The sequence below is a fragment of the Pinus tabuliformis genome, chromosome 8 (assembly GCF_031772625.1).
Source record: "Pinus tabuliformis cultivar Carrire ecotype Pingquan chromosome 8, CPIR1, whole genome shotgun sequence".
Taxonomy (NCBI): Eukaryota; Viridiplantae; Streptophyta; class Pinopsida; order Pinales; family Pinaceae; genus Pinus; species Pinus tabuliformis.
Window position 1 is genome coordinate 784,290,697 of NC_142294.1, and position 144,179 is coordinate 784,434,875.

Genomic DNA, 144,179 nt, shown 5'->3' on the forward strand with positions numbered 1-144,179 from the left:
GACAACATATGGTGTCACATCCCAGTTTTGGTGGTGTCTGTGTTCTCCCTAGCTCGTGAAGTTTGCATTTTTTTATGGGTTCAGTGTGTCCTTTGCCTCTTGCAGTGTTGGTTTTTTGGTCACTGGCACAGGTCATTTGTCTGTCGGTCCATGGAATGTAATGCCTCTTGGGCCTTTGGTGATTTTTGGTTAGAAGCTGGCAAGCCCTTATGGGTAGTGTTTTTGCAAATCATAGCATGTGTGTAGCTAGCTTCAGTTTGGTATATGCAGCATACGTGGAATTCTTTTGTTGGAATTCCCTCTACCTGCATTAGTCTATTTATATATTTTTGTCTCTATGATTATTGCAAAGTTTTGAAATTTACGACAACAAAATTAATTTTTGCAATCATAAATTTTGATTTTATTTTCGCCTGCAATATTTGCAACCCCGGGGATATTTTCTCCATGCAACTCTCGTTTATATGTAATGAATATAATTTTTAATATTTTTTTATATATTTGAATATATTTATATTAATGTATTATTTTAAATCTTTTGTATGGAAATACCTTGATGTACTATTTGAATTGTCTTGTTATTACTTAAATTACATGTACTAATGTTTGCAGTGTCTATTTTTTCTTTCTCGAAAGAAAATATCTAACATTTTATTAAGGAAAAGGTTACATACACTGTCTGCATCTATGTGCATTCCAACTGTAACACAAGGACAAAAAATAAAATGATATAACATCAAAAAATTGAATCCATGTACATATCCATATCATTTTGTATAAAAACTTTTGTTGTGAAGTGTAATGTCACAAAACAGAAATCATGTATAAGGACCATCTTCGTCATATCAAATCCTCATCAAAATGTTGATTGATACTAGGTGGAAGATAAATAAGTGATCACATTAAAACCAAAAAAAGAGAAAATGTTATCATTTGGTGAAAGGCTGATGTTGGTGCCCCCAAACCGCCCCATCTGTATGCTTCAAGATTTTCCAAGTGCCCAAAATGTGTATAGTGCCCTCCTTAGACAGAAAAGCCACTTCATAGTTCATTTTCCTATAAATGTGGCAACAAGATACATAATCAAATGCTTGTTTTAGTTGTAAGATCTCTTCTAAAATTGATAGCAGTGTGTGATGTGACATCTTTGAGAATCATTAAACCAATTTATAACACTCAAGGAGTCCCCAAATATTAAGAGAACAACACTATTTGAAAACTCCTTTTGGAATATTTATTTATATGAGTGTATTAATGTATTAAGGTTTTGAAATTTTTATTATTATGTAGCACATAGATATTTGGAGTATTTATTTATATGATGTGGATGAATATTTAAAATATTTATATGTATGCATTAGTAATTGCAAAAACATTTTGATTGTCTTTCTTAATATACAAATAGTTATGAGAATAAAAGTATTTGCATTAAGTAAAATTAATTAATGAATGTGAGTTTATTGTAACACAATGAAGAATGGATTCTGAATACAAATGGTTATGAAAATAAAATATTAAATTTGCATTAATTAATTAATGAATGTGTTTAAAAAATTCCAATAATATATATATATATATATATATATATATATATATATATATACTGTGAAAATATGCAACATATAAGATTTTAGAAAAATAACAATGTCTTCCACAAATGAATTTTTTTAAAAATATTATATAAATACAAAAAATAACAATGTCTTTCACCAATGATTATTTTTTTAAAATATTATATAAATGGGAAAAATAACACTGTCTTCCACTCACTAATTTTTTTTAAAATATTCTATAAATGCCAAAAATAACCATGTCTTTCATCAATGAAATATTTTTGAAAATATTCTATAAATGTTTTTTTTTAATATTCTATAAATGCCAAATAACCATGTCTTTCACCAATGAAATATTTTTGAAAATATTCTATAAATGCAAAAAGTTAAGTTGTCTTCCACTCATGAATTTTTTTTAAAATATTATATAAATGCTAAAACTAACGTTATCTTTCACCAATGATTTTTTTTAAATATTATATAAATGTGAAAAAATAATGATGTCTTTCACCAATGATATTGAATTCCAAAACCAAAATTTTGATAAAATTTATTTTTTAAAACATCATAACAAATAGTTTTTAAAAATATTACATAAATGTGAAAATTCACATCACAACACAACACACAAACTTTTAGCAAAATAATAAAATGTCTTAAAAGTAAACATGTCTTACTACTCATCTTTATTTTTAAAGCATCATTCAATTTCAATTTACATCTTTTAAATAATGAGATCCCTCTAATTCTGAACTCTTAACAATACTCCAATAGAATCTCTCACATTATCCCCTGTAAAAAATAAATTCACGCTGCATAACCAAGTAAACCGAAATTCAAAAAACTTTAATTAAAAAACTAAAAGCTAAAAAAAACTAAAGCTAAAAAAACCCTAAAAGCTTTAAAAAAAAAAAAAACACTAAAAAAAACCTAAAAGCAAAAAAAAAGCTAAAAGCTAAAACAGCTAAAACTTATTCGTTAGTTCTAAAAAGCTAAACGCTATCCGATCCGCTTCGTTAGTTCTAAAAAGCTAAACGCTATCCGATTCGTTAGTTCTTGGCCTTCATTCACTGCGCCTACGCCTGCAAACTCGCCTCGTTTTGTGCATGAATGAATGTCGCGCTTCAGTGGGAGGAATTACTACTTCCATGGATGTACTCTTTCATGGTTCACCATCTTTAGAGGTATTTCTAAAATTTATCTTTTTTTGGGATCTTTTGGTTAGTATTCATTGTTTTTCTGTGCAGATTTTTACTGTAATTATGTAAATATCCAAATATCCAAATCTCTATAATTGTTCTGCATAATCTTTTGGTTAGTATTTATTTATCAGTTTTTTTTTTTTTTTTAGATTTTAATGTAATTTGTGCATTTATTTACTTACTATTTTTTGATTCACTAATTTATGTTTTGGCGTTTTGCATCTGGCCCTAATTTTCCTGATTCTCTTAGAAAATGATAATTGGTAAAAAAAATTCAAATAAGTGTTTCAGATTTTGTTGTGTCTTGGTTAAAAAGGGTGAAAGTGTTTCTGCCTTTGCTTAAATGAACGTCTCATTTCAAACCGAGACAGGGTACAGGGTGGCATAATGTTTGTTTATTTCTTATGGGATGCATACAGGTTAGAGTACTAGAAATTTAATGACACAAAATCTGTATTGTGATTTTTTTACCATATGAATCACACTATTTACTTTTTATTAATTTTGATAGGAGAAATTCATTTCTGGCCGTGTGCATTGTGACAGAGTATCTTTTGATGTAGAGACCTGGAACTTACTTTTTTGCTTGGAAAGTTTCGTGCCTCAAAATATTTGTTATCAATGATTAAAATTGCATTTGAAATATTTGATATCAATAAGTAAAATTGCATTTGAATAGCGTTTTCTCTTTGCCCTGCTTCTCAAAAACTACCTGTGTATGTTTTTGATCAAAATCAAAATCTTCTCTCAAACTAGATTGCTTAGCAAATCAAAACAAGATTGTGGTTGGCCTCCTCAAAATCTGTTGCTGTTTTCATGGCCGCTCCATAATCGAAATTTCGTTTGACTTAGTTTAGATAAATTGGCTCTCTAACACTGATCTTGAATTGTTTTTTTAAATTAGATTTATTGGCTTTCTGAAACTGATTTTGAATTATGTATTTTAAGTTAGATTTATTGGCTTTCTCAAATTCATTTGCACTCAGTTTTAGGTTTATACCATTTACAGATATATTTCTCATTTAGGAATAGTTCTTAAATTATATCTATATATATATATATATATATATATATATTTATTTTAAATTTAATATATTTTATTTATTTAATATATCTATATATATATTTTAAATTTAATATATTTTATTTTTAAAATAGATATTATTAAGATTTATTTATTTTAAATAAATTTTATTATATTTCTTTTATTTATAGTATTTATTTTTAAATAATTTCTTTATATTAATATTATTAAATTAAATTTATTTTTTAAAATATAGATAGTTGATATCTTATTGAGTTCTACATTGTATATATTTTAAAATTTCAGATGGTTCATATGTTATTAAGTTTTACAGTGTGTATTTTATAAAAGATTAAATGTAATATGGTATATTTTTTTAATTAGAATAATGTAATATGGTATATTCATTTAATTAGAATATATTGTATAGTGAAAAATGTTTGAATTTATATACAATAAAGTGATAATCCTTTTATATTTAAATTGATTTAAATTTAAATATCTAATGTAAAAGTTTATTAACATTGATTTAGAGTATGTTTTTCTACTAAATGTTTTATATATAAATTTTTATAACTTTGGATTGTGTTAAAATAGGCTTGGATAAGCTAGAGTGGGTTAGGATAGACTAAAATAGACTAGGCTACTTAAGGATAGAATGGGCTAAGCTAGAGTAGGCTACTCTAGAATAGGCTAAGGTAAGCTAGGGCGGATTAGAGTAGGTTAGAATAGGCTAAGTTGTCTTATACTAGAGTAGGCTAGGCTATGCTAGAATAGGGTAGTGCTAGTCTAGGCTATGCTAGAATAGGGTACCGCTCGTCTAGGCTATGCTAGAGTAGGGTAGCGCTAGTCTAGGCTAGGCTAGGGTAGGCAAGAATATAGTAGGTTAGGGTAGGTTAGGGTAGGCTAGCAAAGGGTAAGGTAGGGTAGGCTAGGCAAGAGTAGAGTAGGTTAGGATAAGATAGGCTAGGCTCGAGTAGGTTAGGTTAGGCTTAGGCCAGGCTATGCTAGAGTAGGGGAGGGCCAGGTTAGGCTGTGCTAGAGTAGGGTAGTCTAAGCTAGGCTATAGTAGGCTAGGCTAGGGCAGGCAAGAATAGAGTAGGTTAGGCTAGGTTAAGGTAGGCTAGCATAGGGTAAGGTAGGGTAGGCTAAGCTAGAGTAGATTAGGTTAGGCTAGGATAGGATAGGATAGGCTAGGATAGTAGAGTAGGTTAGGTTATGCTTAGGCTAGGATATGCTAGAGTAGGGGAGGGCTAGGCTAGGCTATGCTACAGTACGGTACCGCTAGTCTAGGCTAGGCTATAGTACGCTAGGATAGGGTAGGAAAGAATAGAGTAGGTTAGGGTAGGTTAGCGTAGGCTAGCATAGGGTAAGGTAGGCTAGGCTAGGTTAGAGTAGAGTATGTTAGGCTAGGATAAGATAGCATAGGATAGGCTAGGCTACAATAGGTTTGGCTATGCTAGAGTAGGTTAGGCTAGGATAGGCTAGAGTAGAGTAACTTAGGCTAGGATAGGCTAGGCTATAGTACGTTAGGCTAGGATAGGCTAGGCTAGAGTAGGTTAGGCTAGGTTAGAGTAGGTTAGTCTAGGTTGAGCTAGGCTAGAGTAGGTTAGGCTAGGATAGGCTAGACTAGGTTAGGCTAGGATAGGCTAGAGTAGAGTAAGTTAGGCTAGAATAAGCTAGGCTAGAGTAGGTTAGGCTAGGATAGGCTAGGCTAAAGTAGGTTAGGCTAGGCTAGGCTACGCTAGAGTAGGTTAGGCTAGATTGGACTAGGCTAGGATAGGTTAGGCTAGGATAGGCTAGGCTAGAGTAGGATAGGCTAGGATAGGCTAGGCTAGAGTAGGATAGGTTAGGATAGGTTAGGCTAGAGTAGGTTAGGCTAGGTTGGAGTAGGTTAGCCTAGGCTAGAGTAGGCTAGGATAGGTTAGGCTAGGTTAGGGTAGGCTAGGATAGGGTAGAGTAGAGAAGGTTAGGCTAGGATAGGGTATGCTAGAGTAGGTTAGGCTAGGATAGTCTAGGGTAGAGTAAGTTAGGCTAGGATAGGCTAGGCTAGAGTAGGTTAGGCTAGGTTAGAGTAGGTTAGGCTAGGTTAGGCTAGGCTAGAGTAGGTTAGGCTAGGTTGGACTAGGCTAGGATAGGCTAGGTTAGAGTAGGTTAGGCTAGGATAGGCTAGGCTAGAGTAGGTTAGGCTAGGATAGGCTATGCTAGAGTAGGTTAGGCTAGGTTAGGCTACGCTAGAGTAGGTTAGGCTAGGTTGGACTAGGCTAGAGTAGGTTAGGCTAGGATAGGCTAGAGTAGAGTAGGTTAGGCTAGGATAGGCTAGGCTACAATTGGTTAGGCTAGGCTAGAGTATGTTAGGCTAGGTTAGGCTAGGCTAGAGTAGGTTAGGCTAGGATAGGCTAGGCTAGAGTAGGTTAGGCTAGGTTAGGCTAGGCTAGAGTAGGTTAGGCTAGGTTGGACTAGGCTAGAATAGGTTAGGCTAGGCTAGAGTAGGATAGGCTATTATAGCTTAGGCTAGAGTAGGTTAGGCTAGGATAGGCTAGGCTAAAGTAGGTTAGGCTAAGATAGGATAGGTTGGACTAGGCTAGGATAGGCTAGGCTAGAGTAGGATAGGCTAGGCTAGAGTACGTTAGGCTAGGATAAGATAGGCTAGGTTGGACTAGGCTAGGCTAGAGTAGGTTAGGCTAGGTTGGATTAGGCTAGAGTATGTTAGGATAGGATAAGCTAGAGTAGAGTAGGTTAGGCTAGGATAGGCTAGGCTAGAGTAGGTTAGGCTAAGATAGGCTAGGATAGAGTAGCTTAGGTTAGGATAGGCTAGGCTAGAGTAGGTTAGGCTAGGTTAGGCTAGGCTAGAGTAGGATAGGCTAGGCTAGAGTAGGTTAGGCTAGGATAAGATAGGCTAGGTTGGACTAGGCTAGGCTAGAGTAGGTTAGGCTAGGTTGGGTTAGGCTAGGTTAGGCTAGGATAAGCTAGAGTATAGTAGGTTAGGCTAGGATAGGCTAGGCTAGAGTAGGTTAGGCTAGGATAGGCTAGGATAGAGTAGCTTAGGTTAGGATAGGCTAGGCTAGAGTAGGTTAGGCTAGGTTAGGCTAGGCTAGAGTAGGTTAGACTAGGTTTGACTAGGCTAAGATAGGTTAGGCTAGGACAGGCTAGGCTATAGTAGGTTAGGCTATGCTAGAATAGGGGAGGGCTAGGCTAGGCTATGCTATAGTAGGGTAGCGCTAGTCTAGGCTAGCCTATTGTACGCTAGGCTAGGGTAGGAAAGAATAGAGTAAGTTAGGGTAGGTTAGGGTAGGCTAGCATAGGGTAAGGTAGGCTAGGTTAGGCTAGAGTAGAGTAGGTTAGGCTAGGATAAGATAGGATAGGATAGGCTAGGTTAGGTTGGACTAGGCTAGAGTAGGTTAGGCTAGAGTAGAGTAGGTTAGGCTAGGATAGGCTAGGCTAGAGTAGGTTAGGCTAGGATAGGCTAGGCTAGAGTAGGTTAGGCTAGGTTAGGCTACGCTAGAGTAGGTTAGGCTAGGTTGGACTAGGCTAGAGTAGGTTAGGCAAGGGCTTTCTGGGGTGCGGGAATGATTTCTAAACTGGCCTACCGGTAGAGGCGAAGTCTTACAAATACCGCTGCATAATTAAGAATATACAAACTGGAGGTGCCGAAGTCTTACAAATACCAACAAGGTTAGGGTAGCAAGTTGTCCTGCCACAAGTCATAGTTGTTAGGAGAAGTCGCGGCAGAGGATAGGCTAGAGTAGAGTAGGTTAGGCTAGGATAGGCTAGAGTAGAGTAGGTTAGGCTAGGATAGGCTAGGCTAGAGTAGGTTAGGCTAGGATAGGCTAGGCTAGAGTAGGTTAGGCTAGGTTGGACTAGGCTAGGATAGGTTAGGCTAGGATAGGCTAGGCTAGAGTAGGATAGGCTAGGATAGGCTAGGCTAGAGTAGGTTCGGCTAGGATAGGCTAGGATAGGCTAGGGTAGGATAGGCTAGGCTAGGGTAGGATAGGCTAGAGTAGGATAGGATAGGCTAAAGTAGGTTAGGCTAGGATAGGATAGGTTGGACTAGGCTAGGATAGGCTAGGCTAGAGTAGGATAGGCTAGGCTAGAGTAGGTTAGGCTAGGATAAGCTAGGCTAGAGTAGGTTAGGCTAGGATAAGATAGGCTAGGTTGGACTAGGCTAGGCTAGAGTAGGTTAGGCTAGGTTGGACTAGGCTAGAGTATGTTAGGCTAGGATAAGCTAGAGTAGAGTAGGTTAGGCTAGGATAGGCTAGGCTAGAGTAGGTTAGGCTAGGATAGGCTAGGATAGAGTAGGTTAGGCTAGGATAGGCTAGGCTAGAGTAGGTTAGGCTAGGCTAGAGTAGGTTAGGCTAGGCTAGGCTAGGCTAGAGTAGGTTAGGCTAGGTTTGACTATGCTAGGATAGGTTAGGCTAGGATAGGCTAGGCTATAGTAGGTTAGGCTATGCTAGAATAGGGGAGGGCTAGGCTAGGCTATGCTACAGTAGGGTAGCACTAGTCTAGGCTAGCCTATTGTACACTAGGCTAGGGTAGGAAAGAATAGAGTAGGTTAGGGTAGGTTAGGGTAGGCTAGCATAGGGTAAGGTAGGCTAGGCTAGGCTAGAGTAGAGTAGGTTAGGCTAGGATAAGATAGGCTAGGCTAGAGTAGGTTAGGCTATGTTAGGCTAGGCTAGAGTAGGTTAGGGTAGGTTGGACTATGCTAGAGTAGGTTAGGCTAGGATAGGCTAGAGTAGAGTAGGTTAGGCTAGGACAAGCTAGGTTAGAGTAGGTTAGGCTAGGACAGGCTGGGCTAGAGTAGGTTAGGATAGGATAGGCTAGGCTAGAGTAGGTTAGGCTAGGTTGGACTAGGATAGGATAGGTTAGGCTAGGATAGGATAGGTTAGGCTAGGATAGGATAGGATAGAGTAGGTTAGGCTGGGATAGGCTAGGCTAGAGTAGGTTAGGCTAGGATAGTCTAGGTTAGAGTAGGTTAGGCTAGGTTAGGCTACGCTAGAGTAGGTTAGGCTAGGTTGGACTAGGCTAGAGTAGGTTAGGCCAGGATAGGCTAGAGTAGAGTAGGTTAGGTTAGGATAGGCTAGGCTAGAGAAGGTTAGGCTAGGATAGTCTAGGCTAGAGTAGGTTAGGCTAGGTTAGGCTTGGATAGGGTAGGTTAGGCTAGGTTGGACTAGGGTAGGATAAGTTAGGCCAAGATATGCTAGGCTATAGTAGGTTAGGCTAGGATAGGCTAGGCTAGAGTAGGTTAGGCTAGGTTGGAGTAGGTTAGGTTAGGTTAGTCTAGGTTAGAGTAGGCTAGGATAGGTTAGGCTTGGCTAGAGTAGGTTAGGCTAGGTTGGACTAGGCTAGAGTAGGTTAGGCTAGGATAGGCTAGAGTAGAGTAGGTTCAGCTAGGATTGGCTAGGCTAGAGTAGGTTATGCTAGGATAGGCTAGGGTAGAGTAGGTTAGGCTAGGTTAGGCTAGGCTAGGTTAGGCTAGGCTAGAGTAGGTTAGTCTAGTTTAGGCTAGGCTAGGATAGGATAGGCTAAGATAGGCTAGGCTAGAGTAGGTTAGGCTAGGATATGCTAGGCTAGAGTAGGTTAGGCTAGGATAGGCTAGGTTAGAGTAGGTTAGGCTAGGTTGGACTAGGCTAGAGTATGTTAGACTAGGATAAGCTAGAGTAGAGTAGGTTAGGCTATGCTAGGATAGGCTAGGTTAGGCTAGGCTAGGATAGGATAGGATAGGCTAGGCTAGAGTATGTTAGACTAGGTAGGCTAGCATAGGGTAAGGTAGGCTAATTTAGGCTAGAGTAGAGTAGGTTAGGCTAGGATAAGATAGGATAGGATAGGCTAGGTTAGGTTGGACTAGGCTAGAGTAGAGTAGGTTAGGCTAGGATAGGCTAGGCTAGGGTAGGTTAGGCTAGGATAGGCTAGGCTAGAGTAGGTTAGGCTAGGTTAGGCTACGCTAGAGTAGCTTAGGCTAGGTTGGACTAGGCTAGAGTAGGTTAGGCTAGGATAGGCTAGAGTAGAGTAGGTTAGGCTAGGATAGGTTAGGCTAGAGTAGGTTAGGCTAGGATAGGCTAGGCTAGAGTAGGTTAGGCTAGGATATGCTAGGCTAGAGTAGGTTAGGCTAGGATAGGCTAGGCTAGAGTAGGTTAGGCTAGGTTGGAGTAGGTTAGGCTAGAGTAGGTTAGACTAGGTTAGGCTAAGCTAGACTAGGTTAGGCTAGAGTAGGTTAGGTTAGGTTAAGCTAGGTTAGGCTACTCTAGAGTAGGTTAGGCTAGTTTAGGGCTAGGCTAGGCGAAGCTAAGCTATATTAGGCCAAAGTATAGTAGGATAGGTTAGAGTAGAGTAGGCTAGGCTAGAGTAGAGTAGGCAAGGCTAAGACAGAGTAGGCTAGATTAGGCTAGGCTAGAGTAGAGTAGGCTAGGCCAAGCTAAGATAGAGTAGGCTAGATTAGGCTAGGCTAGGCTAGGCAATAATAGAGTAGGTTAGGCTAGTCTAGGCCATGCTACAGTATAGTAGGTTAGGTTAGGGTATGCTAGGCTAGGTTAGGTTCGGTTATGCTAGGCTAGGCTTGGCAACATTAGGTTAGGATAGGATAGAGTAGATTAGGTTACTTTATGGTAGGCTATGGGAGAGTAGGTCAAGATAGGCGAGAGTAGGTTATGCTAGGTTAAGGTAGAGTAGGATGGGCTAGGAATTTCTGTATCTCTATTCTCTCCCCTTATCTCTACCTCTCTCTCTTGATTCATGTCCTTATCTCTTTTTTTCTATCTCTCTCTCCCTACAACTATCCCTAACCATCTCCACCTCTCCTTCTCTCTCTCCCCCCATATCACTCTCTCCCTCTCCCTCTCCCTATCTTTGTCCCTTCCTCTCTCTCTATATCCATCTATCTCTCCCTCTTTATACCTCTTCCTTTCTCTCACACTCTCTCTCCCCCCCATATCCCTCTCTCCCTACCTATCTTAAAGCTCCATCCTTCCATCTCTCTTCTCTCCCTCTCTCTCTCTACCTCTCTCTACTTCACTTTCTATCTCACACTCTCCATCCATATCTCTTTCTCTTTCTCTTTATATCTCTCTATCTCCAACTCCCTCCCACCCTCAATCTCCATCACACTCTCTCCCTCTCTCTCTCCTCCCAACCCTTTCTGTCTCCCTATCACTCTCCCACTCTCTCTTCGCTCAGTATGTCACCCTTGATTCCCATTGATTCCTCTCTTACCTCTTCCCCCTCTCTCTCACCCTCTCCCTCACTCCCTCTTTCTCCATCTCTCTCCCCACCTCTCTCTCTCCACATCTCTCTCTCCCACTCTCTCTCCTATCCCTTTCTCCCTCTCTCCTTCTGCATATATATCTCTCTCCCTCCATCTCTCCCTCCCTATCTCTATTTCTCCCACTCTCTCTCCACCCTCTCCTTTGATGTATCCCTCTCTCCCTCTCCCTTCCTTTTCTACCTCTACCTCTTTCCCTCATTATTCCTCTCTCTCTCCCTATCAGTCTCCCTCTCTCTAAGTCTCCCTCTCTCTTCCTCTCCCTCTATATCACTATCCCTCTCTCTCTATCTCTCTCTCTCCCCATTTCCCTTCCTCCCTTCCTATCACTGTATGTCTCTCTTTATTTTTATCTATCTCCCCCTCTTCCTCTCCCACTTCCTCCCACCTTCTCCTCTCTTACTCACTCCTTCCCTCCTCTCCCTCTCTATATTTGTATCTATTTTCCCCTCCCTCTTCTCTCCCTCCCCTTTTCTCCCCCTCACACTTCATTATCTCTCTGCCCCACCCTCTCTCTCTCCATCACCCTCTCCTTCTCCAAATCCCTCTCTTTGTATCTCCTCTCTCTCCCCACCATGACTTCTCCCCATCCTTCACTCCTAATTCATCTCTCTCTATCCCTTTCCCTCTCTCGAACTATCCCTCTCCCTCACTAGGGCTCTTTGTCTCGTTCGCCCTCTCCCTCCTACCCTTCTTCTCCCTCTATATTTCTCATAGTCTTTGTCTTCCTCTCCATATCCCACTGCATCCATCCTCCTGCCATATTCCTCCCTCACTTCCTTCATATCTCTCTCCCTCTCTATCTCTCAATATTTCTACCTGTCCCTCTCCATTTCTTTGTGGCTTACTCTATCTCTCCCCTCCCTTGCTACCTCTCCCCTCTTTCCTCTTGCTTCATCTCTCCCTATCCCCATTTCACTCTATGCTCCTCTCCTTCTCTCTCTATCTCGCTCACTTTCCTTGTCTCCCTCCTTCCCATGATCTCCCACTCCCTCCCTCTTCTTGTCCCCTTTCCTCTCCTAATCCTTATTCATCCCACCCTCACCACCTCTTCCTCCATCGATTTCTCTTCTCCCTCTCTTTGTCCATTACTCTACCTCTCCCTCTTTTTCTTTCCCTCTCCCTCCCTCCCTCTCTCTATTCTACATCTGCTCCCCTCTCCCTCTATTTATCTACCCTATCATTCTCTCTCTCTCTCATCCTCCATCTCCATATCTCTCCCCACCTATCTCTCGCTCTTTCTCTTCCCTCCCTACCTCTCCCTCCATACCTTCTACTCCTTCCCTTGCTCTCTCACTATTTCTACCTCTCCCTCTTCCTCTCTCCCTCCCTCTACCCTTCTCCCACCTACCATCCCCCTCCCTCTCCCAGTCCATCTCCCTATCTCTCTCTATCCCTCCCTACATCCATCTCCATCCCCTCCCCTCCTTTTCCTCTTTCTCTATCACCAACTTCTTCTCTTGCTTTAAGTATCTATCTTTTTATCTGCCTCATCTTCTCTCTCACTTTTGTTGTACCTCCCTCCCTCTATCTCCCACTCATATTATCCTTCCCTCAATATTTACCTCTGACTCATTGTCCCTCTCAATCTCAAATCCTCCTCTCTCTCCTTCTCTCACTCTCTCTCCATTCCTCGTGATATATCCCGATACAATTATGTGCTAGGGAATAAGTTCCTAGGCATTAATATGGTAGGTTACATTGTGAAATATAACTTTTCGAAGTGAAATTAATTCGAAATATGTCCTGACCTCTTGAAACATCATTTTTTGAATCCAACACGATAATATCTAAATTTACAGATAATATTCTTTTAAAAGGATGTTAGAATATTTTAATAAAAGAGTTAATTGCTCGGGAAGTTCAGAATCGATGAAATTAAAACATGAAAAATGACCTTAATATTTGAGATTTTAAATAATGATGGATATATTCCTCCAATACATTAAACCATACTGCTTTAATCCATACAAAATTACATGTGTATTCAAAACATACCGAATCTTATATAAATGTGTATATTTCATATAAAATTAGGTTGACTTCATTCTAGCGACGAGTTGTATGTTATTCTGGATGCTATGATTTTCTTATGGATTAAGCTTCGTTCTGTTACCTCTGTCCTCATATAAAAATTCTCATAGGGATATGGCGTTGTCCCAGTGTTACTTGGGAGTGGGAGTGAAAACGGGAGCAGGAGTGACATTTTCAGAAGCTCCCGGTTTGGGAGCGAATCCCGAAGCGATTTTTTAAATATATATATATATATATATATATATATATATATATATATATATATATATATATATATATATATATATATATATATCTATATATATATATATATATATATATATATATTATATTTTTTAATTTTTGATACATATATGTCAACAAAAACATGTAGAATGATGATTTATATATAAAAAACATAAAAAAACATAGATTGGCATTGAACCATATCACATCAATCATCTAGAAGTTATAATCTTCATCAACCATGTCCACAAGTTAGTAACATACATATTACAACTGCAACATATTGAGTCTCGTGAATCGTGATTCATCAAATTCAATCTTAAAGTTGCAACTTCAAGCTTTCAAAATTGAAAATTCAATATATAACATTTATCATCATTGATCACCAAAGTTATACTTGTAAGCTAAGTTTAACCATTACAAGAAATAATATCTTAGATATTTCTAAGTTCTAAGTTCTAACTGTTAACATGAAATGAAATGTTATAAAATGAATTATGAATAATGAAATGAAATGAAACAACTTTAGTCTTTCACGAAGCATCATATTCATAATTCACAATCATTACCAATGAGTTATTATTTCCAACTTCAAACTTCAAAATTTCATTGTCACAGTCATATATTGTTTACAAAAAATATCATTATGATATGAAAGAGTGAAGAGTCAAGAGTCAAGGACTTAAGACTCAATAGTTATGAAAACTAATAGAAACTAGAAAAGACAAGTAAATTGTAAATCTACATGTGGCCCTTGCCACAAGAGTCTCCTGTATGAGCAGGTCATGGTGGTCTTCAAAGAGTCTCCCACACAGACCGACAACCATAACTAGAAGGCACATGCCCTCTACGTGAGGGTGTAGATGGAGGTGGCGACAACAAGGGAACAAGACTCAGAACTCGAGCACTGCTACTGGATGGTGGAGGTGGCATGGCTACTATAGTTGCTTCATTTTCATCCCTTATAATTTCCTCTTCCAGTTCTTCAAGATGTATAGTGCCATCCTCCAAATTGTCATCCTCTAGGTGGTTGTCCCAAATTTTATATGTGGGATCCTCATAAGCCCAATCATAGTAATGACTCAACAACCTCAAGTTGTAGTGCACATAAACCAAGCTTTCTACTCGGTTTTCATTGAGTCTATTTCTTTTCACATTATGTATGAAGCTGTAGGTGCTCCAATACCTTTTGCAGAAGAAGTATTTACAACCTGTGATAGAATTTTTTTTTGCCAATTTTGGCAAAAGTCCCTAGCCGCCATATGTTTCCCACCATGTGAGAGAATCAACTCTGTCTCTGCCTTCCATTGCATGGAAGGTACCAAACAAACCAGTGCCACTAAAGTATCTACCTATTTCAAGGTGCACAACTGCACATTCGTCCCTGCCAGGTACCAAATTTTCTAATGCATCCAAATATCCTCTAGTTACCTCTGCATCTAAATGGGGTGTTAGGCCCCTATACTACTAGTGTAACCCCTTATTGTTATTAGTACAACCCACTTATTATATTGATGTACCCATGTAGTGCCCATATTGTTACTATTGTGCCACATAGAAGCCCAATATTGTTATTATTGTGCCCTTACATTATTATTGTTATGTCGGCTCTGATTATGTTATGACCCCTTAGACTCCTATATATAGAAAGGAGGTCTTTTCATTTGTATCATCGAAGAATTGTTCATTTATGTAATGTAAAGGAGGTTGCCCCCTCGAAGAGGCTGAATTCTAAGGCGTGGATCTATCTTTTCTATCTTTTTCTTGAGCTGGTTTCATAACATTTGGTTTCAGAGCTTTGGATTCTAGGGTTTCGCTGCTCCAAACAGGTCATCGTGGCATTTTCGCTATAACTTTTTTTTGCGATGTTTCAAAAGCTAAAAAAAAAACCATTTGATAAGAAATCACGCTGAATCTTGGGTCCAAATTTCAGAGCATTTCGCACTATATTTTGGAGATATGATCTGAGGAAGTTGGTCTTTTTTCAGACTCCTGAATTACATTCCAAACAAGTGACCTGGGGAAAATCGTCATAACTTTCTCTCTGAGCATTGGATTGAAATTTTGTAAGAAGGTACAAAAAGAGGACGGACTGTAGTTTCTTGTGTATATTTTTCAGATCGAAAGGTCGAATCAGTGACTCGTGGCACGTCATACAAGTTCGCTCTACTGAACTAGTCTATAATCAAGTCATGTTGGGAGATTGTGCATAACTCTTCCTTGGAGAATCCAACGTGGATCAGGCTGGTGGCATTGGAAAGAGGACGTAGATGGCTACTACAGGTCACAATTTCAGAACTTAAAGATTCGAAAGTATAGAGTTACAGTCGTTTCAAGATCGAGCTCCTAAAATCAAGAAAAAGCAAGATGAGGAAGTTTACTGGCAAGGATCCGGTAAATTGGACACTTCAGATGGAGCAATATTTTGATCTACATGGTGTACCACTGTTACAAAAGGTATGTATTGCATCTTCATATTTAGAACTGGATCAATTTTTATGGTATGAAAGGATTTGTTCTCATAAACAACTTGTTACGTGGTCAATTTTCACGGAGGCAATGATAACACATTATGAGGATACAAAGAGCAACACCTTCTTTAGAGCAACACCACAACAATTGGAAAGAGTAAAAGGGCTTTGTGACATAGTGGAAAGCAAAATTATGGAAACCAGGAAGCATACCCCTCACAACTATAGAGATGGAAGTGTTGTTTCTCCCAGCGTTCCACAACCTACAAGGGTTACACCATAACAATTGGAAGAAAAAAGAGAAAAAGGGCTTTGTTAGAATTGTGATAGCAAATGCACTAAAGGTCATAAGTGTGCTGAGAAGAAATTATTTTACATAGAATATGAAGAGGAGGAAGAAAAGGATCAAGAAACATCAAAAGAAGAGGATATATGCTAGGACCCCACACTAGAGAAAGAAGAAATGAATCAGACCATATCTTGTAAAGCATTGGCAAGAATTACCACTCCTCAAACTCTCAAGATAGAAGGACATATCAAGAAGAAAAAGGTGCAAGAAGTGAAATATCATGTCGAGAAAGAAGAAATGAATCCAACCATATCTTGTAATTCATTGGTCGAAATTACCACTCCTCAAACTATCAAGATAGAAGGACATATCAAGAAGAAAAATGTTCAAGAAGTGAAAGATCACATCGAGCATCAAGAAATGAATCCAACCATATCTTGTAAAGGATTGGAAGAAATTACCACTCCTCAAACTCTAGAGATAGAAGGACATATCAAGAAGAAAAAGGTTCAAGTAGAGAAAGATCACATCAAGCATCAACATCAAGTTCTCCAACTTTTAAAGGATAATGCCACTTTGGTGCAAAATCAAACGAAACAATAGGTAGATCAACATCGTAGTGAAAAAATTTTGGATGTAGGTGATTGGGTATTTTTACTGCTACATCTCAAGCAAGCTATTTATGAGAAGGAAATTTTGGCAATACTACATGCACTTAAAAAATGGCGAACTTACCGAATGGGAAGACTCTTCAAGGATGAGGATGTGGAAGCATTGTTTTCTGCTATTTTTATTAACTGACCAGATTGGATAAACGAAGCAAGGGATGAATGGAAGAAGGACGAAGAAGTATGGCCGCTTATTCAAAAGTTGCAAAAGATCCCAATTCAAACAATATTGCTAGAAATTGAAGAGGAAGGAAAAATCATATTGGAACCTGGTGCAGTCACAGAAACAAGAACCCGACAGCTACGAAATCGATCAATTTCAAAATATCTCATCAAGTGGAAAAACTTACCCACTGAAGATTCCACATGGGAGGACAAGAATTTTATACAGAAGCATCAAGAACTACTCAAGCATTGAGGACAACGCTTTTTGAAGTAGAGGGGCATGTTAGGCCCCTATACTATTAGTGTAACCCCTTATTGTTATTAGTACAACCCACTTATTATATTGATGTACCCATGTAGTGCCCATATTGTTACTATTGTGCCACATAGAAGCCCACTATTGTTATTATTATGCCCTTACATTATTATTGTTATGTCGGCTCTGATTATGTTATGACCCCTTAGACTCCTATATATAGAAAGGAGGTCTTTTCATTTGTATCATCAAAGAATTGTTCATTTATGTAATGTAAAGGAGGTTGCCCCCTCGAAGAGGCTGAATTCTAAGGTGTGGATCTATCTTTTCTATCTTTTTCTTGAGCTGGTTTCATAACATGGGGTTTGGTCCTAATCCCACCCCCTAGTGCAGGTTGGCCCAACCAAGATGTAGAGTAGTATTTTGGCGTAAGGATATTACGCCAAGTAATGTAGTGGAATATTAAGTTTATTCCACCATACACACACACAATCGTGAATCTGTTTGTACAAGTCAGGATCTTTGTTATGAACAATATCTTTTATTTGCCCCAACATGGTATCCATCTTCTCATACACCTTGCCAATCACTGGTTTATTTGTATCTGCAAACCGAATAATGTGATAAATGGACTTGGTGAAATCCAATACTTGCCTCACACTTGACCAAAACATACCATCAAGAGCGGTTTCCTCCACTAGTTCAAAACCTTGCTTGTCAGTTGCATTTGTATCCCTTTCCTTTAATACCTGCCAGTGTGGACTTGATACCATGCTAGCTAATGACTCTCTTACCTTCAAAAGGCACCTGAAGGTGAGGTAATAGCTACGAAATCTAGTCTTCGCAATCTTCAACAACTCCAATCTTGAGTGACTGCGGAAAAGGCCATGGGTATTGCTATGATTTGTAATAAATTTTATCATTTGTTTTCCTTTCTTGTACAAATCACCAATCCATTTGTATTGTTCATTTTTTTTTCTTAACAACATCATGCATCAAAAGGTTCAATGTGTGAATCAAACACCCAAACAAAAATATGTTGGGGTATTTATCCTCAATAATTTCTCCCGCTGCCTTACAATTAGGAGCATTATCAGTGATGACTTGGATGACATTGTATGGCCCAATACGGTCAATTGTTTCAAGTAATGCTTATGCAATGTTGATGGTAGTCTTGAACTTGTCTGAGTAATCATATGCATTTAGAAAGATGGCACCACTAATAGACACATCAAGAACACTTATCAATGACTTGCCTTTTACATTTTTCCATCCATCAGATACAATGGACACCCCATGGTCAGTCCAAGAACTTGTCATTCTATTCAAAAAATGTAATACTTTTGCTTTTTCATGATCAATTCCAACGGTTCTTGCCTTGTCATACCTAGGGCTCTTGTATCCTTTAGGGGCATCATTTATGGCAGAAACCATTTTGTGCCAATAAGGTGAGCGAAGACCATTGAATGGTATCCCACATGCATAGAGAAACCTAGAAACTTTTGAATCCACATCATTCCTACACCCCTCATTAAGGAAATCTTATATGGTTCTACACCTTAAAGTTGGTGACCCTATGCCTCCATATCCACTACCTTGGGAGGATGCTGAAGGAGTTCTTTGTGCTTATGATTTTGAGCTTGGTTCAAAGAAACCCCTTGATTTTTTATATTTGTATTGGGCTTCCTCCTCTTCCCTTATGTATTTGGCTCTATCTGCTTCTGACACAACTGCACAAGTTTTCATTCCTATTTTTTTATCTCCATCCCATGGCCTTTTCCTGTAGAGGTGTTTTCTGGCACGGGTGTATGAACCTGTGTAATTATTGTTGTAATGGGGGCAATGAAATTTAGTGGTTCCACCCCCTTTCCCTACTTCAAACCTATTAACATATTTCCACAATGGGGTTTGGTCTTGTTTAGTTTTTTGAGAGTCATGTTCACCCTCCTCCAGCTCCTCCTCACCGTGGTTTTTATCAAATCCACTTTCTCCAACTTCTTCATCCCCCTCTTCATTTTGGCCCCTCCATTTCCTACTCTCCAACACCATAATAACCAGAAAAGAGACCAAGAAGAGGAAAATGCCAAGAAATATAACCAGGTCCATGATGTTTGATATTTGTAGGCTTTTGAATCTGCAAAATTTAATGGGAATGGGAATGGGAATAGGAATGAGAAAATTAATTTAATTAATTTAGATTAATTAATTTAATTTATTTAGATTCATGATTTATTTACTAAATAAGTTATATATTTACTAAATTACTAACTAAACTAAACTAAATTACTAAGTAAGTAAAGTTTAAACTACTAAGTTACTTACCTCCTTGCAGGCTTGCTCCTTGCTCCTGGGCACTCGCTCCTCGCTTATCCTCACTCCTCTACTCAATCTCCTTGGATCTCCTCAACTCATTCAAGTCACATTGAAATTTTTCCCCCCCCAAGCCCTTTTAAAACAATTTTTTTTTAATTAAATTTTTTTGGTGTCCGCGGATTTTTTTCACGCAATTCGCTCCCGGTGTCGTGCGCGTTGCTTCTGGAGCTAAAATTAAAAGCTAGAGAGCGATTGGGAGCGATCACTCCCTGATCACTCCCAAGCTTTAATTTTCTCTCCAGGAGCGACACTCCTGAAATCGATCTTGATTTTGGCAGGGAGTAGAATTTTTTTTATCGGGAGCGATTTCGGGAGCGCGCTCCCGATCCGCTCCCGCCCGAGCGCTGATTGGGAGTGGGTTCGAGGGGGGGGGGGGGCGCGCCCCCCACAACTATGCATTGTCCACTTAGGTGTAAATTTTATTGGTAAAAAAATATTAAAATTGAGTTATTTTTATTTTAAAAAATAGCATAAAAAATTTGTAGACATTTAAAATTTTGAAAATTGATAGTTGTAATGTAAATTTCAAAAAACATTTACTACATTTAATAAAAATCATATCAAAATTTCCATTATTTTTTGAGCAAATACTCTAAAGTGTTGTAAAACTACATAAAGTCCCTCCCTCTCCCATGTGGTGATTGTGATTCTGTCAATGGGTCAGGTTTCACTGATTGGTGATCACAGGTATCATTGTGTGTTATCAAAGGTAGGCACGGGATATCTCCAAAGTGCAGGATCATGTGTAACAAAGGAAAGAGGCCCCCAGATAGTAGTATGAAAGCCTTAGCGCCTGAGGGCTAAGAACTTGGTCGCAACCCCTAGTCATATGAAGAAAATAGCGGAATGGGGCTATACCAAAGGGAGCCTGAGGGGGCATTAGAACGCACCCATTTCTTAATGCTTCAGTGATAAAGGCACGCACCTAAAATAGTTTTGTGTTACATCATAAGTGCATCCCTAGCCAGACCAAGGCGTCTATAATATCTTACAAGGCTTTAAAGGCGTGCGGGGTCGACAGTTATGGCTTTAAGGGAAATAGGTGGTGCATTCAAAACTCATATGGGCTGATTCAAAAAGGTCCATTGTGACACGGGAACAAGGTACAACCCAGGGGTCCTTCGATATAGTACCACAACATGATACTGATAAGCACCCATTCCCAGCTTTAAAGAGTGGATAGTTCAAGCAGTAAAGGAAGAAGTGACGAGAGTCAGCTATGCAACATAGGAGGCCAGACAAAGAGAAACTACAACCTGAAGCAGAGGAGATTATAGGGATGGGAATGAAGACTTTCATTTACATTTATGTCTCACTTTTTACTTATTTCTTGTCTTGTAGTTTGCCTTCTTTCAAGAAGAGAATTAATTTTGTAATGTTTTGGGTTGCAGATTCCTCCCGGACCAAGATGGTTTGTCATCTTGACAACTGAGACTCATCTCAAAGATATTTTGTGTAATGAATGTCCGCGCTCCTCCTCTCCTGATAAATAGGAGGAAGCAAGACTTAAAAAAGGCTTAGAAACTCTAAATAAAACACGACAGGTTATTTTCACACTGCATGGCTTTGTAATATAGATCTTTCAGAATATCAATGAAATGGTGGTCATTCTCCCTTCCAGTATTATAATATGTTATCCCTTTGTTAAACCCATTTTATGTTCATACTTCTTCTCTGAATTCATGAAATCATAGTTGTTAGTGATATTTCAAGCCTTCCTCACAAATTCATTTGTATCGACATTGTTAATGCATGTTCCTGTACGGATTATTGAAATTATATCTTTAATATTTGCACTTCATGAATCATAACACCCAGTCTCTTTGTTGTCCACTATATTTGCTTGTAACTCAAATAAGTATAGAAATTATTAATGCCTCAAGCTCCATGCGTTAAGTGTAGAATTCTTGAAGCCTTATGCTCCATATGATGAGCTTCTCTTTCTTCTTATCCTCTATCATTTTCTCTACAAAGCTTATTAAAATGTAAGTCCTTGAACTGCTTGACCTCCACTATTTTAGGCATATTTATGAGATTTTTACATGTGAAGAAGTACCAAAAATTCATGTCTTACTCCTTTAGGTGAATGAACGAACCCAATATATATATATATAAACTATATGTGATGTCTCCATTTCTAGAAAATCATATGAGACACATATAATCTAGCTGCGTTGAGGCACTGGTCTTGTAAGCAATCCAAGGCTATCTCTCAGAGCTACAACATAAGGAAGGACTTGTTGGAGTCCTAATTCAGGAAGGATAGGTCATCTTCTATGAATCAGGAAAGTTGAATGAGCATGAGAAAAACTATTTTACTCATGATATTCAGTTGGAAACTATCATTCATGCATTGAATATGTGGAGACATTATCTCCTTGGCAAGAGGTTTATTCTTATGAGTGATCAAAGTGAATTGACTGTTACATGCCATTTTGTCACATCCAACCAAACGAACTTGAACTTGGATCAATCATCATCCATTGACAGTTTGCATTCATCCCCTATAAATTAAAAAGCATGTCCTTTCCAAAATTTCTAAGAATTCTACATTACTTGGGTAGAAAACCTAATTTATGTAGTCATTGCACTTTCCTAGTTCAGACAGTGCAGTGACGTAAGTTGCATCAAAGGGAAAAGGGATGATCAGCGCAATTTTCTCTTGTTGTAAGTGCAATGACCCTTGAAACGAGGAAAAATCCAAAAAATAATTTTGAAGCTTCCACTTCTAGAGTCTTCCATCGTGGAAATTTTCATTCTCTATTAAGGATGTCGTCGAATTCCTACAAATAATGCCTTATAACTTATCTCATGCAGCTTATCCCCTTATAAAGTGGAGATTACTCCATTATAATGTGAAACTTACCCTAGTTTGACAAATATACAACCTGCTCATGGCTCTTATAAGTGCATTGCCTGCTATTTGGATTGAGTTTGATTTTTTAGAATGTTAGTGATACCCTCATGCTATTGAATTGTTCCTAGAGGTCCATTATCCATCCATGTACTTGAGGAATGATTGAAGGCTTGATTTTGTGAGAAAGGAAGGACACGATATCTTAGAGAGATCTAAAAGGTCAAGCTTTGTAAGGGTTGTATATTCTCCTATATTCATTAATACAAAAGTACTTTATTTTCTTATAGTTATGTCTCATTCATGCATATGTAGAACAATAATTCCTTGGCTTATTGTTTATAGATGTTTGTATATGCAATTTGTATGTTTTTTTTCTCTTGATTATTTTATATGTTTTGCAAGTTCCACTTACATTATTTGGAGTTGGAGCTCAAGCTTACAAGTAGAGAGAATAAGAGAGCTTAAATTGTGATCTAGGTAAGTTTTTCTTTCATATTCTAAACTTCTCTAAGGGAGATATAATATTTTGTCTCAGTTGTTTGTAGGTTAAGCCACTAGATATAGGGACGTTTCTTCTATCTGTACAAGTAACTTTTCCATAAAACACTAAGGTACTTATTTGACCAACCTAATATGAATGTATGACAAGCTAGATGGTTATATACCCTCAGTGATTTTGATTTTGAGATCAATTCAATTAAGAGAAAGGAGAACATAGTTGTGGATGCTCTCAGTATGAGAGTCCAAGTAAATCATGTTTTAGTTGTGATCTCTTATGGGACTGATTTACAGGATTGGATCTTCCATGCAAGGGAACATGATGAGAAGTACCAACAGTTGAAGAAGAGGTTGTAGTAGCAGGATGAAGGTGATCAGGCTTAGGAGTATCACCTCACAAGAGATGGCTTGGTCATATTCAATAACAAGATTTTTGTGTCAGACAACAACGAGTTGAAGAAGCTTATATTGAGAGAGTTTCACATCAAGTTGTATTCAGGCCACCTGGGATACCAAAATATTTTGAAATATATTAAGAAGTATTATTATCAGTTAAATATAAATAAAGAATTGGTTGAGGTTGTTGTAAATTATTTGGACTGTCAGTAGTTGAAGGAGAAATGTAAGAATCTAACCAGTCTATTGCAGCCTATTCTAATTTTAGAATGGAAATAAGAGGACATTTCAATTGAACTCATTACAAGATTTTCTAGGAGATCAAATAAGCATGATTCCATCATGGTTGTGCTTGATAGGTTGAGCAAGGTAGCTCACTTCATTGCAGTAATGTCTACAAATTCATCTAGTGAGGTAGCTCAAACCTTCATCAGCGAGATAGTGAGGTTGCATGGATTTCCCAAGATTATCATATTAGATAGAGATTCCAAATTAAATTCCAATTTTTGGAAAGGGTTGTTTGTAGGCTTGGGGATAGAGTTAACTTTCAATACAACTTATCATCCATAGACATATGGACATATAGAGAGGGTTACCAGGATTCTTGAGGATATGTTCAGGATGGATGTCAGGAATTAGTAGAGGAAGTGGGAGGAGTATCTTCCATAGGTAGAGTTTGCTGGGTGTCAGTAATTCTTAGAGATGAGTCCATTTGAGGCTCTATTTAGGTATAGTTGTAATACTCCTGTCAATTGGAATGTTCCAGTCAACTTGGTGCTGATTGGACTGGATATGTTGGATGATATGGAGCAGGAGATACATGAAACTTATTAAAATGAATTTAAAAGCCGCACATGATAGGAAGAAAAATTATGCAAATAAGCATAGATCATTCAAGGAGTTTTCGGTTGGGGGGCATATGTACTTGCACATCAAGCTGAAGAGGATCTCCTTGAGGATTAGTTCATTTGTCAAGTTGACACCTCAGTATTGTTGGCTTTTTGAGATCCTTGAGAGGATTTGATGAGCGGCCTACATACTTGCATTGCCTCCATGAGTGAAAGTACGTGATGTTTTCCATGTTCCATTTCTTAAGAGATATGTCTAGGACATTGATCTTGTTATTGGTTGGTTTATATTGTTGGTGGAACTCGGGGGAGAGTTCTAGCGAGAAACTTAGTGCATTTTGCATTGAAATATTCTCATGCTCCAGAACCAAGAAATAGAGTAAGTTAAAGTGCAGTGGAAGCACTTTGGGCCTGATGAAGCTACATGGGATATGTCTTATTAGTATAGCCATTGTAGCATTCCTTATGTTTGCTTCTATATATATTAAATAGTGCAATGAGCTATTTTCTAAAGTTCCAATAAGCAGTATGTTGGTCATGTTTTTAACAATTTGGTATATTGTAAATACTACAAAAGATAAATATTAAATATTATAAGTTTTCTGAACCCAAAAAAATATATTACATAAATAAAATAGAAACTGTTCTCAATTACAAGCTTGTTATATGAACTTCAATACGACACATTTATATTTACAAGGAAAGAGATCGGGTCAACATTTAACAAATTGAATTCAAATATATAATAAGTTAATTTTCTCATGCAAATTTTGTATATGTTCGGACTCCAAACCTAATATGGTGTTTGGAGATATAGTGAGTATCATAGTGTTGAAATTAATATTCATGGAGTACGTTAAGATGATTATAACTTTATGTAGAACATTTAGAACGATTGTTTATATGTTGTTTTGTTAAGGTCCTTTCAGTTATTATTTTGAAACCCATGACTATAAAAAATATATTTATGTTAAAAGTTACTTAGGAAAAACCATAAGCAAAATAGTAAAAAACATAACATGAACACAACTTTCAATTAGGTTGTAGTTTCAAATAATGATATTTATTGGATTTATTAATAAAGTTAATCTAAATATATATATATATATATATATATATATATATATATATATATATATATATATATATATATATATATATATATATATATATATATATATATATATATTAAAATGTGTTTTTTAATTAAATGTTGTGGAAATAAAAGTATAATGTTATCAAATATTTTCATAATTGAGTAGGTTTCACATAATAGTTAAGTATAATTTTAGTTAGTCTTAAAGTAAGTATAGATCTATTTCAATCACTGATCTAGAAAACATTGAGAGGGGTTAAAATCTTTTTTTGGGTGCAAACCTCCTTCCTTTATAGTGTAAAATATGGAGAAAAAGTTTACACCTACAAATATGTGATCCATCTATGTGCTATATCCATAGTTAGCATGCGATATATATATATATATATATATATATATATATATATATATATATATATATATATATATATATATATACTTTTCATTATTCAAAATTGCTTTTATAATTTTTTTATTATTTTTTTTGAATAATTAAATGGAGTCAATGCCTTCAAAGGAAAAAGACTTTGATTGGGTACACTACTCAACTTAAATATAGAATTACATTAAACATTTACAAGATTTTAGATAACATTGACCCAAAAAAAATATGAGAAAAAAACTAGAATGTAAAATTGTGAGAATACTTTGAATATTTTAAATATAAAATTTATTTGGTTCAATTACTTTGTATAATATATATAAAAAAATTAAATATATATATAGTTGACATTAAAATATGTTTCTTAACTTTAGTATTAAAATATTATATTTATAAATTACATTATCCACTTTAAAATGTTTTTTATTTATTTATTTGTTACGTCATAAAGGGTTTCCATCTGAGAAGAACTCCCCTACTGCCTAACTGTTTCCTTAGATGATTAAATTACAATCATCCGTTGGTTTGACATACACTGACATGTGCCAGTTGTGACTCGAAACTTGCGAAGATATGACACTGGCGGTTGGGCCATGGAAGTTCATTTGGAGGTCCTGAATAATTAATGGTGGTTGAACCATGGAAGTTCACCGAAAGCTAGTGGTTGAGCCATGGAAGTTTGTTTGGAGGTTTTGAATGTCATGGAAGTTTGTTTGGATGTATTGAATAATTACAGGTCTAGCATTTATGGGGTTCTTTTGGAAATCTACATACTAAAGATGGATTGAAGATGCTGGAGAAATGGGGCACTGAGGCCTATCCATTTACAGAAGAAATAATTGAACAAGTCCGATGTGAGGCTATAGAAAAGGTCATCAACCAGAGCTTGCAATCTCTTCTGATGACAGGGATTTTCTCATAACAGATTTTCTCTTAAAGGATTCCTCTTGTCTGGCTTGAAGTGTTGACTGTATTTTCTCTGACCTTTCACTATGACCCTACCTAGAACACAAAAAAAATGATTCAATAGGCGAACTTGGAAGACTTTCACACCAGTGTTTGTGTAGTGTCAATGCGTGCAAGGTCTGAATATTGGGCTATGTCTCTTGATATCCTCTATGTTCCACCCAATCATATTCTCTGTCCTCCCTGATTGAAAAGCGGGACAACTAGCTTTGATTTTAGCTATTATTGGATGGACATCATCTAGGTAATTATTGAGCTCAGTGGATAATTTGTGTTGTACACCACTTTGCGGAATTTTGGTTAAATCAAAAAGACCCTGACATAGTGAAAAAAAAGGTCTCCTTTAAGAAAAGAGATGAGATCCCATATATTCACATCAGGGGAATAATAATGGAGTAGCCCCAATGTAGTAGATCGATAACGCTCAATTATTGTAGTGGTATTGTGCCCTAGGTGAATTTTCTTACTCTGGTGTAGAAGCTCTTTTTCGATCAGTCGGTATATAATTATGTGGATTGGTACTTCTATAGTGATTCACCCTCCTTTGTCATTTTATAGAGGAAGTTTGAATCTGCCTTCCAAACTGATTCCTTTCCTTTTGATGAGCTTAACTTGAAAAGTGAATCCTACCAGACGAGTATTGATAAAGTTGTCGAATTCGCCCAACATGGAAAAAGAAAAAGTGTCTGAATTCACCGTTGTCGCAATTGTACAAACATCGGTGAAGCTTTTGTACCGAATTGAACCATTGCAACAAAGATGCATCACAAACATATCCAATTCTTATATGACTAGATTCATGAATATAGGGGAGAAAACCGCTCCTTGTGGTATTCCTCGACTAGCAAAAGCATATTGTTTTCCATCATGATCAAATATATGTGTGGTAAAGTACCTGCTTATAAGTTTTGTGAGCCGATTGTATTTGATGTTGTTTCTGATCAAATGGGGAAGCAATGAGTGTTCTATATTCTCGAAACACTTTCATACGTTCGCATGAATCAATTCCTTTATTCCTTTCCATTGTTGGATGTCAAAAAAGGAGTGTGTGTCTCTGGAGGGATGAAAGCCATATAGAACGAGAATAAATTGTTGTTCATAGATGTATACCAAGCCATTAGTAATGGAGCATTGAACCACCTGTTCAATAGGGGAAGAAATGATTATGGGTCTTTTCTCAGTAAAATTTGGCTTAGGTACGAATACCCTTCAAATAGGAGAGAACTAAAAGTCCCGTCTAATAAAGCTTTGGCAATATCCATTAATCATTTATGAGAAATATCATAGTGTTTCCTTAGAGAACTCCTTTCTAAGTCGAGAATTGCAAATAAAATTGGTTAAAAATAAAGTTGTTCATTTATTAAAATTATTTCTAATGTCCCCCAGATGCGGGTGTTAGATGAACCATTAATGCCCTTCGGCCGCCGGACATGCAGGCGGCTAAACCTTATGGCAACTTGCGCCTTCCCCCGTGGGAGCTTAAGGCAGGTCTTGGTGCCTCGGTCGGTGACATTAACCAGCTGGGAAAACCAAGATATTCTCTACAATTTTAGAAATATGGAGCATATCCCCCTGCATTCCCCCATTTGGCCTCTCAATTACTCTTGCCTACTTGCTGTAGCAGAGCCGACCCTTCGCATCGCCATAGGAAGACATTGTAGAATCCTCTGCTGCGTCGACCTGGGCAATGGTCATCATTTTTCCTAGTCCTTTCTCTGTAACCTGCATTTTGAGATCTTGGCCCCTCGCTCCGGACTGGATTTGAATTCCCCTATTCTTCTCAGCATCCCCTCCACTGTTCTTGCCCCACCTCTTGACCCTACAATTCATCGCCCGCTATATCTCTCTCGTCATAGAATCATGCACCAACATCATAGAATGAGGTGTGGTGGTAGACGGGGTGGCGCCACTCGCCCTTCGTCTCTACCCCATTCTGTCTCCACCTCCCCATCTGTCTCCCCACCCCCAAGCCCTTCCACTTCCCACTTTCTGGGAAGATACCCAAACACCCGCAGTGGCCGTGGTAGAAGGAGCACCAGTGAGGTTTGGCGTTTAGGTAGAATCGCCCAACATATCACTTCCACGACTTCCTCCCAGCAAGCTAAATTCCGCTTTCGCTGCTCCATGGATAGGCTGGTCATCATTGTCACCATCACGGTGGATTTTCGTGAGGTAATTGACTCATGCCCTGAACCAGAGCTCAACCTCGAAATGAATCAGGCTCCTCCACTGCCAGGTAACTTCCAAGGGGAGACGAGCTCTAACCATCCTCTGAGAGACATGGACCATCCGTCCAGCCACCATCAGCAAGAACTAGGAGGCAGCGCCACCTGTAAAGACAAAGGAATTCAAGTGGAGGACAATCAAGTTCAGAAGAATATGGCTGGTGTCCGATCATGGAGGAGAAGCCACCAACATTAGCCACCTAGCTGCTACATGCCAGGTCATGAGTCGGGTCCAGAGTTCGGTTCTGTTTATTTTCATTTTACTATGGTCAATATTGAGTCTCGTGTCCATCTTGGGTTCCGAGTTTCGGTTCTCATGAGCTGTTTTACTATGGGGAATTTTGAACTATAATGTGGGTTTTACTACAGCTGTCTTACTGAATTTTGTATTCTTTTAGTTATAAGTTTTGAATTCTGGAACTTTAACCCCTGCATGGGTAAAATGAACTCTTCCTATCTCGTTCTCGGATTGGTTTCCCCAACTGGGGCAGTTGCAATATCTGGGCTTGCTGTTTAAATTGGTCATATAGCTGACCTAGTACCGCTGAGGCCGGTGCCTCCTTGTACATTATGCTTTTAAAGCTAACTTACTATCTTTAAATTTTGCATTAATAATACTTATGATTTTATAATCATGTTTATAAAATAATTCATATTTGAAAAACTTAATAATACATATAAATTTAAATTTTATCTAGTTTGGTTTATTTATAATTTACTAATTAAGGTTTAAATAAGATTTTAATTTTGTGTCTAAGAAAATTTATAACCATTCCAAAGCATACTATTGCGACATGGGTCAATTTAGATCGTTAAATCTAGGCCAATCACATTTCCCCTTACACTCTACCACTGGTACGCAACTCTAGACGTGAACATGAAATGTTGTACCTGTAATTACTTTACATTTTTCATTAACTTGCTCAATAAACTCCCAAAAAATAAAAATTAAAAATTAAACACAAATCATTCTATTATAATTTAAAATACTCCTTATCTTTTGTATCACATAACAATAGTTCACTCTTTTTAGGATGGTATTAAAAAAATACTTAAATGAAATTATCCATGACATTTCATATATTTATGAGTATTTCTATGCTCAATATAAAAATTTGAAGAAAACAATTTTTTTTTTTTTTTTTATTTACTTATTTAACTTGTTATCTTTTATATATATATATATATATATATATATATAATTTTAATTTTAATTTTAATTTAAAACTGAAAAATGTAATTAAATTAGTTAGTATTCTATTTTACTTTTCAAAAAGTATAAAATAATAAACAAAGAAGATATAATGATTTGAAGGGCTATAGCCATTAAAATATACTAGACTTAGTGGGAGTGTATTCCACATATATATACAACTCATAACATTATAATTAAATTAAAAATTTCTAAAAAAATTGTCAATATTCTTTTATTAGTATATGGTTTCTTTTTTATTTGATAATTATATTTTATAATTTTATAATTATAATAATTATATAAATAGGTATGTTTATTTTGGAATAGGGCTTTCATAATTTTAATGTTAGATGATTGAACTATAGTCGTCAGATTAATGTTTAGTTAATATTTAATAATAATTACACCGTAACATGTTCCCCTTTGAAATTAACTCCCCTCTCAAATTACGTGTACATTTCGTGGGTCCTTGATTTAGGTGTTGGGCAATTAAAATAGTTTCAACCATCTGATTGATTAGAGTTACTTAAAAAAATAGCTACAAAGTAGGTCAAGCTCTCGATGCAGCAGGTCGATCTCACCCTTGCTCGGCACTACTGCGAAATGCTTCTCATGGTACGCGACTAGATTGGAATTGATCATTTGTGTTATTTTTCATTCACTCACTGCATTGAAGGCTTAAATTCAGATGCCACAATCATGATCTTCCTTACCTATAGTACCACCATCGCCTTCGGATTCGTTTGTCACATATTTTGCATTGTTTTGGCAAGCCCTATGATAAGGGAAAATTGTAGTGAAAAAAATGAGTACTGGGTCTCAAGGACTCAGTGGTTCTCTGCATAAACCTCTGTCCAAAAATATCGTAAATCAACAACAGATCGAGAGGATGAAGCTTCAAAAAGAAAAGACACTATCCAAACAGAGTACGAAAAAACAATCGGAAGGAAAACATAGTGAAGCACTTGTCAAAATATTTTTAGAATTTGGAGGAATTTTCAAGAAAGCCAAACACAGAAAATGATGTGGATGGAGAGAAGTCATGAGAATATTAGAAAGCAAATCTGATAAGCCTAATTCATAGGGATGAAAAGAAAAGAAGAGGACGGGAAAAAACTCACAAGAAAGCCAGAGAGAATCATAGGTGTTACAGATCTATTTTGGCAAATCAACCCCATCGTCTAGATCAGTTTTTTAGCGCTCATCAAATCCTAATTTCAGTTGCTACATGCCCTAAACAAGTCACCCCTTTGAGTTCCTCCTTCCCAGAGAGTTTCATGACTTGAAGACATCTAGAAATAGCCTCTAGAGGGACTAGTGTAGGTAGGCCCATGTAAGGGTGTGCTGCAAAGTAGCTAAGTCCATGCCAGGGTACTTTGCAAAGCACATAGGCTTCCTTTCACCTATGCTAGGTGAGATTGAGTGAAATTCACATAGGGTTTGGGGAATATTCCTATCTTTTGGAGTCATCTAGAAGGTTCCCTCACTTATCAATTCCTATGAGCTCGAAAATGGATGAGGAATGAGTTAAGATGCATCCTATCCTCTCATCCCCTCCTCCATGGAACTAATTCTAAGTATGGAAGGCCATTCAATGCCACCATTTATGACAAAAACTCCTTATTCCTATAAATTGACCACTCATCTATGTGATCAGGGGTTGTAGTATGTTGAATTGTAAGGAGATAATGTTGCTATGAGATTTGGATTTGAAGCAGTATTGTAATGCTACAAGTTTGTCATGCTTTTGATGTGATGTGGATGGCATCCAAGCTGGAGAAATGGCTTTGAATTAGACACCAATGGTTGTATTTCCTTCTTCTATTCAATAAAGTGTTTGAACCTTTCTCCCATATGTTTGTATTGTTTTAAAATTCTTATATGTGTGAATTGTATCTGATTCCTTTCACTTATATTCAATAGATCTTTCACTTTGATCAATTCTTTGTTTTTTGTTGTGTTTATAGGTACCTCTCAAGCATATTAAGTACGGGAAGGAACGACAAGATCGATACAAAGGAGACGAGAGGAAAGTGGAACTACAAGTAGGTCTTCTCATCTTCTCATATTATCTATTGCTTATAGGAAAAGAGTAAAACACTTTAAACTGTTGTTCTAGATATGGCTACTTATCTAGGGAATTAGTATTTATCCGTAGATACCAAATTCTCCAATACAAATTGGTGACTCCACTAGGGAAGATCTTATTTCCCAGTATCTTATCCACCTCCTAATACATCCTTATAGACCTTACTTGTGTTCATAGATTGTAATTCAGCGCTTTTGCATTGAAAATTTGGTCAAAAACTGTGTCAAATTGCCTTTTGAAATGGGTCACTGTCACCAGCGCAGGCTTGTGATGGACACAGTGAGCTGCTGAGCACTCTTAGCATAAGGACACTGCTCTGAAGCACACTGTACCCAATTCAGGGCTATTTTGATCCTCCTAGGGTCAATTTCCCACCTTTGGAATGAGTTTTGCCAACTTTTCTCTGTTTGTTGATTGATCAATGAATGTCATGTCTCAGAGAACAAGTTTCTATCTCCTTCTCTAGTCCTAGTTTGATTTGATTGATTAATGTTTCTTAAATGTTTTCTTTGTCATTACTAGTCTATATTCAAAGTTAGATTATAGTCGATTAATCTTTGTTCGAAAGAAAGTTTTGTAAAAGTCTTCTTTTCCTTCGAAACTGAACTGTCATAAAGTCTTCGTTCTTATAAAAAGATTTGATTGGTTGTATGTGCATTAGTTTCCTTTCTGTTCATCATAATGTTAAGGAAATTGAAAAGAAAAACTTGCATCGTTCATATTTTAGTTTGTGAATGCTTGAAAGGAATAGCTAGGGAAATTGCATTAAATGTGCTCTTTGGTTTTTGTCAAAGATATGATTGCTCTATCCCTACTTGCTAAGGTTTTAATTGTTTAATTGAATGAAAATAATGTTTATCATGATAGTTACATTTTAGGAATTGCAAATATATATCATGTGGTGAACCTTGAAAGGAAAATTCTAAAGATGATCAACTTAAAATTTATCTGAATTTACCTAATGGAGAATTGTCACCTAACGTTAAAAATTTAGAGGTCTAGGCTAGAGATGTATTCTGGCATCGTAAAACAAAGTAGTTGTCGCTAACTTGTCTGAAATACATCCCGAGTGTGATACCTCATTCCACGTACATGAGAATATCGTAGCTTGTCCACGTACCTACGGGTATATGGGGTGGTGTTACAATACGTAAAGTATATGGGAATTCTCCCACTGTGCAGTTTTGCATTAGACATCATTTATACGGATTGGGCCTCCACGTACTTTCGGGTATATATGGGAGGAAAACAATAGGTTGTTATCCATCCTTAGGTAACCGAGTCAGCCGCCTTATACATAGTGATACACCGAACACAACATTCAAGGAGATTGCCTGCCCGTACTTCTCGGTTCACTGGGAGGTATTCTGCAGTTCACAGTTGCTTGGTAAACCTTTTGCCTATATTATCCCTCTTTTGTTTTGTTATGTTACTTTGATTAAAATATATTTAATTGATCGCGGATAACATCCTCCACGCTTGCTCCTTAGTTTATCTTAGGTTGACACATATGGCGACAAATCTAGAGTCCATTGATCAAGGAATTCCTTTTGATGGGAATCCTAGTCCTTTTCCTCCTTTTGGAAATATTGGTGCTCCATATATGGCTACATTTTCCCTTCCGGGATTTACCATTGGCTTGCCAGTATGGTTGTTTTCAACCTCCTTGGTTCAAAATTTCACGATTTCTCCGCAATCGAGTACACCTCCAACTGGACAAAATCAACCTCCAGTTGATCCTAAAGCTAACGCTTTACCTTCTTCCTCGATTGTTTCTTCCTCCCCTTCTTCCTCTTCACCTAGTGAAAGTATTGGTACTAGTAACCAGGTGGCTAAGAAGAAAAAGAAAGGGAAGAAGAAGAAGAAGAAGAAAGGGAAGAAAAAGAAGAAAGGGAAGAAGAAGAAGCAAATTCAGCAGAGAGGCAACCAAGAAACCATTGCTTTGAATGCAACATCTAATGAGAAACTATCCATCAAGCCTCACAAAGTTTGATATCCATGAAAACTCTGTGCGGGAGACCATCTTCTTCAAAATTTTCTTGATATTCCTCAGATCTTAGAAGAATGGTATTCCTGTTCACATCATCCTATGTCATCAACTTCTGGAGATCATGTTGGTGACGCACCATCAACTAATTGTAGTAAAGTTCATGGAAATAAGGGTAAAGTTAAGTTTCCCTGTAGGTTATGTGAAAGGAATCACCCCATTCACCTTTGTCCCTATCTGGATGAAGCCGAACAAGTTTTGGATAACCATCCTGCTTCTTCGTATTGACTTCCATCTAGTTACACAAGACTCTACCTTAATCCTTCACTAGTTGTTGAATTGACTGACTCAAATCAATCATCGGTCAAACCCACTCTCTTTGAAAGTGAATCCTATGAGTCTATACCCGACCCAAATCAACAGGTCGAGGAAACAGTTGACTCGATTTCACCTTTAGTTAATCATACCTTTCCCAAAGAGAGTGAATATGATACAACTCAGGTTCTTTTTATTTCTTCAGATTCCAATGAGCTTGGGGGCAACCCTCTTGTTCCATAAAGATAGGAGGAAAATCCTACCGTTCTCGTAACTCAAGGGGATAATACTCTCATTCTTACAGTACCCCCTCCAAGTAGTCTGGTCACTTCCTTCGATTGGAATCGACTGGCAGGATTCAGTCTTCCTTCTTATGTGCCTTTCTAGATCATAGTACAGGTTTGTAATATGATTGTATCTGGCACTATTATAGATGAAGGTGCATATGTGAGTATCCTTTCCTCAACTTATTGGAAAGCGCTTGGTTTGCCTCCACTTGTGCCTGTTACCCATAATATGTTGGCTTTTAACAGAGGAAACATTCAACCATTAAGGATCCTTACTCTGTTGACTATTACTTTGGTAGGAAAGATCGTTTATCTGAATGTGATGGTAGTCCCAGGTCCTTTAGATTACAATTTACTTCTTTGCCATGACTATGTTTATGACATGGGAGCTATTGTTTCAACACTCTTTCGAGTGATTTTTTTCTGCATGAAGGCAAAATTGTCACCATTGACCAGCTTTCATTTCCCGGTCCAAATATCGCTTCTAGCCAACCATATTCCCTAAGTGGTCCTTTTGTACCAATGCTATCATCCCCGCCACGGGTTAATTATGTGGCAACCCGTTCCATGCCTACATCAATGGACGATCAATTTCGTGATGTTGTGCATTATGTATTGGGGGCATTGGAACCAAATCTCTCTAATGATCCCTTCCAGAGCATTATTCTCCCATCTGATGAGGACCTATTGGAAGTCATGACCTCCTATGGGTCGTGAACAAAGGGTATGAGGATAGTTCCTAGTCTTATGTCAACCTCTTTAAAAAATGAAACAAGGAATATAGAGCATAGTTCCTTGTCTTGTGTCAAGCTCGTTAAAAAATGAAACAAGGAATCAGAGCATAGTTCCTTGTATTGTGTCAAGCTCGTTAAGAAATGAAACAAGCAATCTGATCAGAGTTCCTTGTCTTGTGTCAAGCTCATTAAAAAATGAAACAAGCTCCCCTGGAGCAAAGTTCTAAGTCCAGTCTTTGATTAGATCTCATAAAATCCTAGTCAAGTCTTTCAATTGATCTTGTAAATGAACCTCCATTCCATCCACCTAATAGCCACAAGTAGCCTACTTAGGTGAATGTAATGAAGCTTGGGGGCATGCACCTCATGGTAAAGTTAAGTTTCCCTGTAGGTTAGGTGAATGGGCAACTTGTCCATCTAGACAAGACCACACCTCGTGGTAAAGTTAAGTTTCCCTGTGGGTTATGTGAAGGGAATCACCCCCTTTAACTTTGTCTCACGCAATTGTGGGGAAATGGTTGTCCTCAGGCAACTCCCAAGCTACTAGCACTATGGACAGTAGAAGCCATGCACAGTGGAAGGTATTCCCCTATTCCTGTTCCTCACGACGATTCTCCAGGAACTCCTTGCATAAGTACTCTGACCAGTTAAATTGGACACTGTCTACACATCGCATGACAAGTGCTATCACTAGCATGGGCACCTCATCCACGGGACACTTCCGCATAACCTTTCCAACCAATATCTGCGTCGCAACTTTGACTGCCTTTTTGTTAATACTAGAGATCGCGTACCCTCTCTTCTTCTTCTCCAGCTTGAATTTTGCCTTCATGGCCTCCGTGATGGCCAAGTCGGTGCTCTTACCCTTCGAAATATCTGTTGGGTCCTCCCCTTTGCAATGGAGTCAGGTAATTCTATAAATCAGTGGTTCGTGATGGGGATAGGATCCTCCTGCCACAAACATCAATCATGCACCAGAAAGAGTAGCTGCCTAACGACAAAGATAGTTACTGGGGCGTGATGGTAATGTGGCACCCAAAGTAGGTTTAACAACCCTACTTTCTCTACCTTGCGCAACCTCTTGTGTAGCTCCAACTCTAGAACTCGCACCGCAGTGTTTTTCTTCGACTTCATGAGCTACGTGGTTTCCAAGTGTGGGAACGTTTCATGGTTTGTGAGATCCCAGTCTTCAAACTTTAGACTCGGCCCCCGTCCCAAGTGCACTCCAAAAATGATATCATCAAGTAGCAGTGGAGTTTGCAGAGAGCTCTTGCTCTCATCTATGTCCTTGGGCACCTTTGTCTTTCCCTTCCACGTAGGAACATATGCGGGCAATCTGGTCGGAGGGTCCGCACCCTCAGTTTCTTCCTCCATTTCTTCGTCATCCTCCTCTTCCACCAGGATTTCCTGAACGTCTTCCTCCTCATCGGTTTCCACATTAACCGCTTTCCCATTTTCTTCCATGGTCAGTTTAGTTCTCAGCGGTTTCGAGGGGACATGCACACCAGAATCATAGGCTGCTTATCCTTCTTAGGCCTTGGCATTCATGGAAATTTAGGGATTTTTGTGACTATCTTGGCGCTTTCAGGGGCATCTCCTACTGTTATGTCATGCGCGGCCTCTTCAGCGGTCATTTTGCCGATATCCATGGCTTCCTTTGGTGTGGTCATACTGCTACTCCATAAATCTCTCAACAGCTCAGGTAAGTGCCCAAACAATGCCTTCGACTTTAACAAATCAAATGGATCTAGGTTCATAGATCTATGGGTGTGCAATAACTCAATTCTCAAATGGCCAAGTGTTGTTTTCTAGGTAGCCCTTTGCAATTCATAGCACCTTTTGAATTTGAATTCGACCGTTCCCCCCAAATTCAGTTCATTAATGCTCTCTTGGCGACAAATTTTCCCAAATCTAGCCCATAAATCCTGCCTTAAATGCTTGCCGCCCACTCCATTTGATCTCAAAACAAGCATCACATCGTGAATAGTGACTATAACGGTCACTTTCCAACCAACCTATGTGACAACACAACCACACTTGCATTGTCACGAACCTTGTGACACTTCGCTCCTACGTGCATTCTCGTCATCTCGCAGATCTTGGGAAGGGTAGTTTATAGTCCTGCACCTCCTTTCAACTACCAGGAGTGCTAATACTATGCTTCCCACAGCTAGTCAGATGGTCGGGCCACCTATATACAACTTCAATCGACCATCAATCACTTTTTCTGGGAAAAGTTCACCTTTTAACTTTACTATCTACATCGTGCACTTTACCATCTGCATTGCACCACCATCAATGATCCCTCTAGTATTATACAGTCCAATCCAAGGCATCAAGTTGATCAACTATTGGTTGTAGGCCCCAAATTTTTCAACGTAATCATGCACATCCTATTTTATCATCACAGTTTTCTTATCAAGAGATTCCTTCTTTATTCCTTCTTCAAGCTTCTTGACTTCTTCCTCGGTCATGGTGCTTTTCGCCCTTAATCGAACTCTTTCCTTCACAAGTTCTTGGAGCCTAAGATCATCTTGTTGGATCTCTTCATCAGGTCCCAAGCATTCTTCTTCGTCCAGCTGCACGATCCCTTCTGCCAAGGCTCCGCGAACTATCATATCCATGGGCGCTGCTATGCGCGGACTAGGCATAATATACTCCATCAGTATTCAAGCGTTTGCTCCATAAGCTAGCCTAGAAGGTGTTTGTCCTGTAGTTTTCTTGCATGTTGTCCTATAAGCCCACAAAACTGCTGGTACGTGCAGGTCCCAATCACTTCACTGTGCATTATATACCTTGTTTAGTGCTTCGTACACTTTGTTAAATGCTTCTGCATGGGTAACCTTCTAGACACTTGTTCTTTCCACACTTTGTCATTCCAACTTGAAGGACCATTCGCGCAATTTCCCCCCCAACACATTCTCATTGACCGTGTTCCCCAATGGAAAGTCCATGTGCATCCGCACAGGTTATTTAGCAAATGCCTGTACTAACCTGGACAGATGTGCGTGCAGACCATCCTATCCATTATATTTATCTGTTAGTCACATCTTAGGCTTCCCAATATTCATGTGCATCATTCTCTTGCATTCTCGCCAGTCCTCAATGCTTCCTTGGTGCGTACCCCACCACCTTGCAGGCGTAGCGTGCATTATGTTAGTGCCTAGATTTACCTCAGGCTAAAAAGGTAGGATCTAGGGCCAACAACAAACCACGCTCAGCCTGGTAGCTAGCCTTACGAGGTCAAGAGAGGGCTCTCTCCAGGTCAATCTCAGCAAATAATGATCTATGGGGCTCGAGATGACTAAAATATCTTCTGATTTTAGGCTAGGTATATGTGCAAAAGATTTGATTTGATAAAATGGAGTTTTGTTCGCTCAAAGGGAAAGGCACATTTTGGGGTGTGGGGATTGAGGCTCAGTTCTACAGAGATCTCGATGGGGAAAGGTAGGCAATCGTTTTGGCACTTAAATTTGAGTGAGATGGAAGGAATAGACAGGTGAGGTGTTGAAGAGGGCAAGAGAAATCATGAATCCTCCCCAAACAGCTGAAAACGTCAAATAACTAAAGCAAACTTCAAGTAGAGCACTGCACTTTCAATGAATTCTACTTACACTCTTGTTTGTTTAGTTCAGAAGAAATAAGATAGATAATGGCATGCAATCACATAAACAATTTCACAATTATAGAGAGAAGCACTGTACCAAGACACATTGCCACATGAATCCCAAAGACTGTTGCAAATCCTGGTCTCAATTCCTTAGCCAAAATGAAATATGAGTGTACAATGAAGCTCCTTTCTTTCTCAAGAGTCCAACCTTGCTAATGACTGAAAAATAAAATAATATAGACAAACATAGATGGGGTCGAGCTCACATGTTTAGGAGCTGATTCAACTGATTCCAAACTAAGAACTAGAAACTAGGCAACATAACAACATGCCTCTAAAAACAAGGGAACTGATTCATTCAGTTTCAAACAACCTTTAAACTGATGAATCTACCTATACAAGTGAAAACCTAACATATTTACATCATAATCCATCAATGTTCATCAAATTACATCATAAATTTTCCATTAGGAAAGCGAAAAGTCAAACTAGGTGAAGCTGGGTGAAAAACAGAGCAAAACTTGGTCAAACTGGCAATTTTTCCTCTATGCGCCGCGCCTGATTCTCTATGCATCACGCCTGTTTGGACCCACTTTTGGAGGCCTTCCCGATGTCCAAATGAGCTCCAGGTGTGCTTGTTGGAAATTTCTGCCTGTCTACTTTCCAACCCAAGTGGAATTTCCAAAAGTCCATTCTCCCAACACTGCTTCCTATGTGTCAAAATAGGGGCAGTGAGGTCATTTTTTGAGTGTTTTTGACCTCTTTGAGGGCTCAAAACCTGCCAAAATTTCTTGCCCATAGGTAGAAAAACATAATTTTTCATGCCAAATCCAAAAATGCTGAGTTTTTGTGATTTGGATGCTCCGAGCAAAAGCGAGCACCACGTGGCGCGGCGCATAGGGCAAAAAAACCTTTTTTTTGTGCCAAAAATTTGCAAAATGCAAAAATTGCTCCAAATATCTTGAAATTTGGGCTAGGTCTTCTCTATCAAGTGTTGTGATGGGCCAAGGAAGCCTCAGCCATGATCTGAAGTCCTTCATCCTCTTTTTTCCTTCTCGATGCTCTCTTCAATTTTGCTTTTAAACTCCTGATTCTTGCTTGACACACCAAGTTCTGGGACAAGTAATGATATGAAAAGTTTCTAAGAATATTCTTCTCATTGATTTCCTTCTCTAGCTTCCTCTCCAAGTGAATATTGGCTCTTTCAAGCCATGACTCCCTATCTGCATTGATCTCTTGCTCCAATGAAGTGAACTCCATCCTCCTCCTTCCGGCAGCTTGGCAGTTTTGCCGAATGTTTTGCAATTCCATAACCACCTGCTGATCCTCAAGATGCTTATTCCTTTGCTCCAAGTACTGTATAGTCCATTGGGCTCTATCCAAGTTGGTAGACAATGCATCAATGTCCACCTACTGCTCCTTAATGATCTCTCTAAGATTTGTGCTCGTATCGGTATCATCACCCTCAATGAGGATGAAATTAGTCTCCTGCTCACCTGATGGTCCTTCCTCCTGTAGTGGCCTCTTGTCTCGGTCCTGAAACTGTTGTGCTGATGATGGAAGCAAGCCCCTTCCACCCCGGTGGAGATAACACTCGCTTTGTTGTTGCAAACAACCGTCTAGTGCCCCTCTGATAGGAGATGAACACCGGCACACTAGCGGTCTCATGGCCCTCATGCTGATAAGAAGGTCCACCTGTCTCATGCCCAACCTCTGAAGGTCCCTGTGAAGCTTTGAAAAAATCATGAGAGATGAAGTCATCCCAAGTGATGCCCTATAAACCAAGCTGATGAACGACCACAATTTTGATGAGAGAAAAATGATAAATACTGTTGAACTACTGTTGAGGGGTCTTGTGCTGCACAAGAGTGGTCATCTTCTCTATGTTTCAGCATATGAAATAAGGAATGTTCATCATGTGTACCCGAGTAAAATGCATCGATAGCCTAATGTGATAAGCATACAAGCGAGAGAACCGACCCTCACAGGTGAAATACTTCATGATGAGTTTCATTAAAGGAGCATATTCATCCTTGAGGTACCGAAAAGGAAACACTCTCTTGAGCTGTCTCAAAAAACCGGGTTTGATGTATGGTTCTTAATGCTGCTGGTCAATTTTCTGTCTCTTGTTCCATGGTTCTCTAATATTTGGTATACCGGTCGCTAATGAAATGGATTCTGGTGTTAATGTGAAAGTGACACCAGCAAGAGTGGCTTGATCACCATGTAAATGCAACACAAATAAGTGGGCCAACTCATGATGAAACTGAATATTAGCAACCTTCTCGCAAAATTCATAACATGACTGATGCTAGAAATAGAAGATAGCAAGGGGGCAGGCCTGTAACTCAGTGAGAGTGGTTGGTTCCTCTCTGATATGTCTGCCACCTCTATGAGGTCTCCTGGGTGCATGTCCCTCTGTGGGTGAGTCACTTTGGGTCTCCTCTTCATAATCATATGAAGGATTAGATGCCATAGCTGCTGGTAAACAAATTTCCTTGGAGAAATAGGTGCTGATTTGTCAAACTGTGTTGGAATATTTTTGGTGATGTGCTTGACCTTTGTCACAAGGAAAATCTGTGCGATTTTTGGCGATTTGGAGCAAATGCTAGCAGTTTCGGGATCTCTGGCTGTGTGCGCCATGCATACAACACAATGTGCCACGCCCTTGCAAAATTACACAGGATCCTGAGGCCCAATGCGCCGTGCCCTTGCAAAATTACACAGAATCCTGAGGCCCAATGAGTGCGCCGCACCTCCTGGCCAGTGCGCTGCGCCGGTCGATTTTTTCCCGAACTTGTCACTCACTCACCAAAATAGTTTTTTCTTCTCTTCGCTCTTGGAGTACAAATGAACTTCAAGCAGTTGGAGGAATGATTTATACATGGAGCTTTTAAATTTATTTTGCCAAAACCCACTTTCATAATGTTTTGCAAATGACTTTATCTTCAAACTCTATTTTTCGCACTTTTTCACTTCATTTGAGTTTTGTGACGAACTAAATGACCTGAGCTTTGCTTGTTTTGCAGGTGATTGAGCTTCTAGGGCTAAGGAAGGAAACCAGGATTACAGATGAAGAAATTTACAATGAGGAAAACAAAATTTTCATGAGTTTTTACAATAAAAGCTAAATAATCTGTTTTTTCCTCAAAATAGAGTTTTGAGGAAAAACACATTTTCGAACACTTGGTGATGAAATTTATTGATGTTGAAACCTTCCTCATGGCCTGCTGGTAAATATTGGACATTTTGACACATTTTTTTACGAAACCCTAATGAGACCCTAGACCTAATTGACAATGAAACCCTAAAAGACATTTGCAATCTTTAAGACAAAAAGAAGACTGTATATGTTTTTTTAATGAACAAGCATGAGCCAGCAGGTTAAGGACATGAGGGAAACTGGAGGAAAGCTGCTATCGTCAGATGATCCATGCGCCTAATGGAATGCAACTGACTAGGCGGGACACCTAATATGAAATGCAACAAGAGGATTTGATCTCTGATGGAGGGATGAAGATACCGACACTAACATTGGCTATAATGGGGTTGGTAGCTCCTGGGAGGTGCCAAGAACTACAGATCTCTGGGAAAGTAGGCAGCGCCTTCATCCATTGGGCAATGGAGTCAATAATCTTCAAAACACCCAAAAACCAATTACTATGAAACTTTGACTCAAGACTCGTAGTTGAACTGACTTAATTCAAAACTGAAACAAGACTCTCAAACACTGAAACTGGACACTTAGCTGAAACTACCTTTAAACTGACTAGAACAAAAAATGACTCAAGACTGACTTAACTGAAACAAGTACTTACAAAGATTTTTGAATGGCAGGAGACCATCGATATTTGAGGGCTTCAAATCATGATGACAACTACCTGCTTACTGATGAAATATGTACAATCATGTGAAGTGGGCCTTCCAATGTAACCAATCCAGTAGATGGCTACATACTAAAATTCTGCTCTCATTTTACCCGAGCAGGCAGAACGATGTACATGTAGGCAACTCACAATAACCACTAAAACCAAGGCTTATGATAATGAACCAAGAAACATTTATCTTCTCTAATGCTTGCAAAAGAATGCCAAAGGGATCTTGATAATCCTGAAGCACTATCTTGTCTTGAGATCCAACAGCAAAAATACAAGTACTCCCTTTATTCTAATATGAAATAACAACTGGTTGCCAAGTGATAGGAAAGCATAGAGAAGTATAAGCTTCTGCCATCTGAGTGTTAGCTGTAAATTCCTCGAGCATAAAATTTTTTGGCACATTGTGTCTCTTAGACTCACATTCCTCGATTTAATGGTCTAGGTCATTCTTAAACGGAAAACAATCTTCAAGATTATCAAACATGACAGCCTTATCATTTTCATGAAATAAAATATTATGTGTTTGCTGATCTATAAGCCTAATGTCAATATTGTCATTTTCTTCAAAAGAGAAAGAAGTTTCACCAACACCTTCTTGACCATGTGTACACTGCCAACCTGCATTAGCTTTGGCTGTAACTTGACCTTTCAAGAGTCGATCTATCTCATCTTTAGACAAAGGAGATAAGACTTTTTGTTTTGTTTTGCTCAAGCAAGTATTGTCTTCTTGAAATAACATTTCAAAACATGAAAAACCTGACTGAGAGTCCTCTATTCCTTGATCTTCTCAAATTTGAAAACATTGTTGATCATCTTCATATGACATGGCAATCAAATTATCATTTACCACTGAGTTATCGAAAGAAGATGTTTCACTTACTTGAACAAAGATCTCATCTTGTTTTTCATGAAATGACTGGATTACTTCCTCATGAAGGCTTGGGTCAGTAACTTTGTCTTCTTCATTCCAGATGATCTCCACAACAGAGCTCTCCTTCATGGGATTCAAAACAAGGTTGTCTTCATCATCACGATCTTAATCTAGGTCTGAAATAGTTGACTTGACTTTATCACATTCTAAGATTGAAACTTGACTTTCCTGCGTGTTGTATTCTTCTATGGACAGATCTGAAATAAAACCTTCTCTTTCATCATCTTCCACCGTACTAAGATCTTGATCCTGCTACAAATTTTCCTGATCATCTATATAAGTATCCTCTAAGTTCTATTTATGCTGCTGAAATGGATTTTCATACAGGGCTTCCATGATCTCATGATCCATGAAATCATCATCTTCATACACTTTCTCAGGACTTTCTATAAAACTATAAACATGTCTGCAACAGTTCTGAACTAAATTTAATGATGGATAAGATCCTTTATATCTTTCAAAGAACATGGTATGAAAATCCTTTAAACTGTAAATACAAGCAGGTGGAAAACTTTCATACCAAGATCTGGCTTCACCTTCCAGAGTGGCCATGAATATCTTCATCAAGAAGTCTTTAGGAAAATCAACCTTCAACTTGCGAATATGTATGTGAAATCTAACTAGATGTAAATCAACATCATTCCTATCATCATCTTTAAACATAGGCAAATTCCTTTGCCAATTTACCTTTGGAATTTTATTTGGAAACCTGGAATGTGATCTCGGCCCATGGGAGCATACCTTTGATCCAACTAAACCATTTTGATAACAATGAATTCACCAAGAAATTCTTCAAGCTACTGGTTCTTGAAGAGTGGAGTTGCCATAAACATTCTGAAGCTAGGGATTCTTCGACACTGGAGTCGCCAGGTGAATGGTTCTAGCCTTCTGATGTCTGATCGTTGTCCACCATCAAAAATCATATCTGAACTTGATTACATTTTACTGAGGAAATTTTCAAGTCAGATGTTTCCGTTTATAAGACTAGGCCAGAGATTGACTGAAGCAACGTTTATCTACTTTCATTAATGCAAAGCAACAGCATTTCGAAGGCTACCTGGCATAACTTCAGGCTCCGTTTGTAGTTTATGAAACGAAGAACACTAACAAACAAACAATTTCATCCCTAGTGGAGTTGCCACTATGTTAGTGCCTAGATTTACCTCAGGATGAAAAGGTAGGATCCAGGGCCAACATCAAACCACGCTCAACCTGGTAACTAGCCCTACCAGGTCAAGAGAGGGCTCTCTCCGGGTCAATCTCAGCAAATAATTATCTATGGGGCTCGAGATGACTGAAATATCTTCTAATTTTAGGCTAGGTATATGTGCAAAAGAGTTGATTTGATAAAATGGAGTTTTGTTGGCTCAAAGGGAAAGGCACATTTTGGGGGTGCAGGGATTGAGGCTCAGTTCTGCAGAGATCTCGATGGGGCAAGGTAGGCAATCGTTTTGGCACTTAAATTTGAGTGAGATGGAAGGAATAGACGTGATGTGTTGAAGAGGGCAAGAGCAATCATGAATCCTCCCCAAACAGCTGAAAACATCAAATAACTAAAGCAAACTTCAAGTAGAGCACTGCACTTTCAATGAATTCTACTTACACTCTTGTTTGTTTAGTTCAGAAGAAATAAGATAGATAATGGAATGCAATCACATAAACAATTTCACAGTTACAGAGAGAAGCATTGTACCAAGACACATTGCCACATGAATCCCAAAGAGTGATGCAAATCCTAGTCTCAATTCCTTAGCCAAAATGAAATATGAGTGTACAATGAAGCTCCTTTCTTTCTCAAGAGTCCAACCATGCTAATAACTGAAAAATAACCTAATATAGAAAAACATAGATCATCCTTGCCTCTAGGGGTCAAGATCACATGTTTAGGAGTCAATTCAACTGATTCTAAACTGAGAACTAGAAACTAGGCAAAATAACAACATGCCTCTAAAAACAAGGGAACTAATTAATTTAGTTTTAAACAACCTTTAAACTGATGAATCTACCTATACAAGTGAAAATATAACATATTTACATCATAATCCATCAATGTTCATCAAATTACATCATAAATTTTCCATTAGGAAAGTGAAAAGTCAAACTAGGCGAAACTGGGCGAAAAACAGAGCAAAACTTGGTCAAACTGGCAATTTTTCGTCTATGCGTCGCGCCTGATTTTCTATGCATCATTTCTGTTTTGACCCACCTTTGGAGGCCTTCCCGATGTCCAAATGAGCTCTAGGTGTGCTTTTTGGAAATATCTGCCTGTCTACTTTCTAACTCAAGTGGAATTTTTCAATTTTGCCTCCATTGGCCCCTCCAAAAGTCCATTCTCCCAACACTGCTTCCTGTGTGTCAAAATAGGGGCAGTGAGGTCATTTTTTGAGTGTTTTTGACCTCTTTGAGGGCTCAAAACCTATCCAAATTTCTTGGCCATATGTAGAAAAGCATAATTTTTCATGCCAAATCCAAAAATGTCGGGTTTTTGTGATTTGGATGCTCCTAGCAAAAGCGAGCGCCACGTGGCACGGCCCATAGGCCAGAAAAACCTGTTTTTTGTGCCAAAAATTTGCAAAATGCAAAAATTGCTCCAAATTTCTTGAAATTTGGTTGGGGCTTCTCTATCAAGTTCTGTGATGGGCCAAGGAAGCCTCAGCCAAGATCTAAAGTCCTTTATCCTCTTTTTGCCTTCTTGATGCTCTCTTCAATTTTGCTTTTAAACTTCTGATTCTCGCTTGACACACCAAGTTTCGGGACAAGTAATGATATGAAAAGTTTCTAAGCATATTATTCTCTTTTTTGGGATTCAACTGCGTTAAGTAAGTCATTCAAACGTATGACCATTTCCATGAGAGGTAGTCGTAACTGACTAATTTCTCATGATTTTTGAATAGTTCACTTAGCACTCATTGCATCGGGTGATGCTCACAGGGGTGAAGAAGTGGGATTGAAACTAGTTAAATGCTCATATTATTCTCATTGATTGCCTTCTCCAGCTTCCTTTGCAAGTGAATATTGGATCTTTCAAGCCATGACTCCCTATCTGCATTGATCTCTTGCTCCAATGAAGTGAACTCCACCCTCCTCCTTCGAGCAGCTTCGCGTTTTGCCAAATGTTTTGCAATTCCATAACCACCTGATGATCCTCAAGCTGCTTATTCCTCTAATTCAAGTACTGTATAGTCCATTGGGCTCTATCCAAGTTGGTAGACAAGGCATAAATGTTCACCTACTGCTCCTTAATGATCTCTCTAAGATTTGTGCTCGTATCGGTATCATCACCCTCAATGAGGATGAAATCAGTCTCCCGCTCACCTGATGGTCCATCCTCCTGTAGTGGCCTCTTGCCTCGGTCCTGAACCTGTTGTGTTGATGATGGAAGCAAGGTCCCTTCCACCCCAGGTGGAGATAACACTCGCTTTGCTGTTGCAAACAACCGTCTAGTGCCCCTCTGATAGGAGATGAACACCGACACACTAGCGGTCTCATGGCACTCATGCTGATAAGAAGGTCCACCTGTCTCATGCCAAATCTCTGAAGGTCCCTGCGAAGCTCTAAAAAACTCACGAGAGATGAAGTCATCCCAAGTGATGCCCTATAAACCAAGCTGATGAACGACCACAATTTTGATGAGAGCAAAATTATAAATACTGTTGAACTGCTGCTGAGGGGTCTTATGCTGCACAAGAGTGGTCATCTTCTCTATGTTTCGGCATATGAAATAAGGAATGTTCATCATGTGTACCCAAGTAAAATTCATCAGTGGTCTGATGTGATAAGCATACAAGCGGGAGAACCGGCCCTCACAGGTGAAATACTTCATGATGAGTTTCATTAAAGGAGCATATTCATCCTTGAGGTACCGAAAAGGAAACACTCTCTTGAGTTGTCTCAGAAAATCAGGTTTGATGTATGGTTCATAATGCTGCCGGTCAATTTTTTGTCTCCTGTTCCAAGGTTCTCCAATATTTGTTATACCGATCGCTAATGAAATGGATTCTGGTGTTAATGTGAAAGTGACACTAGCAAGAGTGGCTTGATCACCATGTAAATGCAACACAAATAAGCGGGCCAACTCATGATGAAATTGAATATTAGCAACCTTCTCGCAAAATTCATAACATGACTGATGCTGGAAACAGAAGATAGCAAGGGGGCAGGCCTATAACTCAGTGAGAGTGGTTGGTTCCTCCCTGATATGTCTGCCACCTCTATGAGGTCTCCTGGGTGCATGTCCCTCTGTGGATGAGTCACTTTGGGTCTCCTCTTCTTAATCATATGAAGGATCAGATGCCATAGCTGATGGTAAACAAATTGCCTTGGAGCAATAGGTGCTTATGTGTCAAACTGTGTTGGACTATTTTTGGTGATGTGCTTGACCTTTGTCACAAGGCAAATCTGTGTGATTTTTGGTGATTTAGAGAAAATTCTAGCAGTTTCGGGCTCTCTAGCTGTGTGCACCGCGCATACAACCCAATGCACCGCACCCTTGTAAAATTACATAGGATCCTGAGGCCCAATGCGCCACGCCCGGTGAGTGCGCCATGCCTCGTGACCAGTGCGCTGCGCCGGTCGATTTTTACCCAAACTTGTCACTCACTCACCAAAATAGTTTTTTCTTGCTTCTCTTTGCTCTTGGAGTACAAATGAACTTCAAACACTTGGAGGAATGATTTATACATGGAGCTTTTAAATTTATTTTGCCAAAACCCACTTTCATAATGTTTTGCAAATGACTTTATCTCCAAACTCTGTTTTTCGCACTTTTTCACTTCATTTGAGTTTTGTGATGAACTAAATGACCTGAGCTTTTCTTTTTTTGCAGGTGATCGAGCTCCTGGGGCTAAGGAAGGAAACCAGGATTACAGATGAAGAAATTTACAATGAGGAAAACAAAATTTTCATGAGTTTTTACAATAAAAGCTAAATACTCTGTTTTTTATTTTTGAACACTTGGTGATGAAATTTATTGATGTTGAAACCTTCCTCATGGCCTGCTGGTAAATATTGGACATTTTGACACATTTTTTGACGAAACCCTAATGATACCCTAGACCTAATTGACAATGAAACCCTAAAAGACATTTGCAATCTTTAAGACAAAAAGAAGACTGTATATGTTTTTTTAATGAACAAACATGAGCCAGCAGGTTAATGACATGAGGGAAACTGGAGGAAAGCCGCTATTGTCAGATGATCCATGTGCCTAATGGAATGCAAATGATTGGGCGGGACACCTAATATGAAATGCAACAAGAGGATTTGATCTCTGACGGAGGGATGAAGATACCGGCACTAACACAGTACCCACTTCAATGCCTAGAAATGTTTCTTTTCTGGCACCTCCCTTTCAAATCTATCCAAGAAAGCATCTACCTCACCTAATCCATCATAAGTAGGGAGATCTCTCACTTTTGTCAATACACAGCACAGTGATCTTGTCATCATATTACAATTTAGCACGGTTACCTCGTGTAACCGATTCTTCCATCGCTCTATCTCCTCATCTGAATCCGATGTACAAGAGCTTTCGCACTCCTATGAAGTCCTTCCATATGTGGCGGGGTTCACCCAATCTTTCTCTAGCATGGTTATTTTGTAGATGCAATTCAAATCATCGTCACTTTCATAGTCGCGCACTAGCTCTATATAGCACCATCCCTAAGCAGGGTCCAAAGGTATAATTATGCGCCGAGACTTCTTCTGAAAATTCATCTTGCGCTTCTTCAGATTAATCACCCCGTTCATGTCAGTGGCCCAATCGATTCCTAAGAGCGCAGGGTAGGTATTTCTTTAATAAACAATCTCTATTACTTCAAAGTTTTCTAGTGTGCTCGCTCCTCCAATATCCACGGTGATTCCCTTCAATCTCCCCATAGATATTATCTTTTGCTGGTTTGTCATTCACAGCTAGATAGGAGACCATTGCTGCATAGGCCTTCCCATGTGCTCCCATGTATACTTTGGTAGAACATTCGCATCCAATACTAAATCCAAAATTACCTGGTCCATCTCATATTCTCCAATCTGTGCGGTTAACCTCATTTCTCTTCCCGTCCTCGTCGCATGCTTTCCAATCTTTCGGACTACACGTGGTTCTCCTAGCGTAGTCCTAGCGCATCAATTAATGAGTTCATGTAATCCTTTTATAGCCTTACTGTCGTGCAGTAGCCTCATTCAATTTCCTAGGAACATCGTAAGAATAGATGGGTCCATTTCTAGCTCTGGTCTATCCTTGCTTCTTGAAGTGGAGGTATCCACAAATATCTTCTTAGCTTCCATGAAGGTTTCCTTAGCGCGCTCCAAATCAAACTCTGCTTCTTTTGTTGGAGCCTTACGAACCCAAGTACTATCTTCGGGTTGTTTGTCTTTATCATCTCTCGTCATAATTCCACTTCAGAGCACAATGTTCACATTTGGATCTTCCTCGCATGGCTCAGACCTCATCATCTGCAGGTTCTAAGTCATGGGAGGTGGTAGCGCTCCCTTGTCGCATATCCTAGCTATCAGCATAGGACAATCCTCTGTCTCATGATCAAACAAGGTACAATACAGACATGATAGATGCGTTGGATTTGTACAATCGCGTGCATAATGTCCTGGCCCTTTGCATTTGTAGCATATCAGTTGTCCACGACCTCTTCCATGTCCTCCTCCACCTTGGCCTCGCCCATGCCCCTGAAATTCAATTCGCGCCACTCCTATGTTCTAGTCAAGGGGCCATGATTCAGCCTGAACTCTGTAGGTGGGAGTTCTATCCATCATTAGCTTATAGCTTCTACAGGTGTGCTCATCATGTCCAACCGATCTAAAAAAATTACAAAAAAATTGTTGCGAATTATGTGTGTACTTCTGTAACAAATGGCAGTTGTCTGTAGCATGCTTTCCTCCTACTTGACAAATCACGCATTATAAAGAAAGAGCCGTGCTAGGTCCTGCTTGTGCCTCCGTGTTATAGAAAATTTTGTGCCCTACAAACCCAAGCATGAAATGTCCATAAACCAAGGGCTCCTAAGTCCCTAAAAGTGTTGTTCTAACCCCTAAAGGAACAAGGTCGACAGATTACAGCTTCTCCCAGAAGTTCTCCATGAAAAACTACTCAGAATTGGTCAAAACAGGATCATTGCAGCTGCTCCACTGGCTAAGTGTGTTGCATCTCACCTAAATACACTGTGAGGGTGTGTTGCATTTCAAAAGTCCCTTCTGTGGGGTGTGATGGGCGAGAAATGACAAATGGCAGTGTCATTCCGCGAGGTGGAGAGGCAATGGAAGCTTCCAGAATCTTCTCCTGTGACACTTGCCTCACTGAATTCGACCAAGGATGAGTAAGAGGCCCTCAGTATCCAAGTGGAAGAAAGAAATATCAGAGAGAAGACACTAATCAAATCACAAGCTGACTCATCCCCCTTACAGATATCTATATATGGATCCCTCATCCCAGAGATCCAGAGGCTGGAATTTTGCATATTGTAAGGAATCGTTGTTGGTTTCTAGAGACAAACATCATATTGTTGGGTGATCTAAGCTTTGTTTGAGGTGAAGAGGGGCTTCTTTGCTGGGAGGTTGATACTGGGTCGAAACAACTGGTTGTAACTCCTCCTGGATCTTTTCTTGTTTATCAATAAAAGCTATTTGAGTTTTCCTCCATGCTTTTGTATCATTGATGCTTGTTACATTTGTATGGTCAATTTACATCTGATCCTAGATTGTTTATGAATATAGATCCATGTCTTTGTATAGTGCTATGCTTCTGTGATCTTACAGGTACTTTGTGAAGCTGGGCGTGCAAGGGAGCAGGTAGCTGAGGACTATCAAAGAAGAGAGGGATCGAATCAAGGGATTAGCGCAAGACAGAGGTTGGTCTTTCTGTTCCTCTCTATCTATAATTCATAAAGGAAAAACATAAGTAGCTTTCCTCTATTTGTTTCTAAGGCAGCTGTCACACCTTAGTGGGATAGAGCAGTTCTATATAGACACTTTTCCCTGTAACAAAATGGCGACTCCGCTGGGGAGATAATTAGTTTGTTTGTTTATCATTCTTTGTTGTTTGTTTCATAAACTTATAAGTAGCATTCAAACTGCATTTGTCATAACAAATGCAAAGTAGATAACTGCTACTTCAATCCATCTACTGGATCTGTTTATGATTTAAACAACTGGTTTACAAACTATCTGATTGCCCTTGTGATAGCTCTTAGATCCACCTTAGATCTACCCCTGATTGTTGCATTACTGATTGCTTTTTACTCGGCCAAAAACCAAGAATTGAACTGCAAACTGTGACCCGGAGACCGAACAGAGTCTCGTTTCTGGCCCAGCGCAGGTACTGTTCAGAGATACTGAATTTCAGCGCACTTCCCGAGTGGACAACCTGTGTTGCATTTCAAATTCTCTGTGTTACAGGTGCGCTAATCAGACTAGCTTTGTGCAGTTGTGGTTTCTGTGGATCATTCTTTCCAGTTCTATTCCTGAATTTTGCTGCCTATGATCAGTATATGTCTGTTTGAAACCCCTTTTCCTTGCTGTTATTCCGCCTCCTTTGTACAAAAGAACTGTAGATGTTTTTGTGTGTTTGTTGAGTCATTTACAGTTTTCCTTTGCAAAAGTAGCATAATCGTACTGTCGCCCTTTGATTTGAAACTGTCGCAAGTGTCGATTTCAATCGTAGGAAAGAGTTTGATTGCTATTGATGGTCGATTATCCTGTTACTATTGCTTTTGGTCTGAATTTGTAATTTTCTAGTGTCAAGAACGAGTATTCATTTCAAAATCGTAAGGTGTCGTAATCGTCTCCATTTTTTATTTCGAAAAGAAGCTTGTTTATATTTGTCGCTTGAAAAGAAATTCAGATTTGTGCATCAGCTTTCTTTTTAGCATCCATATACTAAGAAAGTCGAAAAACAAATACATGCATGTGCATTTGCATATAGACAGTCTGTTTGGCTTGATTTAGGAAAGTGCATTTACAGTGTGCTCTTTGCTCTTTGTGAAAAGATTCTGTCTTTCTTTTCCCTAGTAGCTAGGATTTTCATTGCATAAAAGAGATAAAAAGTTTGTTTATCATCTTAGATTGAATTTTAGGAATTACATCTACATCTCGTGGTGAACCCAAAAGACAAACTTCATAAACAAGATCAACTTAAAATAAATTCAATGAATCTAACAACGCTTTGGAACTTAACGCACAACATTTAGAAGTCTAGGCTAGAGACGTATTCCGGCGTCGTAAAGCCTGGTAATTGTTGTTCTCACTGATGGTTGGGTGATTCCTCCACTTTGAGACGATAAGTGCTAGTACGGACTTGTGCGCCCACGTACCGTCAAGTATATTTTGGGAGACTCCTATAGGCTTAAATCCTTTATCCATAGGAAGCCGTGTCTGTCGCCCTATCGATCGCAATGCACTGAACACAGCATTCGGGAAGATTGACTGTCGTACCGTAAAAAGTATTCTGCAGTTTTGCGACTGGTTTGGTACTCCCTCTACCAAGATTTCCAGAGTAGTCCCTTTCGTTCCTTTTCAGACTCCTTAACGGAAAAGGTCCATCTGAGCACTTGTCACTTCAGGCTCATTAAAAATTGAAGGCGACTAGAGTCATCTTTTGTTTTTTCTCGACTCTTAAAAACTGAAAAAACAAGTTGTGTCAAAGCGTCTAAAATTCATTTAATTCGGAAACATACTTCCCTTTTATTTTAGTTGATCGAGTAATTCTCAATCGTGGAAGAAAGTCAATTGAAACCCTGTCGTTCACGGAGGCTTACGAGTCAACCGTATTTGTCTCCGGAATCCAAGCCAGTACGGACAAAGCGAACTCGTTTAACCGGTTCCAAATCTCCTATTAAAGTTAGAACAAGTGTTCCAATGACATCAGAGACTCCGGTTACTCCAAACATTTCTGGAATCCCTGCCTCTAAAGAAGAAGCTCAACAGCCACAGAAGGACAGTGATACTGATCCTAGTCTGAGAGTAAACACTTGTGTTACCGAACCAGTTCCACTTTCGACCGGTTCGAAGAATATTTCTCTTCAAACATCTATCACTGTCAATTCCATACCTTCTTCGGCACTAGAAATATTTTACGGACCTGACGGTCTTCCCCTTCCACCTGGTTTGATTGCCATAGAAGAAATTGTAGAAGATCCTCCAACAAGTACTCCATCGAAATTTGGAGTCGGGATCACTCTATATCCTTCTTCATCAGAAGTTAGTCTACCACCAGCGGAAGCTCCTGTAGAATCGCTAGGTAATCTTTTGGATAGACTACAAATGTCTGAACAACCATCAACATCTAGGACTGTGTTGTCTGACACAGCGACGGCAGAACTCCCTACTATCACTCCGACAATGTTCGCCGGTATACCATCTGTCCCGACTAGCTCTCAACCTCTAGAAGGAGCCCACTCAAGGGCTATTTCGACAGTATGGTCTGTTCCTGTTTGTTCATCCGGAATAATATCTGGAAACTCTTATGTTGAGTCTCAACAAATTGATCCATTTGGAGGTCAATTTGGGCAGTGCGGTCCCCAAGGACAAACAATTCCCTTGAGTTCTGGATTACCACCGTATGGGGGGCAGTATACCCTTTCATTATCCTCTCTGGGAGGATATCCATACGGGAGTTCACAACAACATTCAGGTTATACTGGAATTACCTCAAGCGGTTGGGTACCAATACTACCTCAACAACCAAGAGTTGTATATTCGATGTAACAATGCTTACCTATGTCAAATATCCCAACTACACCAGCTATTGTGACGGTATCGCATGTTCAAGTGCTGCCTGTTGTATGCCAACCTCAGGTTTCTGAGGTTGTAATGCAATAGCCCCTTGACCCTGCGACTCAACCACAATCGCCGACCGGTGGAACGAAACAGGTTCAGACGGGTACAATTACCCCTCATCTTGGTCAAACTGTTAGTATCGGGCAATAGCACATGGCTTCACAACCATGGCTAGTGCAATACCAACAACCGCAATTCCAACAAGTATACCAAGGTTCTGAGCAACAAATCTTTGCTAATAGTGGGCAACCGTACATTCAAAATGGTCAAAATCAGCCATTTTACAATGGTCATGCCCACCAACCTTACCAAACATACCATCATCAAATGCATTATGCCGATATGCAAAGACCAACTGCTCAGGCAATCCCATCTTATCTTGGGTATGCTTCGCCTAACCTGAATCAGCAGTTACCCTTTGTGGCGACCTTAGAGTTACCTGATTTAAATAGGTTAACAAACGATCCAATCGCTTACGCCCCTTGGTGGCCGGCGATTCCGCATAAACTTCCATCAGATATTCCTAAATTTAATGGAAATCCGGGTGAAGATCCATCGAATCACGTGATGAAATTTCATCTATGGTGTTCATCAAACACCCTAAATGATGATTCGATAAGACTTCGCCTCTTTCAGAGGACGTTAACGGGTCCAGCGGCAAAATGGTACATTGAATTACCTAGAGCTTCGTTCGACAACTTCAGTACCTTAGCCACAACCTTTTTAACCCATTTTCAGTTACCAATAAGGTACGAAATGGGAACAAAACTTCTTACCAACTTCAAACAGACAACGACCACTCACATATCTGATCATATACATGAGTGGTGACGTTGTCGTAGAATGGTAAAGACATATGTCCCCGATCAACTTTTAGCTGAATGGTTTATCAAGTCATTACTACCTTCCATCACGGAAAATGTGGCAAAGGGGGGAGTCGTAACAGAAGAGCAAGTTATCGCTTGTGCGCAATATCTGGACTTGATTTACACTTAGTCTGGCACGCTCTACGATAAAATACCTGACGCCCCTAGACCGGAATTCTCAATTCCTCCTCCTCCTAAATCGAACAATGACTCTCATGCCGGCGATGGCGTGATTGGCACAACAGACACGAAATCGACAAAGGCTACATCCAAAAAGGCCCGTAATATTTCAAGTCAAAATGCAAAAGATGAACTTCTTGCTTCGGAAGTAAATGCTGTATCGACAGATAAAGGCAAAGAAACCAAACAACCAGGAAGCAAGAAGAAAGGCAAAGGGAAGAAGAAGAAACAGGAGGAATCATCACCTGAAAAATCTTCCTCAAACCCTCCTGGAGATAGGAAACCAAAGAATCCATGCTTTATATGCGATGAGGATCATTGGACCGCGAATTGTCCACACAGAGCTGAGCTTAAAAAATTCTTCAAGAATTCAAAAACCTCCGCAGTGTTAACTGATCCGTTTCCAAATCCGGGAACAAATCTGGTTGAAAGTGAAAATGCTTCCCCGTCTCAAGTGCTAATGTTGTCAGTTTCAAAACAGCAAAATGATGCTTTGATATTGACAAGGAACAAAGATTATGGGAATCCACAGCTGTCGAACAACAAGGATAAAGATCAACCCAGTAGTTCGACAACAACTTCGACAGAAGTTGCGCCGCCCATCATCCCTAAATTGACAATAAAACCGCCAAAGGGAGTAGTACACAAGTCGAATTTTAATCCCCGCACTAGAGCGGCACAACATTATAATATAGTGGAAGATTTGGCCCAATCGCCATCCGCTATGTCGAATCTTGAAGTACTACAAAATTGCCCATCCCAAAGGCAGGCTTTATTATCAGCCATTGGTGGGATTGACCCAAAGGATTCCAATCTTGTATCCTTCGACCATAAAGGATACGATCCTCAATTACCAGCTCAACTAGCTTTCCTTGTTCAAGTGAAAGCCCTCAACAAAACTGTTCATCGAACAATTATTGATGAGGGAGCATCTACATGCATTATGTCGATGAGTTGCTGGAAAACTTTAGGATCTCCAACCTTGTCGAGATCTTCGACGACATTAAAAGCATTCGACGGAAGGACATATACCCCATATGGTATCCTAAGTAGCTTGAAAGTTGAATTGGGAGGGAAAACGGTAGAAATAGATGTTGAAGTCATCGATGGGAATCTTGATTACAACATCCTACTAGGAAGACCATGGATATATGCTATGGCAGCTGTTGTGTCAACCTATTTTAGGAAGATTGCATTTCCCTTTCAAGGAGGGATTACAATCGTCGATCAACAAAACTTGCTACCCAATGGTTCTCAAGTTACAGGAAGCATTCCCATGATCCATGGAAGCCCCCATTTGCTTCAAAATATCGGAGTAGGCCTACTAAAAGATCCTATACTAATGGGAACTTTCGCCTTTCCACCTCCAATCAACCTGGCGGAAGTGGCGTCAACAGGAACCTGCAATATGATATCTTCTAAAAAGATCTAAGAAAACGATATCGACATGGATCATGCAATGGTTTTGCCCCCAAGCCCAACGGAATTATTGTAGCAATCAATGTTCCTAGCATGGGAGGCAAACCCAAATCAACGCTCATCAAGCGTTTGGATAGATAGGTCTAAAGAATATGGTACCCCTTCAGATCCTTGGTCGCGAGTGCATGTCACCGATGAAGGAATTATCCAATCAATGGTAATTGAAGGAGCACCATGGAATGATTCCCACCATCGTTCCCTTCTTTCGGATTGTGGAGAAGATACTAAAGATGACCTTTATCATCCTTCAGTCTTTGATTTCCTATCAAACACTGTAAACACGGTGGATTCCGAGCGAAACTTGTCCAACATTGAAGAGACTATCGCCATAAATATCTCGACCAAAACAGATGTTGTAGAGAATATTTATGTCGGCAAATGTTGTTCTCCTTCAGAACTGGAAATATATAACGCTCTTTTTCGCGAATTCAGAGATGTCTTTGCTTGGTCATATAGTGAAATGCCAGGCATTGACTCGATTATCGTTGAACACGAAATTAAGATGTATCCAGATGTCAAACCAGTATGACAACGGCTAAGGCAGGTGCACCCCAAGAAAGCCGCTGCCATTAAGGCAGAAGTAGAAAAACTTCTCCATGTTGGTTTCATCTACCCAGTTCCTCTAACCGATTGGGTATCGAATATTGTCCCTGTTATGAAGAAATAAGGAATAATTAGAGTGTGCGTCGATTATAGGGATGTAAATCAAGCTTGTCCAAAAGACAACTACCCTACACCCTTCATCGACCAGATAATTGATGAATGCGCCGGATGCGAAATCTTTTCATTCATGGATGGATTCTCTGGGTATAATCAAATAAATATCCGCCCACAGGACCAGTCAAAGACTGCATTTATTTGTCCGTGGGGCATGTTCGCATATTGAAAATTACCCTTTGGTTTGAAGAACGCAGGGGCGACATTTCAGAGGGCAATGAATTATGCCTTCCATGACATCAAGAACATCGTTCAACCATACCTCGACGACCTTCCGGCTCATTCGCGAAAGCGGACTGATCATCTGCAGCATTTAAGAGCGATATTTCTACGTTGCCGACACTACAAGATACGACTCAATCCACACAAATGTGTATTTTGCGTCAGTTCTAGAAGTTTGCTTGGCTTTGTAGTCTCGAAGGATTGGATTTGTCTCGACCCATGTAAGGTCCAGGCAATCATAAATTTGCCTCCACCTTCGAATTTTCTTCAGATTCAGAAACTCCAAGGGAAAGCGAACTTTCTGAGGAGGTTCATTCCAAATTACGCCGAACTTGCTAAAGGTTATACACGTCTTTTGAAAAAGGAAGTGCCCTTTGTTTGGGATCAGGTTGCGCAAGCTTCCTTTGATGCTTTAAAAGAATCAGTAATGAAAGCATCATTAATGTACGCTCCTGATTATCAAAAAGATTTTAACCTGTATCTGGCTGCAGTGGATACGACCATCGCAATGGTTTTAGTTCAAGAAACCGATGGAATAGAACATCCCATATATTATTTAAGTAAAAACTTAAATGATACAGAAAGAAAATATTCTTACGTTGAAAAGCTAGCACTTGCAGCTGTTCAAGCGATACAGAGATTTCGACACTATGTCCTCTTTCGGAAAACTACCATTCTGTCAGATTGCAACCCCATGACTTATATATTGTCGCGACAGTTGCTGGGGGGAAAATATTCAAAATGGATAGCAATCCTACAAGAGTTCGATCTGAAATTTGTAAAATCCAAATCGAAGAAAGCTCTAGTCTTCACAGAATTATTGTGCGATCTCCCATCGTCGTCCAACAATGAAACATCCGAAGAGACAATCGTAGACGAAAATTTGTTTCTGATATCTACAAGAAATGAATGGTATGGAGATATAATCATTTATCTCCAAACCCAAAAATACAGGCCAAACACCTCCCATTCCGAACAAAAACGTATTCGATACCAAGCAAAAGACTACATGATCGTCGGTGATACGCTTTACTGTCGTGGTATCGATACAGTTCTGAGAAGGTGCCTCACCCATGAGGAGGCTGAAAAAGTCCTGAATGATTGTCATTCAAACGCGTGTGGGGGCATCAGTCTGGATATGCTACAGCGCAAAAAATCTTATGAGCAGGATACTTCTGGCCAACAATGTTCAAAGATTGCATAACCGCAGTCAGAAGTTGCCATGCTTGTCAAATTTTCGATAGCAAAACCAGAAGACCACCCACACCTCTGCAACCAATAGTTGCTGTTGGGCCATTCGCCAAATGGGGCATCGATTTCATGACATGTAACCCCACCTCGACCGGGGGGCATGGGTATATCGTAGTCGCAGTTGACTATTTTACCAAATGGGCTGAGGTGATGCCTACATTAGATAATACTGGTGAAACAGCTGCCCTCTTCTTTTTCAATCATGTAGTCGCCAAATTCGGCGTACCACAGGCTATAGTAACAGATCATGGATCGCATTTTTGCAATCACATGATGGTCGAATTAGCTGCCAAACTAGGGTTGTCTCATGACAGCTCCACTCCATATTATCCCAAAGCCAACGGACAAGTTGAAGCAATCAACAAGCTCCTAAAGCGCATGCTGCAAAGGATGATTGGAGTTCACAAGAGAAAATGGCACCTAATCTTGTACTCAGATTTGTGGGCTTACTGAACATCGGTTAGGAATGCAACCGGGTTTACACCTTTCCAACTGGTATATGGCCTGGAAGCAGTCTTACCAATCCAGTGTGAAATCTCCTCTCTCAAAATCGCAATTGATCTCCTCCCCGGAACTTCAGAAGAAGAAGCTCGTTTCTTGGAATTAATCCAATTGGATGAAACCCGTCATGATGCTGCTTTGGCTAATGAAGCCCATAAGAAACAAGTCAAGGCGCAGTTCGAAAAAAATGTCAAACTCCGTGTCTTCTCAGAAGGTGACTTGGTCTTGCTTTATGACCAAGAATCCGATAAATTGGGAGCAGGTAAATTTAAGTGTTTATGGATGGGCCCCTATATTTTTAAACGAGTGTTAGCAAAAGGATCCTACGATTTAATGGATTATGACGGAATTCCACTGGCGCAACCTCGTAATGGGTTGTACCTCAAGCATTACTATGCGTAATGGTAACCTGTATGCTTTTGTTATGTTTTTGTTTTCGCTAAAGTGTTTATTTTGGTCAAGTAATCCAATTTTTACATTTATTGCAGATGTCAAACCTATTGGAGTCATGTGTTGGATATGCTAACGGAGCGAGTTGTAGTTCGCGGAACCTATCTTCCGCAGCCTGGGCTATTTTTGATCCAAGCGGCGAGTTAGTAAGTTTCAGAGGGGTATGTATTGGTCGATCAACAAATAACATCGCTGAATATAGCGCGTTGATAGAACTTCTCTCTGATGCCATCACACATGGTATACGCCGACTAATTGTCAGGCTAAACTTACAACTCGTAATACTACAACTCAATGGTATATATTCCGTCCGAAACCCAGCTATTTATCGCATGTTCCTAAGGGTTAAGATTTTGGAAAGACAATTTGATGTTATTCAATATCAACATATTTCCAGAGACTTAAACACATTAACTGAATCATTAGCAAATTATGTGTTAGATAGACATTTGCAACATTTATAAAAAGAAACATACCATCAATGTTTGCATTTGGATCATGTAACTTAACCAAATTAAAACTCCGAAAATCAAAAATATATATAAATGTTTATGGTTTACTCATAATGTTCTGTAACCAAGACAAAATCAATCAAATGACCCAAAAACTCAAAATGCTAGGGGGCACCGTAGTCTAATGTTGCTTGTGATAGCAAGTCACAGCGTGTGCGATCATGCGTAAGAGACGAGTCCATCGTCTGGGCACACCAGTAGTATGCCGCTGTAACCTCAAAGGTAGCTCATCAGTCCTCACATCTGGAATACCAAGAGTGAGGCCCTCAACCTGCTCCTGTAATGCTGTGAGAGTCTCGACCACGTCGAGGTAGTGAAGGATAGCCCTTCCGACGGCCTCTCCTACTGGGGCAGCAGCTGGTACTCTCAGGCGAACTACTGGACGAACAGGACCAACATCTGCATGTACACATGAGTTTGATTAAAGTCTTGATAGAATAAAGCACAAGGAAATTATAAACAAAAAAAGATAAACAGGGATATGGTCAAAGATTTTACCAATGGCGCCCCACTGCTCGCCATCCGGCAGTACTAAATCTGGATCACCCCGGAAGTCCATGCCAGTGTATGGATACTCAGAATAAACCATCTCCTGACGATCAAACCACCTGAAGAAGGTATCAGAAAATGAAATCTGAGACTGGCCAGCATGCCTAGACATATGGTCAACCCATCTCTACATATGTGGTTCAGTAGGAGAAGGTAAATCGAGTGCAATGTACTGCGGCTGCATCAGTGGTACCTTCTCCAAGCAAAGGCGGTCAAAATAGAACCATACCCAAAGTTCTTCAACCTCCCACTCTTTATCTTGGTCAAATGTTCTTTCATTACAAGAAGTACTGCGTCGCACCAGTTGAACACCTTCGGTTGGAGGCATTCCAAGGCATGCTGCATATAAGATCGGTTGGCTACATGAAGAGCCGCACCACCGGCCATCCTACCAAAAGTAAACAGAATAGTCCTGAGGGACCTGTCAGTGACATCACGAATGATGATCTTGCCGTCTTTACTCGGCTAAGATCCTTCTCTGCAGTACCGGCGAACATAATCTCTCACAGAGTCGCCTCCTCGGGCCGAACCTGACAAGGAGATGGGGGCACCCCGCCTCGACAAGCCAAACAAGAAATAGATGTCTACTACAGTCAAGGGGATAGATTTGCCCCTGATCTGGAAAACTTATTGGTAGGATCCCAAGCATCGAGAAAATACTGCAGTAAGTTGATCTGATGTCTCATGCTAGAAATGCAGAAGAACTTCAGCAAGCCACAGTTCCGCAGTGCGTTCACTGTAACCGGATCATGTAGGGCAAGCATGTCCACTTCTTCATGCTCACGTTCTCGCCATGTAATTGTCATCTTACTCCAAAGATCTCTGAAAAACAAACAAGAGAAGAGTTAGATCCTGATTTTGGTAAGAAACAGGGAAACTTTCCATCAAAAATTGTGCATTAAATTCCTTTTCTGCGCCCAACGCACCTACAGCAGTGATCTAGGTGCGTTGAATGTCAGATAGCCTTTAGACAGGCCAACATTCAACACAGCTTTCGATACACAGAGGGTGCGCTGAAGGCAGAACGAGTTCTTCAAACCCCAGGGGCTCAGAAAAGCTAGGAATCAAGCTCAAAATGCAAAATGGAAACCATGAAATGAAAGAGCTTAGGTTTATCTCCTACCTGGTCCAGACGGTGTCGAGAATAGTCCACAGAATCTCCTGAAATGAGCTGATGAAAATCAAGGGGGAAAAACACCTCCAAAGCATCAACAAACCAAAGTTCAAATGAAATGGTAAAATGAGAGGTAAAAACACTTTTTCATTACTTTTTACGTAGTTGAAAGTAAAATATTAGTGTTCTAACTCGTTTTCAAGCATATATTGTTCATTCTTGACTAGTTTGATGAAGCAGTTGAAAATACAATACAATCTTTGAAAGAATAAAGCTATTTATGGTAAAATCAAAATGGGACCATTTAATCGAGCAGTTTTAGCACATAGTTCAAGCTCGTTAAAAAATGAACTATTCCCCGGTAAATAACCATCGTGAATGTAGTACTTCAGCCATTAAAGCCTTGGTTGTGTTTGCACTGTCACCTCCACTTTTTCCATTGGCCGATCATTCACCTCCATTTGATTGTTTACCCCTTTATAGGAATAGCTGCGAAGAGTGATTTCACTAGCCATCCTTGTGACACTGTCATGATTGGAAAATTCCAAACCTTACTTGGAATCAACTGCTATCTGTTTTATCACTCGTTCCTCAAAAGACGAGTCTCCTTTAAGCTCTTTTCAATTGACTCGTAAAATATGAAAAGATTGCCGAGCCATTGGCCTCTCCAGCTCATTAAAGGGACAAGAAGTGCTATCCCTCCTCTAGATTTTAATCTTTTTGGACCTGAGGGATTATTACACAAAAAGATCGAGCGCTTGTTTTGTTCGGCTCGTTAAAAGTATCGAAAATCCATCCCTTCTGTATTGTTTTATCATTTTTCGGACTTAAGGGATTAGATGACGAAAAAGGAATTTTGGAGTTACCTTTACGTTCCTTTTCAGACTCTCTAAAATTGAAAAGGACCGAGTTATCTTTGTCGTTAAAAAGATTAATAGCGACAAACTTGTCTATAGACGAGAACGAGTTTCACTATCGCTAGGCTCGTTAAAACATAGCGATGGGTTTGCCCGAAGGGAAATTATAGAACAAGCATATGTTATCCTCCTCAAGCTTGACAAAAATAAAGAGGTACTGGTCAGCAATGACTGGGGAAAAATTGGGAAGAAAACTCAAAGAAACTTTGAGGCACAATACTTGCTAAGGTTTTGCAAATGGGGTAGCAAGCTAAGTGGGCTTGATTGTGGGAAAAACTCCACAGTTAAGCGCGCTTGAGCCAGAGGAGTTCTGGGATGGGTGACCTCCTGGGAAGTCCTGGTTACCGGGTGCAAGCCCCGGAAGTGATGATTGATGCTATGTGATTCGTTCTCCACATTTCACTAGTTTCAATCCCACTTCTTCACCCCTGTGAGCATCACCCGATGCAATGAGTGCTAAGTGAACTATTAAAAAATCATGAGAAATTAGTCAGTTACGACTACCTCTCATGGAAATGGTCATACGTTTGAATGACTTACTTAACGCAGTTGAATCCCAAAAATGATATCTAATATAATGCACTGCGTAAATCCCCCATACTTAAAATCAAAGAAACTTTGTTGGTAGCAAGTCGCTCTTGAACATGACACTTCCGCTCCGTGTCCGAGTCGAGTTGGGTTGTTTCATTCACCGGTCACATCACCATGGTCACGCCATACCATCCACATTTGGGGTTAATGCTACCAATCCATCACATCAGTGTCGCCGATATGTTCAAGAGAAGTCATTCAGAGAATTCACCTGTGTCCCACCCACTACCATACATTATACTCCATTCTTTCATGACCGCCACCCTGAACCTTATATCACCAGATCGTTTTCACCTCCATTAAAATCATTTAATCCGTTCCGTGTCATTGATGTGGGATTCATTAAGGCCCTCTTGTGACGGATCACTTCTTGTCGACATCAGCTCATTATCCAAGAAGTTGATCTAGGAACACCCCATTCAGTACTTTGAAGCTTGCATGCCTCAATGGCAAGTTTCTCACTTCCGGAGACAGGTTTACATCAATGGCCTTCGACCGAAAGATTTTGCGTGGTGTTTGATGCCAAGTCCTTTATTCACACCACGTGAATTGTACTGCAGTACCTTGAGGGTCATTATCATTATCGGTGATTCCTCTCGTGCTTGTTAACAGTTTACATCATTGACTGGTAATCAAGCGATGTCTTTCCATGTTCGACTTCAGAACATTTCTCACATGGATCGACTTGTACTTTGAGTGAAGATCGGACGAGATTGAATACCCCGGATCTAGTTTCATCCATCCGGGTTGTGATATATATTCAAAGGAAATAAAGACATTAAAAGTACATCATTGCTGCACAGATAATCATCCACTCAAAAGGATGATGGCTCTATCAGAATCATCAGTCTACACTCAGACGATTGTCTGTCCTATGTACATTAAAATGAATTTATAAAGCTGAGCATGGGAATGCCTGCCTCAGCTAGATCATGAAAATAGTATGAAGATAATGTATTGTATTGTATCTTATTACAGGTCTCCTCCCAACATTGAAAGAACTTCGGATCCTCATAATTAAGCATTTCACCCGACACCAAAAGGTTAGCGGCATCATACTTTAGGGGGCAACTGTTATAGACATTTTTGTGCCCTACAACCCCAAGCATGAAATGTCCATAAACCAAGGGCTCCTAAGTCCCTAAAAGTGTTGTTCTAACCCCTAAAGGAACAAGGTCGACAGATTACAGCTTCTCCCAAAAGTTCTCCATGAAAAACTACTCAGAATTGCTCAAAACAGGATCATTGCAGCTGCTCCACTGGCTAAGTGCGTTGCATCTCACCTAAATACACTGTGAGGGTGCGTTGCATTTCAAAAGTCCCTTATGTGGGGTGCGATGGGTGAGAAATGACAAATGGCAGTGTCATTCCGCGAGGTGGAGAGGCAATGGAAGCTTCCAAAATCTTCTCCTGTGACACTTGCCTCACTGAATTCGACCAAGGATGAGTAAGAGGCCCTCAGTCTCCAAGTGGAAGAAAGAACTATCAGAGAGAAGACACTAATCAAATCACAAGCTGACTCATCCCCCTTACAGATATCTATATATGGATCCCTCATCCCAAAGATCCAGAGGCTGGAATTTTGCATATTGTAAGGAATTGCTGTTGGTTTCTAGAGACAAACATCAGATTGTTGGGTGATCTAAGCTTTGTTTGAGGTGAAGAGGGGCTTCTTTGCTGGGAGGTTGATGCTCGGTCGGAACAACTTGTTGTAACTCCTCCTAGATATTTTCTTGTTTATCAATAAAATCTATTTGAGTTTTCCTCCATGCTTTTGTATCATTGATGCTTGTTACATTTGTATGGTCAATTTACATCTGATCCTAGATTGTTTATGATTATAGATCCATGTCTTTGTATAGTGCTATGCTTCTATGATCTTACAGGTACTTTGTGAAGCTGGGCGTGCAAGGGAGCAGGTAGCTGAGGACTATCAAAGAAGAGAGGGATCGAATCAAGGGATTAGCGCAAGACGGAGGTTGGTCTTTCTGTTCCTCTCTATCTATAATTCATAAAGGAAAAACATAAGTAGCTCTTCTTTGTTTGTTTGTAAGGCAGCTGTCACACCTTAGTGGGATAGAGCAGTTCTATATAGACACTTTTCCCTGTAACACTCCAGTCTTAAAAACATCGGTCCTCCTCCATCGAGGTAATTCGCGAATACTGGGCAATGGTCCTTATCATGACCCTGACCCTTACATTTAACGCACCATACCTCTTTGTGCACTTCTTCTCGGACTATTCTATCCTGTTTTAGACTCTGCATCTCAAGGCATAAGTTTTTCAACTACCCGTGGATCTGTTGAACTCCCAAGTTAGGTTCTTGTATCGAGGTCTCATGCAGCTTCATCGTGATCCCCAAGGCCTCTACCTGAGTCGTTAACCTGTGTTGCGATATCGTGTTCCTCAAATGTGGCATTAGCGATGCTACAAACCATTCATGGTGCTGTCCATCCATCAAAGTCATATTAGCTTCGCGAATCATGCACTTTAGCCTCTAATCCAACTCCCAAGGAGTCTCGCCTAGTACCATTGTGATCTCTTTGAATCCAATGATCGACTGCGCCTCTGACTTCAGCCTACTAAATTCTATGTTCAATGCAATTTGGATATCCGTGATCCCTACAGTCGGATTGTCATTAGAATGCTTAATATACAGGTCAGCGTGTGATCCTACTAAGCGCTAACAGTGTCGCTTTCATTATATTATCATTTGTAACTCCCTTTGCTTCCCATACAGCTCTTATCACGAATCAAAACTGGTCTGGATCTTCATGTCCTACTCCCTTCAACACAGGAAACTTCATTGTGCTTGCCATATTAACTGGTGGTGGTGGCGAAGGTGGTGAAGATGGAGGTGAAGGTTGTGCAGCTGGTGGTGGTGTGGGTGTGGGTGGTATGCGTGGAATCCTCTGCCTTATCAAATTGATCGCACTTCACGGTGAGACCTTCGTGAGCTCTTCCTCGTCCCTTCATGGAGGTGAAATCAAAGGACTATTCTCTGGTCCCTTATTTCCTTCGTTTCTATAGGTTTTTCCACTTCGCCTAACTCCAGACATCAAGGTAATTCCATAACCATCTTTTCACACAATAACCTTTTAATCCAAATGTTCAAAGACTTTACGTACTTACCTCATGGTCCTTTGAGAAAGCATCGCTCTGCCTCGCTATAGCTAACTGAAGTATCTACAATGAACTCAGTAATGAATCCTCCTATAATCTGATCGAGCCAATCATCAACGGTGCGCGCAATCTTATCCTCCGATGCTTCCAATCTACACACCAACTTTGGGGTCCACAAAATCGGATTGTCGAGCTTCCACCTTCCTTGGCTATCTGCTAGCTTCGCGTTCCACTCATATAGCTCAGTAGGGAAAGATGTGAAGTAAATTTCGTGGATCTTTGTGTACAGGTAGCAGTTTAACCACTCTTCGTTTTTCAGTCACAGATTCTTGTTCTCCTCTGCTGAAAACTCGTGAATCCTCCTGTCTAGCCAACCTTCAATTTCCTTCTTAGCTAGATTCCAATGATACGACATCAGACATCTCAATGTAGATTCTGGTCGTGGCAACAGAACCATTTGTTGGCTTGAGGGGGCCTGACCCAAGTTCAGAGTTATTTATCTAAACAAATCCCTGTACTACTGGCCCTTTTGGCAACAACCCATGGAGCGCGAGCTAAGTTCTCACCCAAAGCAGTATGGGGGATTCTGGAACCAAGTTTCCACACCCTTGAGATGTGTCAGGGGTCGGTGTAGTCCAACTTTGAATACCTTCGCACACTTTCCTGACCCTCGAGGCCTTCATGATCTATTATAATCACCTTCGCGTAGTCCTAACCAGGGGTTGAGGTTCTTTCACGCTGCTAAAGCATCGATCTGTGCTATTTCCCCAAGTTACACTGCAGATCTTATGTATCTTCTTATAACAGCTAGCTATCTTTGCGTAAACAAATACTTTATCTTCTATTCGCTTTATCAACACATTCATATAGGTTTGTGCATTATATAGACAATAGAAATGCAATTTATATCCAACATATTCAATGCAAAAAATAGAAAAGGATACACAGAAATGATGTAAAACTTCTCTTTATTAATGCTTCAATCAATTACAGACTCAACCTACCCTGCACACTTAGCTGCAGGGGTCCGCGCACTCAGCTGCAGACTACTAGGCCTCTATGCACTCAGTTGTAGAGCCTTCTCCTACTCTATGACCCAAAGACATGACTTAACACTTTGACTAAGACTTAATTCAACATCATTAGACCTTTCAGACTTCCGTGGTTATTCCCTTTTACAACTTAGACCCTCACTCTATTTATACAATCCCATGGTTCGCTAACCATGGGTAGATCTATAAAGCAGATATTACATTACAAAAAAGAGGACGGACAACCCTATGACTCATTTACAATCTTCGTGCCCACAAACCACAGAGTCTTTACATCAGATTTGGTCAAAATCTAGGCTTTAAGGCCTAAAACTTGTCTTGGGGGATCCCGCGCCCAATAGTAGTCTAGGGCAATGTGCCAACCCTCCTCTAGTGCCCCTGTAGACGGTCGTGTGGAGTTAAGTAGAACCCCGAGCTAGGGCTTCCTGACCCAGGCCTCTCACGGTCACCATGCTCATGCAGATATTATAGAACTTGGGGCTGCGGCCACATGCTCTTCCCTCTCCCGCCAATGTATCAACCACTCAAACTTAAATTTAAATTCTTCGGGTAGTTGTAATTAGCGCCGAAGTTGGTAGAAAGGTATGGTGGTTGGGTGTTAACTGTGAGGTCATGGATTTGATTACTACGGGGTTAGTTGATAACCATAACAAAATTTTGACGAATACCATAAAGCCACGTGGCGACCTCCCATTGGGCCACGTGGAAGCCTCCCATTATGCCACATTGTGTCCTACGGTTGGCACAACCACAAACACCACAACCAATCACTCTTTGCGACTTTTCAGCCCTGGATTGGCTCTTCCGACCACCATATCGCCTATCCAGTCTACTGATGTTAGCATGATGCCATTGTACAAACTGGCCAGTCAACCTTGCAAGTTGAATTTTTAGTTATTTGTGAAAACCTTCAGAACATGACAAATTTCACACACAGTATAAGATTGAGGTGATTAAAGCATCATTGGAATTAGAATGACGAGATCTATGATTTGAAACTAGTTTCAAAAGAAAATGAGCATTTTCTGTTTGAGCATATTTTTGATTCCCTATATTAGTGTTTTTAAATGTAAGACCCTAAAAGAGCTCCATAGGGTTTTGGAAGGGAGAAAAATTGTCTCTATTATTTATGGTATCTTTTGAAATCCTATAAAGGAAAAGATCAGTGGCGTATAGGATTTCTGTACCTTCATCTCGAGCAGTTACACATAATGTGTTCCATTATGTCTCTATTTACATTAGTTTTTTCTCACAATTATGAAGATGTTGATGGTTATGTCATGAGGATGATTTAGCATACAAAGTTATATTGGTGACTAATATTATGAATCAAATATTATTGATGATCGAGTGTGGTAGGATACCACCAAAACTCACTTGCGTTTCATGGGTGCGAAACCTCTGATTTTCTTTCAATTACATACTATTGTCTCAAATAAAATTTAAAGTTTGATTGAAAGTTTTGCTTTGAATTCTAATGACATTATAAATTTTTAAATATATATATATATATATATATATATATATATATATATATATATATATATATATATATATTATTAATTTTAAAACTATAAAAAATGTAATTAAATTAGTTAGTATTCTATTTTACTTTTCAAAAAATATAAAATAATAAACAAAGAAGATATAATGATTTGAAGGGCTATAGCCATTAAAATCTACTAGACTTAGTGGGAGTGTATTCTACATATATATACAACTCATAACATTATAATTAAATAAAAAAATTCTAAAAAAATTGTCAATATTTTTTTATTAGTATATGGTTTCTTTTTTATTTGATAATTATATTTTATAATTTTATAATTATAATAATTATATAAATAGGTATGCTTATTTTGGAACAGGGCTTTCATAATTTTAATGTTAGATGATTGAACTATAGTCGTCAAATTAATGTTTAGTTAACATTTAATAATAATTACGTCGTAAGGTGTTCCCCTTTGAAGTTAACTCCCCTCTCAAATTACGTGTACATTTCATGGGTCCTTGATTTAGGAGTTAGGCCATTAAAATAGTTTGAGCCATCTGATTGATTAGAGTTACTTGAAAATTTAGTTACAAAGCAGGTTGACCTCCCGACATAGCAGGTCGACCTCACCCTTGCTTGGAAATACTGCGAAGTGTTTCTCATGGTACGCGAGTCCATTGGAATTGATCATTTGTGCTATTTTTCATTCACTCACTGCATCGAAGGCTTAAATTCATATGCTACAATCATGATCTTCCTTACCAATAGTACCACCATCACCTTTGGATTCGTCTGTCACATATTTTGCATTGTTTCGGCAAGCCCTATGATAAGGCAAAACTCTTCATACATGCTTGCAAGAGAAAATATTGCTACATCATGAACCATACGATCAGAGAGAGGGATGCTAGGCTGACGGGCATATGATCTCACAGATTTTACACCATTATAAATTTGTTTTCTAGTGATTTATGTTAGAGGTATTGCTAACAAATTTGTATATAGGGTGATGGGATTTGGGTTCAATGAAATGAGAAAATATGCGGATAAAATTGCAGTGAAAAAATTGATTATTGGGTCTCAAGGGCTTAGTGGTTCTCTGCATAAACCTCAATCCCAAAATACCCTAAATTAGAAATAGATCGAGAGGATGAAACTTCTAAAAGCAAAGGCACTAGCCAAACAGAGTATGAAAAAATAATCGGATGGAAGACATAGTGAAACACTGGTCAAAATATTTTCAGAATTTGGAGGGCTTTCCAAGAAAGCCAAATGTAGAAAATGATGTGGATGGAAATAGGCCATGAGAATATTCGACAGTGAATCTGATAAGCCTAATTCAGAGGGATGAAAAGAAAAGTAGAGGATAAGAGAACACTCCCAAGAAAGCCAAAGAGAATCACAGGTGTTACAGATCCATTTGGCATAGCAATCCCATCATATAGATCAGTGTTTTAGGGCTCATCAAACCCTAATTTTAGTTGCTACATGCCCTTAACAAGTCACCCCTTTGAATGCCTCCTTCCCGGACGATTTCATGACTTGAAGACATCTAGAAATAGCCTCTAGAGGGACTAGCATAGGTAGGCCCATGTAAGGGTGTGCTGTAGAGCATTTAAGTCCATGCCAGGGTGCTCTGCAGAGAACTTAGGCTTCCTTTCACCTGTGTTAGGCGAGATTTAGCAAAATTCACATAGGGTTTGGGGAATAGCCTTATCTTTTGGAGTCATCTAGAAGGTTCCCTCACTTATCAACTCCTATGAGATCGAAAATGGATGAGAAATGAGTTAAGATGCATCCTATCCTCTCATCCCTTCCTCCATGGAACTAATTTTAAGTATGGAAGGCCATTCAATGCCACCATTTATGACAAAACCTCCTTCATATTCTTATAAATTGACCACTCATGTATGTGATCAAGGGCTGGATTATGTTGAATTGTAAGGAGATAATGTTGCTATGAGATTTGGCTTTGAAGCAAGTATTGTAATGCTACAAGTTTGTCATGCTTTTGATGTGATGTGGATGGCATCCAAGCTCGAGGAATGGCTTTGAATCAGACAACAATGGTTGTAATTCCTTCTTCTATTCAATAAAGTGTTTGAACCTTTCTCCCATATTTTTGTATTGTTTTATAATGCTATATGTGAGAATTGTATCTTATTCATTTCACTTATATCCAATAGATCTTTTGCTTTGATTGATTCTTTGTTTTCTGTTGTGTTTACAAATACTTCTCAAGCGTATTAAGTACGGGAAGGAGAGACAGGATCGATACAATGGAGACGAGAGGAAAGCGAAACTACAAGTAGGTCTTCTCATCTTCTCATAATATCTATTGATTATAGGAAAATACTAAAACAATTTAAACTGTTGTTCTAGATATGGCTACTTATCTAGGGAATTAGTATTCATTTGTAGATACCAAATTTTCCAAAACAAATTGGTGACTCCACTGGGGAAGATCCTATTTCCTAGTAGCTTATCCACCTCCTAGGACATCCTTGCAGACCTTACTTGTGTTCATAGATTGTAATTCAACTCTTTTGCATTGAAAATTTGGTCAAAATTGTGTCAAATTGCCTTTTGAAATGGCTCACTCTCACCAGTGAAGGCTTGTGAGGGACAGTGCACTGCAGAGCACCCTTGGCTTAGGGACAGTGCTCTAGAGCTCATTTTCTCCCATTCAGGGCTACGCTGATCCTCCTAGGGTCAATTTCCCACCTTTGGAATGAGTTTTGCCAACTTTTCTATGTTTGTTTGTTTGCTGATTGATTAATGAATGTCATGACTTGGAGAACAAGTTTCTATCTCCTTCTCTAGCCCTACTTTGATTTGATTTATTAATGTTTCTTAAATGTTTTGGTTGTCATTACTAGTCTATAGTCAAAGTTAGATTATAGTCGATTAATGTTTGTTCGAAAGAAAGTGTCATAAAAGTCTTCTTTTCCTTTGAAACTGAACTATCGTAAAGTCTTCGTTCTTATAAAAAGATGGATTGATTGTATGTGCATTAGTTTCCTTTCTGTTCATCATAACAATAGGGGAATTGAAAAGAAAAACTTGCATCGTTCATATTGTAGTTTGTGAATTCTTGAAAGGAATAGCTAAGGAAATTGCATTAGATGTTCTCTTTGCTTCTTGTCAAAGACCTGATTTCTCTATCCCTACTATTTAAGGTTTTCATTGTTCAATTGAATGAAAAGAATGTTTATCATGATAGTTAAATTTTAGGAATTGCAAATATATATCACGTGGTGAAACTTGAAAGGCAAATTCTAAATAAGAACAACTTAAAATTTATTTGAATTTACCTAATGGAGCATTGTCACCTAAAGAAAAACATATAGAGTTCTACGCTAGAGACGTGTTCCTATGTTGTAAAACAAAGCAGTTGTCACTAACTTGTCTGCAATACATCCCAAGTGTGATACCTCATTCCACGTACGTGAGTATATTGTAGCTCATCCATGTACATTCGAGTATATAGGGCAGTGTTACAATACGTAAAGTATATGGGAATGCTCTCACTGTTCCGTTTTGCATTAGACAATGCTTATACGGATTGGGCCTCCACGTACTTTCAGATATATATGGGAGGACAACACTAGATCTCTATCCATCCTTAGGTAACCGAGTGGGCCGCCTTGTATAGTATGATACACCGAACACAACATTCAAGGAGATTTCTAGCCTGTCCTTCTCGGTTTGTCGAGAGGTATTCTGCAGTTCACAGTTGCTTGGTAAACCTTTTCCCTAGATTATCCTTCTTTTGTTTTGCTATAATACTTTGATTAAGCATCCTCCATGCTCGCTCCTTAGCTAATCTTAGGTTGACACATATGGCATCAAATCCGGAGTCCACCGATCAAGGAATTCCTTTTGATGGGAATCTTAGTCCTTTTCCTCCTTTTGGAAATATTGGTGCTCCATATATGGCTACATTGTCCCTTCCGGTATTTACCATTATAATTATAATTTTTATTTAAAACTATAAAAAATGTAATTAAATTAGTTAGTATTCTATTTTACTTTTCAAAAAATATAAAATAATAAACAAAGAAGATATAATGATTTGAAAGGCTATAGCCATTAAAATCTACTAGACTTAGTGGGAGTGTATTCCACATATATATACAACTCATAACATTATAGTTAAATAAGAATTTTCTAAAAAAAATGTCAATATTTTTTAATTAGTATATGGTTTCTTTTTTATTTGATAATTATATTTTATAATTATAATAATTATATAAATAGGTATGTTTATTTTGGAATAGGGCTTTCATAATTTTAACGTTAGATGATTGAACTATAGTCATTAGATTAATGTTTAGTTTATATTTAATAATAATTATGTCGTAAGGCGTTCCCCTTTGAAATTAACTCCCCTCTCAAATTACGTTTACATTTCGTGGGTCCTTGATTTAGGTGTTGGGTGACTAAAATAGTTTGAGCCATCCAATTGATTACAGTTACTTAAAAATTTAGTTACAAAGTAGGTCAACCTATCGACATAGCAGCTTGACCTCACCATTGCTCAACACTACTACGAAGTGCTTCTCATGGTACGCGAGTGGATTGGAATTGATCATTTGCGCTATTTTTCATTCACTCACTGCATTGAAGGCTTAAAGTTAGATGATGCAATCGTGATCTTCCTTAACAATAATACCACCATCGCCTTCGAATTCATCTATCACATATTTTGCATTGTTTCGGCAAGCCCTATGATAAGGGAAAACTCTTCATATATGCTTGCAAGAGAAAATATTGCTACATCATGAACCATACGATCAGAGAGAGGGATGCTAGGCCAATGGGCGTACGATATCGCAGATTTTACACCATTACAAATTTGATTTATGTTAGAGGTATGGCTAACAAATTTGTATATAGGGTGATGGGATTTGGGTTCAATGAAATGAGAAAATATGCGTAGAAAATTGCAGTGAAAAAATTGAGTACTGGGTCTCAAGGACTTAGTGGTTCTCCGCATAAACCTCCATCCCAAAATACCCTAACTCAAAAACAGATTGAGAGGATGAAGCTTCAAAAAGCAAAGGCACTAGCCAAACAGAGTACGAAAACACAATCAGATGGAAGACATAGTGAAGCACTAGTCAAAATATTCTCAAAATTTGGAGGGCTTTCCAAGAAATCCAAACGCAGAAAATGATGTGGATGGAAAGAGGCCATGAGAATATTGGATTGCGAATCTGATAAACCTAATTCAGAAGGATGAAAAGAAAATTAGAGGACGAGAAAACACTCACAAGAAAGCCAGAGAGAATCACAGGTATTACAGATCCATTTGGGCACATCAATCCCATCGTCTAGATCAGTGTTTTAGGGCTCATCAAATACTAATTTTAGTTGCTACATGCCCTAAACAAGTCACCCCTATGAATGCCTCCTTCCCAGACAGTTTCATGACTTGAAGACATCCAAAAATAACCTATAGAGGGACTAGCGCATGTAGGCCCATGTAAGGGTGCGCTGCAGAGCAGTTAAGTCCATGCCAGCGTGCTCTGCAGAGCACTTAGGCTTCCTTTCACCTCTGCTGGGTGCGATTGAGTGAAATTCACATAGGGTTTGGGGAATAGTCTTATATTTTGGAGTCATCTAGAAGGTTCCCTCACTTATCAACTCCTATGAGCTCGAAAATGGATGAGGAATGAGTTAAGATGCATCCTATCCTCTCATCCCTTCCTCCATGGAACTAATTCTAAGTATGGAAGTCCATTCAATGCCACCATTTATGACAAAACCTCCTTCATCTTCCTATAAATTAACCACTCATATATGTGATCCGGGGCTAGATTATGTTGAATTGTAGGGAGATAATGTTGCTATGAGATTTGGCTTTGAAGCAAGTATTGTAATACTACATGTTTGTCATGCTTTTGATGTTATGTGGATGGAATCCAAGCTGGAGGAATGGCTTTGAATCAGACATCAATGGTTGTAATTCCTTCTTCTATTCAATAAAGTGTTTGAACCTTTCTCCCATACATTTGTATTGTTTTATAATGCTTATATGTGCAAATTGTATCTGATTCCTTTCACTTATATTCAACAGATCTTTTGCATTGATCAATTCTTTGTTTTCTGTTGTGTTTATAGGTACTTCTCAAGCATATCAAGTACAGGAAGGAGTGATGGGATCGATATAAAGGAGATGAGAGGAAATCAGAACTACAAGTAGGTCTTCTCATCTTCTCATATTATCTATTGCTTATAGGAAAAGACTAAAACACTTTAAACTGTTGTTCTAGATATGGCTACTTATCTAGGGAATTAGTATTCATCCGTAGATACCCAATTATCCAAAACAAATTGCCAACTCCACTGGGGAAGATCCTATTTCCTAGTAGGTTATCCACCTCCTAGGACATCCTTGCAGAGATTACTTGTGTTCATAGATTGTAATTCAGCTCTTTTGCATTGAAAATTTGGTCAAAACTGTGTCAAATTGCCTTTTGAAATGGCTCACTCTCACCAGTGCAAGCTTGTGAGGGACACACTACACTGCAGAGAACCCTTGGTTTAGGGACAGTGCTCTGAAGTGCATTGCCTCCCATTCAGGGCTGCGCTGATCCTCCTAGGGTCAATTTCCCACCTTCGGAATGAGTTTTTCCAACTTTTCTCTATTTGTTTGTTTGCTAAATGATCAATGAATGTCATGTCTTAGAGAACAAGTTTCTATCTCCTTGTCTAGCCCTACTTTGATTTAATTGATTAATGTTTCTTAAATGTTTTCTTTGTCATTAGTAGTCTATAGTCAAAGTTAGATTATAGTCGATTAATCTTTGTTCGAAAGAAAGTGTCATAGAAGTCTTCTTTTCCTTCGAAATTGAACTGTCGTAAAGTCTTCGTTCTTATAAAAAGATTGATTGATTGTATGTGAATTAGTTTCATTTATGTTCACCATAACATTAAGGGAATCGAAAAGAAAAATTTACATCATTCATATTGTAGTTTGTGAATGCTTGAAAGGAATAGCTAGGGAAATTGCATCAGATGTGCTCTTTGCTTTTTGTCAAAGATCTGATCGCTCTATGCCTACTAGCTAAGGTTTTCATTGTTCAATTGAATGAAAAGAATTTTTATCATGATAGTTGAATTTTAGGAATTGCAAATATATATCACGTGGTGAACCTTGAAAGGAAAATTCTAAAGAAGATCAACTTAAAATTTATCTGAATTTACCTAAGGGAGCATTGTCACCTAAAGAAAAACATATAGAGATCTAGGCTAGAGACGTGTTCCAGTGTCATAAAACAAAGCAGTTGTCACTAACTTGTCTGAAATACATCCCGAGTGTGATATCTCATTCCACGTAAGTGAGTATATCATAGCTCGTCCACGTACCTTCGGGTATATAGGGTGGTGTTACAGTACGTAAAGTATATGTGAATGCTCTCACTATGCAGTTTTGCATTAGACATCGCTTATACGGATTGGGCCTCCATGTACTTTTGGGTATATATGGGAGGACAACACTAGGTTTCTATCCATCCTTAGGTAACCGAGTCGGCCGCCTTGTACACTGTGATACACCAAACACAACATTCAAGGAGATTGCTTGCCTATACTTCTCAGTTCGTCGGGAGGTATTCTGCAGTTCACAGTTGTTTAGTCAATTTAGTATGTCCTAAATTGCTACATTAATTATCAATCCGGGAGTCATAAACTGATGAAGTGTGGCGCACTATATGTGCAAGGCAACCTCTTTCTTACTTTTTATTGTTTTCAATTTTTATCTTGTTTTTGGGGGTTTTATCTTGGTTTGTCTCCTAATGCAAATGGAAATCCTATTCCTAAGTTTTAAGAATACTTTATAAGGCAAGTATGGGTATAGATTTTAAGACAATTATGTCCTTTATGATGACTTCCTGAACTTAACACTTTAGAGGATCTCAAAACATTCTAGTGATGAAATTAATACTTGAACAAGAATGTAAATGTGCAGCTAAACAAGAATGTAAATGTGCAACTATTTGAATGAAACAAATGATGAACTATTGATCATGAAATCTCTATTTCTACTGCTCATCTAAATACATAAATAAAAGTTAAGCTATTGCACTCAAACAAATCAAAAACTGCAAACTAATAAAATTAAAACCAATTCACTTCACTTATAGTCCAATAGCTCGCCAAGTAGCTTTTCGGGTTAAGCCATGGATTTGGAGATAACGTCAATAACATGAGGAATTGATATCTAAATTATCTACTTGCAAATAAAAATAAAATCAAGTCTCTTTACTTATAGTCCGATAGCTCACCAAGTATCTTTTCCAGGTTAAGCCATGGCTCTGGAGATAACGTCAATAACATGAAGAATCAAATCACTTCACTCAAAATCCGATAGCTCGCCAAGTAGCTTTTCGGGGTTAAGCCATGGCTCTGGAGATAACGTTAAATGGCATGAAGAATTTGATATTTAAACTAATTGTTAACAACAAATGAATAAGACTGAAATCAAAGCATAAATGGAATTGAAAAGCTAAGAAAACAAAGTCAGCAAAGAAGCTAATTTCATATCACTAGTTATTGCAAAAATTGTATGAAAATGCCTGGGCCTATCCTAACCTGAAACACACTGCTCAGTGTTAGCAAAAATATACAACGCTTGGGAAATCATGTACATGAATGAAACATTAACACCATAACTGAAATGTGAAATATACACAAGTGAACAAACTATGAAATATCTACAATGGAAATAAAACAACAGCATATGAAAACTTTACAGAAATAAAGAACGAAACCTTAGCCAGCAGGGGCCCTCTGCATGGCCTTGGTTAACACGCTGTCAATCCGTGATTATGCTCACACAGTCATATAAAATAGTCTTATTATATTACAAAATAGAGGAAGGATCCTCTCGTTACAACAGCAAGACTAGTGTCACGACATAGTACATAAAATTAACAACAATATTATATCAAAAAAAACTAACTACATGCGTTTGAAAACACGTTACTTATAAGGGAAATTACATAACTGTTTTTCCTATGGAGCTTCTTCAGCAGAAGACACGTAAAAATAAAACATCCGTGAGCTTAGCATGATGGTTGCCAAGATTGCTCATTCTACCAAAAGATGTATGTTGGATTTACGTCGTGGAGGCAGTCTACAGCTGTCAACATGAACCCATGGATCTAGGAATGGTCTCGGACCCTTTATGTGTTGAAATAGAGACTTGTTTGTCGTAGAACTCCTCGTTTGACCACTATTTGACCAAGGCTTTCCTCTACGCATTTAGATGAACCAATAGGACCTGATCCATGTCCAGATCATTCCTATACTGCCCACATGCTTCGTTTTGCTTGATGACACCTGTAACTTAGAGATAAAAAAAAACAGCTACGGAATCTCAAGTCAGCTATGGAAAGTGGCTGCATTCTGCAGCTGATGAGAAAAATCTAAGTAAAATAGCAAACACAAAAACATAGTTAGAAAACCACTTAAATGTACTCTCAGAATCAATATGTAATGATTTTTTATAGCTTTTGAGTCAATGGTGAGGGGAAAAGTCTAGAAAAGTGTATAGAGGAGATGTAGTTTCAGAGCTCAACATACCCCCACTGTGAAGGTGTTGCATGTCCTCATGCAACCAAAACTGTGATCATCCTCCCTTTAGTTCATGTGTTCTGAGACCTCTTCCAACACATCCAGCCTTCTTTTCTTCTTTCTTGGTACCATTGTCATCCTAGGCTTCCTCATTAGGCACTTGAATTTGAGGTTGATGAGAGCTTTGCTCAACCTCCTGCTCTTTCTCTTCAATTTTCTATTTTTCTTCTGCCACAGCCTAATATGCAACATGGTGTTTTCATGAATAATCTTATCCAACCTACTATGTTCTTTCAATGTTTCATTTTCTCTTTTGATGTGTCTATTTAGGACCTCCAGTTCAAAAACTTCCTGTTTTAGTGATTGGATTAGAGCTTCCTGAGCTGTATTAGGCTGGGCAGATGAAGTGCCTTGATCTGTGGTAGTTTTCTCCAACGACTCAATATAATCATACATTTCTTGCTAGGTTGGATCTATCTCAGGTGTAGTATTTCTTGGGCTGTCCCCAAAATCTGGCTGAGAAAGACTGATCTCAAAATCTGGCTGAGAAGGACTGATCTCAAAATCTGGCTGAGAAGGATTGATCTCAAAATTTGGTTGAGGAATAGGAGTATGGTGTGGACTATGGCCAGGAGGGATTTCTGGAGGTTGTTCTGGTGTTTCCCCTCCTAAATCAATAAAGTGAGGCCCTTTAGTTTGTATTTTCCTCAGTTTTCCTTCAAGTCTAGAGCTCCTCCTTAGATTCTGTGAGCTAGTGTCTCCTTTCTCCACACTCTATTTTTCTTTGCTGCAGCTGATTGTTCCTGAAGGTAAACTAGTCTTTCAGAAAGTATTTGGTGGTCCTCTTCTGAGGAAGGTTCTAGGGTTTGATAGACAGCTTCAATATTTTTTTTCCCATTTAATTTTCTTTGCTTCCTAACCTCAGTTCTTTCCTTCCTACTTTTAGACAGCTTCTCTTCCTTATTAGCTTCTTTAGCTATGTTAGTAGGAGTGTCCTGAATTTTCACACTTGTTTTCCTTCTCCTACTTTTCCTTGCTGAGCTGCTCTCAGGTGTTTCAGGTGGATCTTGAAAGATGTTTCTAACCAAAAACTGTTCCCAGGTGTCCTTCTTTTCCTTCAACTGTTTTCCAATCAAAATATTTATAAGGCCGTGATGGTACAGGTGGGGTTCTATGTCCTCCAGATTCTTTTGTACAGTTATGGACATCTTTTTTAGGTTATTCAATCAAAAGTAAGGTAAATTAATGGTTTGATTTTCTAGAAAATTCATTAGCAACCGGGTGTGGTACATATACATGGACCCAAACCATCCTTCACATGTAATAAACTTCTAGATTATTAATAATAGACTAGTCCACTTTTCCTCTAAAGCAGAGACAGGGATACCACGTTTGAAAAATGGTTATATCCATACTTGGATTGCGTAGGATAATCCTCCAGGCCCTCTCATCAAAGCTTTTGTTTTTGAACCACCATTCCCCCTCCTATGGGAGTTCTGTTGCTGCTGCGATAGATGCCTCTGTGACTGAAAATTTAAGATCTCCAACCTCAACTTCCACGCCATTAAAATACCTCGCAAATGTCTTCGTAACTTCTTTATTGTAACCTCTGAATTTCTGGATGAACTGTAGCCACCGTGCCTTCCTTAGTATGCTTTTCAATTGTGGATACACCTCCATGAATTTAGGCCCTTCCGGTTTTGCTCTTAGTAGAAAACCCATTCCTTCCTCCAGCCTTAAAATACATCTTGTGGGTGATGGACTGTGAGTAATGGATTGACGGAGGTGAAACGGCTGTGTTAGCGGAGAATGAAGAAGGTTTGTGGAAAAAAGAAACAGTAGTTGTAAACGAAAGAGCAGAGAACAAGTAATGAAAATGAGTTCATGGGGATGTAAACAAGCCAGAAATAACAAATGAGATAGTATGGAAATAGATTGAGCCTGGCTTTTGAACTAGAAGACTGCGAAATAGGCATGATCACGTTATCAAAATGATTGCGGATTTGTGCGGCTGGAAAGAGCCATGATCAAATAGATTACGTCCTCATAATTACTCAGTTCAGCAGGTGGAATGCCAACATAAAAATAAACACAAGTGAAATTCGGAGGCGGATCATGAGACCGTTAAAAATTAATGCAAGGTTCGTGGAGGAATCATGTAAAGGTCATGGAGTGGTTATGGAAGCTATCAATGCTAATCATTACACATAATGGAGTCGTGGTTTCATAACTATATAGAATGTGCTTTAAACTGTTATTTGAAATTAATTTTTCTTACCTTAGAATCTTACCACTTCCACTCACTGACCTTTGATTAGCTGCTTCCTGTTGGTGCTTTAGGTGCTTTATATCTTCAACATATTTTCCTTTTTCATACCTGCATTTGGTTCCCATTATTATTTGGCTAACATCTGACTGTTAGTGCTGAATAACAGAGTGTTAGCTGCAGAATCAGTTTTTAGCTGTGGAAACTGATATGAGCTGCGGAAACTAACACAGTGAGCACATGAATGAATGGAGATGGATAGAAATGAATGATGGCTGAGAGAATGATATATGAAAACTCGTCATAAAAGGAATTTTATTGGCAGACTGAGATGATGAAATGAAATGGAGTGAAATGAAGTGAAACTATGAATAAAATGAGGAAATATTTTTTTTGGAAAATATAGGGCATCAGAAGTTTCTGATTTTCGCCCTGTATTTTCTATATAAGATTGCCAATCACTGATTGGTTTTCAGGCTTATACAAATTTTTTATTTTTATTTATTTATTTATTTATTTTTTTATAAAACAGAAAGAACAAAAACTAGGCTGGTGGAGAAGAAGGGTTCTTCTTCACCAGCCTTATTGCAGAATTATCTTGAAATATTTTGACAAATTCCTCCTATAAGAGTGGCTTATGATAGATCTTTAATCTGTGGCCATTCACAATATGAGGAGTTTGATGTTCATCAATGGTTTTGATTCTTACTGCTCCATTGCTAAAGACTTTGTCAATCTCATATGGCCCAAGCCAATGAGTCTGAAATTTACCATTGAAATCTTTAAACTTGGAATCAAATAGCAATGTCCAATCTCCTTCTTGAAACTTTTTCTCCTTGATGTATTTTTCATGCCACTTAGCTCTTTGATATTGAACTAGATTAGTTCTTAGGATTGCTTCTTGTCTGATATCATCTAGCTCATTCAACTGCTCCATTCTATGCTTTTGGGCTTTTGATACATCCATTCCCAATTGAACTGCCATCTTGAAGGTTCTAACTTGGAACTAAATGGGGAGTAGAACTTCTTTCCCATAAACAAGTTCATAGGGAGAATGTCCTGTTGTATTCCTCCATGTAGTTCTGTAGGCCCATAAGGCTTCAGGAAGCTTTTCTGCCCAATCTCTTCTGTGTAGATGAACAGTCTTGGTAATGATGCCTTCAAGAACTTTGTTTGTAGACTCCACTTGACCATTTGCTTGCGGATGGTAAGGAGTAGATTTTCTGTGCTTGACCTTGTACTCTTCCATCAACTTCTCCACCAGTTTGGATGTGAATTGACCTCCCTAATCTGTCACAATTTCTCTTGGAACACCAAAGCGAGTAAAAATATCCTCATAAAGAAAACTAACAATTGAATGATCAGTAGCAGAAAATAATTCTTTGGCTTCTACCCATTTAGTAACATAATCAGTACATACCAATATACACTTTCTTTGTTTAGACGGTGGGTTAATAGGTCCAATGAAATCTAAAGCTCATTTTTCAAAGGGTTCGATGAGTACCTGTGGTTGTAATGACATCTCATTTGAGAGGGTAGGTTTCCCTACTCTTTGGCAGCTGTCACATCTTCTGACATATTGTTTTGCATCTTTGAAGAGGGATGGCCAATAATATCCTAAAGAGAGGATTTTATAGGCTATCCTTTTGTCAGGAAAGTGTCCGCCGCATGGTTCATCATGACACGCTTTGAGAATATCAGGCATCTCATCTTCTCTAACACATCTTTTGATCACAAGATCTGGCCCTGTTTTAAACAATTCGTTAGAAAGCCATGAATATTTTGAACTCTCTTGAATAATCTTTCTTCTTTCACTAGGAAATAAATGTGGAGGTAGTTTCCCTGTAACCAAATAGTTAGCTATATCTGCATACCAAGGAGTCTTAGTAGTTACTGTAAATAAATATTCATCAAGAAACCCGTCCTCTACAGGAGAGTCTTCTTTAGTATTCTGAATTGTAGACAAGAAATCAGCTACTGTATTTTGTTTCCCTGGTCTATCTAACACAGTAATATTGAATTTCTTTAAAAGTAAGAGCCACCTTGTAACTCTACCATTAGTAATGGGTATGTTCATTAGATATCTAATTGCATAATGATCAGTATGAATAAAAGTTTCATAGCCTGTTATATAATGTCTAAACTTATTGATTGCATGAACAACAACTAAGAACTCTTTTTCAATCACAGTATAGTTCAACTCAGTAGGAGTTGAATTTTTACTGGTATAGTAAATGGCATAAGGAACTAGATCTTTCTGTCCCAATACAGCCCCTAGAGCTGTATCTGAAGCATCTGTAGAAATATGTAAAGGAAGTTTCCAATTTGGTCCTCTCAAGATAGGCGCTTCAGATATTCTTGTTTTCAAAGTTTCAAATGTTGATTGGCAATCAGGACCACATTTGAATTCACAGTCTTTTGTAAGCAGTTTGAAGAGTGGAGATGCTATTTTGGTGAAGTTTTCTATAAATCTTCTATAATATCCAGTAAATCCCAGAAAACTTCAAACATCTTTTTGACAATTTGGAATAGGTAACTTGGAGATGACTTCAACTTTTGATATTCCAACTTTAATCCCATCCCCTGAAATATGATGTCCTAAAACAATGCCTTCAGTAAACATCATAAAGCATTTTTCATGGCTTAGTGAAAGGTTTGCTTCTTTACGTCTTATAAGGACTTTTTCCAAATTTTCTAATGCCTCTTCAAATGAATCACCATAAACTGTAAAATCATCCATATAAACCTCTACACAGTCATGGATTAGATCAGAAAAAATTCCTAGTACTGCTCTTTGGAATGTTGTGGGTGCATTACATAATCCAAAAGGAAGCACTCGATAAGCAAAAGTTCCCCATGGACAGGTAAATGTAGTCTTATCCTGATCTTCAGGTGCTACCTGAATCTGATTATAACCACTAAAACCATCCAAAAATGAAAAGTACTTTTTGCCTGCTAATGTATCTAATACTTTATCGATAAAGGGCAAAGGAAAGTGATCCTTCAAAGTTGCTTTATTTAATTCCCTGAAATCAATGCATACTCTCCATTTACCATTCTTTTTAGGTACTATAACCAAAGGAGAAACCCATCGACTATCTGAAATTGGGTAAATGAAATTTACATTGAGTAGTTTTTGGAGCTCTTCTTTCACTATCTCCCTAAGATTTGGATTCATCCTTCTCTGAGGTTGTCTGATTGGTCTATTGTTTTCCTTGATATAGATATGATGGATGCAAGTCTTAGGATCAATACCTTTCATATTAGTATACTCCCATGCAAATGCAGTAGAATGTTTTTTCAAGATTTTGGTTAGATCTTCCTGTTGTGTCTTTTCCAAATTTTTGTTGATATTCAGTGTTTTTCCTGGAAGAATTTCAATGGTAAAGCTACCAAACTCTTCCATAGAGTAAAGAGACATTTGTCTTGATGATAAATATTCAATATCAGAATCTAACTGAAACTGTGTGTGGTCATATTCTGAAGATGTTTCAAAAATTTTTAATGTGTTCAAAATTTGACTATCTTCACTAATTTCAGAGACAGTAAAGACAGGTTGTATAATATCTTCATCTTCGACCCATTCATTATCTCCTACTTCTGTAATTGCGTTTGCTAGAGGATACAGATTGAATTTCTTTGTCAAACTACCATCAGAAATGTACATATCTCCAGATCTACAACTAATGAAAGCATCAGCTGTGGCTAGCCAAGGTCTTCCTAAGATGAGTGGATGTCCTCCTAAATTACTCTTGGTAGTCAAAATCATGAAATCTACTGGATATTCCCAAGAATCTAAGGAGACTGAAATATCTTCTAGTACACCATCTGGTTTGATTATTGACCTGTCTGCAAGTTGCAGTAAGGTGGGTGTAAAAAGAAGATTAGGAAGTTTAAGCTATTTCATAGTCTGTCTACTCATAATGTTGATAGCAGCCCTTAAGTCAATCAAAGTGTTTGGAATTTCTATCCCATTTATATGTGTCTTGACAATTGGACTACTTGGATCTACATACTTCTGCATGGTATTTTTTCCCATCATGATATCTGCAATTTTTCCTACCAGGTGGATTCTTCTTGTATCTCTTGGTTTCCTTCTTGGTCTTTTAAGACTCAACTCCTTTATTGTTTTTGCTAGAATAGGAATCTCTCTAATGGCTTGTAGCAAGGGAATCTTGATACAGACATTCTTTAATTCATCTGGAAAATCATAGTCAGGCAACAAGATTTGTTTTTCCACCTCTTTGTCAATTTGTAATCTTTTAGGGAAAGGAGGCATGGATGAAGATGCAGGTTGCTCAACTATAGGAGTTTTGGGGGTTGACTCTTTTTCTTTTTCTTTTTGAATGATTGGGTTTTGAAGAGATTCTTCCTTAGAACCTTTATTGACTTTATGAGAATCCTCCTCAGAGGTACCTTGCTCTTGAACATCTATAGAAGGTTTTTCTAAAACTCTACCAGATCTGAGTTGAACATCATTAAGAGGAACAATCATATAGGTAGGAAATTGTTGTCCCTCTACCATGTAAGCATTCTGAGGATTTTTGTTGTTGGGATTTGGCAATGGCTGGGCTGGTTGTTGATTTGTCTTTTGTTGAAATGGAAGCAAGAGTTGAGGATTCTGATTTTTTTGAGAAGGTTGTTGTTGTGGAAATGGCAATGAAAGTTGTGGGTTTTGATTTGGAAGTTGTTGATTTTGAAAAGATGGAGGATATTGATAAAATTGAGCAAATCCCCCATAAGGATTTTGCATCCCTTGTGCCCATGATTGGTATGGATTTTGAGGTTGGGGCCAAGGTTGTTTCCAAGAATTCCAATTTGGCGGAAGCTGAAAATTCATAGGATTGTTAAATCCTTGATTTTGTTGTCCTTGTCAAGGTATTCTTGAAACAAAACAAAGGGATTCTACTGAATTTGGATCTTCTTGAAAGACAGCTTTGAGCCCAGGAATTGAAGGACAATACTTGGTCTCATGACTTTCTGAGAAAATCACGCATGTTTCTACAACTTTTGCATCTAGGGGACATTCCCTTAGAGCATGTTTCTTTCTACATTTTGGGCAAAAGATGGTCAAGGCATCAACTTCTGCTTTCTGCTTATTTTGAATTTTAAGGCTGTCTAGTTGTTCACTAAGGCTCCCTAGAATATCAGTTTTGAACTCATCAAGCATATTGCCAATCTCTACCCTACTTACTGAACTAGTTGAATATTTGTTTGCTCTAATTAGAGAAGGATCTCTAGGCCCTTTTCCAATTTTAGATTTTCCCCTTGAGAGATGGACACATAGTTCTGCTATGTCAGAAAGTGGAAGTTGAGAAATGTCTCCCTTCCCCATCATGTTTAAGATATCTATCCATTCATCTCTAATGGCTTTCAAGGTTTCCTCGTCTAAATTACTCATTTTCACTCTCTTTAAGTTGTATTGAAATCTTTCAAGTAAATCCTCCAAGTTTTCATCTTCTTTTTGCATCATTTTGAATACCTCATCCTTAAGATTGGTGGGAATACAATAATCCAGGTATCTATCCAAAAATGTTTGTTCCATATCATTCCAAGTCCTAATAGATTGAGTGACTAATCCCATGAACCATTTCAAAGCAGCTCCTTTCAATGTTGAAGGAAACAGTTTGAGTTTTTGAGAGTCTTCCATATAGTCATAGGTTTGGCACAAGACTTCAAACTCAAATAGAAATGTTTTAGGATCCTCACTTCGCAACCCATAAAATTTTGGGAGGACAGATGGTGAAATGTTTTTCATTGTTGTATGAATTTCCTCATCAGCTATAGGGAATCCAAATGAGTTATCTCCATCCCTATTTCCCCCATTGTTACCTCTACCTCCTCCATTATTTCCTCTTCCTCTACCTCTACCCCCTCCTCCAAATCCATCTACTACTTCCTCTGTCATGATAGTTTCCTCAGAGTCTTCTGGTTCTTCTATTAATGGTGAACAAGGAAAAGTTTCTCCCTCCTCTTCTTCAGGTGATTCTACTTCTTTGATTACAATATGTTCCCCTGTAAAAGTGAAGAAAGGCTCTTCTCCTAGATCAAATTTAGTAGATAGTGTGGGAGAATCTCCTAATTCGACTGCTGCCCCTTGAATTCCAGGAATCCTAAGGCTGGGAGTATGAGTCGAAGATGATGGAGGTGTATCTGGTTTATGCCTTGAAGTAGCTGGAGTTGTGAAAATCGAACTTTTGGCCCTAGCTATAAACCTTCCCCTAGAATCTCTTGCTCTATGCATGTCATTTTTTTTTATTTTTAAGTCGGGCTAATAATTCTCTTTCTAATCTTCTAGGTCACACTAGGTGCAAGAAGAGAGCATAATCAAGAAATTATTGAACTAATAACTCTCTTTTCCGATCCTCCAGATCACACTAGGTGCAAGAGGAGAGCCTACTTCAAGAAGTTATCAATTTTTCCCCCTTTTTTTTTTGTAAGAGATCGGCTACCTAGTTACACTCCCCCGGAAACATCGCCAAAATGTTTAGTCAATTTAGTATGTACTAAATTGCTACATTAATTATCAATCCGGGAGTTGTAAACTGATGAAGTGTGGCGCACTATATGTGCAAGGAAACCTCTTTATTACTTTTTATTGTTTTCAATTTTTATCTTTTTTTTTTGGGGTTTTATCTTGGTTTGTCTCCTAATGCAAATGGAAATCCTATTCCTAAGTTTTAAGAATTCTTTAGAAGGCAAGTATGGGTATATATTTTAAGGCAATTATGTCCTTTATGATGACTTCCTAAACTTAACACTTTAGAGGATCTCAACACATTCTAGTGATGAAATTAATACTTGAACAAGAATGTAAATGTGCAGCTAAACAAGAATGTAAATGTGCAGCTATTTGAATCAAACAAATGATGAACTATTGATCATGAAATCCCTATCTCTGTTGCTCATCTAAATACAGAAATAAAAGTTAAGCTATTGCACTCAAACAAATCAAAAACTACAAACTAATAAAAGTAAAACCAATTCACTTCACTTATAGTCCGATAGCTTGCGAAGTAGCTTTCCGGGTTAAGCCATGGCTCTAGAGATAATGTCAATAACATGAGGAATTGATATCTAAATTATCTACTTGCAAATAAAAATAAAATCAAGTCTCTTCACTTATAGTCTGATAGCTTGCCAAGTAGCTTTTCCGGGTTAAGCCATGGCTCTGGAGATAACGTCAATAACATGAAGAATCAAATCACTTCACTCAAAATCTGATAGCTCGCCAAGTAGCTTTTCCAGGTTAAGCCATGGCTCTAGAGATAATGTTAAATGACATGAAGAATTTGATATTTAAACTAACTGTCAATAGCAAATGAATAAGACTGAAATCAAAGCATAACTGGAATTGAAAAGCTAAGAAAACAAAGTCAGCAAAGAGGCTAATCTCATGTCACTAGTTATTGCATAAATTGTATGAAAATTCCCGGGCCTATCCTAACCTGAAACACACTAATCAATGTTAGCAAAAATATACAACGCTTGAAAAATCATGTACAGGAATGAAACATTAACACCATAACTAAAATTTGAAATATACACAAGTGAACAAACTATGAAATATCTACAATGGAAATAAAACAACAGCATATGAAAACTTTACAGAAATAAAGAACGAAACCTTAGCCAGCAGGGGCCCTCTGCACGGCCTTGGTTAACACGTTGTCAATCTGAGATTATGCTCACACAGTCATATAAAATAGAGTCTTATTATATTTAAAAATAGAGGAAGGATCCTCTCGTTACAACAACAAGATTAGTGTCACGGCACAGTACATAAACTTAACAGTAAGATTACATAAAAAAAAACTAACTACATGCGTTTGCAAACGCGTTATTTATAAGGGAAATTACATAATTGTTTTTCATATGGAACTTCTTTAGTAGAAGACACATAAAAAGACAGCATCCGTGAGCTTAGCATGATGGTTGCCAAGATCATTCAATCTACCAAGAGATGGTTGTTGGATTTATGTCGTGGAGGCAGTCTACAGCTGTCAACATGAACCCATGGATCTAGGAACGGTCTTGGACCCTTTACGTGTTGAAACAGAGACCTGTTTGTTGTAGAACTCCTCGTTTGACCACCGTTTGACCAAGGCTTTCCTCTACGCATTTAGCTTAACCAATAAGACCTGATCCATGTCTAGATCATTCCTAAACTGCCCACGTGCTTTATTTTGCTTGATGACACCTGTAATCTAGAGATCAACAAAAATAGCTGCGGAATCTCAAGTCAGCTGTGGAAAGTGGCTGCATTCCGCAGTTGATGAGCAAAATATAAGTCAATTAGCAAACACAAAAACAGAGTTATAAAACCACTTAAATGTACTCTCAGAATCAATATGTAATGATTTTTGATAGCTTGTGAGGCACTGGTGAGGGGGAAAAGTCTAGAAAAGTGTATAGAGGAGATGTAGTTTCAGAGCTCAACAACAGTTGCTTGGTAAACCTTTTGCCTAGATTATCCCTCTTTTGTTTTTTTATATTACTTTGATTAAAATAAATTTAATTGTTCGTGAATAACATCCTCCACGCTCGCTCCTTAGTTGATCTTACGTTGACACATATGGTGACAAATCCAGAGTCCACCGATCAAGGAATTCCTTTTGATGGGAATCGTAATCCTTTTCCTCCTTTTGGAAATATTAGTGCTCCATATATGGCTACATTGTCCCTTCTGGGATTTACCATTATAATTTTAATTTAAAACTATAGAAAATGTAATTAAATAAGTTTGTATTCTATTTTACTTTTCAAAAAATATAAAATAATAAACAAAGAAGATATAATGATTTGAAGGGCTATAGCCATTAAAATCTACTAGACTTAGTGGGAGTGTATTCCACATATATATACAAATCATAACATTATAATTGAATAAAAAAATTCTAAAAAAATTGTCAATAGTTTTTTATTATTATATGGTTTCTTTTTTATTTGATAATTATATTTTATATTTTTATAATTATATTTTATAATTTTATAATTATAATAATTAAATAAATAGGTATGTTTATTTTCGGATAGGGCTTTCATAATTTTAATGTTAGATGATTGAACTATAGTTGTCAAATTAATGTTTAGTTAATATTTAATAATAATCTATGGGACCTTTTGCAATCCTATAAAGGAAAGATCGGTGGCATATAGGATTTCCTTACCTTCATCTCTAGCACTTACACATGACGTGTTCCATTATGTCTCTGTTTACATTAGTTTTTTCTCACAATTATGAAGATGTTGATGGTTATGTCATGAGGATGATTTAGCATACAAAGTTATATTGGTGACTAATATTATGAATCAAATATTATTGACGATCATTGAGTGTGGCAGGATACCACCAAAACTCACTTGCACTTTATGAGTGTGAAACCTCTTATTTTGTTTCAATTACATACTATTGTCTCAGATAAAATTTAAAGTTTGATTTAAAAATTTTCATTGAATTCTAATGGCATGATAGTGGTTGCAGGCACAGGTGGTCAAGTATTAACAATTGGTCATTGGTTGTACTTTAACTGCCGAATTAATGATAAATTGTCAAAACTTGACCCAAAATATCTATTCAGTAGATTTAAGAGATCAAAAAGAGTTATGGGAGAATTCAAATCCCCATTCTACATATATTTTGTCTTCAAATTGCTAAATTTCATTTTGTGGAATTCTATCTTATTAAAAAATATCAGCTCAGTGGAAGATTGTTTAGCAAATAAAGGTGCCACCTTCGAACAAGGATTGTTGATCTTGGATGATGAAATTCTGCCTCGTAAAGCAATACCATGAAAAGAACTATATTAACTCAGAATTCAGATATTGGAATCAGAATTAAAATCCAAATTAAGAGATGGAACATGTGTTATGCCACTATTAGATTATTCCAAAAGATTTCACTTTATCCCCTTTCATCCTGATGAATTTTTCCACATGTAAAGACTTGGATATGTATACTCAAATAGAAATCCCACATCTCTCAATATTTTTCAGTTGAAAAATGATTGTTGACTTGCTCCGTTAATAAATCAGAGCGACAGATAAAGTTTAGAAACTTCATATTTTTTCTTTAGGATACAAGTTTATGTTCTTAGGCTTTTATGTATAAAATTTTAAATTGTAGTATGATCATTATGATTATGGATTTTTGTGTCAAGCGATGGCATGTGAAATTATCCGGCATTGATATCGAAACCAAGAGCTCTGATTTGGAGGAGGTTGAATTGAGCAACTATAAAAAGAGAAAACAATATCATGCCATCGCAGGATTTTCCATCTGGTTCACATATTGCTTGGGAGAATTGAAGGATTGTGATGTGATTGTTTGAATGAAAAAACATGAGAATGAGGAAATTAATTTTTACTTAGCTAAGTTTCTTGCATCCATGGAATTTATCATTAAACTAGTTTGCAAAAAAGGAGAAATGGTATTATCTGAGTTGTGAGCACAGTTTGATTTGTTTAACCATAAGTGGAATTTGTTAGAGGCTAAATTGAAAAGGTTACATGTGGTGAATGATCTATTAGATTTCAAGATGGACAATTTGCATCCTTTCTCTGAATCAAAAGCATTCGGGGAGTACAATGAAGATGCTAAAGATTTTTGGGGTGCAATAGTGATCTAGGATCTTTCAAAGTGAATTGGCTTGTAAACATGTTTAAGTGTGGATAACAAAACTTATAACCAACAATTAACTTAAATCAAACGCGAAGACTTAAAAAAAATCCAATTTAAAATGAAATATAAAAGATCGAGACAAAAAGAAAATAGGAACAAAACCAATTAATAACGGAGTTCATCTACTGTGGACTATGCCTTTTGGAATATTTATTTATATGAGTGTATTAATGTATTAAGGTTTTGAATTTTTTATTATTATGTAGCACATAGATATTTGGAGTATTTATTTATATGATGCCGATGAATATTTAAAATATTTATATGTATGCATTAGTAATTGCAAACACATTGTGATTGTCTTTCTTAATATACAAATAGTTATGAGAATACAAATATTTTCATTAAGTAAAATTAATTAATGAATGTGTTTATTGTAACACAATTAAGAATGGATTCTAAATACAAATGGTTATGAAAATAAAATATTAAATTTGCATTAATTAATAAATAAATATGTTTAAAAAATTCCATATATATATATATATATATATATATAGTTTTTTTAATAGTATATAACTGTGAAAATATGCAACAAATAAGATTTTAGAAAAATAACAATGTCTTCCACGAACCATGAATGGATTTTTTTTAAATATTATATAAATACAAAAAATAACGATGTCTTTCACAAATGATTATTTTTTAAAAATATTATTATATAAATGGGAAAAATAACGCTGTCTTCCATTCACTAATTTTTTTTTAAATATACTATAAATGCCAAAAATAACCATGTCTTTCACCAATGAAATATTTTTGAAAATATTCTATAAATGTTTTTTTAAATATTCTATAAATGCCAAATATAACCATGTCTATAAATGCCAAAAATAACCATGTCTTTCATGGTTCACAATTTAATAAAAAACTAAAGCTAAAAAAAACTAAAAGTTAAAAAAACTAAAAACTAAAAAAACTAAATCTAAAAAACCTAAAAGCTAAAAAAACGTAAAAGCTAAAAAAAGCTAAAACAGCTAATAATGTTTGTTTATTTCTTATGGGATGCATACAGGTTCAACGTCTTTAGAGGTATTTCTAAAATTAGTATTCATTGTCTTTTTGTGCAGATTTTCACTGTAATTATGTAAATATCCAAATATCCAAATATTTATAATTGTCCTGCATAATATTTTGGTTAGTATTTATTTATTAGTTTTCTATTTTAGATTTTAATGTAATTATGCGATTATTTACTTACTATTTTTTAATTCACTAATTTATGTTTTGGGGTTTTGCATCTGACCCTAATTTTCCTGATTCTCTTAGAAAAAGATAATTTATAAAAAAAATTCAAATAAGTGTTTCAGATTTTGTGTATCAGAACTGTAAACGTTTTTTACAGCAATATAGAAAAATTCATTGTAGAGCTTTTTGCTGTGTCTTGGTTAAAAAGAGTTTTTTGCTTCTGCCTTTGCCTAAATGAACGTCTCATTTCAAACTGAGACAGGGTACAGGGTGGCTTGATGTTTGTTTGTTTATTTCTTATTGGATGCATACAGGTTAGTTAGAGGATTAGAAATTTAATGACACAAAATCTGTATTGTGCTTTTTTTACCATATGAATCACACTATTTACTTTTTATTAATTCTGATAGGAGAAATTCATTTCTGGCAGTGTGCATTGTGGCTACTTCAAACTTCCTCACCATAAAGTTTGGACAGAGTATCTTTTGATGCAGAGACCTGGAACTTACTTTTTTTTCTTAGAAAGTTCCGTGTTGGAATAGTCAAAATATTTGATATCAATGATTAAAATTGCATTTGAAATATTTGATATCAATGAGTAAAATTGCATTTGAATAGCGTTTTCTCTTTGCCCTGCTTCTCAAAAACTACATGGGTATGTTTTTATCAAAATCAAAATCTTCTTTCAAACTAGATTGCTTAGTAGAATAAAAAAAAGATAGTAACATGTCTGTTCAACGATCTAACCCTCTACAGATGTGGTGTTTCAGAATAATCCAACAACCCATTGGTTGGCCTCCTCAAAATCTGTTGCTGTTTTCATGGCCGCTCTCTAATCGAAATTTCATTTGACTTAGTTTAGATAAATTGGCTTTCTAAAACTGATTTTGAATTATGTTTTTTTAAGTTAGATTTATTGACTAGGCTACTTAAGGATAGAATGGGCTAAGCTAGGCTAGGCTACTCTAGAATAGGCTAAGGTAAGCTAGGGCAGATTAGAGTAGGTTAGAATAGGCTAAGTTGTCTTATACTAGAGTAGGCTAGGATATGCTAGAATAGGGTAAGCGCTAGTCTAGGCTTAGGCTAGGCTATTCTAGAATAGGGTACCGCTAGTCTAGGCTATGCTAGAGTAGGGTAGTGCTAGTCTAGGCTAGGCTAGGGTAGGCAAGAATAGAGTAGGTTAGGGTAGGTTAGGGTAGGCTAGCGTAGGGTAAGGTGGGGTAGGCTAGGCTAGAGTAGAGTAGGTTAGGATAAGATAGGCTAGGCTCGAGTAGTTTAGGTTAGGCTTAGCCTAGGCTATGATAGAGTAGGGGAGGGCTAGGCTAGGCTATGCTAGAGTAGGGTACCGCTAGTCTAGGCTAGGCTAGGGTAGGCAATAATAGAGTAGGTTAGGCTAGGTTAAGGTAGGCTAGCATAGGGTAAGGTAGGGGAGGGTAGGCTAGAGTAGAGTAGGCTAGGCTAGGATAGGATAGGATAGGCTAGGATAGTAGAGTAGCGTAGGTTATGCTAGAGTAGGGGAGGGCTAGGCTAGGCTATGCTACAGTAGGGTAGCGCTAGTCTAGGCTAGGATATAGTACACTAGGATAGGGTAGGAAAGAATAGAGTAGGTTAGGGTAGGCTAGCATAGGTTAAGGTAGGCTAGGCTAGGCTAGAGTAGAGTAGATTAGGCTAGGATAGGATAGGATAGGATAGGCTAGGCTACAATAGGTTAGGCTAGGTTAGGCTAGGCTAGAGTAGGTTAGGCTAGGATAGGCTAAAGTAGAGTAGGTTAGGCTAGGATAGGCTAGGCTAGAGTAGGTTAGGCTAGGTTAGGCTAGGGTAAAGTAGGTTAGACTAGGTTGGATTAGGCTAGGATAGGTTAGGCTAGGATAGGCTAGGCTAGAGTAGGATAGGCTAGAATAGGCTAGGCTAGAGTAGGTTAGGCTAGGATAGGTTAGGCTAGAGTAGGTTAGGCTAGGTTAGGCTAGGGTAAAGTAGGTTAGACTAGGTTGGATTAGGCTAGGATAGGTTAGGCTAGGATAGGCTAGGCTAGAGTAGGATAGGCTAGGATAGGTTAGGCTAGAGTAAGATAGGCTAGGATAGGCTAGGCTAGAGTAGGTTAGGCTAGGTTGGAGTAGGTTAGGCTAGGTTAGGCTAGGCTAGAGTAGGCTAGGATAGGTTAGGCTAGGCTAGGTTAGGCTAGGATAGGGTAGAGTAGAGAAGGTTAGGCTAGAATAGGGTAGTCTAGAGTAGGTAAGGCTAGGATAGGCTCGGCTAGAGTAAGTTAGGCTAGGATGGGCTAGGCTAGAGTAGGTTAGGCTAGGTTAGAGTAGGTTAGGGTAGGTTAGGCTAGGCTAGAGTAGGTTAGGCTAGGTTGGACTAGGCTAGGATAGGTTAGGCTAGGATAGGCTAGGCTAGAGTAGGTTAGGCTAGGATAGGCTATGCTAGAGTAGGTTAGGTTAGGTTAGGCTACTCTAGAGTAGGTTAGGCTAGGTTGGACTAGGTTAGAGCAGGTTAGCCTAGGATAGGCTAGAGTAGAGTAGGTTAGGCTAGGATAGGCTAGGCTAGAGTAGGTTAGGCTAGGTTAGGCTAGGCTAGAGTAGGTTAGGCTAGGTTGGACTAGGCTAGAATAGGTTAGGCTAGGATAGGCTAGGCTAGAGTAGGATAGGCTAGGATAGGCTAGGCTAGAGTAGGTTAGGAGAGGATAGGCTAGGATAGGCTAGTCTAGGATAGGCTCGGCTAGGGTAGGATAGGCTAGGCTAAAGTAGGTTAGGCTAAGATAGGATAGGTTGGACTAGGCTAGGATAGGCTAGGCTAGAGTAGGTTAAGCTAGGATAGGCTAGGCTATAGTAGGTTAGGCTAGGATAAGATAGGCTAGGTTGGACTAGGCTAGGCTAGAGTAGGTTAGGCTAGGTTGGACTAGGCTAGAGTAGAGTAGGTTAGGCTAGGCTAGAGTAGGTTAGGGTAGGATAGGCTAGGATAGAGTAGTTTAGGCTAGGATAGGCTAGGCTAGAGTAGGTTAGGCTAGGTTTGACTAGGCTAGGATAGGCTAGGCTATAGTAGGTTAGGCTATGCTAGAATACGGGAGGGCTAGGCTAGGCTATGCTATATTAGGGTAGTGCTAGTCTAGGCTAGCCTATTGTATGCTAGACTAGGGTAGGAAAGAATAGAGTAAGTTAGGGTAGGTTAGGGTAGACTAGCATAGGGTAAGGTAGGCTAGGTTAGGCTAGAGTAGAGTAGGTTAGGCTAGGATAAGATAGGATAGGATAGGCTAGGTTAGGTTGGGCTAGGTTAGAGTAGAGTAGGTTAGGCTAGGATAGGCTAGGCTAGAGTAGGTTAGGCTAGGTTAGGCTACGCTAGAGTAGGTTAGGGTAGGTTTGACTAGGCTAGAGTAGGGTAGGCTAAGATAGCCTAGACTAGAGTAGGTTAGGCTAGAATAGGCTAGGCTAGAGTAGGTTAGGCTAGGCTAGAGTAGGTTAGGCTAGGTTGTGTTAGTGTTGGTATCTTCATACCTCCATCAGTGATCAAATTTTTCTTTTCCATGTATATTAGGTGTCTCATTCGATCAGCTGCATTCCATTAGGTCATGGATCAATTGATGGTAGGGTTCAATTCATATTTTTTTTTCCCTCATGACATATATCTTGCTGACCTCTACTCATACTTTTCAAGTCATTTACTATCATCCTCTTTCATTTTATTTACAAAAATCAATTTTAGGGTTTTAGTTTCACTAGATTTAGGGTTTATCATTTTGGTCATCCAAAAATGAATAAAAGGTTAGCAGGCACATGAGGAGGATTAATAAGTTCATAGAATCATGAATTTACTATTGATATGCTCAACAAATTTGTTTTACCTCAAAACTCTGTTTTGAGGTGAAAATAGACTTTTTTCCATTTCATGTACAAATTTCATGTAATTTAAGTGTATCTATATGTAATAAGCTTAGTATCTGCTCTTGGTCACCTTTCCAACTCCAGCCACTGCAAAACCGAAAGCACCAATGCGTCAGTCCATCAATTGATCAAGAAAAGTAAAACTTCATAAGAAAAACATAGTTTTTGAGAAAAAGTGACTAAGACTTTATAAAAGTGGGTTTGCAATGAGGAACAATTAAAGTGCATCCATATATAAAGTGAATTCATGCTAGTCATCCATTTCATTGTGCAAAACATCTTTGAGGAGCCAAAATCGTGATTTAGAGGGTAATCGAGAAAAAGAGGAAGAAAACCCTGTTTTTGCAGCAAACTTGCCTGGCGTTGCGCATCAGAGGGTTGGCACTTCGCATCAGCCAGTTTCAGCCAATGTAAAAATACAAAGGTGCTGCGCATTGGGCCCAGTGCGCTACGCATTGGGCCTAGTATGCTGTGCATTGGCCAGGAAGGTTCCAAAATCACTCCAATTCACCCTCATCTCTCCCAAATGCTGCATTTCTCTCCTACAAGTAAGTTTTCATTGATCTTGAGCTAAATTTAGCCTTCTTCATGTTTTCTTCATGAGTTTGGCATCTTGAAAATCAAACCCTAGCTTGTCTTCTTAAATTTCCATCTCATTGCAAAACTTTCACTCCATAACAAAACCAACATCTTTTTCCGTTTTTCCATACTTCGTTGCCCCAAATCAATCCATTAAGTCCATTTTCCTTTTCCCAATCCCCTAAGAAAACTCACTCCCTTCATCAAACCCTAAGTACCTCATAAGTCAAAACCCTAATTTCCTAAACCTGTCCCTTCATTCCCTTACTCCATTCCACATTTGGAAAATCTCTTCCTACTCATCTTTCTTGTCCTCACCCATTATCATTTTCCACCATATCATCATCACATCACATCCCTAAGTCAAAAATCAGGGCAAGAAGTAGTGGATCCAGTTTTGAAGAAGAAACACTTAGTGATAGCTCAAGGGAAAGAAATGTACAACCCAGGAGACCTCACAAGGGTGGAAAATTTATTAGGGAGGAACCTATTAGCATGACTGAACCCCTTGCTTGTCCTCTTGCCACCACATGTTTTAGATATCAGTCTTGTTTTGAGTTTTGTGAGATAGTTGAGAGGGTCGAATACGACCATGAGTTAGCAAGGCAGTTTGTCAAAAATATGGAAAATAATGTGGTGCACCTTGCTGGGATCAATTTCACTCTTTCACCAGCTATTATTGCAGAAGCTACAAGAATGCCAGATGTAGGGGAAAAGTGGAACAAAAGGCAGAATATCTGTAAACAACATTATGAACCTTATATCAAGGCCAAATACCATGGTAAACTTAGCAGGGTGTTTCCTTTCAAATTCTTGGAGGACCGGTATGTTCCACTCATGAAACTTATCATCAAATACTTCACATGTCAGGGTAGGTTCTCCAGACTTTATGCCTACCATATCAGATTACTTATGCACCTCATCAAGGTCAGAATGATGAGTATTCCTTATTTCATATGTAAAAACATAGAGAGGATGACTGTGATTGCAAAAAGAAAACCATATCCACAACATCTCAATAGTATTTATCATTTTGTTGTCATCAAAATTGTTGTTTTGCATCAGCTCACTCAGTTGGGAGTGCCATGGGAAACTTTCATTGCCCATGAATGCTTCAAGGGCCTCAAGTATTCGCAGATCCTCATGAGGAAGGTGAACCTTCCGGGCTACAAAAAGAGCCTGAAAGGAAAACAGAAGAGGCTCATATTCCTGTGTTTATTACTTATGAAAGAGGCACTAGGATGCTTTTTGCAGCTGCCAAACGAGTACTATCTCCATCGGGGGTGGAAGGGGTCTTGTTCCCTTCACTGGACCACAGGCAAATGCTATCTTCACCGGGGTTGAAAGGGGCTTTGCCTTCTTCTCCAACTAAACAGGTACAGGGCAGAGACAAAGGAAAGCAACAGATGCATGAAGAGGGCCCTACTGAAGGGAAAGACAGGGATTTTGTGTGGATTGAGGAGAATGACACTGATTTGGGCTCTCAACACCCAAGCCTCAAGGATATGATTATCAAAGAGAAGGAGGCTAAAATCCAAGCCTTATTACTTGACCTTGAGAGGGCCAAATGGATCATCAACTATCTTGAGCATGAAAATAAGCAACTGGAAGACAAGCAAGCTATTATGGAGCTGCAAACAATTAGAGAAAATAGGCAAGAGACAAAGAGAAAGAAAATCAAAATGACATCCCTTGGGAAAGAAATTGAGGCTAACCATGAGTCATGGTTGGAAAGGGTGAACATTCACCTTGAGAAGATGCTTGAGAAAGCTAACAAGGAAAAGAAAATGTTGTGCCATATGGCTTATCATTACTGAGCTCGGTATAAAATTTGCAAGACAAGGATAAAGAGGCTAAAAGCTAAGTTAAGGAGAACCTTGAGGGCTAAGAAGGAACAAGATAAACTTAGAATTTTGGTTGAAGCTTCATTAGCTCAGCAAAGTAGTTAGTAGGCTTGCTTGTTGCCAAATTTGGAGAAATTTTGCGAAATTTTTGTCATTTCACAATTTTGTAATTAAAAACACAGGAATTTTCAGATGATGCACAGTACCACCGGCGCTGCGCATTGAGTTGGATCAGTATTTTGTAAAATGGCTTTCATTTTTGGATTCCTCATGGAAAAGAAATGAAACCCAGAAAGTTTCATAAAATTTGGAGGAGATCTGGGTCACCTAAAGGGGAAAAACACCTAAAAAATGCCCTCACTTCCACTTTTTGGACCCATAGGAATCAATCTTGGGAGAAATGAGTTTTGGAGGGGAAATTAACTCCAAATCAAAAAATTCAAAGTGTTCCAAAGGTAGAAATTTCCAACAAGCTATCTTGGGCCTGATTTGGTGAAGTGCAAGGCCTTCAAAATCAGCCTTGAAGTAGCGCCGCGTATCAAGAAAATTTTTGCCAATTTTGCCTAAAAACTTAGAATTTCGCCTAGTTTGACTATCAATTGACTTTTTCTTTCCTCCTTGGTAAATTAATGATGTAATATGATGTAAATATGATGAAAAATGACTTGAGAGGGCAGATACATTAGTTAGAGGTGGTTTGAGATTGGATGAATCAGTTTCCATAGTTTTAGAGGCAAGCTGTTCCACTTCCTATTTTCTAGTTCCTAGTTTAGATGTTGTTGAAAAAGCTCCTTGACTCATGGATTCGACCCCTAATGGCTACCATAGGTGGTTTGATGCCTATATCATGTACTTTCTTAGTCGTTTGTCAAGGTTGGACTCTTGTGGATTCTTTGAGCTTCATTGTAAATCACTTCTGCATTTTGGCAAGGAAATGAACCAGAGTTTTGCAACATTTTGTGGGATTCTTGTGGTAGTGTGTCTTGGCAATGTTTCTTCCCTTGTTATTTAGTTTCTCTCATGTGTTATATGTGCCAGCATCTATTTCTTTATTCATAACTAAATGAATCCAGATAGATAGGTGGAATCCATTGATATTCAATGCTCTGCCTTGAGAATACATTTAGCTTTTAATGTTTTCTGTTGTTTGAGGAGGACTGATGAACTTTGCATGCCCTCCCCAACTCCTCACTGGTCTTAGACTTACCATCACACTCAACTCAAAGTGCCAAAACACCTATCTACCTCGCCCCACAGAACATCCTGCAAATCTAAGTTGATTTCCCAGACCCAAAGCTGCATTCTTCATTTGATCCAGCAACCAACCATCAAAATCAAACAAATCCAATCAAATCCTCTGAGCTACTATACCTAGCCTAAAATCAGCATTCATTTCAGTCATCTCAAGCCCTAGTTTCCAATATTCTAATTGAGATTGACAAGGAGAGAGCCCTCTCCCGACCTAGTAGGGCTAGCTACCAGGTTAAGCGTAGTTTGATGTTACCCTAGACCTGCCTTCCTTCAGCCTGAGGTAGATTTAGGCACTAACATAGTGGCGACCATACTGGGGAGGAAACTGAAAAATATTACCCTAGTACTTTGAAAATAATTCTAGACTTTTGGATGATAGGTTTATAATTCATTTGGCTGAAAAGATTGTAATGTCTGTTTGAAATTTGGGAAAAATTCAACACACTGACTTCTAGAAGATACACCAGGGCCAATCCTGATCCTGATCCTCCTCCTGCGTTTGAAAACCCAAATCTCATTCCAAGAATACTCAGGCAAGAAAGTTCTTTGAGTCCTAGACCGGTTTTCCGATCTCATTCATGCCCAGTTGTATTTCAATATCTCGAAGATCTCCCGTTTGATGAACATTTTGATCTATCTTTGTTTGAAACTAAATCTGAAAGTGCGATTGGTGATACTATTTTAAATCTAGAATTTGTCCAATATCTTGAAACTGAAAGAGAAAATAGATCAATTGATGCTTATATTTTAAATTCACTTCAAACATCTATAATGGCTACTAATATTCCCGAGCTCTTAGAATCTGCATCTGCTACTCTTGGTTCATCCGCTGTCTTGTCTAGTTTTGAAGTTCATTGTCAAACTCAGTTTATCCCCACTCTTCCCGTGCAACCTGCCATATCTGATCAGAGATCTGCTGTCTCTTCTCCCCCTTCAACACCTCAAACATCTGTCATCCCTTCTCCTCCTTCGACACCTCATACATCCATCACATTGACTTTTGTTGTTGTTATAAATCCTCCTGCTTCTCCAAGGCTAGTTTCCAATCCACCTCGAGCAATGGCTACCAAATATGCACCTCTCGTTTTGCCACAGAAATTGGATGCTATGCCTGCTGATTACCAAAGTAAAATTCCATTGTTTGATGCTACCCAAGGTATCACAACACAACAACATGTTGATAGGATGAACAACTTCTTTGATCTTCATGAGATAGATGAAGAGAATGTGACCATGCGATTATTTGTGCAAAGTTTTGAAGGCAAGGTGCGAAAGTGGTTTAGAGCACTTCCTGCAGGGACTATCAATACATTGCCAGTTCTTCATAGACAATTTCTAGATCGTTGGGAGGTAAAGAAAAATCCACTCCAAATTCTTTCCGAGTATGAAAATATAAAGAGGAATGTTGGTGAAAGTGTCCAGGATTACTGTGTAAGATTCAATATTGTCTATAATTCTATTCCAGTTGATATCAAGCCTCTAATGGGGCTGGCTTTGATAAAATTTCCCGATGGCTTTGATCCCGACATGGCATACCAATTGAGAGAACGAGATCCTGCTACATTGGAGGATATGCAGAAAATTGCAGTAAGTGTGGAGGAAAATTTGCTAGCTAATAGAGCTAGGACGAAGATCGAGAAGAAAGTGACCATAAAGGAAGAATCATCTTCCTCTGATCATTTTCTTCGTAAAATTGAGAAAATGTTTGATAGAGCCCGAGGCACAAATCAGAAATCCAAATTTCCATGGTCAGTAGCAGCCACAGTTCAGGATTAAACAGTGGGAGCAAAGAGAACAAGATCAATCAGCACATCAACAAGTCAAAACACCTGTACAACAGAACTATGTGCATGGCCCAGAGTCAGAGGATGATGAGAATCCAATAGGAGAGGAGAATCACTTTTTTACAGCAGATGGTTTACCTATCTACATCACGGAGGATGATGAATATTCAGAAAGCCCGGCTGTACAGAAAGATGAGGATTTTATACTAGCTAATGAAACAATCCTAGAAGAAGAATCAGATGAATATCAGAGGGGATATATGAATTCACTGACAGCACAACAAAGACAGTATTCACTCATGAGCAGGGATGTACCAATCAATCCAATTCAAAAGTGAAAGGAAGCAGCACAACCAAAGAATGATTCTCTAAATGTTCAGAATAAAGGAAAGGAGCCAGCCGATCCTACTTCCAACAAAGTGCCATCTGCAAATGAGAATTCAAATCAGCCAAGTGCAGCAAAGGAAAAGTCTGAAAAGAAGGATGCTCTGGTCAAAGAGGTAGATAAAACTACAGCCTTTAGATTAGAGAATGAGATTTCTAAAAAGTGTCGATACCTTTGACCGAATTAATGAAGAATAGTAGTTATAAGAGTCAAGTGTCAAAGATTTTGAATGTAGACCCCTTGTCTGATATGGTTAATGTGAAAGATGACCAACTCGAGCTTATTTTTGGTCCAACAATAGAAGGCCAATCTGAGGATAGTGAAGTAGCCCCGTTCTACATCAACCTTAAATTGCATGATTATGTCTTGCACAACGCCATGTTTGATTTAGGTGCATCTCACAACCTGATGCCAAAGGCAATTATGGAAAAACTAGGTTTGGACATCACTCTCAGGTATCATGATCTTTATTCCTTTGATTCTCGTAGGGTCAGATGTATTGGTCTTATTAAGGATTTGGTTGAGACTTTATATCAGATTCCAAAAAAGAATGTTCTCATGGATGTAGTTGTGGCTGACATTCCCCCTAGATTTGGCATGCTTTTATCTAGGTCGTGGGGTGCAAAATTGAAAGGGAAATTGCAATTAGATTTCTCCTATGCCATTATTCCCATGTTTGGTCAGTTGAGAAAATTATATAGGGAGAAGAAGATGAAGTATATGATCACAAGCAAGGAGAAACCTTTGAATCATCCAATTAACTATGTACATACAGATCTAGAATCTTTGGTCCTTTATTCTGGCAGTGGTTTTAATGATGTAAATAGTCAACTAGTTGAAGTGGAATATATTCCAGAGATAACAGAAAATTTCAGGGCAGTACTTGATCAAGAGAGAAAAAGGCTTGAAAGTACCATTGAATAGTCTACATTCCACCAGTAGCATAAAATTGATGGACAACATCCAAAGGTAGAAGAGCAGGCAAAATTCCAGCTCTTGGAGGAAGAAGCTGGTTTGTGGAGTATGGATTTTGATGGAGTAGTAGGTAAGGATGGTGTAGGAATTGGGATTTGGATACGTGGCCCTCTTTTCCTACCAAATAAAGTCCCAAGTAATGTAAGAGTTTGTTCATATAAATTGGCTTTTGATTGTTCCAATAATGAAGCCAAGTATGAGGCACTGATTGCAGGCTTGAAAATACTCAAGAAGTTGAATGCAAAGAGAATTTCAGTTATAGCGACTCTGAATTAGTAATAAAACAAGTCAAGGGTGAATACCAAGCCAAACATCCCCGAATGAGGGCTGACCATAATGCAGTTTTAGACATTCTGAGGTTGTTTCCAGATAATACTTTGACATGTGTCCCTCGTACACAAAATGTTATTGCATATTCTCTTGCTACAGCTACAAGTAACTTAAATATCCCAATGAATTCAAACAATAAGTTTGAAATTCATGTGAAGCATCACTCAGCTACCCCTAATAATCTAAGATATTGGCAAGTGTTTTAGGATGACAAAGAGATTGAAGATTTTCTACAAAATGAAGGCAAATATAAAGACACTTCTATAGATGGTGAGCAAGATGATGGTGAATCAGAAATAGAGGTAAATCAGATGGAAGTCTTACAGTTGAAAGATAATGTCATCCCTAAAAGCCTTATACTTTTAGAGGAATTATTTGATCAAGATGATGTAGCCCAAAAACTAAGCTTAGTGTCGACCGAGAAGGGTGTTGAAGATGTCAATATCGGAACAGCCGAGAATCCAAAGATGGTGAAGTTGTGAAAGGAACTACCTCCTCAGGTAAAAGATAAATACATTAGTTTATTGTCTTCATTTTCTGATGTATTTGCATGGGACTATACAGATTTAAAGGAGTATGATAAAAGTATAATTCATCATATCATTCCAATTAAGCCAAATCAGAAGCCATTTCGCCAAAAGCTGAGAGGGATAAATCTGAAGTTGTTGCCATCAATAGAAAAGGAGGTGAATCGATTATACAAGGCTAGTATAATCATTCCGATCAGATTTTCAGATTGGATCTCCAATTTGGTACTCGTGAAGAAGAAGATAGGTGAGATTAGATTGTGTATAGATTTCAGAAATTTGAATAAAGTGTCATTGAAAGATAATTACCCATTGCCGAAAATGGATCACATACTCCAAAGAGTAGTTGGAGCATCTCTTATGTTACTGCTCGATGGGTATTCCAGCTACAATCAAATTTTGGTTCATGAAGATGACAGGGACAAGACAACATTCACCACTCCTTGGGGGACATTCAACTATGCCAAGATGCCGTTCGTTTTAAAGAATGTTGGAGCAACATTCTAGCGTGCCATGGACATCGCCTTCGCAAATGAAAAGATGTGTTTTTAGTAGTATATCTTGATGATTTGGTTGTCATTTCAAATTCCAATGAAGAGCATCTTTACCATCTGAAAATTGTTTTTCAACGTTGCAGAAAATATGGAATATTAGTTAATCCAAAAAAGAGCTTGTTTTCCATGGATGAGGGGAAGCTTCTCGGTCACATAATATCAAAAGAAGGAATCCTCATTGATCCTACTAGAGTGGAAGTTATACAGAAAATAGATTTTCCTCTTAATATGAAAGAGATCCAAGCATTTAACGGTAGGATGAACTTCTTACGTTGTTTTCTGCCTAATCTAGCTGAACACTTGAGGGAAATTACAAATATGTTGAAAAAGGATAGTGTGGTCAAGTGGACCGAAAAAGCTATGAAGTCTTTTAACCTGGTAAAGTTGGCTCTTTCTTCAGCCCCGATTTTGATCAGTCCAGATTATTCACAGGATTTTATATTATTTTCATTCGCTTCTGAACATACTATGGCAGCAATTCTAATGCAGAAAAGAGATCAGCTGGAAAAGTTGATTGCCTTTTTCAGTAGGACAATAAGAGATGCAACCTTGAAATATAACATTATTGAGAAGCAAGCTCTCGCCTTGGTGAAAGCTTTGAAAGATTTCCGGGTATATATTCTGCACTCTCATATTCTTGCTTATGTCCCTAACGCAGTGGTCAAATATGTTTTGGTACAACCAGATTCGGAAGGTAGGCGAGGCAAATGGATTGCAGCATTGCTAGAATATGACTTGGAGATAAAGCCAACAAAGCTAATCAAGGGGCAGGGTCTAGAAAAGTTGATGGTGGAGTCTAATTTACATGCATTGGACATAAACCTGATTGCAGCCATGTTTGAAGAAGATGAAGATAGTTCGTTGATTCAGGTATCTGAAATTTTTCTCCATTCTCCTTGGTATTTAGATATTGTATACATGCTTCAGCACCTTTCACCACCACCGAGGATGGCTAAAAATAAAGGTAGAACTTTGAAACTAAAGGCCGTAGATTTTGTATTTTGGACAATGCACTTTATTGGAAGGATCCCAGAGGCATTTTACTGAATTGTCTAACTGAAGAGGAAGCAAAAAAAGTCATTATTGATTTTCATAAGGGAGACTATGGAGGTCACTTATTTTGGAAGACGACAGCTAACAAAATTTTGAGAGTTGGGTACTATTGGCCTACCCTATTTGTTGATGTTTATAAAACTGTCACAAGTTGTCATGAATGCTAGATTTTTTAGGGAAGGAGAAAGTTGCAGCCTCTACCTCTCAAGCCAGTCGAAGTTAGTGCACCGTTTCAACAATGGGGCCTATATTTTATTGGAGAGATTCATCCCACATCTTCAGCTCAGCACAAGTGGATCTTAACAACAACAAATTATTTCACAAAGTGGACTGAGGCGATCCCCACTCGGTAGGCTACAGACTTGGTAATAATTCAGTTTCTTGAAAATAATATTTTGTCACGTTTTGGCTATCCTAACAAACTTATTACAGATAACACAACCGCTTTCAAGTCCAAAAAGATGATTGAATTTTGTAGCAAATACAAAATTACCTTGGGACATTCTACTGCATATTATCCACAAGGTAACAGATTGGCTGAATCTTCAAACAAATCATTGGTCAACATCATTAAAAAGCTACTGGAAACCAATAAGAATAGCTGACATAAAAAATTGGTTAATGCACTATGTGTGGATAGAGTAAGCCAAAATAAGTCAATCGGCATGTCTCTGTTCGAGATTGTATATGGTATTGACATGGTATTCCCGACATCTCTCGCAGTCCCGGTTGTTAAACTTCTGTAGGAAGCTGGCAGCGAGGAAGATCATTTTCAGCGGAGAACAAGCCAAATGATCCATTTACAGTAGACGAGAGAGGATGTTTTTCAGAATACCTTTAGGCTGCAAGAGAAAATTAAGAAGATTTATGATCGAAAGGCAAAGGCGGACAAATTTCAGATTGAAGACATAGTGCTAAAATGGGATGCTAGAAACAAGGATAAAGGCAAGCACGACAAGTTCAAGAACCTGAGGAAGGGACCATACATAATTGCTGCATATAGAGGTCAAAATGATTTTCTACTAAAAGAAATGAACGAGGAAGATTGTTCAGGAGGGCTGGTAAATGGTCAGCTTCTAGAACGGTACTATCTCTGAGAAGTTTTCTACTGCCACATTTTTTCATTGTACATACCATTTTGTTTCTTTCATTGCAAAGTTTGCACTGTCATCATTCATTCAGCTTGGGGCCCGAAGTGAAGGCTATAAAGCTAAATGTTTGGCTTCAGTCTTAGTTATTTAGTGTCAGTTGTTGAGTCAGAGTTGAGTCAGTTTTGAGTTAAGGCATTTGTTTTGGGTGTTCTAAAGTTATTGACTCCATATTCCCCAATGGACGAAGGCACTTATCTGTTTTTCCAAATATCTATGGTTCTTGGCACCTCCCAGGAGCTATCATCCCCATTGGAGCCAATGTTAGTGTTGATATCTTCATACCTCCATCAGTGATCAAATTGCTCTTTTGCACGCATATTAGGTGTCTCATCCGATCAGCTGTATTCCATTAGGTCATGGATCAACTGATGGTAGGGTTCAATTCAAATTTGTTTTTCCCTCATGACATATATCTTGCTGACCTCTACTCATACTTTTTAGGTCATTTACTATCATCCTGTTTCATTTTATTTACAAAAATCTGTTTTAGGGTTTTAGTTTCACTAGGTTTAGGGTTTGTCATTTTGGTCATCCAAAAATTAATAAAAGGTCAGCATGCACATGAGGAGGATTAATAAGTTCATAGAATCATGAATTTACTGTTGATATGCTCAATAAATTTGTTTTACCTCAAAACTTTGTTTTGAGGTGAAAATAGAGTTTTTTCCATTTCATGTAATTTAAGTGTGTCTATATGTAATAAGTTCAACAGTTGCTCTTGGTCACCTTGCCAACTCCAGCCACTGCAAAACCAAAAGCACCAATGCATCAGTCCATCAATTGATCAAGAAAAGTCAAACTTCATAAGAAAAATTGAGTTTTTGAGAAAAAAGTGACTAAGACTTTATAAAAGTGGGTTACAATGAGGAAAAATTAAAGTGCATCCATATATAAAGTGAATTCATGCTAGTCATCCATTTCATTGTGCAAAACATCTTTGAGGAGCCAAAATCGTGATTTAGAGGGTAATCGAGCAAAAGAGGAAGAAAACCCTGTTTTTGCAACAAACTTGCCTGGCGCTACGAATCAGAGGGTTGGCGCTGCGCATCAGACTGGCACTACACATCAGCCAGTTTCAGCTAGTGTAAAAATACAAAGGCGCTGCGCATTGGCCAGGAAGGTTCCAAAATCACTCCAATTCACTCTCAACTCTCTCAAACACTGCATTTCTCTCCTAAAAGTAAGTTTTAATTGATCTTGAGCAAAATTTAGCCTTCTTCATGTTTTCTTCATGAGTCTGGCATCTTTAAAATCAAACCCTAGCTTGTCTTCATAAATTTCCATCTCATTGCAAAACTTTCACTCCATAACAAAACCAACATCTTTTTCCATTTTTCCATACTTCATTGCCCCAAATCAATCCATTAAGTCCATTTTCCTTTTCCTATTCCCCTAAGAAAACTCACTCCCTTCATCAAACCCTAAGTCCCTCATAAGTCAAAACCCTAATTTCCTAAACCTGTCCCTTCATTCCCTTACTCCATTCCACATTTGCAAAATCTCTTCATACTCATCTTTCTTGTCCTCACCCATTATCATTTTCCACCATATCATCATCACATCACATCCCTAAGTCAAAAATCATGGCAAGAAGTAGTGGATCCAGTTTTGAAGAAGAAACACTTAGTGATAGCTCAAGGGAAAGAAATGTATAGCCCAAGAGACCTCACAAGGGTGGAAAAATTATTAGGGAGGAACCTATTAGCATGACTAAACTCTTTCTTGTCCTCTTGCCACCACATGTTTTAGATATCAGTCTTGTTTTGAGTTTTGTGAGATGGTTGAGAGGGTCAAATACCACCATGAGTTAGCAAGGCAGTTTGTCATAAATATGGAAAATAATGTGGTGCACCTTGCTCGGATCAATTTCACTCTTTCACTAGCTATTATTGCAGAAGCTACAAGAATTCCAGATGTAGGGGAAAAGTGGAAAAAAAGGCAGAATATCAGTAAACAGCATTATGAACCTTATATCAAGGCAAAATACCATGGTAAACTTAGCAAGGTGTTTCCTTTCAAATTCATGTAGGACCGGTATGTTCCACTCATGAAACTTATCATCAAATACTTCACATGTCAGGGTAGGTTCTCCAGACTTTATGCCTACCATATCAGATTACTTATGCACTTCTCTAGGGTCAAAATGATGAGTATTCCTTATTTCATATCTAAAACATAGAGAGAATGACTGTGATTGCAAAAAGAAAACCATATCCACAGTAGCTCAATAGTATTTATCATTTTGTTGTCATCAAAATTGTTGTTTTGCATCAGCTCACTTAGTTGGGAGTGTCATGGGAAACTTTCATTACCCATGAATGCTTCGAGGGGCCTCAAATATTTGTAGATCCTCAAGAGGAAGGTTAACCTTCTGGGCTACAAAAAGAGCATGAAAGCAAAACAAAAGAGGCTCATATTCATATGTTTATTACTTATGATAGAGGCACTAGGATGCTTTTTGCAGCTGCCAAATGAGTACTATCTCCACCGGGGGTGGAAGGGGTCTCGTTCTCTTCACCAGCCCACAGGAAAAAGCTATCTTCACCGGGGGTGAAAGGGGCTTTGCCTTCTTCTCCAGCTAAACAGGTACAGGGTAGAGACAAAAGAAAGCAACAGATGCATGAAGAGGGCCCTACTGAAGGGCAAGACGTGGATTTTGTGTGGATTGAGGAGAATGATATTGATTTGGGCTCTCAACGCTCAAGCCTCAAGGATATGATTATCAAAGAGAAGGAGGGTGAAATCCAAGCCTTATTACTTGACCTTGAGAGGGCCAAATGGATCATCAACTATCTTGAGGAGGAAAATAAGCAACTGGAAGACAAGCAAGCTATTATGGCGCTGTAAACAATTAGAGAAAGTAGGCAAGAGGCAAAGAGAAAGAAAATCAAAATGACATCCCTTAAGCAAGAAATTGAGGCTGACCGTGAGTCATGGTTGGAAAGGGTGAACATTCACCTTAACAAGATGCTTGAGAAGGCTAACAAGGAAAAGAAAATGATGCACCATATGGCTTATCATTACTTAGCTCGGAATAAACTTTGCAAGACAAGGATAAAGAAGCTAAAAGCTAAGTTAAGGAGAACCTTCAGGGCCAAGAAGGAACAAGATAAACTTAGAATTTTGGCTAAAGCTTCATTAGCTTAGAAAGACAGTTAGTAGGCTTGCCTCTTGCCAAATTTGGAGAAATTTTGAAAAAAAATTGTCATTTCACAATTTTGTAATTAAAAACACAGCAATTTTTAGCTGACGTGGAGTGCCACTGGCGCTGCGCATTGAGTTGGCTCAGTATTTTGTAAAATGGCTTGTATTTTTGGATTCCTCATTGAAGAAAAATGAAACCTAGAAAGTTTCATAAAATTTGGAGGAGATCTTGGTCACCTAAAGGGAAATAAACACCTAAAAAATGCCCTCACTGCCACTTTTTGGACCCACAGGAACCAGTCTTGGGAGAAACTAGTTTTGGAGGGGAAAATCAACCCCAAATAAAAAAATTCAAAGTATTCCAGAAACCAGACAGGAAGAGCTTTCCAACAAGCTATATTGGGCCTAATTTGGTGAAGTGTAAGGCCTTCAAAATCAGCCTTGAAGTGGTGTTGCACATCAGGCTCGTGGCATTGCGCATCAGCCAATTTTTTGCCAATTTTGCCTAAAAACTCAGAATTTCACCTAGTTTGACTATTAGTTGACTTTTTATTTCCTCCTTGGTAAATTAATGATGTAATATGATGTAAATATGATGAAATGAATTGAGAGGGTAGATACATCAGTTAGAGTTGGTTTGAGGTTGGATGAATCAGTTTCCATAGTTTTAGAGGCAAGTTGTTCCACTGCCTATTTTCTAGTTCCTAGTTTAGATGTTGTTGAAACAGCTCCTTGACTCATGGATTCGACCTTTGATGGCTAGCATAGGTGGTTTGATGCCTATATCATGTACTTTCTTAGTCATTTGTCAAGGTTGGACTCTTGTGGATGCTTTGAGCTTCATTGTAAATCACTTCTATAGTTTGGCAAGGAAATGAACTAGGGTTTTGCAACATTTTGTGGGATTCTTGTGGTAATGTGCCTTAGCATTGTTTCTTCCCTTGTTATTTAGCTTCTCTCATGTGTTATATGTGTCAGAATCTATTTCTTTCTTCATAACTAAATGAATTCAGATAGATAGGTGGAATCCATTGATATTCAATGCTCTGCCTTGAGAATACATTTAGTTTTTAATGTTTTCTACTGTTTGAGGAGGACTCATGAACTTTGCATGCCATCCCCAACTACTCACTGGTCTTAGACTTACCATCAAACTCAAATCAAAGTGCCAAAACACCTTCCTACCTCACCCCACAGAACATCTTGCAAATCTGAGTTGATTTCTCAGACCCAAAGCTGTGTTCTTCATTTGATCTAGCAACCAACCATCAAAATCAAACAAATCCAATCAAATCCTCTGAGCTACTATACCTAGCCTAAAATCATCATTCATTTCAGTCATCTCAAGCCCTAGTTGCCAATATTCTAATTGAGATTGACAAGGAGAGAGCCCTCTCCCGACCTGGTAGGGCTAGCTACTAGGTTAAGCGTGGTTTGATGTTACCCTAGACTTGCCTTCCTTCAGCCTGAGGTAGATTTAGACACTAACAGGTTGCACTAGGCTAGGATAGGTTAGGCTAGGATAGGCTAGGCTAGAGTAGGATAGACTAGGCTAGAGTAGGTTTGGCTAGGCTAGGCTAGGGTTGGATAGGCTACAGTAGGATAGGATAGGCTAAAGTAGGTTAGGCTAGGATAGGATAGGTTGGACTAGGCTAGGATAGGCTAGGGTAGAGTAGAATAGGCTAGGCTAGAGTAGGTTAGGCTAAGATAGGCTAGGCTAGAGTAGGTTAGGCTAGGATAGGCTAGGCTAGAGTAGGTTAGGCTAGGTTGGACTAGGCTAGAGTATGTTAGGCCAGGATAAGCTAGAGTAGAGTAGGTTAGGCTAGGATAGGCTAGGCTAGATTAGGCTAGAGTAGGTTAGGCTAGGTTAGGTTAGGCTAGAGTAGGTTAGGCTAGGTTTGACTATGCTAGGATATGTTAGGCTAGGATAGGCTAGGCTATAGTAGGTTAGGCTATGGTAGAATAGGGGAGGGCTAGGGTAAGCTATGCTATAGTAAGGTAGCGCTAGTCTAGGCTAGCCTATTGTATGCTAGGCTAGGGTAGGAAATAATAGAATAGGTTAGGGTAGGCTAGCGTATGGTAAGGTAGGATAGGCTAGGCTAGAGTAGAGTAGGTTATGCTAGGATAATATAAGATAGGGAGTAGGTTAGCCTAGACTAGAGTAGCTTAGGCTAGGTTGGACTAGGCTAGGGTAGGTTAGGCTAGGATAGGCTAGAGTGGAGTAGGTTAGGCTAGGATAGGTTAGGCTAGAGTAGGTTAGGCTAGGATAGGCTGGGCTAGAGTAGGTTAGGCTAGGTTTGGCTAGGCTAGAGTAGGTTAGGCTATGTTGGACTAGGCTAGGATAGGTTAGGCTAGGATAGGATAGGCTAGAGTAGGTTAGGCTAGGCTAGAGTAGGTTAGGCCAGGATAGGCTAGGCTAGAGTAGGTTAGGCTAGGTTAGGCTACCCTAGAGTAGGTTAGGCTAGGCTGGACTAGGCTAGAGTAGGTTAGGTTAGAGTAGAGTAGGTTAGGCCAGGATAGGCTAGGCTAGAGAAGGTTAAGCTAGGATAGTCTAGGCTAGAGTAGGTTAGGCTAGGTTAGGCTAGGCTAGGGTAGGCTAGGCTAGGGTAGGTTAGGCTAGTTTGGACTAGGCTAGGATAGGTAAGGCCAAGATAGGCTAGGCTAGAGTAGGTTAGGCTAGGATAGGCTAGGCTAGAGTAGGTTAAGCTAGGTTGGAGTAGGTTAGGTTAGGTTAGGGTTGGTTAGAGTAGGCTAGGATAGATTGGGCTTGGCTAGAGTAGGTTAGGCTAGGTTGGACTAGGCTAGAGTAGGTTACGCTAGGATAGGCTAGAGTAGAGTAGGTTTAGCTAGGATTGGCTAGGCTAGAGTAGGTTAGGCTAGGATAGACTAGACTATGTTAGGCTAGGATAGGATAGGCTAGAGTAGGTTATGCTAGGCTACATTAGGTTAGGCTAGGTTAGGCTAGGGTAGAGTAGGTTAGGCTAGTTTGGACTAGGCTAGGCTAGGATAGGCTAGGCTAGGATAGGCTAGGCTAGAGTAGGTTAGGCTAGGATAGGCTAGGCTAGAGTAGGTTAGGCTAGGATAGGCTAGGTTAGAGTAGGTTAGGCTAGGTTGGACTAGGCTAGAGTATGTTAGGCTAGGATAGGCTAGGGTAGAGTAGGTTAGGCTATGCTAGGATAGGCTAGGATAGGCTAGGCTAGGATAGGATAGGATAGGATAGGATAGGCTAGGCTAAAGTAGGTTAGGCTAGGATAGGCTAGGCAAGAGTAGGTTAGGCTAGGATAGGCTAGGCTAGAGTAGGTTAGGCTAGGTTAGGCTAGGCTAGAGTAGGTTAGGCTAGGTTGGACTAGGCTAGGCTAGAATAGGTTAGGCTAGGATATGCTAGGCTAGAGTAGGTTAGGCTAGGATAGGCTTGGCTAGAGTAGGTTAGGCTAGGTTGGAGTAGGTTAGGGTAGAGTAGGTTAGGCTAGGTTAGGCTAGGCTAGAGTAGGTTAGGCTAGGCTAGGCTAGAGTAGGTTAGGCTAGGGTAGGTTAGGCTAGGTTACCTTACTGATTTTGACCTATACCAACTTTTGTTGTATAAATGGAGTGACTCACAGCACACATCTTATATAAGGTCTTACCTACAAATGGGTGGGTTATAAATACTGAGCTGGGTAGACCGCTTAAGAAAGTTGGCTTATTTACGGGGTGACCGAGTGCATCCAGCCTTTCTCAAAACAGTCCATTCAATAGGGTGACCCAAGCATTGCGTTTACCACGGGTCCAAAGATTGGCTAGTGAAATGATCAGACGACTCCGATGTGACCTTGCCCTGACATACGTCGGACTCTGCCTCCCAACCGCTCCATATGACAGGTTTACGTATTTTCAATTACCAGATTATATGCTAGCTTATGTAATCTAAATGACTGTAATTGAGGGGGACAGTACTTGAGGAAGGAAGTCTCACTTTTGATTAGTTCAGTAAAATGCTAAGCTAGCCTAGGTTAGGCTAGTTTAGGGCTTTCTAAGCGAAGCTAAGCTATATTAGGCCAAAGTACAGTAGGATAGGCTAGAGTAGAGTAGGCTACACTAGAGTAGAGTAGGCTAGGCTAGAGTAGGCTAGGCAAAGCTAAGACAGAGTAGGCTAGATTAGGCTAGACTAGAGTAGGCTAGGCTAGGCTAAGACAGAGTAGGCTAGATTAGGCTAGGCTAGGCTAGGCAATAATAGAGTAGGTTAGGCTAGTCTAGGCCATGCTACAGTATAGTAGGTTAGGTTAGGGTATGCCAGGCTAGGTTAGGTTAGGCTATGCTAGGCTAGGCTTGACAACATTAGGTTAGGATAGGATAGAGTAGATTAGGTTACTTTACGCTAGGCTATGGGAGAGTAGGTCAAGCTAGGTGAGAGTAGGTTACACTAGGTTAGGGTAGAGTAGGATGGGCTAGGAATTTCTCTATCTCTATTCTCTCCCCTTATCTCTACCTCTGCCTCTTGATTCGTATACTTATCTCTTTTTTTCTATCTCTCTCTCCCTACGACTATCCCTAACCATCTCCACCTCTCCTTCTCTCTCTCTCCCCCCATATCACTCTCTCCCTCTCCCTCTCCCTATCTTTGTCCCTTCCTCTCTCTCTCTCTATCCATCTATCTCTCCCTCTTTATACCTCTTCCTTTCTCTCACACTCTCTCTCCCCCCATATCCCTCTCTCCTTACCTATCTTAGACTCTCTTTCTCTCAATTTCTAGCTCCATCCTTCCATCTCTCTTCTCTCCCTCTCTCTCTCTCTCTCCCCCTCTCTTTACTTCACCTTCTATCTCTCACACTCTCCATCCATATATATTTCTCTTTCTCTTTATATCTCTCTATCTCCCACTCCCTCACACCCTTAATCTCTATCACACTCTCTCCCTCTATCTCTCTCCTAACAACCCTTTCCCTCTGCCTATCACTCTCCCACTCTCTCCTCACTCCGTATGTCACCCTTGATTCCCCATGATTCCTCTCTTACCTCTTCCACCTCTCTCTCACCCTCTCCCTCACTCCCTCTTTTTCCATCTCTCTCCCCACCTTTCTCTCTCCATATCTCTCTCTCCCACTCTCTCTCCTCACCCTTTCTCCCTCTCTCCCTCTGCATATATATCTCTATCTCCATCCCACCCTCCCTCCCTCCCTATCTCTATTTCTCCCACTCCCTCTCCACCCTCTCCTTTCATGTATCCCTCTCTCCCTCTCCCTTCCTTTTCTACCTCTACCTCTTTCCCTTATTATTCCTCTCTATCTCCCTATCACTCTCTCTATCTCTAAGTCTCCCTCTCTCTTCCTCTCCCTCTCTCTCTCTCTCCCCCATTTCCATTCCTCCCTTCCTACCACTATATCTCTCTCTTTATTTTTCATCTCTCTCCCCCTCTTCCTCTCCCACCCTCTCCCCTTTTACTCACCTCCTCCCACCCTCTCCCCTCTTACTCACTCCCTCCCCCCTTTCCCTCTCTATATTTGTATCTATTTTCCCCTTCCTCTTCTCTCCCTTCCCTTTTCTCCTCGTCACACCTTATTGTCTCTTTGCCCCACCCTCTCTCTCTCCATCACCCTCTCCTTCTCCATATCCCTCTCTTTGTATCTCCTCCACCTCCCCACCATGATTTCTCCCCATCCTTCACTCCTAATTCGTCTCTCTCTATCCCTTTCCCTCTCTCGAACTATCCCTCTCCGTCACTAGGGCTCTTTGTCTCGTTCGCCCTCTCCCTCCTACCCTTCTTCTCCCTCTATCTTTCTCCCAGTCTTTATCTTCCTCTCCATATCCCACTGCATCCCATCCTCCCACCATATTCCTCCCTCACTTCCTGCATATCTCTCTCCCTCTCTATCTCTCCATATTTTTACCTGTCCCTCTCCCTTTCTTTGTGGCTTACTCTATCTCTCCCCTCCCTTGTTGCCTCTCCCCTCTTTCCTCTTGCTTCATCTCTCCCTATCCCCATTTCACTCTATGCTCCTCTCCTTCTCTCTCTATCTCACTCACTTTCCTTGTCTCCCTCCTTCCCATGATCTCCCACTCCTTCTGTCTCCTTGTCACCTTTCCTCTCCCAATCCTTATTCATCCAACCCTCACAGCCTCTTCCTCCATCCATTTCTCTTCTCCCTCTCTCTGTCCATTACTCTACCTATCCCTCTTTTTCTTTCCTTCTCGCTCCCTCCCTCTCCCTATTCTACATTTTCTCCCCTCTCCCTCTATTTATCTACCCTATCATTCTCTCTCTCTCTCTCATCGTCCATCTCCATATCTCTCCCCACCTATCTCTCACTCTTTCTCCTCCCTCCCTACCTCTCCCTCCATACCTTCTACTCCTTCCCTTGCTCTCTCACTATTTCTACCTCTCCCTCTTCCTCTCTCCCTCCCTCTACCCTTCTCCCACCTACCATCACCCTCCCTCTACCAGTCCATCTCCCTCTCTCTCTCTATCCCTCCCCACCTTTTCCTCTTTCTCTATCACCAAATTCTTCTCTCACTTTAAGTATCTATCTTTTTATTTGCCTCATCCTCTCTCTCACTTTAAGTATCTATCTTTTTATTTGCCTCATCCTCTCTCTCACTTTCCTTGTACCTCCCTCCCTCTATATTTACCTCTGACTCATTGTCCCTGTCAATCTCAACTCCTCCTCTCTCTCCATTCCTCGTGTTATATCCCAAGACAATTATGTGCTAGGGAATAAGTTCCTAGGCATTAATATGGTAGGTTACATTGTGAAATAAAAATTTTCAAAGTGAAATTAATTCGAAATATGTCCTAACCTCTTCAAACATCATTTTTTGGATCCAACACAATAATATATAACTTTACAGATAATATTATTTTAAAATGATGTTAGAATATATTAATAAAAGAGTTAATTGCTCGGGAAGTTAAGAATCGATGAAATTAAAACATGAAAAATGACCTTAATATTTGAGATTTTAAACAATGATGGATATATTCCTCCAATGCATTAAACCATACTACTTTAATGCATACAAAATTACATGTGTATTCAAAACATACTAAATCTTATACAAATGTGTATATCTCATATAAATTTAGGTTGACTTCATTCCAACGATGGGTTGTATGTTATTCTGGATGCTATGATTTTCTTATGGATTAAGCTTTGTTCCGTTACCTCCTTCCTCATATAAGAATTCTAATAGGGATATGGCATTGTCCACCTAGGGATAAGAATTCTCATAGGGATATACAACCTACTGATGGCTCTTATAAGTGCATTGCCTGCTATTTGGATTGAGTTTGATTTTTTAGAATGTTAGTGATACCCTCATGCTATTGAATTGTTCCTAGAGGTCCATTATCCGTCCATGTACTTGAGGAATGATTGAAGGCTTGATTTTGTGAGAAAGGAAGGACATGATATCTCAAAGAGATCTAAAAGGTCAAGCTCTGTAAGGGTTGTATATTCTCCTATATTCATTAATACAAAAGTACTTTGTTTTCCTATAGTTATGTCTCATTCATGCATATGTAGAACAATAACTCCTTGGCTTATTGTTTATAGATCTTTGTATATGCAATTTGTATGTTTTTTTTCTATTGATTATTTTATATGTTTTGCAAGTTCCACTTACATTATTTGGAGTTGGAGCTCAAGATTATAAGTAGAGAGAATAAGACATCTTAACTTGTGATCTAGGTAAGTTTTTCTTTCATATTCTAAAATTCTCTAAGGGAGACATAATATTTTGTCTCAGTTGTTTGTAGGTTAAGCCACTAGATGTAGGGAGGTTTCTTCTATCTGTACAAGTAACTTTTCCATAAAACACTAAGGTACTTATTTGACCAACCTAATATGAATTCATGACAAGCTAGATGGTTATATACCCTCAGTGATTTTGATTTTGAGATCAATTCAATTAAGAGAAAGGAGAAAATAGTTGTTGATGCTCTCAGTATGAGAGTCCAAGTAAATCATGTTTTAGTTGTGATCTCTTATGGGACTGATTTACAAGAGTGGATCTTCCATGCACGGGAACATGATGAGAAGTACCAAGAGTTGAAGAAGAGGTTGTAGCAGCAGGATGAAGGTGATCAAGCTTAGGAGTATCACCTCACAAGAGATGGCTTGGTCACATTCAATAACAAGATTTATGTGTTAGACAACAACGAGTTGAAGAAGCTTATATTGAGAGAGTTTCATATCAAGTTGTATTCAGGCCACTTGAGATACCAAAATATTTTGAAATATATTAAGAAGTCTTATTATTAGTTAAATATAAACAAAGAATTGGTTGAGGTTGTTGTCAATTATTTGGACTGTCAGTAGCTGAAAGAGAAATGTAAGCATCTAACCAGTCTATTGCAGCGTATTTTGATTTTAGAATGGAAATAAGAGTACATTTCAATTGAATTCATTACAAGATTTTTTAGGAGATCAAAGAAGCATGATTCCATCATGGTTGTGCTTGATAGGTTGAGCAAGGTAGCTCACTTCATTGCAGTAATGTCTACAAATTCATCTAGTGAGGTATCTCAAACCTTCAACAACGAGATAGTGAGGTTGCATGGATTTCCCAATATTATCATATTAGATAGAGATTTCAAACTAAATTCCAATTTTTGGAAGGGGTTGTTTGTAGGCTTGGGGATAGAGTTAACTTTCAATACAACTTATCATCCATAGACATATGGACATACAAAGAGGGTTAACTGGATTCTTGAGGATATGTTCAGGATGGATGTCAGGAACTAGTAGAGGAAGTGGGAGGAGTATCTTCCACAGGTAGAGTTTGCATATAATAATGGGTGTCAGTAATTCTTAGAGATGAGTCCATTTGAGGCTCTCTTCAGGTAGAGTTGTAATACTCTTGTCAATTGGAATGGTCCTGTGAACACGATGCTGATTGGATTGGATATGTTGGATTAGATGGAGGAGGAGATACATGAAACTTATTAAAATTAATTTAAAAGCAGCACATGATAGGAAGAAAAATTATGTAGATAAGCATAGATCATTCAAGGATTTTTTGGTTGGGGGGCATATGTACTTGCACATCAAGCCCAAGAGGATCTCCTCGAGGATTAGTTCATGTGTCAAGTTGGCACCTCAGTATTGTATACTTTTTGAGATCCTTGAGAGGATTTGACGAGTGGCCTACATACTTGCATTGCCTCCATGAGTGAAAGTACGTGATGTTTTCCATGTTCCATTGCTTAAGAGATATGTCTAGGACATTGATCATGTTATTGCTTGGTCTATATTGTTGGTGGAACTAGAGGGAGAGTTCTAGCGAGAAACTTAGTGCATTTTGCATCGAAATATTCTCATGCTCCAGAAACAAGTAATAGAGTAAGTTAAAGTGCAATGGAAGCACTTTGGGCCTGATGAAGCTACATGGGATATGTCTTATTAGTATAACCATTGTAGCATTCCTTATGTTTCCTTTTGTATATATTAAATAGTGCAATGAGCTATTTTCTAAAGCGCGAATAAGTAGTATGTTGGTCATGCTTTTAACAATTTGGTATATTGTAAATATTGCAAAAGATAAATATTAAATATTATAAGTTTTCTGAACTGAAAAAAATATATTACATAAATAAAATAGAAACTGTTTTCAATGACAAGCTTGTTATATGAACTTCAATACGACACATTTATATTTACAAGGAAAGAGATCGGGTCAACATTTAATAAATTGAATTCAAATATATAATAAATTAATTTTTTCATGCAAATTTTGTACATGTTCGAACTCCATACCTAATATGGTGTTTGGAGATATAGTGAGTATCATAGTGTTGAAATAAGTATTTCATGGAGTATGTTAAGATGATTATAACTTTATGCAGACCATTTAGAACAGTCATTTATATGGTGTTTCGTTAAGGTCCTTTCGGTTATTATTTTGAAACCCATGACTATAAAAGAGATATGTATGTTAAAAGTTACTTAGGAAAAACCATAAGCAAAATAGAAAAAAAAATAACATGAACACAAATTTCAATTAGGTTGTAGTTTCAAATAATGATATTTATTGGATTTATTAATAAAGTTAATCAATATATATATATATATATATATATATATATATATATATATATATATATATATATATATATATATATATATAATGTGTTTTTTAATTAAATGTTGCGGAAATAAAAGTATAATGTTATTTTCATAATTGAGTAGGTTTCACATAATAGTTAAGTATAATTTTAGTTAGTCTTAAAGTAAGTATAGATCTATTTTAATCACTGATCTAGAAAACATTGAGAGGGGTTAAATCTTTTTTTTGGTGCAAACCTCCTTCCTTTATAGTGTAAAATATGGAGAAAAAGTTTACACCTACAAATATCTGATCCATCTATGTGCTATATCCATAGTTAGCATGTGATATATATATATATATATATATATATATATATATATATATATATATGCAACTTTTCATTATTTAAAATTTCTTTTATAATTTTTTATAATTTTTTTGAATAAATAAATGGAGTCAATGCCTTCAAAGGAAAAAGACTTTGATTGGGTACACTACTCAACTTAAATATAGAATTACATTAAACATTTATAAGATTTTAGATAACATTGACCCAAAAAACATATGAGAAAAAAAACTAGAGTGTAAAATTGTGAGAATACTTTGAATATTTTAAATATAAAATTTATTTGGTTCAATTACTTTGTATAATATATAGATTGTATTTTTAAATATAATATATATAGTTGATATTGAAATGTGTTTCTTAACGTTAGTATTAAAATATTATATTTATAAATTACATTATCCACTTTAAATTTTTATTTATTTATTTATTTGTTACGTCATAAAGGGTTTCCATTTGAGAAGAACTCCCCTACTACCCAACTGTTCCCTTAGATGATTAAATTACAATCATCCATTGATTTGACATACACTGACATGTGCTAGTTGTGACTCGAGACCTGTGAAGATATGATGCTGGAAGTTGGGCCATGGAAGTTCATTTGGAGGCCCTGAATAATTAATGGTGGTTAAACCATGGAAGTTCACCAGAAGTTGGCTGTTGAGCCATGGAAGTTTGTTTGGAGGTTCTAAAGGCCATGGAAGTTCGTTTGGATGTCCTAAATAATTACAGGTCTAGCATTTGTGGGTTTTTTTGGAAATATACATACTAAAGATGGATTGAAGATGTTGGAGAAATGGGGCATTGAGTCCTATCCATTTACAGAAGAAATAATTGAACAAGCCTGATGTGAGGCTATAGAAAAGGACATCAACCAGAGCTTGCAATCCCTTCTGATGACAGGGATTTTCTCATAACAGTTGATGGAAAAGAGGTCATTTTATTTCCTGAATCTGTATGTATGCATCTTTGTCAGTTTATTTTGGTTCTTTAGAATCTTTTGAATTCCCAAATCTGCATTTATTCTGCTAATTTTTGCAACCTAGGGGCAGACTATAGGCCATATGGGGTTGGTGTGATCCATGAACTTCTCAGAAGCAAAAACCTCGCATTATCACTTATATCTATATCTATTCTCTTGCTCCTTAAAGGATTCCTCTTGTCTGGCTAGAATGGTTGACTGTATTTTCTCTGACCTTTCACTATGACCCTACCTAGAACATGTAAAAAATGCTTCAATAGGAGAACCTGGAAGACTTTCACGCCAATGTTTGTGTAGTGTCAATGTGTGCAAGGTCTGAATATTGGACTATGTCTCCTGATATCCTCTATGTGCCACCCAATCATATTCTCCATCCTCCCTGATTGAAAAGTGGGATGACTAGGTTTGATTTTAACTATTATTGAATGGACACCATCTAGGTAATTATTGAGCTCAGTGGATAATTTGTGGTGTACACCACTTTGCGGAATTTTGGTTAAATTTGAAAGACCCTGACATAGCAAAAAAAAGAAGAAGGTCCCCTTTAAGAAAATATATGGGATCCCATATATTCATGCAAGGGGAATAATAATGGAGTAGTCCCAATATAGTGGATCGATAGTGCTCGATTATTGTAGTGGTATTATGCCCTAGGTGAATTTTCTTACTCTGGTGTAGAAGCCCTTTTTCGGTCAGTCGATATATAATTATGTGCATTGGGACTTCTATAGTGATTCACCCTCCTTTTCATTTTCAGGAGGAAGTTTGAATCTTCCTTCCAAAATGATTCCTTTCCTTCTGATGAGCTTAACTTGAAACGTGAATCCTACCAGACGGGTATTGATAAAGTTTCCCAATTCGTCCAACATGGAAAAAGCAAAAGCATTTGAATTCACCATTGTTGCAATCGTACAAACATCGGTGAACCTGTTGTACCGAATTGAACATTGCAACACAGATGCATCACAAACATATCCAATTCTTGTATAACTAGATTCATGAATATCGGGGAGAAAACCACTCCTTGTGGTATTCCCTGACCAACAAAAGCATATTGTTTTCCATCATGATCAAAGATAGGTGTGGTTAAGTACCTGCTTATAAGTTCCGCGAGTCGGTTGTCTTTGATGTTGTTTTTTATCAAATGGGGAAGCAATGAGTGTTTTATATTCTCAAAACACTTTCGTATGTCTCCATGAATCAATTCCTTTATTCCTTTCCATTGTTGGACGTCTAAAATGGAGTTTGTGCCTCTGGAGGGACGAAAGTCATACAGAACGAGAAGAAATTGTTGTTCATAGATGTATTCCAAGCCATTAGTAATAGAGCGTTGAACCACCTGTTCAATAGGGGAAGAAATGATTATGGATCTTTTCTCGGTAGACTTTGGCTTAGGTATGAATACTTTTCGCATTGGAGAGAACTTAAAAGTCTCCTATAATAAAGCTTTGGTGATATCCATTAATCATTTATGAGAAATACTAGAGTGTTTCCTCAGAGGACTCCTTTCTAAGTTGAGAATTGCAAATAACCTTGATTAAAAATAAAGTTGTTCATTTATTAAAATTATTTCTAATGTCTTTTTTTCAATGTTTATATTTATTCCATTTAATATTAAATCCTATTACCATAAATTGAAACATGCAGTCTATTATCAAACCGAGTTATAGTATAGGAATTTTGGAATATGATTGATTTTGTTTTTTATTGTCTAATTAAATTTTATGTATTTATTTCAAATATACTATATAAGTAGTAAAAAAAATAGTGATAAAGTAAATGATTTTCAAAAAAAAATTATTTGTAAAAATTAGAGTTTTTAATTTATTTAATGTAGAAATCAAATTTTACAATTTAAATTTTTAGAAAAATAGTATTTTATTTTTTCAAATAATTTATTATTGTTAAAGCTAACTTACTATCTTTAAATTTTTCATTAATAATACTTATGATTTTTATAATCATGTTTATAAATAATTCATAATTGAAAAAGTTAATAATACATATAAATTTAAATTTTGTCTAGTTTGGTTTATTTATAATTTACTAATTAAGGTTTAAATAAGATTTTAATTTTGTGTCTACGAAAATTCGTAACCATTCCAAAGCATACTATTGTGACATGGGTCAATTCAGATCGTTAACTCTAGGTCAATCACATTTCCTCTTACACTCTACCACTGGTATGCAACTCTAGACTTGAACATGAAACGTTGTACTTATAGTTACTTTACATTTTTCATGAACTTGCTAAATAAACTCCCAAAAAATAAAAAATAAAAATTAAAAATTAAACACAAATAATTCTATTATAATTTAAAATACTCAACTTTTGTATCACATAACAATAGTGCACTCTTTTTATGATGGAATTAAAAAAATATTTAAATGAAATTATCCATGACATTTAATATATTAATGAGTATTTCTATGCTCAATATAAAAAATTGAAGAAAACAAATTAATTTTTTATTCCTGTTATCTTATATATATATATATATATATATATATATATATATATATATATATATATATATATATATTTTAATTTTAATTTTAATTTTAATTTAAAACTATGAAAAATGTAATTAAATTAGTTAGTATTTTATTTTACTTTTCAAAAAATGTAAAATAATAAACAAAGAAGATATAATGATTTGAAGGGCTATAGCCATTAAAATCTACTAGACTTAGTCGGAGCGTATTCCACATATATATACAACTCATAACATTATAATTAAATACAAAATTTCTAAAAAAATTGTCAATATTTTTTTATTAGTATATGGTTTCTTTTTTATTTGATAATTATATTTTATAATTTTATAATTATAATAATTATATAAATAGGTATGTTTATTTTGGAATAGGGTTTTCATAATTTTAATGTTAGATGATTGAACTATAGTTGTAAAATTAATGTTTAGTTAATATTTAAATATAATTACGTAGTAAGGCGTTCCCCTTTGAAATTAACTCCCCTCTCAAATTACGTGTACATTTCATGGGTCCTTGATTGAGGTGTTGGGCAATTAAAATAGTTTGAGCCATCTGATTGATTAGAGTTACTTAAAAATTTACTTACAAAGCAGGTCAACCTCAACGTAGCAGGTCGACATCACCCTTGCTCGGCACTACTGCGAAGTGCTTTTCATGGTATGCGATTAGATTGGAATTCATCATTTGCGCTATTTTTCATTCACTCACTGCATTGAAGGCTTAAAGTCAAATGCCGCAATCGTGATCTTCCTTACCAATAGTACCACCATCACCTTCGGATTCGTTTGTCACATATTTTTCATTGCTTCGGCAAGCCCTATGATAAGGGAAAACTCTTCATACATGCTTGCAAGAGAAAATATTGCTACATCATGAACCATATGATCAGAGAGAGGGATGCTAGGCCAACGGGCATATGATCTTGCATATTTTACACCATTACAAATTTGTTTTCGAGTGATTTATGTTAGAGGTATGGCTAACAAATTTGTATATAGGGTGATGGGATTTGGGTTCAATGAAATCAGAAAATATGTGGAGAAAATTGCAGTGAAAAAGTTGAGTATTGGGTGTCAACGACTCAGTGGTTCTCCACATAAACCTCTATCCCAAAATACCCTAAATCAACAACACATCGAGAGGATGAAGCATCAAAAAGCAAAGGCACTATCCAAACAGAGTACAAAAGAACAATCGGATGGAAGGCATAATGAAGCACTGGTCAAAATATTTTCAGCATTTGGAGGGCTTTCCAAGAAATCCAAACACAAAAAATGATGTGGATGGAAAGAAGTCATGAGAATATTGGATAGCGAATCTGATAAGCCTAATTCAGAGGGATGAAAAGAAAAGCAGAGGATGATAAAACACTCACAAGAAAGCTAGAGAGAATCACAAGTGTTACAGATCCATTTGGGCAAATCAATCCCATCGTCTAGATCAGTGTTTTAGGGCTCATCAAACCCTAATTTCAGTTGCTACATGCCCTAAACAAGTCGCCCCTTTGAATTCCTCCTTCCCAGACAGTTTCATGACTTGAAGACATCTAGAAATAGCCTCTAGAGGGACCAATGCATGTAGGCCCATGTAAGGGTGCATTGTAGAGTAGCTAAGTCCATGCCAGGGTTCTCTGCAGAGCACTTAGGCTTCCTTTCACCTACGCTGGGCGAGATTGAGCGAAATTCACATAAGGTTTGGGGAATATTCTTATCTTTTGGAGTCATCTAGAAGGTTCCCTCACTTATCAACTCCTATGAGCTCGAAAATGGATGAGTAATGATTTAATATGCATCTTATCCTCTCATCCCTTCCTCCATGGAAATAATTCTATGTATGGAAGGCCATTCAATGCCACCATTTATGACAAAACCTCCTTCATCTTCCTATAAATTAACCACTCATCTATGTGATCAGGGGCTGGATTATGTTGCTATGAGATTTGGATTTGAAGCAAGTATTGTAATGCCACAAGTTTGTCATGCTTTTGATGTGATGTGGATGGCATCCAAGCTGGAGGAATGACTTTGAATCAAACACCAATGGTTGTATTTCCTTATTATATTCAATAAAGTGTTTGAACCTTTCTCCCATATGTTTGTATTGTTTTAAAATGCTTATATGTGCGAATTGTATCTAATTCCTTTCACTTATATTCAATAGATATTTTGCTTTGATCAATTATTTTTGTTGTTTTTGTGTTTACAGGTACTTCTCAAGTGTATTAAGTACGGGAAGGAGAAACGAGATCGATACAAAGGAGACGAGAGGAAAGCGTAGCTACAAGTAGGTATTCTCATCTTCTCATCTTACCTATTGCTTATAGGAGAAGAGTAAAACACTTTAAACTGTTGTTCTAGATATGGTTACTTATCTAGGGAATTAGTATTTATCCGTAGATACCAAATTATCCAAAATGAATTGGTGACTCCACTAGGAAATATCCTCTTTCCTAGTATCTTATCCACCTCCTAGGGCATCCTTGCAAACCTTACTTGTGTTCATAGATTGTAGTTCAGCTCTTTTTCATTAAAAACTTGGTCAAAACTGTGTCAAATTGCATTTTTAAATGGATCACTGTCACCAGCACAGGCTTTTGAGGGACACAGTGCGCTGTAGAGCACCCTTGGCTTAGGGACGGTGTTATGAAACCAGCTCAAGAAAAAGATAGAAAAGATAGATCAACGCCTTAAAATTCGGCCTCTTCGAGGGGGAAACCTCCTATACATTACATAAATGAACAATTCTTTGATGATTCAAATGACAAAAGCTCCTTTCTATATATAGGAGTCTAAAGAGTCATAATATAACCCAGCCGACGTAACAATAATAATATAAAGCCACAAAAATAACAATAGAGGGATTCTATGGGGCACAATAATAACAATATGGGGGCAATAGGGGTACAACTATAATAGTAATGGGGTAATCACTAGTATTATAGGGACCCAACATGCCCCTCTCCTTCAAAAAAGTGTTGTCCTCAATGCTTGAGTAGTTCTGGATACTTTTGTATAAAATTCTCATCCTCCCATGTGGAATCTTTAGCGGATAAGTTCTTCCACTTGATAAGATACTCCGAAATTGATCGATTTCATAGCTGTCGAGTTCTTGTTTCTGTGACTGCTTTCGGTTCCAATATAATTTTTCCTTCCTCGTCAAGTTCTGGAAATATTGTTTGAACTGGGAGCTTGTCGCCTATAACCTTCTTTAAACATGAAACATGGAAAACTGGGTGCAATCGAGAGGTTGCAGGAAGCTCCAATTTGTATGCCATAGTACCAATCTTTTGCAACACTTTGTACGCACCATAATACTTTGGTGATAATTTATTATCCTTCTTAGCTTGTTTGAGGGACATTTGCTTATATGGTTGTAGCCGTAGGAATACCCAATCACCTACATCAAAACTTCTTTCACTGCGATGTTGATCTGCCTATTGTTTCATTCTATTCTGTGCCAACACGAGGTTATCCTTTAAGAGTTGGAGGACTTGTCGTTGATGTTCAATGTGATGTTCCACTGCCTGAACCTTAGAATTTTCTCTTAAATATGATGTGATGGATGGTGGTTGATACCCATAAAGTGCCATAAATGGGGTCATTTTTGTTGCTGTATGGAAGGAAGTGTTATACCACCATTCAGCCAGAGGCAACCATTTGACCCATTGTGTTTGTTTGTCAGATACAAAGCAACGAAGATATCCTTCCAAACATTTGTTTACTATCTCAGTTTTCCCATCAGATTGAGGATGATAAGATGAGTTATGAGCTAACTAAGTACCAAGACAAGAAAATAATTCTGTCCAAAAATTTCCAGTGAAAATGGGATCTCTGTCATTTACAATAATCTTTGGGTTTCCATGTAGCTTTTGAATTGTTTCCATAAATGCAGTAGAAACTGTACTGGCTTTAAATGGATGTGATAATGCACAAAAGTGTGCATACTTGGTGAGTCTGTCAAATACCACCATGATGACACTCTTTCCCTCAGACTTGGGTAAACCTGTGACAAAATCCATTGAAACCTCCTCCCAACGTTGGCTTGGAATGGATAAAGGTTGTAATGGACCCGATGTCTTAATTGTTTCAACTTTATTTTGTTGGCAAACCAAACATTCTGCCACAAACTTTTGAATATCTGATTTAAGGCCATCCCAAAAAAATTCCTTCTTAACCCTATGGTAAGTTTTTAAAAATCCTGAGTGCCCTCCTAAGGGAGAAGTGTGCAATTCCATAAGAATATTTTGTTTTAGCTGGGAATTCTTACAGAGGTATAAGCGATCTTTTTACCATAACGAATCATTTTTCCAGCTAAATGTATCAGACATACTGGAATCTTGTTGTAACTTTCGAATAAGTGCCCACACTTCTTTGAGAAGACATCGCGCTGAATCTCAGGTCCAAATTTCAGAGATTTTTGCGCTATATTTGCGGAGATATGATCTGAGGAAGTTGGTCTTTTTGTAGACTCCAGAATTACATTCCAAACAGGTGATCTGGGGAAAATCATCATAACTTTTTCTCTGAGAATTGGATTGAAATTTCATAAGAAGGTGCAAAAAGAAGATGGACTGTAGTTTCTTGTATATATTTTTCAAAGCCAAAGGATGAAACAGTGACTCGTGGCACATTGTACAAGTTCGTTCTACTGAACTAGTCTATAATCAGGTCACTATGGGAGATTTTGCATAACTCTTCCTTGGAGAATCCAATTTGGATCAGACTGGTGGCATTGGAAAGAGGACACAAAGGGCTACCACAGATTGCAATTTTAGAACTAGATGAAATGAAAGTACAGAGATACATCATAGGCAATATCGAGCTCCTACAAAGTGAAAAAAGGGTGTGTAGATTCTTTTAAATTTTTGCTAAGATTGGTTTGAAAATTTATTTTGAAGGAATTCAAAGGGCTAGTAGAGCATTATTATAGGTAACTGATGCCCCGAGGAAAGAAAATGCAAACACCTAGTAAGGAACCTGAAAGCTCTAGTATGACTCATGAAGAAGAAGAAATGCTATATGATATATCAAAATTAGAAGAACAAGTGCAACAAGTGTCACTTGCACAAAAAGCATCAGAATCTAAGATGGATAGTTTAAGGAAAGATGTAGAAGCTACGATGGATGGTTTAAAGAAGGTGTAGAAGCTAAGATGGATTGTTTAAAGAAAGGCGTAGAAGCTAAGATGGATGGCATGGAAGCTAAGGTGAATGGCATGGACGCTAAAATTGATGGCATGGATGATAAGATGGAAGAATTGAAGATAAATATGAATAAGTTGCTACAAGAAATGGTCACTAATGGTGAAAGGGTACTAAAGGAAACTCATGATGAGAACAAACAAAATGTTAATCATGATTCCATAGACTCTAATGTTGGATTGAAGACCCACCATATTCCAAAAATCGATATGGGGAAGTTTGATGGCAAGGATCCCGCAACATGGATATTACAGATGGAGCAATTTTTCGATCTCAATAATGTGCAAAACACACAAAAGGTATGTATGGAAACTTTATATTTGGAACCAAATCAGTCTGTATGGTATCAATGGCTTTGCTCTCGTAAACAATTTATCACTTGGGCAATTTTTATGGAAGAATTGATAGCACATTATGAGGATACAAAAAGCAACACTTTTTTTAGCCAATTGATAAGTCTCAAACAAAAGGGTTCAATAATGGAGCACATTGAGGAGTTCCAAAAATTGAACATAAGGTTAAAAGATATTCAAGAGGAGCATAGGATTGATGTGTTCATAGGGTCTTTAAAGGATAATATCCAACATGATGTTCGCCTTTGGGAACCTAATTCATTAGAGAGGGCATTCAGGTTAGCAAGAAAAATGGAAAGCAAAATTATGGCAACCAGGAAGCATACCCCTCACAACTATAAAGACAGAAGTGTTGTTGCCCCTAGTCTTCCACAACCTATAAGGTTGACACCACAAAAATTGGAAGAAAAAAGAGCAAAAGGGCTTTGTTACAGTTGTGATAGCAAATACACTAAAGGTCATAAGTGTGCTGAGAAGAAATTATTCTACATAGATTGTGAAGAGGAAGAAGAAAAGGAGAAAGAAAGGTCAAAAGAAGAAGATATACTCCAGGAACAAAGCCTAGATGAAGAACAAATGAATCCGACCATATCCTGTAATGCATTGGCAGGAATTACCACTCCTCAAATCATCAAGATAGAACGAAAAATCAAGAAGAAAAAGGTAATAGTGTTGATTGATTCAGGAAGCACCCACAATTTTATTCATTGTAAGGTAGCAAAAGAATTGAATTTCTTCCTATATCCAGCACTAGAGTGTCAAGTAATGATTGCAAATGGAGGAACAATAAATTTCTCTAGAAAGTGCCATAATATCAAGTTATCCATGGGAGAATATGTATTGACTAGCCCAATGCTTTCCATTCCAATGGGAGGTGCTGATGTTGTACTAGGAGTCCAATGGATACAATCCTTGGGTACAATAGCTTTTAATTTTCAAGAACATTTCATCAAATTTTATACAGAAGGAAAGGAAGTTGAATTAAGGGGTATTGCAGGGAAACCAGGAAAGATAATCAGCTCTGATACCAAATGTTAACTTTGATACCAAATGTTATGAAACCAGCTCAAGAAAAAGATAGAAAAGATAGATCAACGCCTTAAAATTCAGCCTCTTCGAGGGGGAAACCTCCTTTACATTACATAAATGAACAATTCTTTGATGATTCAAATGAAAAAACCTCCTTTCTATATATAGGAGCCTAGGGAGTCACAATATAACCCAGCCGACCTAACAATAATAATATAAAGCCACAAAAATAACAATAGAGGGATTCTATGGGGCACAGTAATAACAATATGGGGGCAATAGGGGCACAACAATATTAATAAGGGGTACAACTACAATAGTAATGGGGTAATCACTAGTATTATAGGGACCCAACAGACGGTCCTCTGAAGCACATTATCTCCCATTCAGGGCTACGCTGATCCTCCTAGGGTCAGTTTCCTTCCATTGGAATGTGTTTTGCCAACTTTTCTATGTTTATTTGTTTGTTGATTGATCAATGAATGTCATTCTCAGAGAACAAGTTTCTATCTCCTTGTCTAGCCCTACTTTGATTTGATTGATTAATTTTTCTTACAAGTTTTCTTTGTCATTATCAGTCTATAGTCAAAGTTATATTATAGTCGATTAATCTTTGTTCGAAAGAAAGTGTCAAAAAAGTCTTCTTTTCCTTCGAAATTAAACTGTCATAAAGTCTTCGTTCTTATAAAAATATTGGTTGATTGTATGTGCATTAGTTTCCTTTCTGTTCATCATAACATTAACGGAATTGAAAAGAAAAACTTACATCGTTCATATTATAGTTTGTGAATGCTTGAAAGGAATATTTAGGGAAATTGCATTAAATGTTCTCTTTGCTTTTTGTTAAATATCTGATTGCTCTATCCCTACTAGCTAAGGTTATCATTGTTAAATTGAATGAAAAGAATGTTTATCATGATAGTTTCATTTTAGGAATTGCAAATATATATCACATGGTGATCCTTGAAAGTCAAATTCTAAAGAAGATCAACTTAAAATTTATCTGAATTTACCTAATGGAGCATTGTCACCTAACAATAAACATTTAGAGGTCTAGGCTAGAGACATGTTCTGCATTGTAAAACAAAGCAGTTGTCGTTAACTTGTTCGAAATACATCCCGAGTGTGATACCTCATTCCATGTACGTGAGTATATCATAGCTCGTCCGCGTACCTTTGGGTATATAGGGTGGTGTTACAATACATAAATTATATGGGAATGCTCTCACTGTGTAGTTTTTCATTAGATAGTGCCTATACGAATTGGGCCTCCATGTACTTTCGGGTATATATGGTAGGAAAACACTAGGTTTTTATCCATCCTTAGTTAACCAATTCAACCACCTTATACATTGTGATACACCGAACACAACATTCAAAGAGATTGGTTGCCCGTACTTCTCGGTTCACTAGGAGGTATTTTGCAGTTCACAGTTGCTTGGTAAACCTTTTGCCTAGATTATCCCTCGTTTGTTTTGTTATGTTACTTTGATTAAAATAAATTTAATTGACCGCGAATAACATCCTGCACGCTCGCTCCTTATTTTATCTTAGGTTGACACATATGGCGACAAATCTAGAGTCCACTGATTAAGGAATTCCTTTTGATGGGTATCCTAGTCCTTTTCCTCCTTTTGGAAATATTGGTGCTCCATATATGGCTACATTGTCCCTTCCAGGATTTACCACTGGCTTGCCAGTATGGTTGTTTTCAACCTCCTTGGTTCAAAATGTCGTGATTTCTCCGCAACTGAGTACACCTCCAACTGGAAAAAATCAACCTCCAGTTGATCCTAAAGTTGACCCTTTGCCTTCTTCCTCAGTTGTTTCTTCCTCCCCTTATTCCTCTTCACCTGGCGAAAGTGTTGGTACTAGTAACCAGGTGGCTAAGAAGAAGAAGAAAGGGAAGAAGAAGAAGAAGAAATGGAAGAAGAAGAATAAGAAGCAAATTCAGCAGAGGAGCAACCAAGCAACCATTGCTTTGAATGCAACATCTGATGAGAAATTCTCCAGCAAGCCTCACAAAGTTTGACATCCATGCAAACATTATGTGGGAGACCATCTTCTTTGAAATTGTCCTAATATTTCTCAGATCTTAGAAGAATGGTCTACCCGTTCACATCATCCTGTGTCATCAACTTTTGGACATCATGTTGGTGACACACCATCAATTAGTGGTAGTAAAGTTCATGAAAAATAAGGGTAAAGTTAAGTTTCCCTGTAGGTTATGTGAAGGGAATCATCCCATTCACCTTTTTCCCTATCTAGATGAAGCCAAAAAGGTGTTAGATAACTGTCTTGCTTCTCTGCAACAACTTCCATCTAGTTACATGAGACTCTCCCTTAATCCTTCACTAGTTGATGAATTTACTGACTCAAATCAATCATCAATCAAACCCGATCTCTTTGAAAGTGAATCCTACGAGTCTATACCTGACCCAAATAAACTTGGCAAGGAAATAGTTGACTCGATCTCACCTTCAGTTAATCGTACCTTTCCCAAAGAGACTGAATATGATACCTCTCAGGCTCCTTTTGTTTCTTTAGATTCCAATGATTTGGGGGAAAAACCCTCTTGTTCCATCAAGACAGGATGAAAATCCTCCCATTCTCGTAACTCAAGGGGATAATACTCCCGAGCTTACGTTACCCCCTCCAAGTAGTCTGGGCACTTCCTTCGATCGGAATCAAATGGCAGGATTCGGTCTTCCTTCTTATGTGCCTTTCCAAATCATAGTACAGGTTTGTAATATGATTGTATCTGACACTCTTATAAATGAAGGTGCATATGTGAGTATCCATTCCTCAACTACTTGGCAAGCGCTCAGTTCATTGCCAGTTGTGCCTGTTACCCATAATATGTTGGCTTTTAACAAAGGAACCAATCAACCATTAGGGATCCTTCCTCACTTGACTATTACTTTGGGAGGAAATATCATTTATTTGAATGTGATGGTAGTCCCAAGCCCTTTATATTACAATTTACTTCTTGGGAACGACTATGTTTATGACATGGGAGCTATTGTTTCAACACTCTTTCGAGTGATTTGTTTCCTGCTTCAAGGCAGAATTGTCACCGTTGACCAACTTTCATTTCCAGGTCCAAATATGGCTTCTAGTCAACCATCTTCCCTAAGTGGTCCTTTTGTATGAATGGTATCATCCCTACCATAGTTTAATTATGTGGCAACCCGTTCCATGCACATCAATGGACGATCAATTCTGTGATGTTGTACATTATGTACTGGGGGTTTTGGAACCAGATCTCTCTAATGATCCCTTTGAGAGCATTTTTCTCCCATTTGATGAGAACCTCTTGGAAGTCATGACATCTTATGGGTCATGAACAAAGGGTATGAGGATAGTTCCTAGTCTTATGTCAACCTCTTTAAAAAATGAAACAAGGAATACAGAGCATCGTTCCTTGTCTTGTGTCAAGCTCGTTAAAAAATGAAACAAGGAATCAGAGCATAGTTCCTTGTCTTGTGTCAAGCTCGTTAAAATATGAAACAAGGAATCTGAGCAGAGTTCCTTGTCTTGTGTCAAGCTCATTAAAAAATGAAACAAGCTCCCCTGAAGCAAAGTTCCAAGTTGAGTCTTTGATTAGATCTCGTAAAATCCCAATCAAGTCTTTCACTTGATCTCGTAAATGAACCTTCATTCCATCCACCTGATAGCCACAAGTAGCCTAGTTAGGTGAATGTAATGAAGCTTGGGGGGCATGCACCTCGTGGTAAAGTTAAGTTTCCCTCTAGGTTAGGTGAATGGGGAACTTGTCCATCTAGACAAGACTGCACCTCGTGGTAAAGTTAATTTTCCCTGTAGGTTATGTGAAGGGAATCACCCGATTCAACTTTGTCCCATGCAATTATGGGGGACTGGTTGTCCTCAGGAAACTCCCAAGCTACCAGCACTATGGACAGCAAAAGCCATGCATAGTGGAAGGTCTTCCCCTATTCCTGTGCCTCGTGGTAATTCTCTAGGAACTCCTTGCACAAGTACTCTGACCAGTTAAATTGGACGCCCTCTTCACACTGCGCGACAAGTGCTATCATTGGCATGGGCATCTCATCTGTGCGGCACTTCTACATAACCTTTCCAGCCAATATCTGGCTCGCAACTTTGACTGCCTTTTTTTATACTGGAGATCGTGTACCCTCTCTTCTTCTTCTCCAGTTTTAATTTTGGCTTCATGGCCTCTACAATGGCCAAGTCGGTGCTCTTACCCTCCGAAATATCCGTTGGGTCCTCCCCCTTGCAAGCGAGTCGGGTAATTCTATAAATCAAGTGGTTCGTGATGGGGATGGGCTCCTCCAGCCATAAACATCCATCATGCACCAGGCATAGTAGCTTCCAGATGAAAAATATAGTTACTGAGGCATGATGGTAATGTGGCACCAAAAGCAAGTTCAACAACCCTGGTTTCTCTACCCCGCGCAATCACATGTGTAGCTCCAACTCTACAACTCCCACCGCAGTGTTTTTCTTCAGCTTCATGAACTGCATGGTTTCCAACTGTGGGAAATTTTCATGGTCCGCGAGATCCCAATCTTCAAACTCTAGACTCGACACCCATCCCAAGTGCACTCCTTCAAAAATGATATCATCAGGTAGTAGTGGATTTTGCGGAGAGCTCTTTCTCTCATCTATGTCCTTGGGCACCTTTGCCTTTCCCTTCCGCAGAGGAGCATACGCAGGTAGTTTGGTTGGAGGGTCCGCACCCTCGTTTTCTTCCTCCATTTCTTCATCCTCCTCCTCTTCCACCAAGATTTCCCCAAGGTCTTCCTCCTCATCGATTTCCACATTAACCGCTTTCCCATTTTCTTCCATGGCCAGTTTAGTTCTCAGCGGTTTTGAGGGGACATGAGCACCAGAATCATAGGCTACTTATCCCACTTAGGCATCGGCATGCGCAATGATTTAGGGATTTCTGTGACTGTCCTGGCACTTTCAAGGGCATCTCCTACTGTTACATCCTGCGCAGCCTCTTCAGCGGTCATTTCGCTGATATCCATGGATTCGACTGGTGTGGTCATACTGCTGCTCCAAAAATCTGTCAATGGCTCAGGTAAATGACCAAACAACGCCTTCAACTTCAACAAATCAAATGGATCTGGGTTCATAGATATATGGGTGTGCAATAGCTCATTTCTCAAATGGCCAAGTGTTGTTTGCTGGGCAGCCCTTTGCAATTCATAGCGCCTTTTGAATTTGAATTCGACCGTTTCCCCCAAATCTGGTTCATTAATGCTCCCTTAGCGGCAAATTTTCCCAAATCTATCCCATAAAGCCTAGCTTAAATGCCTGCACCCACTCCATTTGATCTCAAAACAAGCATCACATTGTGAATAGTGACTATAACGTTCACTTTCCAGCCAACCCGCACGGCAGCGCAGCCACCCTTGCGTTGTCACGAACCTTGTGACACTTCGCTCCTATGTGCATTCTCGTCATCGCACAGATCTCGGGTAGGGTATTTTATAGTCCCGCGCCTCCTTTCAATTGCCAGGAGCACTAAGACTATTCTTCCCATGGCTAGTCAGGTGGCAGGGCCACCTATATACGGCTTCAATCGACCATCAATCACTTTTTCTAGGAAAAGTCTGCCTTTTAACTTTACTATTTGCATCGCACACTTTACCATCTACATTTCACCACCATCGATGATCCCTCTAGTAGTATATGGTCCAATCCAAGGCATCAAGCTGATCAACTTTCGGCGGTAGTCCCCAAATTTGTCAAAATAATCGTGCACATCATATTTTATCACCATAGTTTTCTTGTCAAGAAAGTCCTTCTTTATTCCTTCTTCAAGCTTCTTGACTTCTTCTTCAATCATGGTGCTTTTCGCCCTTAATCAAACTCTTTCCTTCATGAGTTCTTGGAGCCTAAGATCATCCTGTTGGATCTCTTGATCAGGTCCCAAGCGTTCTTCTTCGTCAAGCTGCGCGATCCCTTCTTCCAGGGCTCCGCAAACTATCATATCCACGGGCACTGTTATGCACAGACTAGGCATAATATACTCCATCGATATTACAATGTTTGCTCCATAAGCTAGCCTAGAAGGCACCTGTCTCGTAAATTTCTTGCACGTTGTCCTATAAGCCCACAAAACTACTAGTACATGCAGGTTCCAATAACTTTGTTGCACATTATATACCTTGTTTAGTGCTTCGCACACTTCGTTAAATGCTTCTGCGTGGGTAACCTTTTGCACACTCGTTCTTTCCACACTTTGTCATTCCAACTTGAGGGACTGTTCGCGCCATTTCCCCCCAACACGAAGTCCATATGCATCCACACAGGTTATTTACCATATGTTTGTACTAACCTAGACAAATGTGAGTGTGGACCATCTCGTCCATTGTATTTATCTGTTAGTCACATCTTAGGCTTTCCAAAATGCATGCACATCATTCTCCTACATTCATGCCAGTCCTCAATGCTTCCTTGGTGCGTACCCCACCACCTTGCGGGCGTAGCTCGCAGTACCCACTTCAAAGCTTGGAAACGTTTCTTTTCTGGCACCTTCCTTTCAAATCTGTCCAAGAAAGCATCTACCTCACCTAATCCATCATAAGTAGGGAGATGCCTCACTTCTGTCTATACACAACACAGTGATCTTGTCATCATATTATAATTCAGCATGGTTACCTCGCGTAACTGATTCTTCCATCGCTCTATCTCCTCATCCGAATCCAATGTACAAGAGCTTTCGCACTCCCATGAGATTCGTCCATCCGCGGTGGGGTTTACCCAATCTTTCTCTCGCACGATTATTTTGTAGATGCAGTTCGAATCATCATCACTTTCATAGTCACGCACCGGCTCTTATAGCACCATCCCTGAGCAGGGTCCAAAGGTATAACTACGCGCTAAGACTTCTTCTCAAAAATCATCTTATGCTTCTTCAGATTAATCACCCCGTTCATGTCAGTGGCCCAATCGATTCCTTAGAGCATGGGGTAGGGATTTCAGTCATGAACAATCTCTATTACTTCAAAATCTGCTAGCGTGCTCGCTCCTCCAATATCCACGGTGATTCCCTTCAATCTCCCCATAGGTATTATATTTTTTGGCTCGCCATTCGCAATTGGATAGGAGACCATTGCGACATAGGCCTTCCCATGCTGTTATAGACATTTTTGTGCCCTACAACCCCAAGCATGAAATGTCCATAAACCAAGGGCTCCTAAGTCCCTAAAAGTGTTGTTCTAACCCCTAAAGGAATAAGGTCAACTGATTACAGCTTCTCCCAGAAGTTCTCCATGAAAAACTACTTAGAACTGGTCAAAACTGGATCAATGCAGCTGCTCCATGGCCAGGGTGTGATGCATCGCACCTTGTACACACTGGAAGTGCATTGCATTTCAAAAAGCCCTTCTGTGGGGTGCGATGGACGGGAAAAGACAAGTGGCGGAGATAGTTTGCGAGGTGGATGATCATGGAATCTTCTAGAAACTTCTCCTGGGACACTTGCCTCTCAAAATCGCCCGAGGATGAGTAAGAGATCAATGAGATCTCCAAGTGGCATCAAGAACTATCAGAGAGAAGACACTAATCAAAAACCCAGAGCTAACTCACACCTCTGCAAATATCTATATATAGATCTCTCATCCCAGAGATCCAGAGGTTGGAGGCTGGAATTTTGCATATTGTAAGGAATTGTTGTTGGTTTCTAGAGACATACATCAGATTGTTGGGTGATTTATGCTTTGTTTGAGGTGAAGAGGGGCTTCTTTGCTGGGAGGTTGATGCTGGGTCGGAACCACTGATTGTAACTCCTCCTGGATCTTTTCTTGCTTATCAATAAAAACTATTTGAGTTTTCCTCCATGCTTTTGTATCATTGATGCTTGTTACATTTTGTGTGGTTAACTTAAATCTGATCCTAAGTTGTTTATGAATATAGATCCTTGTCTTTTTATAGTGCTCTTCTTCTGTGATCTTACAGGTACTTTGTGAAACTGGGCAAGCAAGGGAGCAGGTAGCTGGAGACTATCAAAGAAGAGAGGAATTGGATAAAGGATTAGCGCAAGACAAAGGTTGGTTCTTTCTATTCCTCTATGTCTATAATTCATAAAGGAAATACAAAAGTAGCTTTTCTCTGTTTGTTTCTAAGGCAGCTGTCACACCTTAGTGGGATAGAGCAGTTATAAATAGACACTTTTCCCTGTAACAAAATGGCGACTCCGCTGGGGAATGTCTAATTAGTTTTTTTGTGTATCATTCTTTGTTGTTTGTTTCATAAAATTATAAGTAGCTCTCGAACTGCATTTTCCATAACAAATGCAAAGTAGATAACTGCTGCTTCAATCCATTCACTGGATCTGTTTATGATTTAAACAACTGATTCACAGATTATCTAATTGCCCTTGTGATAGCTCTTAGATCCTCCTTAGATCTACCCCTGATTGTTGCATTACTAATTGCTTTTTACTCGGCCAAAAACCAAGGACTCAACTGCAAACTGTGACCCAGAACCCGGACAGAGTCTCGTTTCTGGCCCAGCGCAGGTACTATTCAGAGATCCTGAATATCAGCGCACTTCCCGAAGGGGTAACCTGCACTGCATTTCAGATTCTCTGTGTTATAGGTGCGCTGATCAGACTAGCTCTGTGCAACTGTGGTTCCTGTGCTTCATTCTTTCCAGTTCTATCCCTGAATTTTGCTGCCTGTGACCAGTATATGTCTGTTTGAAGCCTCTTTTCCTTGCTGTTATTCCGCCTCCTTTGTACAAAAGAACTGTACATGTTTTTATGTGTTTGTTGAGTCGTTTACAGTTTTCCATTGCAAAAGTAGAATAGTCGTACTGTCGTCCTTTGATTTGAATCTGTCGTAAGTGTTAATTTCGATCATAGGAGAAAGTTTATTTGCTGTTGATGGTCGATTATACTGTTACTATTGCTTTTGGTCTGAATTTGTGATTTTCTAGTGTCAAGAACAAGTGTTCATTTCAAAATCGTAAGGTGTCGTAATCATCTCTGTTTTTCGATTTCGAAAAAGAGCTTGTTTATATTTGTCGCTTGAAAAGAAATTCAGATTTGTACATCAACTTTCTTTTTAGCATCAATACTAAGAAATTAAAAAAACAAATACATGCATGTGCATTTGCATATAGACAGTCTGTTTGGCTTGATTTAGGAAAGTGCATTTACGGTGTGCTCTTTGCTCTTTGTGAAAAGATTGTGTCTTTCTTTTCCCCTAGTAGCTAGGATTTTCATTGCACAAAAGAGATAAAAGTTTGTTTATCATCTTTAGATTGCGTTTTAGGAATTACATCTACATCTCGTGGTGAACCTGAAAGGCAAACTTCATAAACAAGATCAACTTAAAATAAACTCAATGAATCTAACAACGCTTTGGAACTTAACACAAAACATTTAGAGGTCTAGGCTAGAGACATATTCCGGCGTCGTAAAGCCTGGTAACTGTTGTCCTCACTGATGGTTGGGTGATTCCTCCACTTTGAGACGATAAGTGCCAGTACAGACTTGTGCTCCCACGCACTGTCGAGTATATTTTGGGAGACCCCTATAGGCTTAAATCCTTTATCCTTAGGAAGCCGTGTCTGCCGCCCTATCGATCGCAATGCACTGAACACAGCATTCGGGAAGATTGACTGTCGTACCGTAAAAAGTATTATGTAGTTTTGCGATTAGTTTGGTACTCCCTCTACCTAGATCTCCAGAGTAGTCCCTTTCATTCCTTTTCAGACTCCTTAACAGAAAAGGTCCATCTGAGCACTTTTCACTTCAGGCTCATTAAAAATCGAAGGCGACTAGAGTCATATTTTGCTTTTTCTCGACTCTTAAAAACTGAAAAAGCAAGTTGTGTCAAAGCGTCTAAAATTCATTTAATTCAGAAACATACTTCCCCTTTATTTTAGTTGATCGAGTAATCCGCAATCGTGGAAGAAAGTCAATTGAAACCCCGTCATTCGCGGAGGCTTACGACTCAACCGTCTTTGTCTTCGGAATCGAAACCAGTACGGACAAAGCGAACTCGTTTAACCAGTTCCAAATCTCCTATTAAAGTTAGAACAAGTGTTCCAACGACATCAGAGACTCCGGTTACTCCAAACATTTCTGGAATCCCTGCCTCTACAAAAGAAGTTCAACAGCCACAGAAGGACAATGATACTGATCCTAGTCTGAGAGTAAACACTTGTGTTACCGAACTAGTTCCATCTACAACCGGTTCGGGGAGTCTTACTCTTCAAACATCTGTCGCTGCCGATTTCACACCTTCTTCGGCACCAGAAATATTTTACGGACCTGACGGTCTTCCCCTTCCACCTGGTCTGATTGCAATAGAAGAAATTGTAGAAGATCCTCAAACAAGTACTCCAACGCACTTTGGAGTAGGGATCACTCTATATCCTTCTTCGTCAGAAGTTAGTCTACCACCAGCGGAAGCTCCTGTAGAATCACTAGGTAATCTTTTGGATAGACTACAAATGTCTGAACAACCGTCAACATCTAGGACTGTGTCGTCTGACACTGCGACGGTAGAACTCCCTGCTATCACTCCGACAATGTTCGCTGGTATACCATCTGTCCCGACTAGCTCTCAGCCGCTAGAAGGAGCCCACTTAGGGGTTATTTCGACGGTATGGTCCCTTCCTGTTTGTTCATCCGGAATAATATCTGGAAACTCTTATGTTGAGTCTCAACAAATTGATCCATTTGGAGGTCAATTTGGGCAGTCTGGCCCCCAAGGGCAAACAATTCCCTTGAGTTCTGGATTACCACCGTATGGGGGGCAGTATACCCTTTCATTATCCCCTCCAGGATATCCATACGGGAGTTCACAACAACATTCAGGTTATACTGAAATTACCTCAAGTGGTTGGGTACCTATACTACCTCAACAACCAAGAGTTGTGTACTCAATGCAACAATGCGTACCTATGTCAAATATCCCGACTACGCCAGCTATTGTGACGGTGTCGCAAGTTCAAGCGTTGCCTATTGTATACCAACCTCAGGTTTCTCAGGTTGTAATGCAACAGCCCCTTGACCCTGCGACTCAACCACAATCGCCGACTAGTGGAGTGACACAGGTTCAGACAGGTACAATTACCCCTCATATTTGTCAAACTGTTAGTATCGGGCAACAACACATGGCTTCACAACCATGGCTGGTGCAATACGAACAAGCGCAATTATAACAAGTATACCAAGGTTCTGAGCAGCAAATCTTTGCTAACGGTGGACAGCCGTACATTCAAAACGGTCAAAATCAACCATTTTACAATGGTCATGTCCATCAACCTTACCAAACATACCAGCAGCAAATGCATTATGCCAGTATGCAAATACCAACTGCTCAGGCAATCCCATCTTACCCTGGGTATGCTTCACCTAACCTGAACCAACAGTTACCCTTTGTGGCAACTTTAGAGTTACCTGATTTAAATCGGTTAACAAACGATCCAATTGCTTACGCCCCTTGGTGGCCAGCGATTCCGCATAAACTTCCATAAGATATTCCTAAATTTAATGGAAATCCGGGTGAAGATCCATCGAATCACGTGATGAACTTTCATCTATGGTGTTCATCGAACACCCTAAATGATGATTCGATAAGACTTCGCCTCTTTCAGAGGACGTTAACGGGTTTGGCGACAAAATGGTACATCGAATTGCCTAGAGCTTCGTTCGAAAACTTCAGTACCTTAGCCACAACCTTTTTAACCCATTTTCAGTTACCAATAAGGTACGAAACAGGAACAGAACTTCTTACCAATTTCAAACAAACGACGGCCACTCACATATCTGATCATATACATGAATGGCGACGTCGTCGTAGAATGGTAAAAACGTATGTCCCCGATCAGCTCTTAGCTGAATGGTTTATCAAGTCATTACTACCTTCCATCATGGAAGATGTGACAAAGGGGGGAGTCGTGACAGAAGAGCAAGTTATCGCTCGTGCGCAATATCTGGATTTGATTTACACTCAGTCAAGCATGCTCTATGATGAAATACATGACGCCCCTAGACCGGAATTCTCAATTCCTCCTCCTCCTAAATCGAACAATGACTCTCATGCCGGCGATGGCGTGATTGGCACAACAGACACGAAATCGACAAAGGCTACATCCAAAAAGGCCCGTAAGATTTTAGGTCAAAATGCAAAAGATGAACTTCTTGCTTCGGAAGTAAATGTCGTATCGACAGATAAAGGCAAAGAAACCAAACAACCAGGGAGCAAGAAGAAAGGCAAAGGGAAGAAGAAGAAACAGGAGGAGTCATCTCCTGAAAAATCTTCTGCAAACCCTTTTGGGCAAAGGAAACCCCCTATGGGGTGCCACATATGCGATGAGGATCATCGGACGAGAGATTGTCCACATAAAGCTAAAGTTAAGAAAATCTTTAAGAGTTCAAAAAACTCAGCGGTATTAACTGATCCGTTTCCAAACCTAGGAACAAAACTGGTTGCTAATCAAAATACTTCCCGATCCCAAGTGCTTATGTTGTCGGTTTCGAAACAAAAAAATGATGCTTTGATAACGACAAGGAATAAAGATTACGGGAATCCACAGCTGTCGAACAACAAGGATAAAGATCAACCTAGTAGTTCGACAACAACTTCGACTGAAGTTGTGCCACCCATCATTCCTGAAACAATGATAAAGTTGCCAAAGGGAGCAGTACACAAATCGACATTTAATCCTCGTGCAAAAGTAGCACAAAATTATAATATAGTAGAGGACCTGGCCCAATCGCCGTCCGCTATGTCGACACTTGATGTACAACAAAATTGCCTCTCCCAAAAGCAGGATCTATTATCAGTAATAGGTGGGATTGACCCAACGGATTCCAATCTTGTATACTTTAATCACAAAGGATATGACCCTCAATTACCAGCTCAACTAGCTTTCCTTATTCAAGTGAAAGCCCTCAACAAAACTGTTCATCGAACAATTATTGATGAGGGGGCATCCACATGTATTATGTCGATGAG

At 38.6% G+C, this 144,179-nt stretch overlaps 1 long non-coding RNA gene across 1 annotated transcript; it reads left to right on the forward strand.

The window, feature by feature from the left end:
• Positions 1-2,545: 2,545 nt before the first annotated feature.
• On the forward strand, positions 2,546-91,610 carry LOC149237929 (uncharacterized). The gene is made up of 3 exons (XR_016245331.1): positions 2,546-2,737; positions 75,734-75,811; positions 90,940-91,610. It is a non-coding gene; the product is annotated as an uncharacterized LOC149237929 (long non-coding RNA).
• The last annotated feature ends 52,569 nt before the right edge of the window (positions 91,611-144,179 follow it).